The 143,447-nt window shown below is 46.0% G+C and overlaps 2 protein-coding genes across 3 annotated transcripts; one reads left to right on the forward strand and one right to left on the reverse strand.

Moving 5' to 3' along the window:
• Positions 1-1,439: 1,439 nt before the first annotated feature.
• MAPKAPK2 (MAPK activated protein kinase 2) lies at positions 1,440-81,898 on the forward strand. 2 transcript variants are annotated; one of them, XM_039534441.1, is made up of 10 exons: positions 1,440-1,964; positions 66,399-66,538; positions 71,539-71,603; positions 72,311-72,390; positions 74,227-74,353; positions 75,339-75,414; positions 76,651-76,775; positions 78,209-78,294; positions 78,427-78,507; positions 79,760-81,898. In XM_039534441.1, exons 1-10 carry the CDS (start codon positions 1,692-1,694, stop codon positions 79,901-79,903), a joined length of 1,197 nt encoding a protein of 398 aa, XP_039390375.1. In that variant the 5' UTR covers positions 1,440-1,691; the 3' UTR covers positions 79,904-81,898. The 2 variants fall into 2 exon arrangements, with proteins under 2 accessions (XP_039390375.1, XP_039390377.1); XM_039534443.1 differs by lacking the exon at positions 1,440-1,964 and adding an exon at positions 48,293-48,319.
• A 25,008-nt stretch (positions 81,899-106,906) lies between these two features.
• Positions 106,907-112,202, reverse strand: IL10 (interleukin 10). Its single transcript, XM_039537224.1, has 5 exons — positions 112,044-112,202; positions 110,694-110,756; positions 109,992-110,141; positions 108,518-108,583; positions 106,907-107,043 (listed from the first exon to the last, which is right to left on the reverse strand). Exons 1-5 carry the CDS (start codon positions 112,200-112,202, stop codon positions 106,951-106,953), a joined length of 531 nt encoding a protein of 176 aa, XP_039393158.1. The 3' UTR covers positions 106,907-106,950.
• Positions 112,203-143,447: the final 31,245 nt, after the last annotated feature.

Raw genomic sequence — 143,447 nt, forward strand, 5'->3', positions numbered from 1 at the left:
AGAGCATTGTTTATGATGGCTGAGCAGAGCTGACAACTACCAATGGCCTCTCCAGCTTCTCCTGTAATAGCATGTGTGCAAATATGTGGTATTCTTTCCCCACCTGCTCCAGCCTATTCTAAAAAATGGCCTTTCCAAAATGCAAAAGGCCTGGGGGAAATGGCATAAGAGCTTTTAATATTTGCCTTATGAATTCTTTGTGTCGGCATAAGGGAAGCATCCTTGCATGATGGGCTTTTTCTATATCAAATGTCACTTATTTTTAATCAACACATGCTTATTTTCAGAGGCTCTCCAAAACTCATCCTGATTCAGCCAGCTCTCTGGATTTTGGTCCTTCGCTGTGGGGACACTTGAATGAAAGGTTCATGGCACTCATGCATTTTGGGGTGAAATTCATCCCTATGGGGGGGCCCAGAACAAAGTCTATGCACCTCTTAAGTCCCCTTTAAGTCCCGTTTTGAGATCAGACGTGATGCATAGTAGTCAGACAGGCTTTCTGAACGAGGGTCAGTTTTACCCTCTCCTTGTTGTTGTCCATTTAATGGTGAACATCTCTGTATTTGGATGAGGCAGTGTGGGCATATGAGGAGGGGTTCTTATTCTAAGTTTGCTTTTGTGTACTGTTTTCTTATTACCATACCAAGGAATCCCAGTCATAGCACAGGACCCCATTATGCTCAGTGCTGTACCAGACACAGACCAAAAAGTCGGTGCCCCCCCATACCTTGGCTCTCCCTCCTCCTCTGCCTCCCCTGAGCAAATTTCTCTCCAGTCTTCTTGCTAAAGATTTATCAAGCTTTCATAGGTGCCCAAAATCCCAGCAACTGAGTGATGACCTTGTAACCATCCCCATGGAGCTCAGCACGGGGCCAAGGGGTCTGACCGCATGAAGCTCATTGCAGGATCAGGACCATGGTACAATTCAGATGTGGAATGGTTTGATCAGATTAAGGTCAGTCAGTCTCCAGGACGCACAGATCTAATTGGGGGCCGGGGGCGAGGGGATCCCAAGGAATCGTGGTGATCTTGGAAGAGGCAGAGAGCCAGGGGAAAGCTGGCAGGTCTGTGTGGGCCTGGGGGAAGGCACTGAGGGGATCCTCTCCCCAGTCTCCTCGCCTGTGGGTGGTAGGATGGGGGTAAACACGCACCCCAACCTCGTCCGACTTTCTCCGTTCCCCTCCATTCTCAGGTTCCTTCCCAAAGTTTAACTTCTCTCCCCTCCCCCCTTCTCTTCTCCCTTCCTTCCTTCTACCCTCCCTCCTCTGATTCCCCGCCCCTGGGCCCGCCCCTTCAGGGGGAGGCAGCCAGTCAAGGCGAGGCTGTGACATCAGTGCCGTGAAACTGACCCGGGGAGGGACCGAGGTTGATACATTGTAGCGATTCCTTTTCCTGTCTTCGCGTTCCAAAGAGCGAACGAGCCAGGCACGGGGACGAGCCTGGGGAGGGGGTGGGGGGTTGAGCGGGGGGCAGCAGCGTCGCCCCTTCGGAGACCTGGGGGGTGAGCAGCAGCAGCCCTGAGGGCTCCGAGCCTTCCCCAGGAGAAGGGGCGATTGTTTCCTCCCCCCTCTTCCAAGCTGTGGGGGATTTAGTTCCCCTCCGCCTGTTGAGATCAAACTTCCCACTGTGGGGGGAGGAGGGGACTCGGCGCAAAGGGAAGGAGCCGCTGTGGCTGCCCCGGCTTTGCTACGATGCTGTCCAACTCTCCGAACCCGAATCCCCAGGTGCTGTTCCCCACCCCCCCTCCTCCGCCCCCACCGCCACCCCAGCAGCAGCCGCCGCCCCAGCAGCACCCTCCCGTCCAGCAACAGTTCCCCCAGTTCAACGTGAAATCAGGCCTCCAGATCAAGAAAAATGCCATCACGGATGATTACAAGGTCACCACGCAAGTGCTGGGGCTGGGCATCAACGGGAAAGTTTTGGAAATCTTCAACAAGAAGACTGGAGAGAAATTTGCTCTGAAGGTAAGTGTGCAGGGGGAAGGGAGAGAGGGCTGTGCGAGGGGTTGATGTGCCCACGCCCATCTTTCCTCTTCTGATCCCACATTCCTCATTTCCTCCCCCCAAGTTTGGCTCGAACTGTTTTTGTAGGAGTGACACAGAAGTTATTGTGCTGTTAGAGTAAAGGGGGAGGTACCTGCAGTTATTGGAGGGGGTGAGGATTGATCCATGGTTGCTCCGTGTAAAATTACCGGCTGAATTATTTACAGGCTGCCTGAAACTGACGGACAGAAAAGAGGGTGCTTTCACTTTGGCCTAGGCAGATATCGCTGAGTCCAGTTGTGAATCTCTTCCCCCTGCCGCGGTGTGGGCACAAATTCCCCACTTACTCACTACGAAGGGCGAGTCGGGGAAGTTCTGCCTCTGCTATTTTTTTCCGGAGGGTGGGTGGGTGGAGGGGGTTGTTGCATGATCTAATCTCTCTGCCTTTTAAAAAATGAAACACAGCATTTAATTTCCCTCCCTCCCCCTTGCAAAACAGGACTTCCCAGTGGGAGAGGAGACCCCCTCCCCCGAGTCTCCTAGGCCTGTTCACGTTGGCTGCATTGGATAGGGCCCTTTCTCTCTTTCCCCTCAAATCTCTCTCTCTGTGTGTGTTAGTCGTGGTTTCCTTGGATCCACTGATCAAAACAGTTTGTGTTTGCGGAGGGAGGAGAGAGAGTGTGCTCTGATTTCTTTCCAGATCCATTATTTTGGTAAAAGGGTGGTGGGAAGGGGAGAAGAAAGAGAAAGGAGCTCTGGTAACTTCGCATCTGGCCTTAAGGCCTGTGGGCACTTCAGTGATCACTGCAGGGAAGAGTATATCTTGTAAGAGAAATAAATTCTATTGTGGTTTTGAGAACACACACCCCACCTTCTTTTGTGGTAGTGTCTTTGATTGAACAAGTTTAGGTTCCTTTTCCCTTTTCTGTCTCCTTGCCCCCCAGAATCTTTACTCCAAATCTGGAATTATTAAAACAGTTATTTCCCTGATGTTCTGGTTAGTGATTTTTCCTGGTAGAGGTCTGACTTGACTGATATGACTTATAAAGAGAGAACTTGAAATTTACCAGCAACAGTTAGTGCTTGACAACGCAGGGAATGTTTCTGGTGCTTTGTTACATGTAAATACAACAAGCAGAATCTGTTTTAAAGACATGTGGGCTCTTGGACTGGGGAGGAACCGGTAATTCAGTGCTTTAAAGTGGTGCTGTAGTGAGAAGAAAATCACATTATGGGGTGTAATAATAAAAATAAAGAATTTTTAAAAAATCAAATGGACTTTTAAACAAATATGCGATTTATTTGTTTATTTTTATTGCACTCAGCTGGGACAATGAAACAGGGATAGTCAGTTTCACTTTCTGGCTTCACTGCACTCCATTGTTACTGCCCTGTGTTTCCATCACTTTAGAGTAATGTCTAGTTTCCCCTTAAACTACTCTCATTAAGAAAGACAAAATTAGGCTGTGTGGCATTTAAATTTAAAACAAAGCAAAATGACACCGGAAAGGGATGCCTTAGTGGCCCAAACATCACTTTTGAAATCCATTGAAACCTCCAGACTTGTTGCTTTGATCCAGTGAGTTTACTCTCTTGTGTTTTCTGGATAAGCCTTTTAAAATTAAAGGTCCTCTGTGTGGGCACTAAAGATCTCACTGCACTTTGTGTAAGCAGAGACGTTTGTCTGGTTTTCCCTGTTTAATTACCCTCCCTGCTCCCCAGTTGTTGTGCAGTGTACTGTACACCAAGCTGCTACTGTTCTCCACCCCAGATGTGGCTACTGTTCTCCACCCCAGATGTGGCTATGTTTGTGGTGCTGTATCTGTAGGCAGTAGTCCATAACCTGCCTTTGTTTGAAAGGTTTTCCACTAAATAAGATATTGTACTAAAATATACATTTTGCATCTAAATAACTTGACAGTTTCCCTGTTTTCAAATGATTTTTTTTTTTTTGGAATGGGGGAGGGTATTTTTCTGTTAGAGGGATCCTGTGATAGGTAATGCTAAGTACTAGGAAAGATGGGCACACTTTTTCTCCTCACACGAAGCTGAACATTCCATATCTTAGGCACAATTTGCTCCCACACATTAGCTGTTCAGAAACACTGTACATTATCCTGTTAATTGTGAAGATTAACACCCCCCCACCTCCTGTTTTGACTGCATTTTTTTTAAGCTAACACATCTGCTCAAAGCCAACAAGTCACTAATCCTGAAATAATAAAGAAGTAGATTTTTGACAAAAAATTCTTCTGTCAGTTATGAACCCCCTTCAGAAGTGAGGTGCCTGCAGGGGGATACGTTATTACGACAAATACATTTTCTTGGGGAAAAGAAGTTCTTCAAGTTAATCAACTGAATGGCAGATATTTCACTTTTTTGTCTGGAAATATGGAAGTTTCTCATTAGTTGCAGTGTTATGTTTGAGGAAGACACAGACACAGTAATTTTTCCTTTATGTTGTAAATGAGTGGGATCAGCCTCTGTTTTGACAGACACGCTTTTTTCCTCCATTAAATTTAAAGTTGACTCAACGACTTAAATAGCAGTTGCTAATTCTTTCCTGTGTAAAATAACAAAAGAAGAAGAACTAGAGGGTACGGCATATGGAAAGGGACGGCTTGTGTCAGCAGTCTCCCCATATCAAAATATTGGCTAAGATAATAGCATAGCCTCTGAGCATCTTGTCAGTACTGGAGTGTGATACAATAGACATGTTCAGGATCTAGGTTTGATTTACTGTTTACGTGGATGTACTCAAAGTGCCTTTTACAATACAGGATTTTTATATATTAGGAATGGAACATAAATCACGGCCTCTCACTTTTTGCACAGATCTTGTCCCCTGCTCAGTTTCACTGGTTCTTTGCCATATAATGAGGGACATATTAAGATGGACAGTTGCGAATGTGTGTGGTCAAATCTCCCTGCTTATGAGCTATGTAACAATGCATGAGGGAAGTGCAGAATTAATTCACAGAGGCTGATATATTCAATTCATCTCTGAATTTTTCCTTTGGGAAGTTTTAAAATTTTTATTTTCCATTCCCCATGTTCTTGTGGCGAGGAAAAAGTTTAGCTGAGCCATTGAACGTGTCAGTGACAGTTCAAAGGGCAGCACAGCTGCTGCTTCCATCCCCCTAGAAAGTGCTGTGCTGTTAGCTCAGGGTCTTAGCAGACCAAACTACACTCTGTCGATCTCGCACTGACAAGTGTGTGTGTGACATGCTCTTTGTTTGCCCAATGAGTTTTGGATACTTCCTGTCAAGATATAGGCCTAAAAGGTAAATCTCATTAATAGGATGTTTTGCTCAAATGTAGTGTGTATAGATCTAAATGCTGCTTTCTGTTAGTTGGGGATGGATCTGTTTATAAACCTGTAGAGTGTTCAGAACTTCTGAATGACACAGAATTATCCGACATACAAACACCATTTGTTGAAGAGGAGTCAACACTGCTTTTGTAAAGGGAAATCGTGCCTCACCAATCTATTAGAATTCTTTGAGGAGGATCAACAAGCATGTGTACAGTGGTGATCCAGCTGATATAGTGTACTTGGACTTTCAGAAAGCGTTTGACAAGGTCCCTCCCCAACGGTTCTTATGCTAAGTAAGCTGTCATAGGATAAGAGGGAAGGTCCTCTCATGGGTCAGTAGCTGGTTAAAAGATAGGAAACAAAGGGTAGGAATAAATGGTCAGTTTTCACAGTGGGTAGTTAAATTTCGGGGTCTCCCCAAGGATCTGTACTGGGACCTGTGCAGTTCAACATGTTCGTAAATGATTGGGAAAAGGGAGTAAACAGTGAGGTGACGAAGTTTGCAGACAATACAAAATTGCTCCAGATGGTTAAGTCCAAAGTTGTCTGGGAAGAGTTACAAGGGGATCTCACAAGACGGAGTGACTGGCCAACAAAATGGTAGATGAAATTCAATGTTAATAAGTGCAAAGTAATGCATGTTGGAAGACATAATCCCAGCTATACATACAAAATGATCGGGTCTAAATTAGCTGTTACCACTCAACAAAGAGATCTTGGAGTCATTGTGGATAGTTCTCTGAAAACATCTGCTCATTCATTGCGCAGTGTCCATCAAAAAAACCAACGGTCTGTTAAGAACCATTAGGAAAGGAATAGAGAATAAGAAAGAAAAGATCAGAATGCCACTATATAAATCCATGGTAGGCCCACACCTTGAATACTGTGTGTTATTCTGGTCACCTCATCTCAAAAACAAGATATTAAAATTGGAAAAAGTACAAAGAAGGACAACAGAAATGATTAGGGATAGGGAAGAGCTTCTGTATGAGGCGAGATTAAAAAGACTGGAACTGTTCATCTTAGAAAAGAGAAGACTAAGGGGGGAAATGATAGAGGTGTACAAAATCACAAATGGTGTGGAGAAAGTGAATTGTTATTTACCCCTTCGCATAACACAAGAACCAGGTATCACCCATGAAATTAATAGGCAGCAGGTTTAAAACAAACATAACAAAGTACTTGTTCACACAACACATAGTCAACTTGTGGAACTTGTTGCCAGAGGATAATGTGAATGCCAAAAGTATAATTGAGTTAAAAAACTAATTAGTTAAGTTAATGGAGGATAGGTCCATCAGTGGCTATTAGCCAGGATAGTCAGGGATGCAACCCTAAGCTCTGGGTGTCCCTAGATCTCTGACTGTCAGAAGCTGGGAGTGGATGACAGGGGATAGATCACTCAATAATTGCTCTCTTCTGTTCAATCCCTCTGAAGCATCTGGTGCTGGCCACTTTTGAAAACAGGATACTGGGCTAGATGGACTAGTGGTCTGATCTTACGTTCTTATGACTCATTATCTGCATCAGAGTAAGAGGAATAACTGAATAACTTGGATACAAAGAACTGATTGCATCAGGTGGTATTGTTTCTGGTGACGTTAAAAAGAATGCAAGAGGCCCATAGCCAGAAGCCAAAGGTGAAATTGCTTTGTGCTGTGTTAGGTTTTAAGGCGAGCATTTCTATTCTAAACTTTTCTGTTTATATCTCATGTCCAAAAGGCCATATGTATTAATGCAATCGTACAGTGATGGGGAAACAACTCATTAATATTAAAGACTTCTGGTTCTGTGTGCTCAGGAATGTTGTCCCTCAGGAATTTTGTAAAACCACGTACAGTATTATAAAATCTCTCTATTCCAAGGTCTTAGATACTTTGTTAGGATTTCAGTTAGAGATTCATTGCTATAATGTGACCATTCAGAGTTCAGTGTGAGATATATAAACTCCAGTAACAGAGAAAATGTAATTTGGGCTAATTTCTTCATTTCTCATCTAGTACATGAGGGTTTAGCAGAGGTGTTTGATTGCTTAATAAAATATGTTTTTAGCGCATGTCTGTAAATTACTGGACTATAGTCTCGTTTGCCTACACTGTCGAGTTAAAAACAATAGATTCTCTTTAACTTCTGACTTAGTAGTAGTTATTGTCTAATTGATTAGTGTTTCACTGATCACTGCAGCAGAAGAACATCTCAAGTGGAATCCATAAATCGACCAGTATTAAATAGGCATAGCATTGTTTAAAGTGGTGAATTAGCTTTGGTCCTTAATAGGATTTTAGGTTTGGATGCTTTCTCCTTTAGGGGCTCAGTCCCATAAGGTGCTGGGTGATCTCAGCCCAGTGGGAAGTGGGAGAGCTCAGCAACTCATGGAAGGCTCTTGTCAGCAAGCAGCGTGAGGCCTGTTGTGGATTGTTCAGTGATTTGCTCATCAACATCTGGCAGTCTGAGAGCGAAGTGCAATGCAGCTGTGGTCAGCAGTAGGAAACATGAGGTGGTGTGTATAGGGGTATATATTTTCCCAGCTTGGTGTGATTTCTTATTAGAAGAAAATTAGATTTGGAATTTCTGGAAAACATATTGTATGTAGGTCACTGCTGACTTTACTTGGCTTTGTTGCAGTTGGGCTGTTGGTGTTATGTGAAGCAGATTGCAGAGGTAGGATAGCAGGCAAGACCTAATTCTGTGTTGCATACTGTAAATTCCACTCCTAGATGTACTTTTAAGCCTAATCTTCAGATGAGATCTGGATCAATGGCTGGCTGCCTTAATGCAGCTTTTTACAAAGAAATTGCAGGTAATCTGGGTTGGAGGCTCAGTTAATGCTGGATGGACATCAGTGAATAGCTTTCCGTGTGAATCTCTTTCTCTGCCGTGTGTTTCAGTTGGGGCTTCAGGATGCAGAGCAAGATTCTGCTAATGAAACCTAACCTCTAACTTCAACTCTAAAGTAGTTGTCAGCTGGCTGTTGCCATGAAGACTTTGCACAGAACAGTATCTTTGGAAATGTCATGCTTTCAAAGGTAACTCACTAGCATCTGTGGTGCTTTGGAAGCTTCTCCATGGGACTCGTTTCCATGAATGCCTATAGCCACCGAAAACTGGCTGAAGTGGATCATTTCCTCATTAGTAAATTTATGCCAGTAAATGCATCGCCTGTAGTGCTGTTTGATTCCATCAGGTTACATGTGTGGAATGGCTTCTCTGGGAATAAAAGGGGCAGGGTCCAAATACATGAATGGTATTGCACTTGGGAGATGCCCATCACCATAGTGTCTGGGTATGCTTTACAAAGGCAGCCTGGTCTGGGGGGAGGCAGAAAACTAGGTGATGGAAGACAGGTTTCTAGTCCAGGTTCTGCCTCAGACTGTGTCATGTTAGGGAAATTACTTCCTCTGTGCTGCTGTTCTCCTTGTGTGCTGTGGGGATCATGAAACCCACCACCCTCTGTCAAGTGTTTTCAGATCTATAGATTTGTCAGTCTTCAGCTCTTGAACTCTTTCTTCTTCACTTGCATCCGACGAAGTGGGTATTCACCCACGAAAGCTCATGCTGCAAAACGTCTGTTAGTCTATAAGGTGCCACAGGATTCTTTGCTGCTTTTACAGATCCAGACTAACACGGCTGCCCCTCTGATACTTCTTCTATAGAAAACATGACCAGAAGTTGGCAGGGTTCTTGGCCTCGTCACGGCTCTTGGGACCCCAGTACACCCTTCCCCTCCCTAAAGGAACAGCTGTTTATTGCTTAACATTACCAAATGAATGGAAAAAGCTGCACATTTCCTCTTGTTTCCACTATGGTTCAGCTGAAATGTCCATTAAATTCTTCCCAATCCAAATGCACAAGGGTTTTGATCCTAGTTTCTCATTTCACCTTTCAGGATCCTTAGCAACTTCTACTGGCCTTCTAGAGCTGCCCTTTATGAGCCGTTCCTTGAAGTGATCATGGATCCAACTCAATTTTTCTTTGTCTGCAGTGCAGAGAGGGTTCTATGGATGTTTTCTTTCCCCTTAACCAGGTAGTGAATCTGTCAATGCCCCCTGTGCTGTCATACAATAAACATTATGGAACATGATCCAGTAGTTCTCTTGAAGCTATAATTAGCCTCCAGCAGGACTCAGTTCTGTGCAAAATGTTAACAGAAGGGTCTTCTCTAGCAAGGAGCTGCTGGGCCTTGCTTTTGATTGGGAGAACTTTGGAAAATGCTCTGCTGTTCCCTCACTTCATGTTATGCTCATTGAACTTTGTTTTGTAAAGGTTTTATTTTGAAAGCCCTCTCCGTCTTTAAAAAAATAGATAATACACCAGCCCCCCAGATCTTCTCTTGGTTATTTGCTCTAAGGAGCATGAAGCTGAAAAGTAGAATCCTGGCCTCTTCCACTGCCTGCAAGACACTGCAAATCATCACATTGTTTCCACGGATGGTCCTGTGAGAGTTCTCCTTCAAGAGTGGGATTTTTCAAAGTTACGGAAGGGAGTAAGGCACACGGTTCCCATTTGAATTTCAGTTGGGATTGGGCACCTTACTCCTTTGAAACTCCCAGCCCCCAACTATTAAACCCCTAAGTCTTAGACTATATGAATGTCTGGGGCTAGAGCTCATGGGTGAAGATATCTCCCTTCTGATGGCTTGCCACAGGGTGGTCTTTTCAGAGCACTTCTGATACCCTGGCCTTGATGGGAATTTTCATTTTTTTTGGCCTCACTGTGTAGTTTGGAAAACCAAAAATATCCTCATGTAACTCTTTCTTTTTTTTTTTTAAACGGTGACAAACCCAATGATTAGGGTTTTTTTTCCAGGGCAGTGGTTTATTACCTCACTGCCTGAAGGTTTCTGCTGATCTGGGTTCTGAGTTCATATCAGTAATTGAGGAGTTGTCATATTCCTTTTAAATTATTATAAATGGCAGCCACTCATCTCCTTGTTTTGAAAGTGTCTGAGTTAAACGGACAAGAGCCAGGCCACGGGGGGTTGACTGTTTCTTGGTGCTCAGGAACTGGGATGCTAAAGAAACAGAGGAAACTCAGCCTCTTAATTATAATACTTGGCGCTTTTCTAGTGCTTTGTGATGGTAGATTTCAAAGCATTTTACAAAGGAAGATCAGAATGTCTACCTGCCTTTCGCATGATAGGGATTTTAAGGGGTCTCGCTTGCCCCAGACTGTGCCCCGCTTGCCCCAAACTGAGTTAGCTAAGCATAAGTAACAGTAGGCCATTATAGGTCTCCACAACACGCAGCTGAAGGAAATTGATGTCCAGAGAGGTGAAGTGTCTTTCCCAAGGCTATGCAGGAGTTTGGTAGCAGACTCAGGTTCTGTTCCCATCTCTCCTCGGCCAGTACCCTGTCCACTGGGCTATGTTTGGGAGATCTAAATAGGGTGACCGGATAGCAAATATGAAAAATCGGGGCAGGATGTGGGGGGTGATAGGTGCCTATATAAGCAAAAGCACCAAATATCAGGACTGTTGCTATAAAATAGGGACATCTGGTCACCCTACGTCTAAACCTAGACTTCACAAAACAGTAGAAAATGCACCATTAAGGAACGCTTCTGCACTGTCTGGAAGAGATGGGCCTTGATAATCTAATAGACCTTTCCTGTAACTTGTGCAGTACCGTAAGGGTCATAGAGCATGTTGTGTTATTACAGATTTTTGTTGAATCATGTTTCCTTTTGTCTGAATTTCCTGGTTTTCTCATCTTCCCTTTTCAAAACTTCCATTAATTTGCAATTGATGTGAAAGAGAAGATGTGTAATAGCCTACTGATCTCAGCCAGTTGTTCTGAATGGGCAGGGTTGGCCCTTTCTCCTTGAAGGGAGCAAATAGCTCAAACTCGACATAGGCTAGGGCACTGTGGACTTGTTTTCACTCTTTCCTCCCTGTTCTTTAGCGATAAGTGCTAGGTTCCAGACTGACTACCCTGAAGTCTTCTAGGTCACTGCAGAATGAGTTAGATGCAGTGCAGTGCAAGGATCCCCTAGCCGTGTGCCTGCCTTTGCGAAGGGCCACTCCTGGGAGCTAGGGGGTAGTTCTTTGTGCTCACTCCTTCTTTGGTCTCTTCCTCTGAGTCTGGCAAGAGTGTTAAATCGTGACGGTGATTTTGTGATGTGTATACGTAAGCCTACATGCGGCTTTTGAATGGTGATGACTTGGTTTCTACTGGTGTGTGCTGGATTTAAACTCGTGTCCAGAATCCCATCATGTTGGGCTTAATTACAACTGTTTTTTGTATTCTTCCAACCCTTGCCACTTGGGAAACATCGTGTCATAAACTTCTGCAAAGAGGTTGGAAGGCAAAACTTTCTTCTGTGTAAGCTTTGCCAGAGAGGTGTGAACCAGGTGTGCATTTTGCTGGGCTTTCATTAAGCTCATAGTTAATGCCATGGCTGGTGTCTTAACATACCTGAAGCCCAGCTGGACCTTGTTGAGGTGACATGGATGGGCCTCAGCACTGGATCTGGCGACTCATTCTCTTACAGAACTGCAAGTCTCTTGTGTTTGTCTCAAAATACAGCTCTGGTCAACAGCTCCAGTAGGGAATGTGGCTGAATGATCCATATCCAGACCCCAGCAAGAATAAGTATTGTGCACTAATGCAGATTAAACAGCAGGGTCTTCAGATGGCCAGAAGGATGGTCACTTGTGCTTCAATACACAACAAAATAGCGAGAGTTCTATGATTATTTTCAAAAGTGCTCAGTGCCCAGCAGCTCGTCTCTTTCGATTACTTGGCCAAGGTCCAGGGGCGGCTCCAGGCCCCAGCTCGTGCTTGGGGCGGCAAGCCGCGGGGGGCGCTCCGCTGGCGCCGCGAGGGTGGCAGGCAGGCTGCCTTCGGCGGCTTGCCTGCGGAGGGTCCGCTGGTCCTGCGGCTTCGGCTTGCCTGCGGGAGTTTCCACCGAAGCCGCGGGACCAGCGGACCCTCCGCAGGCAAGCCACCGAGGGCAGCCTGCCTGCCGTGCTTGGGGCTGCAAAATGCCTAGAGCCGCCCCTGCCAAGGTCACTGGGAGCCTGTGCAAGAGGTGGGTATTGAACCCAGTTCTCTTGGGCCCTAGTCGGTTCCTTCGCCAACAAAACCATTCTAATGTCAGGGGACTGACTGACCATGGTACAAAAGGCACTTCCAAGCCCTTGGACAGAGCTTTTCCTGGGCAAGTTGGCGAAAGCCCTTCAGAAGGCAGAGCGTAGGGAAGGGGCTTGGCATGCAAAACAACCCAGTCTCTCCAGATAAATCCGTTGACATATTGTGTATGCCAGGCCACTACTCTGCCTTCAACAAGGCTTCTGCCAACACACCTGGTCTGGCAAAAGCTCCGCTTATACTAGAGCGTTGGTTAGTTTGGTCTGTGTTGTATTGCACGGTATTTGTACTGCTCATGCCCTTCTCGGTTGGGCAAACTTTACCTATTGTAAAACGCGGTGTGTGTGTGTTTAAAACATTATATAAGCAATAGTTTAAAGATTTATAGAAGCAAGGCCTCTAAATGCAATTGAGGAGTGATGGAGAAGAACCCATGAAAATATTAAAGGAATGTGCAGACAGGAAGCTTGCAGAAACTGGTGTAGAGAAAGTAGATAAGGAAGTGTTGTTTACTACTTCTCATAACACAAGAACTAGGGGGTCACCAAATGAAATGAATAGGCAGCGGGTTTAAAACAAACAAAAGGAAGCATTTCTTCACACAACGCACAGTCAACCTGTGGAACTCCTTGCTGGACGATGTTGTGAAGGCCAAGACCATAACAGGGTTAAAAAAAGAACTAGATAAATTCATGGAGGATAGGTCCATCAATGGCTATTAGCCAGGATGGGCAGAAATGGTGTCCCCAGCCTCTGTTTGCCAGAAGCTGGGAATGGGCGACAGGGGAGGATCACTTGATGATTACCTGTTCTGTTCATTCCCTCTGGGGCACCGGACATTGGCCACTGTCGGAAGACAGGATACTGGGCTAAATGGACCTTTGGTCTGACCCATTAGGGCCATTCTTATGTTCTTATGAACCAAGTTAGTGGCTTTGCTACTCTTCAAAAACCGCCAGGCCTGCCCTCTGGAATGGAACATAAGCCAGCCCCTGGTGGGAGAGGTAAGAGTGAAGTGGCAGAAGGCATCCATAGGTATACGTGGTTCAAAGTAACCCTTCTGATGGCACTGCAACAGTGCGAGTGTGCATGGCAGTGAGCAAGCTAGTGCTGGAGGTTGGGGAGCTGGAATTCAGGTGCCTGGGCTACTTGCTGTCTGGCACCTCATGGGGGTTAAAGGGTCACTGCACTAAGTGTCTCAGGGGTCTAGAAATAGAATGCAACAAAAACTCACCAGCCTGTTTATACCTTCCCACCACGGAAACATCCAGACTGCAGCTTTGCTGGTTTATTTATTTCATTTATTTTCAGGCATCGGTGACTAGCTGCTGCTATGGCCTTGGACTCTATTGTCTGAGGGACGCTGCTGGGACAGGCCAGGAATAGCAGACCTGTGCCTTGTTCGGAAGGATAGGAGGGTGTTTTGCTAAACTCAATGGGCAAAGCAGATGGGGGCGGGGCAGGGAGAGGAGAACCCTGCAATAATAGCTACAGCTTGGGGGCTGCTTTTTTAAGTCCCTATCTGCATTGGGATTTCCCCAGTTGCAGCCAGTGGTGCAAATCTCTAGTGTAGACAGACGTGACTGCCACAAGCCAGGGTTAGCACTGCTGCTGCTTGGCCCTTCTTGACATTTCAGTGATGTGCCAGCGTGAGGGGCTTGCACTGGTGGCTGATACTCCCCCAGTGTTGTTTAGGCTTGAGGCCCCACTCCATGTGGGTTTGTTACCCCCCCCCCCCCCGCCCCTCAAAAAGGAAATACAGATCCTGGCTAGATGCAGTTTCCTTGCTGAGTTGCTCTTGGGTGCTATGTTTGCATTAGACCAGAGGTCGGCAACCTTTCAGAAGTGGTGTGCCGAGTCTTCATTTATTCACTCTAATTTATGGCTTCGCGTGCCAGTAATACATTTTAACATTTTTAGAAGGTCTCTTTCTATAAGTCTATAATATATAACTAAACTATTGTTGTATGTAAAGTAAATAAGGTTTTTAAAATGTATAAGAAGTGTCATTTAAAATTAAATTAAAATGCAGAGCCCCCCAGACCGGTGGCCAGGACCCAGGCAGTGTGAGTGCCACTGAAAATCAGCTCGTGTGCCGCCTTTGGCACCCGTGCCATAGGTTGCCTACCCCTGCATTAGACCCTGGGGGCTTTCTCTGACCTAGACTCACTCTCTGTGTTAAGGGGATAATGAAGTGGGAAGGGCGCCTCTCTCTCTCTCTGAGAAATGTTTCCCCTGTTGCCAGTCGAATCAGCTGTGAGTCTTTTCTGAGCTGTTGTCTGGCTCTCTCCCTCTCTTAATGTCGGCTTCTCTCCAAGCAGAGCCTGCCCTGTGTGGGGCTTCAGGTTGCGGCATTCAGACTGCATGACCTCACCTCCCAGCTTCCAAGAATATCGCGCTGCCTCCCGTTTTGCCTTGCCATAGTTGTCCGCAGAGCAGGAGAGTGCCTTACTGCCGCGTCCATGAGCATTCTTGGCTTGGAGAGGCTAGTGGGCATAGTGTGGTAGCAGTGCTCTCTTCCCGCCTCCCCCCCGCCCCGCACCGAACCCCCCCTCCAAGGCAAGAAGTCCTCACCTGATGTGGGATGGGGAGAAAGTGGGACTGCTGACGGGTTGTATGTCACTTTGTCTTTCTCTCCTGCTTGTGTGGGATGGATTTAGGTAGCAGAATGTGAGTCAGGGCTCCCCAGGGAATGGGGGGCAAGTCTCTTCCAGGGCCAGAATGAGCTTGCAGGCTTTTTTCTCTTTGGGGTGATGTGGATCCACTTGGCTCAGCGCTGATAAGGTGACCCTGCTGCCAAGCTCACCATAGAATTTTTTACATAGCTCAAGAGCTGATCCCTAGAGTGCAAATCTTCTGTTCTCTCCTTGCCCCTAAATTATCTGCTAGCCTGGGGTCTCTTGGGCAGTCTTGCCCCATCTCTCTGGGGTTGAGAATTCCTGTCATCAGAACCTACCCTTGCATGTGTCTGAGTCAGGCGGTGTTTATAGGATGAGTGAAGCATGCTTGGAATGTGGCTCAGCTGGTGAAGTTCCTTCTAGGGTGAGAGTCCTATCTGCTTCAAGCAGCAGGCCTGGGGTGGTGAGGAGGAGGAGGATGGGCTGCTAGTTTGGTACTGAAAGGCTTGAGGGGTGGCTTCTGGAAGGGAGCAGGAAATCTGGAAGCACCAAAGATGATAAATTATTCCAGATCGGATCACTTGATGTCAGTGAGGTCTGGGCATGTTCCATATGGGCTGAAAACGCTTGGGACTGCTGGTACTGGCTGCAGCCAGGCGTAGTTCAGGAATGCAGTACTGTATGGAGCTTCCTTCCCCTCCCGTCCGCTCTTCTTCTCAGACACGCCCTGCCAGCCATGCTGACTAGCTTTGTGGGGTAACATTTGTAAAGGTGCCTAAGTGACGTAGGACCCAAATTTCCAATGGGACTTAGTCTTTTGAAAGCACTTAAGGGGCCTATGGATAAAATTGTTTTCTATACTGGGGGGTTCTTATTCAAACTCCCCAAGTCCTTTTTGCTGGACCTAACTGTGTGGGGACAGAGGTAAATACTGCTGTTCAGCTGGATTCAACACCGAGAGCTGGCATCCCTGGGAGGATCATAAATCCTGGTGTCTTTGACAGTGATATGTCTCTTGCTACAATAGCCCAAGATACCTGAGGCTGGTGAATGTCAAGGGCTGTGCCTAAGAGCTTGTCTACATGGCAACATATTGGGTGTGAATTATAGAGCACTTTATGCTACTGTGCTCTGACTGCCCGGTGTAGACCCTGCTGGCAAGCACTAAGAGGTACCTAGTGCATGTTAGCGTAGTTCTGTTTGAAACAAGACTACGTCAGCCATCAGCGCCGGAATAGGGGGGCCAGGGGAACAGGCCTGGTCCATCCACTTTTCTCCATGCCCCCCACCCCTGCCAGGCTGGCAGCTGGAGCCCAGCTGGGGAGCCCGGGCAGCAAGGGGCACCACACCAAGGCCCCTCCACCTGCCCGGGGTGGGGGGGCGAGAGCAGTCTCTGGCCTGTGTTCCCGGCCCTGGGCTCCCTGCCCAGGGCAAGTGGAGGGTCTGCAGCTCCTCACAGCTGCCTGGCTGCACGACTCTTACCATGGCTGGGCTGCGGCTCCGAGGCCCCGTGCCCAGGCACGAGCTGGGTCAGGGTCAGAGCCACGTGGGCAGCTGTGGGGAGCCGCGAACCCTCCACCTACCTTGGGCAGGGGGCCCCGCAAGGCGGGGACATGGGCTGGGGTCTGCTCTCGGTCCCCCACCCTGGGCAGATGGAGGGGCCACAGCTCCCGGCCCGCTCCAGCTTCTCCGGCCGGGCCCTCAGATGGAAGGGGTAAGGCTGAGGCCACGGAGGCAACAGAGTAGCTAGGCAGGTGCAAAAACCAAGGCCCCTAGAGCAATGAGAAGCACCGTGCTATGCTAACCTTTCAGTCTGAATTTGGGATCCTGGTACAAATTCATTTGAACCGCATTAGGGACCTAGGCCAGCAGGACCTGCTTCAACACTGGCTCAGTCCGCATCACCTGGTGAATCCACGTTAGAGCTGGAGCAGTGTTCGAGGCTCAGTTCGTGACTGCAGCTTCAGTATGGATAGGGCCAAAAGAATTTAATGTCCTGAGATGCTCTAGCAGTTCCTTTTATGCACAGCTACCCGTATTGAACTCCTTTTCACGGCTGACATGGGCGACAGATCCGCTCCTGACATGCGTGGTGAGAAATTCCTTAGCTTTTCTGTACCCTGTGTCCTAGGCTGGCTTCCTTAATAAGGGCTCTGGCTTGGAGCTTTAACTTACCTAAGGAGTGGTGAGGGAACAGCTCAGGTGGATTAGAGTGGGGTGTATGCAAGTGAATCCAAACACATGGAGCTTTAGGAGACTGAAGCCTCTGTTCTCTCAGACCTGGTGGCTGAGTCACTCCAAAGGTTTCAACCTTTTGGGGTTAAGGGTTTTAGTGACCAGCAGGGTGGATTTGATTTAAATCGCTAGTCAGGAAGACTCGATTTAATCATGGATTTCTACATAAAAGTGCATTCTTGTTGGTTGTTATAACCTTAATACATAATCTTCAGAACTCAGAGATAGATGTAGATTTCATTTTTAGAAGGTACACGCTATACATTTTTAAAGTGATTTATTTTGGAAACTTTTCAGATTAGTTTTACAGCTATATCAGAAAATGAACGATTGATTGGTTATTTCATTTAACAAAGGTAACTGAAGCAGATATTTATGAAGCCATTGGGAGGTGAACTATCTCCAATTCAACAGGTTAATCATTAATATTTGGAGGATTTTCTTAGCATGCTGTATTAGGAGGAGAACATCACCAGATTTAAATAAAACAACAACGTTATGTATTCTGGATTTTTTTTTCAACAGCAAACATAATATTTTAACAAAACAAGCATATGAATTTTTGAATTTAGTTAAACATTCAAGTGTTTTAAAATCAGGTTTGTTTTTATTAAATTGTTTTTAACTAAAATAGTTAAATGAAATATTTTTAAAAAAATTATTAAATCAACTATGTCAGCCAGGTCAACATGAGAAACTTAATATTGGCTTCTGCAGCTAACACAGTTGTCTTCACCTTCATTTTCCTGTTTGTTCATAATCTGGAAAAGAAAAACAAGCTTTCCTGCTTTTTCAGGTCCCAAACCATTTATCAATTTGGAATGAATTAGTCCAAAGGAAGAAAATATTCTCTCTACACCGGCAGAAAAAGCTGCTGCTGTTAAAAGTGAGATTATCACTTCAACAGTCTCTGAATCCAAGTGTTTAAGTGACTTCCACCAGTTCACCAGTGTGACTTTAAAACATTATCAGCAAACATATATTTCTGGAATGGTTCTTATTCCCAAACTGAGTCTCTTTTATGGCCTGCTGCCATTATAGGCTTTCCCTTCTAGTCAGAGAATGGTATGGTAGATCTCAAATCAAGGAAGGCTACACTCAGAAAGACCTCAAGACTTCTGGAATATGCTGCTCAAACAGTTTCACTTTTGTTTCTACTGCCTGTCCCTCCCTTCTCACACTTCTCTCCAGACTTCTTCTCCTTGTCCAGATCTATTCCGCCCCCAACAATCTTCTATTCATTGAACGTTCTGAAATTTTGCACTTTTAGAGAGAGGTAAGGGATTGACTCTATGTACACAAATTTGCAAGGGGACAATAGGTCTGTTGTCTCACCTCTATATATTATTTATTTATTTAAAAACATTTTTGATGTTAACAAGCATATTATCTCTGAAGACACAAATCCACAGTTTGAGAACTGCAAAACTAAGCATCTCTGATGGTATCTTCTAGTCTGAGCACTGAGTCCCATGGGGTAGATAGAAAGATTAACCTAAATAATCTATACAGAAGCCCGTGGAACCCTATAAAATTGGGTCCCTAATCCCACTGAAACTCATTTACAATCTAACATTACATGAATATATTGTTTCATACTATAGAATTAGAATTTATAATCCCTATTCCATGATGAGATGATATCTTTGAACTATAATGTATCTTAATTAAAACTATCTTTAGATTGCTTTTTTCCTCAAAAAGCATTTTATCAAAAAAATCTGATTTAAATAAAAAAAATCCAATTTATTTTATTTAAAAAAAAATCATTGATTTTTATCCACCCTGGTAACCAGCAGGCTGAGGAATTGCATTAACCCCTGCAGTTCCTTAGTGGCCTCAGGCAGGGACTAAAGACCCACACGCTGTTAAATCCCACTGACCTGAGATGGTCTGAAACATACCAGGGCTGAAGCTTGCATGAGGTGCCATGAAACATGAAAAGGCCACAGCTGGCAGACTGATTGTCTTGTGCGTAGGGGGTAGCGAGAGCTGCTGCCTGGCTGTTTGTGGTGGGAGACGGTGACGGGGGAGTGCTGATTTGTGGTGCGGCTTGTCTGTGCGCAGACAGGGATGTGCAATACCTACACAAGAGCTGTCTGACCTGTATTAGGTTGGGAGCTGTTTGGGGGCAGGCACAGCATCTTCCTCTGTTTCTACAGCACCAAACATGCTGTTGGCACTTAAATAAGCGAGAGCCAGCGCGCAGGTTTCTTGTAGCTGCCTGGGCCCGTGATGTATAATGGGATCATTTAAGCCTCTGGTGTAAGGGATGCAGGTGACTCTTGCTGTCCAGCAAGCTGTAGCCTAAACTAGAGATGGGCTCCAAACTGAAATCCCAGATCTGAATGTGCCTGACCTTTGTGGAAGTTTTGAGCCAGGCTTGAATTTTGCAGCTCTCTTCACATAAGACATCCTTGCCCTGCTTTGTGAGCAAGGCACTGGTTTGAGCATTGGCCTGCTAAACCCAGGGGTGTGAGTTCAATCCTTGAGGGGGCCATTTAGGGATCTGGGGCAAACATCTGTCTGGGGATTGGTCCTGCTTTGAGCAGGGAGTTGGACTAGATGCCCTCCTGAGGTCCCTTCCAACCCTGACATTCTATGATATTCTATTCTGTGGCTGGGCTTTAGACTTCACCCCCAGACCCTTATGCTGCTCCTCCATCTACCCCTGTAGCTAACACCCGTTGTCCCACTCTTGCATGTTCAGCGTATTCCATGGTGTCTCCTTTCCATGCTGCTGCAGACTTAAACTGGGTGTGGGAGCATGATAACACGGTGCCTTTCCATGCTGAGTCTGCATAGCCCACCAAGTCTGTGCTCTGAGCCTGGTCCAAGTCTGTTCTAATGGAGCAGCAATTGGCCCACAGAAGTCCTCAGCTGCAGGGGTGTTTTGGAGGTTGGGAGAGGTGGGAGGAGCTACTGGCAATGCAGGATGAGTAGCTGGGGCTAGTGGGATAAATCTATGTGTGGGGTGGAGGATTCTGATCTGTAAGAGGTGTTGTTGAAATGGAAGCCCTGAAGTTGGGGTGGCTTTGTTCCCTACGTTAGAGAAAAAGGTGCATCTTTCTCTGGTCATGCCTGCTTATATCTCTGCTTCCTTCTTTCCTTTCTCCACGCTCAAGTTCCTATTGAATTGCCATTTTCTTCCCGCCTTGGTGACCATTGCCCTTCCTGAGGACTTGTGCTACCTGCTAGAAGCGATCTGAAGAGCCCCAAAGCCGTGCATCTGGTGAGGAGGTTGAGGCATTGCGCTGTCTCTTATCTATAGCTCTCTGGCAAGCGACAGTCTCCTGGGGTGTCTGGTGGAGAAGAGTGGGTGGTTAGATCTGAGCAGTCTGAAAACGAAGCAACAAGCCTCCCAACTCCCACTGCTCTGCAGTGTCCTTCGGTCATGGAGTGACACATCCAGCCGTCGTGGTCTCCTGAAAAGCCCCCATAGACTTTCTGCCAAAATGTGTGTGTTCAGGGGAATCCAGTCTGAACTCAAGCTGGGAACTGTTGTGGAAGTTTGGCAAGGCATCCCGGCAGCCTGGAATTCCTACAGCTGCAGATCATTGTTTCTCAGAATCCAAACGACTAATGGGGGGGCGTCTGTCACAAACTGTGCTGCTCAGAAATGGCTACAGAGCCCCAGGTGTGTGGGCCTCATCTTTGCTGCAAAAAATCCATGTGACCTGAATCGGATTTTAGAAATACTGCTTCAGTGAACACTGTTTTTTTGGTAGTAATATTTCTATCGCATCCTTCATCTGAACAACAAAAACTTCACAGCAATATTAACAAATGAAATCTTTATTCCCCCTTCACAGGAAGATAAGGATTGCTGCTATTTGCAGAGGGAGAAATTGAGGCACAGAAAGACTGAGTGAGTTGTCCAAGGTCGCCCAGCAGGTCAGTGTCAGAGCTAGGAACAGAAGTCTGAACTCTTATGCCCGTGCCTCAGTGACAAGCCCTTTCAGTAGTAGCATAGCTGGACCAAATGGAGCTTCCTGAGTAACGGTGGCTAGTATCCTACTTCTGCCAATAATCCTGGTTACATGCATTAGCGTGGCTCCCCACCCCCTCTCATTCCATTTCACATATAAACAGCAGGCTGCTAGGAAAACATGGACTGGTGTTGCAGAAGTCACTTGGTCTTTGCTGCATTAGCTGGCCTCCACCAGACCTTTCTTTCTCCTGGGATGAGGATTTGCCAGTAATTTTTAAATTGGGATGTCTCCTAGAAGTCATCAGAACTGCGCTGCCAGCTTTTTGGATGAGTAATTCTTTTGCTGAAGACTCTGTTGTGTGGGTTTACGGCGGAGCCTGCCAATGTTAACATTTGTATAATTATTCAAACGACATCATCATCCTAGAGAAATAGTGACTCTGCGGCTTTCAGCAGATGTGTATATATTGCAGCTCATGGCTCACATTTTTGGTTGGGTCACTTGAGGGCTTCTCGCTGTGCATCTCTGAGGTGTGCTGGTTTCTGTGCTGGAGGGGTCTGTTTTGGGGAGCTTGGGAGTAGTGCAGTAACCCCTTGGGCAGCCACCCAGTCAGACTTTCTAGGGGAAGCCTGGATGTAAAGTTATAACTGTCTGCCTCCCTATTTCCTTCCCTCTGCCCAACCTAGTTCCTAGCGTCATCTGCTCTGATGAACTCATGGACTGGCCATTGCAAGGGCAGAGATGCTTCTGGAATCCCTTTGTCCTTCCTCAGTGTTGAAGGAGGATGGGAGAGTTTTCTCTGAAAGGGACACACACATTTCATGGCCAGTGTCACAGTCCTGATCAGGTGGTTATGAGCTTGAGAATAAAACAGGACCATGCCATAGTGCTGTGCAACAGATCCCCTGGCTTCCTAGACTCTTGGAGGGTCGGGGTGGTGAAAGCTAGATTTGCTGTCCTGTCACTAAGATCTTTTAAGTTTTCAAAGAGTAAATTTAATAACCAATAGAACACTTGCCTGTGTTAGACCAATTGTCCGGTACATACACAGACTTTACCAATCTCTCCTTGCTATTTGTTGTCACTGCATCAGTAAAATACAGGAATATACCCAGGGAGTAAAAGGACTGCCCATGAAAGGCAGGGAAGCAAACCTTGCCACAAATCCATGGTTATGTATAGCTTCATAGCTGTCAAGCAACATCTTGCCTGACAGCAAGCTACGTAGCTACATATCATAGCTACACAGAACCGCATGGTGACAGTGAGCATAGAAAGCTCCCTGTTCCAAAGTACAGGTCTTTGGGGAGAATCTCCATTAGCGGCACAAGGCCTGGGACACATTGCTGAGCTGCTCTGATTCCCTCCAGTGGGGAGCAGTACTATCTGGAGAACACAAAAGATATGACACTCTTCTGAGATTTATTTTAAAGGAGGCGGGGTTGGTGCTTCCCGCGGACGAAGCTTGTCTCCTAGGTTATACGTACAAATTCAGGCAGGATCATGCAGATTGCTATTCCTGATAGGAGCCAAGTTAGTGAGGGGTGGGATTCCCAGTTACTGACTCTATGGGCTGCAGCCATCCCAGACATGTGCCTCTCTTGCCAGCACACTACTATCTTGATATCATCCCCCGGGGAGTTATTCTCCTCCTCTTCCTTCTTCTTCTTGGTCTGCCCTGAGCCAATGCCTTTGTCCCTTCTAATGCATGGCAACGGGAGGAGAGACGTGATAATGTCATCACATGAGCTTGGGTCCATTGCGCAAGAGTCTGCTTTGCAAAAACCAATGCAGTTGGCACTGAAGGGTCCCTTGCTGACTGCAGCTGAGTGTGACTATAGAGTCAAGCTCTTGCTTCTACTGCGGTTCCCTCCAGTGCAAAGGGGAGAAGGTGGTTTAAGACGTACCATGTTGCTGCCCTATGACCAAGGGACTTCAGACTCGAGGACTGCTAGCTTATCACCTTTCAAGCCAGCGAATAAAACAACCCTTCTACTAAGGGCTTTTGGGAGGGTTCCTGGAAGTTTCTCTATGGAAGATGATGGATGCTTCCCTTGTCGTTCTAGTACGTTTGCGTGCGCGTGCAGTGCTCTTTGCTGGCATTCGTGTTTATGGATTTTACCTTGAGGAGCCGAAAGGCAGAAGAGACTCTAACCTTGTAAAATCCAGCAAGTGAGACTGAGAGAGGTTTCTTTGCTGTTTTCTATGCAGCTGCAAACAATCCTCCTCCTTTCCTGACAAATAATGCCCTTACAGAGTGTTTCATTTCTGACAGTTGGCAAATTCTGCTAGGTCTCATTAGGATCTTATGTTCAGCAGGTCAGATGCTTGTAGCTCTTTCTACAGACCAGATAGCCAGGGTGAAAAATCGGGAGGGGGGGTGGTAATTGGCACCTATATAAGAAAAAGCTCCAAATATCGGGACTGTCCCTATAAAATTGGGACATCTGGTCACCCTGTTTCTAATACACCCTCTTCTGTATTTGTATCTACCCAGGATTTGATTGAAATGACCAGACTGGTTTCCCTGGTAAGAGAGGTCAGATGGGTTCCCAGATTTCTCGAGTAAAAGATGTGTTATTGGCTGTGAAATGGGTTCATCATCATCGGTGATCCCTCGAGGTCGAGGATGATCTTTCACAGGTTTTATTTTCATGGGTCCTTTGGTGACTGAGGAGTCCGATTTGAGCCACAGGCTCATTGACAGATGTTGCAGGTGGTGTTGGAAGACAGGGTTGGGCCATTGATTGCTGCATGACAGTTGTCTTTCTTTTCTGGTGTTTTTCTGCGACCAGGGCAAGGCGATTTTCTTCAAAAGTGAATGTTCCTTCTCTGACAAGTCTTTGCCAGTTATCTCTATCCTGGGCTGCTTTCTCCCAGTGTGTGTTGTCAATGCCACATCTCTTGATGTTTATCTTGAGGGTGTCTTTAAAGCGTTTCTTTTGGCCTCCCCTTTTCCTTTCTCCTTTGGTGAGTTGGGCATACGGCAATTGTCTTGGTGGGCATACATCAGGCATGTGCACACAGTGCCCGCTCCACCTCAGCTGGTGCTGGATAATCAGGGCCTCAGCACTGAAGATATTAATCTCTATGAGGACACTGACATCAGTGGGACGATCCTCCCACTTTATGTTGAGGCTCTTCCAAAGAAAATGCTGGTACTGGTGTTCCAGGTTTTTCGGGTGTTTTCCATCGGTCACCCAAGGCTCACAGCCAGAGAGGCTTTATAAATGAAAAATGGGTTCTTAGCTGCTTTTATTTGGCATTCAAGCACAGTGATTATCTTCTGCATAAATCCAGCATCTGGAGATGTATTTAAGTGCCTTCTGACTTGGGACACTCACTAGGGTTGTTTACTAAACTATAAAGCTCAGTTCAGGACTGTCCACTAGGGACACAGCAAAATCCTCAAATCATTGGAGAGAGGGAAAGAGGGAGAGGGAGGGAGAGATAGAGAGATAGATATTGATTGTATAATTCCAGTTCTTTGGCTTTCTTGTGGCTTGTCTGCACTTGAAAGTTTAATTTGGATGAAGGTAGGGTTTGCATTTAAAGTGCAGTAGCTATTCATGAATATCTCCATGTGCGGACACTCTCTTAATCCAGAACAAGAGTGCATTAACAGAAACAAGACAATATTGTTCTGCAATAAGTGTCCACATATGGAGTTAATCAGGAACAGTTCTCTGTAGACAAGCCCCAAGTCTCCCCATTTTGGTGGTGGGAGGAGAGATGCTCTGAGCAGATGACTAGGAGCAAGGAACTCCTGAATCCTGCTTCTGACACAGAGGTCCTTGGTGGCCTTGGGAGAGTCACTTAAAATTCCCTCTGCCTCAGTTTGCCAATGGGGAGAAAAGTGGGAGTAATACTGATCTTACCTAGCTACTTGCTGGGGGGTTTGAGAGTTGTGGCTAATTAACTAAACGTTTAAAAAAAGTTTGAAGACTGAGAGCCTGATTGGTGTCAATAAGAGAGAAAGAAACAATGTAAATCTGGGGCAACTATTTAACTCCATGGAGCTGCCATGATGTGAAGGCAGCGTAAGGGAGAGGAGAATCGGGCCCTGGAAGTGCGATAGCTGTGCTAGGTGCTTTTATAAACTAGCCTCTTCTTACTGCAGGGAGCTGGCTTTGTATTTGGATAAACTTTTAGACTTCTGGAACTGGGGAGTAGGGAGAGAGGCACAGAGGATTGATTGTCTGAAAGTTGGCTGGTCCCACTGTTCTTTGAGCCCTAAGCTCTTTTCATAATGCTGCTTGTATAAGTGGGATTGAAGAAGCTTAAACTCTTGCAAAGCAAGATCTGGGAGTCCTTCTGGCCTGCTTGGTGTGCGCTTTCACCTTGCTCAGCCGGTGACCTGGGGCTAGGTGAAATCCTCCCTTGCTGTCTCTGTCCCCCTGGGATGCTCTAGCGGTTAACCTCTGTTGAACAAAATTAATTGGGAGCCATGAGGAGGTCTGTCAAATGAATTTTATTTTGAAGACTGGCTATTGAAATGTCTGAGGTGAACAGTCCCCAGTGGCTGGAGGGGAGGTGGATTCCAGTCAGGGGGGCTGGAGTGGCAGAGGTGTGTGTGTGTGTGTGTGTGTGTGTGTGTGTGTGTTTAAAATCAGAGCCATTGTGCACCCCAAACCCTCGTTATTAAACTTATCTAGTAACCAAGTGGGGAGTCATGTGCTGTGAACTGATTAACAGTGGGCTGCTGGGCTTGCTGCTTAAAAGGATTAGCAAACCTTTCCTGATGCCTGCGTTTTAATTACAAAAAATGGGGTCTGAGTGTTGACTAGCTCTAGCTGTGCTGTTGAGTCCTGGCTGTAGGGCTATTTGTGGCATGCGGGGAGCTCAGAGTACCTCAGTGAAAGCAGGTCTTAAAGTAAGGGGCTAGTGTTTGTGGAGGGGGTGAAAAGCCCCCGTGTTCTGCAGGGAAGGCAGGTGCTTTGTCTCTTTGTTTGCAAAGCACCTGGCAGGCTTCTCGGGTGATATATTTGAGGCAATATGGTGTATTGGATAGGACACCGGTCTGAGACTCTGGAGATATGGATTCTGTCCCTAGCTATGTGACTGACTGCTGTGTGACCATGGGCAGGCTGCTTTGCCTCAGTTTCCCCAGGTGTACAGTGCAGATAACCGCCTCAAAGAGATGTTGAGGCTTAACTGATTAGTGTTAGCGTGTTGCTTTAAGGCTCTGGGTGGCACCGGAGTGCGCCATATTAACACCTATCTGAACGCCAGAGTCTGGTTTTAGCAAGTGTGTCTGCTGAGTCTTATAGTGAAGTGCAAGCCGGGTGAGAAGAGCTCCTTGATTCTCCTTTTAAATAGGAGCATGGCTATTTTTTCTTGCCTGCTCTGTGAATCGGGGCATCTGTAGAAGAACATTGTTACCCTGGGAATGGAGGGAATAGCTGACGTCCAGTGCGTTCCGTGGAAATACGATGCAGATCAATTACTGAGTTTCACTGAGAATAAAATAGGGCTGTCCCAGTTTGCCAGGCTGGTATCACCTGGGCTGTGTGCACATGCATATCCATGTGCATACGGGGTTGGAAGTATTGGTATCATGTTATAGAAGGATCTAGTCTCCCTCTCCTGACCTCGGCCTAGCAACAGACAGGGGGTCTCAAAGCCCTTGTTCAATTTCCAAAGTCATTTTCAGGGATGAGAGAGATCTGTGGGGCTGGAAAATCTTCCAACTATGAGGATTTACAGCCTTTGTGAGTGTTTTTTATTGCGTCCCTTCAGAATCTAAGGCTTCATGTAAAATGTTTCTAGCCATTTCAGTTCAATGGAATACACTACTGTAGATATTGGACTTGAGTCTGGAGCTGGCAGGACTGAAATGTTGGCACAAAGAGGCCTGGTCTTTTGGTTGCTGTTTAACTCTTAACCGTAATAACGACGGCAGACGCACTAACTATTAATCACTCTGATGCTGATTTGTACCAAACACTTGAGGCTGACAGCACCACTGCAAACTAGGGCATTATTGGAAGCAGTCAGTGAAAAATGATCTTGCCCAAGGTAGTACAGCTTGTGGAGCGGGGGCAGAACCCAGGAATCCTGACTCCCAGTTGACAGTTCCACAGCACCTGCCCTGATATGCTGCTGGTAGACAATGGCTGCATCTAAGTAATAGACAGCAGTGATGAGGGGTGTGTGCGTTCATGGTAATCTGTGTTGATGAGCATCCCCTTAGTCAGGTAGCAGACCCCAGAAATTTATAAGTAATGTTAATCCTCTCCTTTTGTGCAGTGCCCTGCCCCCTCCTCCCCATCAGCGTCTGTTCTAATTGTACTGTATGTGTCTGCTGCAGATCTGCTTCTTTCACAGCCATTTGGTCAGGAGCCAGGTGATGGGCACAAAGCGTAAGATTAGTCTCTCTCGCCCAGAGAATTAGGAGCTGTGTTTCTGAAAGGGGCCCTGCAGCAGGGAAAGCCGTGTCAGAGTGAAATGTCTTCGGGGAAACGAAATAGTGCTTTGATTTTGCCCCCCCCCCATTTTTCCCTTGTCAGAGGTAAAGAGAACAAAGCAGAGTAGAACTGGTGATTTTTATCTGTGGAAGTACATTTGTTTGTGCAGCTGGGGGAGGGGAGAGATGGGTCAGCCCCGTTTGCCTGAGAGGCCGTGGAGACAAAAGGATGTTATGAAATCTTCATGTTACTCTTATTCCCCCTCCTCAAAACCAAAACCCTCTTTCAATAAAGCCAGAGGAGCCCCGGGAGCTGTTTATATAGTGCAGCACTCTGAAAAGCACTCAGGTCCCTGCTCTGAGGTTCTGGCAATCTCAGGAGCTTTTTACAGTGGTTATCTCTTTCTGGCTTTCTTTGGGGAACAATCCTGCACTGACAAAGGGTGGCTAGATTAGACACTGCAATGATGGATGCTGTAGAAAAATGCTGTGATAGATGGGATGTGATAAGTCTCCTTCCATCTTTAAGGTCTAGGATTCTTTAATGTCCAACACTCGCTTCCGAGTATCTGTGTAAACAGTATCTAGGAGAGACTTCCCATCTCGTCGTCGTCTGCTCCTGCCCAGCTCTCAATGAAGCAGTAACCCTGGAATGTGCCATTAGAGTGAAAGGATCATTTTGTGACTGAAGCCCAGGGTAAGATGGCAGATCTGGGTCCTGTCCCCAACTCGACCACTGACTTGCACTGCATCCTTGGGCAAGTCATTCCCCTTTCTGGGCCTCCATTTTCCCATGTGAAAAATTGGGGGCAGATGATAGTTCTGTGTTGCACCAGTGTAGAGGGGAGCTCACAATCTAAATGAATGCAGGTTGGGTAGATGTGATCGCACAGGGTCCAGTCTCATAGTGGTATGTAAATTATTTTTTATCTAGAACGCCAACCTAGCCACTTTTTAGATTGCTGTGAAGGCGAGGGCGCTGCCCTGAAGAGCCTGCAATCTCCTGTCATCTGCTTGGTAGATGAATTCCACTTTGTGGAATAAGTGTGTGTTTGCTCTTTGCTCTTTGAAGGAGGGATGTGAATGAGTAGGGGGGAGAAGGGGCACTTTTGGACATCAGTCCATTAGCCCAGACATCAAAATTAATTTCTCTATGGGAAGCAGTGCTGATTATGAAGAAATCCAGAGGAGCAGGGTCTTATCATTCTGGGTCACACTGGGGGTCCGTTTGGTCCAGTATCCAGGCACTGACAGTGGCCAGTACCAACTGCCTCCAAGGAAAGTGCAGGAAACTCTGCAGTCGTCAGTTATGGGGATCTTCAGTCTCTCAGGCAAAACTATTACAAGATTCAGTGGCTGGAGGCTGAAGATAGACCAATTCAGACTAGAAATTGGGTGCGCATTTTTATCAATGAGGGTAATTAACCATTGGAGCAACTTACCTAGGAACGTGGTGGATTCTCCATCACTGAAAGCTTTTAAATCAAGATTAACTGTTTTTCTAAAATCTGTGCTCTTGTTCAAGCACAGTTATTGGACTTGAAACAGGTCATTTAATTTAATTTTTTCACCTGTGTTTTGCAGCAGGTCCGACTAGATGATTGCAAAGGCCTCTTCTGGCCTTTAAATCTGTGAAACTCCCCTCAGGAAAAGCTTCTTTCTCCCTCCCCTTCTCCCAGCTAGAGGTTAATTCATGCCTGGAAGCAGGAGGAGAAGAGAGGAGTATCTGACACTTCTATACCACCTCTCAAGTCCACCTTTCTCTGGACACCCACATTATGCTGATTGCTGAAGAAATGCAGAGTGCCTGAGTGTAATGGTTCTGGTCAAGTAATAGCTAACATGTAGCCTGTCACTTATTTAGTAGATTAATCTGGGGTTCTCTGCACGCAGGCACAAAGTCCAGAGTGTTTCCCTGGACATTTTCAAGGAGGTGTTTACTGGGCCTGTGGAGATGGTAAAATCCTTGTAAACGTATCTGAGGAAAGGACGAAATGACAGTAAGAACTCCCCATCTGCTGTACTTCAATGGATGTCAAGGCCGTGTAAATAAAACCCCCTTTCTCAAGCTTGCAGTGATAGAATAAAAATCTGCAATGGTTTAAGAGCCACAGGCTGCCAGAGCTGCTGCTTTGCTGTTTATCTCTATTCCTTGGGGGTTTGAAGGTCCCTTTCATGGAAGTGTTAGCAGCGTGCATGGGGAAAGGAGGGCTGGACAGGTGTGTCTATTCTATATATGTTCTTAATCTAACCTCATCACCAAAGTATCTGAGCACCTTTTATTAGTGCATTGAGCAACACAGATAACATCTGTCATGTGTGGTTCATTCTCTCCGAGGGGGAGAATTGTGTGTGTGTTGTGGTTGGGTGTTTTTAAATGGCTGTGCTGTTCTGTGTTTATCATAGAGAAGGCAGGTTAAAGAAGTGTGCTGGGTACTTGGCGCAGGGGTGGGGAGATTTGTGATGTCCTGGGTTCATGGGGGAGTTCATTCCACAGGCTCAGACCAGCCCCCGAGAAAGCTCCATCTCTGGCACAAGTGAGCTTTATCCTTATGGTTCTAAGTTCTGTTGTACCTGAAGAACAGTGTCATAAACTACAGTTCTCATCCCGGAGCTTTAGGGTCTCTGAGATATGCTGGGTGCAGGCCACTAAGTGCCTTAAAGATAGGGACTGCGACATTGAGCCTCTATTGTATGGCAAGCCAGTGTGGCGAGCTGGGACTCGTTTTGATGCTCTCACAGTAGCTCCCGTTGCTGGAGAGATGTGTTGCAGCATTGTGTGTGCTGAGGGGGAATTTTCTTAGTCTCTGAATTCATTAATCTAGATTCCCTTTGGCCTTAGATAGGGTTGGGTGCAACTCCTATCGTTTTCTTGTTGAGGGAAACATAAGTACTTCGTCTTGGAGCTGCTCCAGAGCCCACTGAAGTCAGTGGGAGTCGTGGAAAGGCTCACACTCTCTTTACTGGGCTTTGGCTCAGGTCCGTGGAGCAGACAAGAGAGCTTGGGGGATTGGTAGAGGACTGCAGAGTCTTCCACCCAAGAGTCACTGGGGTAAAATCAAATCCAGCCGAGGCTGGTAGTAACCACTGGTCATGACTATCTGCTGGCTGTTTGGCCTGTGTGAAATGAGTTTTGCTGGGCCTCAGCCCTGTTCCTAAAGGGCAAGTTATTCACATTTGCATCCAATTGTCCCACTAGTTGGCAGCTCTATTGGAGAGGCCAAATGATTGTTAGATCATGGAGGCTGTGCCTACACCTCCTGCCCTTAGAGGTACTCCCAGCTCCGGCTGGGGCACACAGGTAGAGTTGCGGGGAGCTTGCACAGCCACTGTCAGTGCTTCCCCTCTTTGCTGGATAGAGGATTTCAGACTCCAAGGCTGTCAGAGCCTTTTGCCAGTGGTAAATTCACCTGTAAATAAAGAAAAGCGATTTTAAAAGAACCACGGTTTCAATTAGAAGCTGCTTGTGCTTCTGAAACTGCTACCACTGAAATGAATTATTGATACAGTCTTGGGAAGTGGTAAATTGTACCACAAAGGTGTAATGTTGAATCCCCCCCCGCCTTTCTTTAGCCTTTTGCAAACTGAAAGGTCGAGATACAGGCTGGGATTTTCAAAGAAGCCTGAAGGAGGTCAATGGGAATTAGGCATTGAACTCCTGTAGGCATATGTGAAAACCTGACCCTCTGGTTATAAACCCACCCAAGGTGTGTGCCACGGTGCTGCTTTCACCGAGGGTCAGCTGCACCTCTGGGACTCACTGCAGATTCACCCTATGGCATTCAAAATAATGTAGGGCTATTGGGAGCGAGGCTCCACCTATTGCAGAGGGGGGAGGGGGTTCAGTCTAACCCTTCCCCCTGCCACATGCTTTATCCTCATTTGCCCTGAACCCTGCACATGTGGTGCAAGTGTTTGCATTTGACTCTGGCATATCCGGGTACCAAAATGACAAACTTATTGTTAAATGGCTTATGACCATCGCAGCAAACCAGGTGGCCTATCTGGTCACGTCATGGAGACTAAAGCTGCCCAATCTTATCTGACAGGCGAAGGAAATCCTAGAAGCATCTCGCAAAGAAAAACAGGAAATGACACCTGCTTGTTACGCAAGTAGCTGGCTCGCAGGTGCCTGGGATGGACTCTTCAGCCTGTACGATTAATTTAAGCAGGGGTTTGTTTTAAGCTTATGTATGTATTTTGCGGTACTGTGCAAAGTACGGAGGTCACTGCTGAGTTAATGGTTTACAGTGGTGTTTACCTTTAAATTAATTGTCACTGCCAATATCAACTCATTTCCTGTAGTACAAACACATACATGCTTATTCACAAATCCAGCAGCCCTGATAGGAAATATAATTAACTACAGAGGCTTAGGGGAATGGGATTTGGAAGGAAGAACTGAAATGAGCCTCAAAGGGACTTGGTTCTGTCATGGGTCCAGACTGAGAGAATTTTGTATGAAACAGACTGCTGGCCTCAGAGAACTGTGTATATTTGGGTGGAAAATATTCACTCCTTCCTTCTCTGGTGATATTGAATTAATTTTCCTTTTACTCTGTGCTGCTGTCGAAAGGGGCCGCAGTGATAGTGCTGGTGATTGAAGCTCACTCTTTATTCGAGTATTGCACAGACCTTATGACTATCCCTTGCTTGACGAATTGGGGCAGAAGAGCCGTTGGAATCAATGTCCCATCCATGTGTTGGTGCCTCTGGGGAGTTGTGGTGTTTTTTTGTGATGTGGAAGTGGATTGAAACTCCGCTGCCAACACAGAGCTAGTGTCAGATAGCATTGATTTTGTCCCCTGTCATCCTGGGCCAGATTTGAGCCAGTGCCCTGGAGGTGAAAGGCTCTGTGTCTGATTACTGACACCTTAGGCTAGCCAGTCCCTTTCAAACTTAAACCTGCCACTTCTGATTCCTGTTTTGTTTCCAACAGGAAATTACATCACAGATGCCAGAAGGGAGGGATGAGCTCGAGCGGTGCATTTTAGCTGTAGCAACATCTTGTTCATGTCCTCCTGTCTGTCTGGCTTGCACCTCTCTCCCTGAGCCCTGGCTAGCTAGTTCCACTAGGTAACCTGCTAGCTCCATAACTCCTCAGGATCTGCATGGCCAAAACACACTGCCTAACTGGGAACTGAGTTATCCATCAGCCACTGTCTCTCCCGTCCCTATGGAGGAGCCTCCATGTATCAGGTACACCATCCCTGGAGCATGTCACGTGGCCAGCTGCATGCATTCACTTGTTAAATGCCTGTGCCATGACTCAGTGAAAAGTGTTTGGGGTGTTTTCCTTTCCCAGCAGCACAGTGATCCACTTATCCCATCACTTGCATAAGAGAAGCCCTTTTGGATGCCTCATCCAGAGTCACATCTCCCCATCTCTCCCTTCTCTCCAAGGTCCAAATTGACGCAAGCAGAACATCAGTATCAGGAATGAAAAATGACATGAGATTAACCAGACACTGTTTCTAGAGTCCCCATTTCTATCCTCCCGTGTTTGATGTAATTTCACAATAACAGTTGGGTGGAAATGTGGGGAATGACCATGCTTGTGTGGGATGGGTCTAAATCTCAAAGGGACGGCCCTCCGAAAGAAGGAATGCTTGGAAGGTATTAGCCTTTGAGCCTGAGCTGCAAAGATCACACTTGGATTGGAACGATCCCAAAGTTGGACGGTGGATTGGGTGCAAGGAGCCAAGGCAGCAACCACAGAGGGTCCTGTCTTCCATTTCAAACGCGCCGTCCTTCTAATCTGCTGCTCTTTCCCCTGGGGAAATTGGCAAGGATGCTGTGTGAGGAGACCTTGCAGCCCTGGAATGGTAACAGCTCTGTGCCAAGGTTAAATTTCATCTTAGGGTTTTTGTAAGGCCTCTCTGCTCTTAACCCTGTCGTGTTCAGTCGTGGGATTTGTCAGTGTGTCCAGTTGGCACTGGACAGTTAATGAATGTCTCTGAATCCAACTTGCTCATGTCTCTACAGCCCATATAATTCTACATAAAAGGGATTGTGGGGGCTTTGCTAACCATGTGCTGGAGCTGTATTTTCTGTGCACCCAGCTGAAACCTCCAGACCCCTTGGAAAGGAAGAGCTGCAAATGGCTTAAGCATGCAGAGTGATGGGAGGTGAAATGCAATAGACAGCCTGGTGAAAAGGGAACGGAGGTTGATGCACAGAGGAGAATTCACTTTTCTCTTATCGCATGGCTGAGTCCTCTTGCAGGAAGAGACCAGCCCCAAACCAACCATATGGAGGCGATTTTGTAGCTTCTTTCCACCTGGGGGGAGCGGGGGCTGACTGTGGTTCTTGCAAAAGTTTCTGTCTGAGGAAGGAAATAGAAAGGGGGCTGTGGAAGCAGAGCCAGAGGACACCCATTCCTGATGGTTACAGCTCATGAACAAAGCTCTGGTCACTCCTGTTGCTGCACAGCACACACAGAACCTGGACGCTCCTTTCAGCATCCGTTGGCTCGAGGCTTTCGTCGTTCAGGTAGTGAGGTTTGGTAGCCCTCCCCCACCCCCCCGTATGTCCCCAGCAACGTGTCAGCTGCTCTTGTTCTCCTTATTGCTCTATAAATAACCAGCTGACACAACTGGTTGCTTATAGCCCTTCAATCTCCCTCAGAGTCGCCCCGCCCACCCCCCTCTCCGGGGCGGGGGGGAGGTTAATTAGCTCTGATCTGTGTTCTCGTTTGGTTTTCCCCTGGCCGCTGTGTCCTCCCTGGTTTGGACGGTTTCTCTGAAGAAATTTGTCTCGCACCCTCCTGTTTTCATGCCACTTCTGAAACTCCTCTTTCCCACGCTCAGGAACAGCCCAGGGTCAGCATTTAGGGCTTGGCCCCAGAGCAGCTGTTCCATGTATGGACGAGGGTAAAATGGGGGAGATTATCAGTCTGACCTTGTGTTAATGGGACCTCCATCAGTGCAACCCAGCCTTGCCCTTGTCTCCCCATAGGGGTCAGCATCACTGATTGCTGACTAGCCAAAGCATAGGGAAAGCTTTGCCTTCCCAGCTCTGACCAACTTCCCCTTGCCACTGCAGTCCGTGAGTAGCTGGCACGCTGGAAGCATTTGTCATCCCAGTTGCGCAATGCAATGGGTCAAAGCCCCCTGCCGCGAGCCAGTTGGGATCGACAGACTCTGAATGGCTCTGTGTATCGGCCCAGGAACATACGTGAATGTTGTCAGCTCTTGCTCTCCCGATAATAATCCCGTGTAACCCTAGCTATTAATTGTGCTTCTTGTCCATAAATCTCATAGATTCTAGGGCTGGAAAGGACCTTGAGAGGTCATTGAATCCAGTCCCCTGCCCTCATGGCAGGACCAAATACTGTCTAGACCATCCCTGATAGACATTTATCTAACCTACTCTTAAATATCTCCAGAGATGGAGATTCCACAACCTCCCTAGGCAGTTTATTCCAGTGTTTAACCACCCTGACCGTTAGGAACTTTTTCCTAATGTCCATCCTAAACCTCAAAGCACTTTAAATGGGAGAGAAAGTATCCTTATTCCTGTCTTACGGGGGGAGGAGGGAGAGGGGGAAATTGAGGCACAGGGCGGTGCAGCAACGTACCCAAAGTCATCCAGCAGGCCCACAGCAGAGCTGAGAATAGAGCCCCGGCCCAGTGCCTCATCCTCTGGAATTGCTAGCGGTATGTGAAACGATATTCCAGTAGAGGCCAGTTGGGAACTACTGTCTACCCTTTCTCATAATTCAAAGTCAATAAGTCACTTGAGTGGAGAAGAGGACTCTTCCCTCGCGCCCCCCCCCCCCAAATCCTGCCTTTCCATCAAATTTAAAAATGGGTGGAAAGAAATACCTTTTCTTTCATGTAATATAATTAGTGGACCTCCGTGCCACATGGTATAATTGAGACTAATAACTTTGGTAAGACAAACAGACTAGGCCTTTTTGAACAGGGTAGTGAATGCAGAATAGAATAGAAGAGACTACAGAACATGGGCCACTGTTCCTTAGCATCCTCTTCTTTCTAGCCTGGACCACATAGCAAGGTCAGTTCTACGAGTCTGTACCTTTGCTAGTATTAGTATTGCATTATGGTTAGGGTGACCAGATGTCCCTATTTTATAGGGGCAGTCCCAATATTTGGGGCTTTTTCTTCTCTTGTCCCGATTTTTCACACTTGCTGTCTGGTCACCCAAATTATGGTGGCAGGCTGGGATAAGGCCTTCCCTTGAAGCGACCACCTGGTATTATTGACTGTTGGAGCCAGATGCTAGTTTGTTCTAATCTCCTGGTGACGCTGTGTTCTCTGAAGTCAGCAGCTATTTGTACACTATGAAGAGGGGACTCTCCCATGTATAATAAAGAGTAAAGAACTTGACAGATGCAGTGGGAGGCTTCCTTCCTGTGACGGGGGAAAATCCAGGAGTAGTCACTGAGTTTCTTTGACGCTGCAAAAATTGCTTTGTCTGCTGTACGATCAGGACACTTTCACTTGCCTAGTTCACTGCCAGTTTGTAATAGGCAACAGACCAGAGTGACTTGTTTGCAGTAGGACTAGTCTTATGAAAATCTTGAAATAAATATATATATGGAGTCTCATTCCTCCTAGCTCAAATGCTACGTAGAGTGACCATTTGTATTGTGGTAGTGCCTGATCATCTTCCAGGACCCCATTGTGCAAGGCACTGTACAGGTGTAGAACAAAGAGATGGTCCTTGCCGCCAAAGAATTTACAATGGGGTCCTGCAGCCATTTCCAGTGATTGGTGACAGTGGCTGCTGTGGTTAGCTGGCTAGTTCAAACGGAGAAGATCTCTAACCCTAACCCAGTTTAAAAGTACTTGTCTATAGTAATCTCTGTCTCGGCCCAGAATGAACAGGGTGGTGTATGGAGTTGAATCTGCTGCTGCATTGAACTCTGCCTCTTCCGCCTTTTTTGGAGGTGGGTGAGAGCGGGACAGCAGAGGGATTTTCTAGGGTGGCATGGTTCCCAATTAATCCATTCTCACTGTTTTTAATACCTCAAAGCACAGAGCAGTGACCCCACAATCCAGGAACACCTCATGTGGAATGTTCATTATGTCAGGTGAAGTGTTAAGGGTGACAGTGTCCGTTTGTCTTGATCCATGCCATGTTCATCATGTTGCTGGAGCATAGCATGGTGATTCTTCTAAAATAACAGAAGTGCTTATCGACTCAGGAGACAGCCCTGACTTGAACACCCAAAGGCTGTGTATTTCCCTGCCTTTCTTTGTCCTCCTATCTCAGGGAGCATCCCAACAGCACCACCTTTGGTTGTTTTTGAAATGGTATCCTCAGCGGGTGTCTGTAGGGAGTCCTTTGTTCTGCTTGGCCAGCAGGATGGTGGCTGTGATGTGAGAGTTGAATGGCAGGGGAAGAGCTTTGTTGTTTGGTCATTGCTTACATTTCTAGAGCACCTCTTATCCCAGAGAGTCCTGAAGCGTTTTCAGGGATAGTGTGTATAGAGATGTAGCTTCCACGTGGGTGGAAATGGAAGAAGTGTTCTGCTGCGGCAAAGTCTACCCTGGAGGGATTTTTTAGGAGTTGGAGAGGAAGGGGAGTAACTTGCCCAGCTGGAACTGAATACAGATGGTAGGTTGGCAGGCAATAATTGCTGGAGTTGGTGGTGTGTGTGAACCTGGGCATAACTCAAACTGGATTATTTAAAAGTCACATGTAGTTGATTGGATTGGTTGCAAGTCCTGTTGGATCATTCTGTTCTTGGCCCTTGCTGCATTTATTGTGTCATCACTCGGCCTATGTTCCATCGGAAAACCACTCTACAGCAATACACCTCAAACCCACTGCTTGCTTAGGGGTGGATTCTGTCACTCTCCTTATCCTGATTAATACTATACATCCCACTGAAATGGAAGGGACTGTTTGTGAATGAAGCAAGGGACTACTCCATGTAAGAGAGAGTGGCAGAGTCTGGGCTTTCTAATGAGGATATCTGTACCAGTGTGGGGTAGCAGCCCTTACTCAGGGCGAAATGCCTGGGGCAAGCCCTGATTACACCAGTGCAGGGTATCTGTGCTTGGGGTTTGCACTGCTGTAGCCCTGATGTGACTAGATCAGCCTAGCTACACCTGCACTAATATCTCCAGTATATGGGTTTTTAACCTTCCTTGCACCCTCCCTCTCCCCCCCCCCCGCTTCTTTTTTCTTCCTCCCAAGCCATATTCTCGCAAAGTTCTGCAACCCAACCCACCACCTTTTGGGAAGAACAGGAATGGGTCAGCCTCCAAAAGCACGGTCGGTAGACTTTTAAGCAATCAGAATGAGATGATCCTGAACCACATCCCTGGGCCTTGAATAGTCCAGAATTTTTTGATCAGACGCTTGCGGCTCAGGCCGATCTCCTACAAAACCATAATCCCCCCCCTCCCACCGCCCCCCACAACCCTGCAGTTTGTTTGTCACTGTGAAACAATGAGTCAGTTGAGACTATTCGTGCTGCCTCCATGTTGCCCTTTACCTGATTTGATCTATTCATTCAGTTTCACAATCCCACCCCCCCAACACTTCTTCTCCCTCTCGCTTGCTGCCCCCGCTGATTACGTTTCTTGCATGTTGTTGCTCACACGTTGTGGCCTCGCTGGCTTGTGTGCTTTTCTCCTGTGTCTCAGGAAAGTGCTCTTGGTTACCTGGTCAGAAACATGATGTGCGTTTTATTTTTAGCAAGATAGGGAAAATAAAATGTGCCAGGAATATCGGATGCACTTGGGAGACAGGGCTGGTTTCCCCCCTCCGCCAATGACGTGAGTTCCCTAAGCAAAGGCAGGTTGGGCGGAAGCGATCCGTTGTTGACAGAAACAGTTTCAATGCTCAGGCCCAGGTTTGGCTGTGCAGGGAAGGGGAATGAGGGCCTCTGGCAGGTGGCTCTGGTTTAAGCTCAGGCTTTCTCTCTCCCTGTCTGCCTTTGTGCTTCTGGAGAGGGCTTTTGTTCCTATCTGAAAGGACCAACTAGCTGCTACATCTGTCATTCTAGGAGAGCGGCCGTTTGGGTGTGTTTGAATAAATACTGGGCAGATGCCCTTCTTGGCCAAGGGCTGGCTCAGGGATCGCAGAGACACGCTGCATCCCACGTGTATCTAAGGGAAGGGCCTGCTTGCATTTTACAGCCTGGCAGCTGCTGGCTGCACGCAGCAGGGTGAAGAGGCGAGCATCCCCGATAGATGTGCTGGAGAGAAGATGCTCCTCTCCTGCCTTCACCCAGTGTAAATGCACTGCAGTAGGCTGCCAGTCATTTGGAAGATTTAAGAGGTGTTGGGAGGCAGCGTCCATGAGAGTGGGTCGCTTGCAATTGCCTTTACTTCCTTATTATGGCACTGCTTCGTGGCCTCAGCTGAAATCCAGGCTCCACTGGGGCAGTCCCTGTGCCAAATAGCTTACAGTCTAAACAGACCGAATGGGAGGGGGAACCAGAGGCACAGCGAGGGGAAGTGGCTCGCTGGAGGTCAGCCAGCCGGTTGGTAGCAAAACTGGGAAGAGAACACCAGGGTGGTACCCTATCCATTAGACTGCGCTGCCTCTTAGGCAGGTGCAGCAAGTGGGGTGGGGAGCACACTTGCTTTCCAGTCAGTGGCAGGTGATGCTCACCATGCAGGGAAGTCAGGACCCCATGACGTGCTGTGGGGATTCCTTGCTAGCACGGTAGGTGTAAGTGGCATTTCAAAGGCCATGTGAAAGGAGGCAAAATTGTCTTGTGGGTGGAACATGGGGTTGGGCGTTAGGAAATCTGGGTTCTGCAATGAACTCACCCTGGTTCGCACATGCTGAGTTCGTGGTAGAGTTCTATCACCTCTGTCTCCCTGTCTCCAGCAGTAAAATGGGGATATTTACTTACCATCTTTACTCACAAGAGCAGTAGATCTGGATAGACTTTAAATCCAGTATCTTCCGGAGGAGACTAGTATTGCCCTTATGTGCAGCTAACTCCTTAACAGCTTGTTGAGCACCTCTGTCCATTTGAAGGCTCAAGGTGGGAAACTTTTTTAATTCCTAGTTTTATGCAAATGTTGCTTTGAATGTATGTCCAGGGTGCTGGAAAGGGCAGAGACTGAGTTTCTTATACAGGGCTGAAGAGTCTTCACCAACCGTGGGCACAGCCAACTTCTTAAAACAGTTTGTCCTTGGCCCTAAGCGGTCTCCAGCTTTTGCAGGGTGCCAGAAGATGGTGCAACCATTGTGACTCAGGGCCGCTTCCTGTTTAAGTGATCATTCGGCCTCCAGGATGCGGCCTTCCTTATGAAAGCTTTCTCATGCAACAGCTGCATTTCTCTCTGTCCGCTTTGGGTTTCCCTTCTCCACTGCCTCATTGTGAAATTGTCTACCAGCTCTGCACTGTGCTGACAGGTGGCAAGATTCTTAACTGTATGACATTGTGGTCAGTGTCTGGAGCTTTCTGTGGCAGTATTGCTATAAAAATGTAGAACCGCAAGCCCCATATGCCATATGTAATCAGAGGGGCTAGATTTTTTTTAAAATAATGGAATAGTGATCTTCAGTATTCCTAGATCTCGGACAGTGGACTATACAAGATGCTTTGGAGAAAGGTGCAAGAAACTCCACCTTGGACAATGGTGGGATAATTTCCCTGCGCGGGAAATGAGTTCTACAGGTTAAGTCTAGAGTGGGTATAAAATACCAACTTGTTATTTCTCAGTTTCACGGAAGGTCTCCTTATTCTTGTGTTTATATGGGAAGGTGAATAGAAGCATCCACATGAGCTCTATCCTGTTAATTATTTTGTATAATTCTGTCACGTCCCCTCCGATTCATCTTCTCACTAAGTTATAAACAATTCTGTTCTTTTCAATCTTTTCTCTTATGGAGATCCCACTATGCCTCTAATCACTTTGAACTACCCTTTCTGATTCTACTACCTTGAGTGAAAGAGACCAAAGTTGAACAATGTTCTATATCTGGATGTACCTCTGATGTAAATATTATTTATATTACAGTAGGGTAGGGGAGGGTTGTTTTGCCACACACTGTATATTCCTTACGCCAATAGACCAGATAGAGAGAAGGTGGACAGGGAAACAGAGGAACCAAGAGGTGAAATGACAGCGGGTCAGTGGCAGAGCCAGGAATAGAAACAAGGTGACATGGTGCCCAGTCAAAAGCACTGAACTGGCATGCCCTTGTGATAGAACGGTATTAGTAGTGTTTTTAATCCTATTCCTTATGCAAGCTAGCATTTTAGGGCTGGGTTTTTTTGACTGCTGCTGCACATTGAGATGGTTTTCATTAGTCTGTCTATCCACAGTGGCACCCAGGCCTTTCACTTGAGTGACTACAATTAATTTAGAACCCAAATTAATGGCTGAGTGATTCAAATTATTCCTTCCAATGTGTGACGGTTGGCATTTGTCAACACAATGTCATGTGCTGTCGTGCTGCCCAAGGTTTAAGGTAGGCTGTGAATTAGTTGTTCCTGAATAACTCTGTGTGTGGACGCTCTTATTCCAGAATAAGAGTGCCTTGTTCCTGCTGGCAGTAATCCAGGAAACTAACTCCATGTGTAGATAAACCTTTAGATGCCGCTGAAGTTCCTCACCGTCTTGTAACCTAAATAAATTCTTATCATTGGCAAAGTTTGGCCACTTCACTGTTTACCCAGTGATACAAAACGAATAGAGAGTGTGACCTTTTCCTTAAAGCAACACCAGAGTGATGAAATTGCTGACTAACTGTCCTGGATCTTGCCTCATTCACAATCTGTGAAAACTCAGACAAGGGAATTATCAGTCGTCTTTTCTCAAAACTAAACATGCCCAGGTTTTTCTAACATTTCCTCATAGGTCACATTTTCTAAGCCTTTTCTCACTTTTGTAGCTCTCCTCTGGACTCTCTTCAGTTTGTCCACATCAAAATTCGGGTGTCCAAACCTGGAAACTGTTCTCCAGCTGAGGCCTCCCCAGTGCTGCATAGAGCCGCACAATTACCTCCCGTGTCTGACATACGACATTCCTGTTAATATTTATCCTTTTTTCAACTGAATCACATTGTTGAGTCATATTTCGGCTTGGCAGAATTCGATTTATATTTTGTAATTTCAGTGGTTAATATCAATGTTTATTTTTCAAGCCTCTTTAAAAATTTTTATTTTTTTTTAATTTTCAATTGCGGGAAATTATGAGGGGTCAATCGATGGGGGGGGGTCAGACAGTTCTTATTTAATGACAGTAGAGGCTGCGATTCAAAACGTCAAAGCTTTATAACTGTTAGAACACAAATTGTCAACCTCACACATCAAAATACACAAAGTAAATATCGTTAAATGAGACTCTAAATACTCGAGCAGCATTTTTTTTACCTCACCTATCTATACATTTCAGTGATTACTGATCGAAATATTTTTTGCCACTTTTTGTGTGTACAGTCATATTGTCATTTAATGACACTTAACAATACAAATCCTTTCCAGCCTACTCAAATTCAGTTCGTGATCCACTGTAACTCCCAGATCTTTTTCAGCAGTACTACTGCTGAGCCAGTTATTCTGGGCAGTGTTGTAGCCATGTTGGTTCCAGGATATGAGAGACACAAGGCAGGTAAGAAAATATATAATAAAATATAATATAAATATGCCAGTTATTTACCATTTGGTTGTTATTGTTTGCACTTGTCTTTATTGATTTTCATCTTGTTCATTTCAGACCAATTCTCCAATTTGTCAAGGATGTTTTGAATTCTAATCCTGCCCTCCAAAGTGCTAGCAACCACTCCCAGCATGGTGTGGGAGTGCCCATATTTTATAAGCGTACTCTCCACTCCACTTTCCAAATCATTAATGAAAATATTGAATTGTACCAGACCCAGGACTGGCACTTGTAGAACCCTGCTAGATACGCCCTTCCAGTTTGACAGCGAACACTTGATAACTACTCTTCGAGTACAGTCTTTCACCCAGTACTATGTTTGCCCTTTTCCGGTCCTCTGGGACCTCATCCGTCATCTGACTTCTCAACAATAATTGCTAAGGTTCAGAGATGCGTCAGCTAGTTGTTTAAGTAACGCGAATACATCTAACTTATCTAAATATGCTTTAACCTGTTCTTTTCCTACTATGGCTTGTGTTCCTTTTTCCCTTGTTAATATTAATTGTGTTGAGTGTCTGGTCATCATTAACTTGCGGTGAAGACTAAGGCAAAATAGGCATTAAACACCTCAGTCTTTTTAATTAGTGTCTGTTATTAGCTCTCCTTGCCTCTGAGTAGAGGACCTACACTTCTCTTTTGTTTTTCTCTTGCTCCTAATGTATTTAAAGATTCTCTTCTTACTGCCTTTTGTGTTCCTTACTATGTGTAATTCATTTTGTTCCTTAGCCTTTCTGATTTTGTCCCACCTGCTTGTCATAGTCTTTTGTATTCATCCTTTGCAATTTGTCCATGTTTCCACTTTTTGTAGGAATCCTTTTTAATTTTTCAGGCCATTAAAGAACTCCTGATGGAGCCATATTGACCTCCTACTATTCTTCCTAGCTGTCCTTCATGTTGGGATAGTTTGCTGTTGTGCCTTTAATATTATCTTCTTGAGAAACTCTCGGCTCTCCTGAACTCTTTTATCCCTCAGATTTTTCTTCCTGTGGGGCCTTACCTACCAGTTCTCCGAGGCTGTTACTTTGCTTTCCATTTTCCGTATTTTGCTGCTCTCACTCCTTCCTTTCCATAGAATCACGAAGTCTATGATATTTATGATTGTTTTCAGCTGAATTGCCTTCCACCTCAGGATTCACAACCAGTTTCTCCGTGTGGCTCAGAATCAAGTCTAAAATGGCTGTCACCATGGTTACTTTCTAAACTTTCGGAAACAAAAAGTTGGCTCCAATACAGTCCAAGTACTTATCTTGAGATTTGCCATATTACTTTTCCAACAGATGTCTGGGTAGTGCAAGTCCCCCATTATTACCAATGCTCGTGTTTTGGATATTTCTATTATTTGTTCTAGAAATGTCTCGGCCACCTCCTTCCCCTCATTTTTTGGTCTATAGTAGACCCCTGCCATGACCTCTCCACTGATTTCCCCCCCCCCCATTTATTTTCACCCATAGATTTTAAGCTGGTTTGCCGCTCATCACCCTTGGACCTCAGAACAAATGGATATATTCTTGATGTATAATGCAACACTTCTCTCTTTTTCCTTCCTGTCTTTCCTGAACAAGCCATACCCCTCTGTACCAATATCCCCAAGTGTCTGCTACGCCAGTTAAGTCATAATTTAGCTTATGTACTAATACTTCCAGTTCTTCCTGGAATGCGGCATGATAGTTGTTTCCAAAGCTGCATACTTAGCCATCAAGCATATGCTTAGGTTTAAATGCATGAGTAGGTCCATTGACTTTAGTGACTTCATATGCTTCAGTGTTTGCTGGATCAGGTCAGAGTGCTGAGCGCTTGCTCTCTTCATTTCGAACATAGCAGAGCCTGGATCTTAAATCCAGTATTCCAATTGTGCATGTTCTGGAACCATTTGGAGGTGCCCCCTCTACCCTGCTGTGCAATGTAACACTCTGTATATGCATTTCAAAATCCCATGAGCCTATATTTTTGTATGTATGTCCATCAATTGCTTTCTGTGTATTTCCCTCCCACGGAATACCTTAACTTCAGAACATTCTCCCTCAGATGTATTCGCTTGGTTTCCCTCTCTCGCCTTCATTTCCTGCCTGTATTTGTAACCTCTCTTGGGCTCCCTTCATGTATTTTTTTCACCATCCTCCCTGACATTTGCATCTCCTCGATGAATTTCATTAGTGTCCAGTCGGCTCTCTCTTCCGGATCATTAACAAAGATGTCCCACATGACCTGTTCTCACATCCATCCCTTTGACTCCCTGCTAGACTCGTTTCTCCCCATCCCTTTTTCTGCGACTCTGTGTGCTGCAGTTCGTTGTTGATCACCATCAGCCAGTTTGGAACTCTGCGTAGCAGCACTCAGAGAATGCCCAAGTAATTCGAATACGCTTCTTGATGATCACGATGGGAAATCTTTGATTTCCTCTCTAGGCTGATTCCTCAGCTGAAGAGCAAACATGGGAGTCTTCACACTAGTCTTTACTAATGTTTAAAGTATGTTGAGTTAATTGGCAATTGGTTAACTTGAGGTAAAGTCTAGCAAAGGCAAACCTCTGAGGCCGTGTCTTCACTATGAAAAAAGGTGTCTTCTTACCTCATTTTAGCAATTTATGAGGTAAAATCCAAGCAAATACAGGCAGTTTGCAGTTCTCACATGTTAACAGGTCTAGGTAAACCTTAGCCTCCCTCCCGCCTGTACCTGGATTTGCTAACAGGTGTGAGAACAGACTGCCTTGCCTTTCGCTAGGATTTCACTTCATGTTAATTGGCATGAGGTAAGAGCACACCTTTTTTCCCTAGTGTGGTCACATTCTGAGGGAAGCTTTTTCTTTCTCCCACCTTGCTTGCCAGGCAGAAAGGAGGGTGCCAGTCTCTCTGGTTCCCATTCACAGGGCTGTCATGAGAGACTCATCTTTTTCCAGCAGAAGCTATATTTAGCGTGTGTGCTGCTCCCCTGAGACAATAGGTGGATCATTTGTGGCAAACATATTGGGTCATCTGAGCTGTAGAGACAACAGGGCATCTGAGATTCAGCAGGAAGCCAGACCGTTAGGCAGGTGACTGGAGCAAGGTAGAAAATCAGAGGCGTGTTTTGCCACCAGATTGGACAAGAAATGCCTGCCCCTCAGTTGCCAGTGCTGTGAATGGAAGGTGTAAACCCTCCAGAAATCTGAGGATGTCTTAGTGTCTAGAATGTGATTGACACCTCCCCCTGCCAAATACCTTTCACTACATCAGCCTTCACAGCCCTCTGCCCCTCAAACCCAATTTGTCCCATGGCCTCAATTGCAACCTTTATTTGCAACGGGTCTTAACTTCACACCCAGTCTGCCCCTCGCCTAGCAACATGTTCACAGCGAAATTGTCACTGTCGGTGGCATTTCACTTGTAAACTCTCCAGTCAGGGTCTCTTCGTTCCTGTCTGTGTGTGTGCGCGCGCGTGCGTAAAGCAGACCATAGGACAGATTTCCCTTCTGCTTGGCTGATCGGCTTCTCTGTACAAATCACATGTGCTGTTCTTGGGGGATGGGGCGTGGGATCAGTGTAACCTATGAATGAGTTGCTGCAAAGGGGGATGGAGGAGGAGACAGAATTCTGGAGCGTCAAAGTTTGTGGAATTGGTGGAAACTTCCCGGGCGAGTCCTGGAGTGATTCATGGCAAATCACAGCCTGAGGAGGAGGTGAGACTGAGTCAGTGCAGTGGTGTCTGAATACATACATTTAATTTCCTAATACTGTTGTGTGTTATCCCAGCTGCCTGTCTTCTCTAGTATCCCTCCCGTCTGCCTAGATTTCAGTGCAAAGAGAATGGCAAAGGCTTCAGCCTGTGCCTGAAATGCACGGTGGAGGTCTGGTGAGAAGAGGGCGGGTGGGATTCGTATTGTTCTTGTAGGGATGCTGGCTTTTAAGAACACTGCTCAGAATCTGGCTGTCGGGTAAGTGCTGAGCTAATGCAGGACACCCCTTCTGGGTGCCATGTTCATAGCTGGGAGTTGGGGAGGGGGCTGATACTTTTCTGTCACAACTATATGGGCAGACCCAGATAGCGTTGCTGTTCTGTGAAGTACAGGAGGGAATGTGACTCTGTCATTGGCAATAAGTGATGCGGGAGGCACACAGCCAGACTTGCAGGAGAAAAGATCTCCACTGAGCATGCTGAGAGGCCAGGGCTGCGTGTGGAGAGGCCTGTATTTTGTCTAGTAGCAGACTGGCCCAGCTTGTGTACTGAGCTCCAGGTGTAACACCAGACTGGATCCCTCCTGGAATCTTAACCTCTAGCTCCAGTCCCACTCATCATACTATACATGGCCAATTGGAAGGAACTGGAGCAACGGGCAAGGTGTGATGTGTGGGCTTCTCCACTGCCTCTGCAAGAGAGCCAGGGTGGGCCTTTGATTAGATTTTGCAAAGATGCAGTGAACCAACAGCTCCTTTTGGAATCACGGGTGCTGCGAGCACTCGGCCCCTTTGGAAACCAGGCTCTGAAGCTCCCATTGCCAAGCGGCCGACTAAATAAATGCGGTTGGGAAGGTTGAGCTGTTCAGTGTGTGGTCTCAAACCTCAGACAATGGTGCTTATTTAAGTGTCCAGCATCTAGCCCGAGGATTTCAGTGAAGCTAGCAAGTATGTTTAGCTTGGTGTGTAACTAATTTCTTTCATGCTGCCTAATGGCTCCTGAGGGATCTAAACTGAGCCAATAGACACAGTGCCAGCAAAAGCCATCTGCTTCACACTGTGGATATGTGTGGGTATGTGTGTGAGAGACAATGACATGATATAGCAGGTAAACCATTGCTTTACTATACCACCTAATGCTGACAAAGTATGCACTTCCCCATCCCCACCTTTCATTCTTTCCAGAAGCGCACATTTTCTAGAGGAAGGGGATGGCTTAGTGGTTAAGGCACTGCACTGAGACTCAGGAGTTGGGGGCTCAGTTCCCAGCTCTGCTACTGATTCCTTGCGTGACCATGGACAAGTTACTTAAATTCTTTCTGTCTCAAGTTCCTCATCTGTAAAGTGGGGATAATGATAGAGAGGTTGTGAGGATAAATTCATTCGTGCCTGGGAGGTACTCAAATGCTGCAGCACTGGGGTCATATACCTAGATAGGAACCTAATTTGGTTTTGGTTAAGTGGTGTAGGAATCTGCAGTATACTAGAGATGAACATGATGAGAAAATTCCTGTAAGTAGGGTGAATTTCAAGGCACTCATCTTTCATTGGGACGATATCTTTCGCTGTTCTGCTTTTATCTCACAGACCGCTCCTTTTAAAGAGCACATTTCTTGTCATCCTTCGCTACTTTTTTTCTCCATTGCTGTCCAATATTTTATTCCCCACCCATGTATCTGGCACAATCTTAGCATAATCAAAATAGCTGCATTTTTTTTTCTCCTTTGAATGTGCTGGGATGGGATGCATCTGTTGAGATGGGCTGAATAATTTTGCGGTCTCTTCCCTACTCATTGGGTCTGATTAGGAGCCTATTACAGGAAGTCCTTAGTGGAGCTGGAGCAAAATTAGCACAGGGATTTCCCCACTTGCATCCTTTGAGGCTGCTACTTGGCCAAGAAGGTTTATTTGTGCTAGCAGTTGTTTGAGGCCAAACCCATGGGGGGTTCTTGCGGATCTCCTAAAATAGAACCATTTTTTGAGGAGGACTGGCTTCCTGGCTTGCTTCTCTTTAAACTAGCTGTGGCCACACTGGTTGACCTACCAGGAAGTCCTTCAAGCTGTCACTCCCCATCTCTCTTCCCACCCCAGATTTGAAGATGCCTTCAGAGATGATGCTTGATAGCAAACAAAATGAATATTCTTGATGCGAGGAGGGCATGAGTGTCTCTTCCATAGTGTCTTCTGTGTAATGGGTATAAGTTACTGAAACTGTGTGTTTTACTTAACGAGACCTTTGCAGTTTTCAAGTGTATTTCAGCAAACACCTGTTTCTGTCCAGCTGTCTATTTTCTTTCCAACTTTTGTTTTTAAACCTCCAAAATATTTTGTGTATACATAGAAGCAGATTTGCTTTGCTAATCAGCCTCCTCCTCCTTCCCCTGGTTGACTGCTTCAGTGGGGCTGCAATCCAGACTTTTACAAGGGAGTCTGCTTTCCAGGCGTGACTAAACTGCTGTGTGGAACACTAGCCTTGGATGCCTCTGATGGTATGTGGCAAAGTGACCAGCAAGATATTTGTATGTCTTTTATACCGTAGATGCTTTACTGTAATGGTAGAAAAGGAAAAATAGAGTAAAAAATGAGGGTGTGTCTAACTGGATCTTGTATATGTATGGAGGCTATAGGTTGTAAGGAGTCTCGCAAAACACAGCATGGAAGTCCACACATTTAGTTGAAGGCCTTGATTTAAATTTTGGTTGGTCCCAAAGTATGACCTGACCATCAGCTTTTATTTTTAAAATGGAGCTTCAGGGGTCAATTTATCATCAGAACGAGAGTGCTGTGATGTTTCTTTTGAGACAAAGCTGCCAAGAACTGAACGTTGCAAACAGGAACGCTAAAAAACAAGTTTACCCCTTTTGACTCCAGTGAGGTTCAATGGGACATGGGGCATTTGGGGGAAGGATGGATCAGGAAAAATGAATATTGTGCTAAAAATAAATAAACAAAAATAAAATAACGGTCCTTCCTAAATAGGGACATTCCATACTTATACTGAAATAAATCACACCCCTCCTGAAGGAGGAAACACCAGCTATCCAACACCTCCACTAGCAAACCAGTATGACTTAGGAACTTATTTGTGTATGGCACCAGACTTCCTCCTCAAGGCTTCCAGCCAATGGCTTTCTCTAAACCATGATGTTCATGAAGAAACTGGGGACCCTCTGTCTTTTCTCAGACCATTGTGGCTGCAGAATGATTGTGTTTCAGCCTCCGCTCTGCAGAACTGCCCTTGTCCTCTGTCAAGGGGACGCTTTCATAACTCCAGGCTCCAATTACTGCACGTCATGCCTGCCTTTCTGATATGGCTTCAAGGTTGTTCGACAGTAACTTCTTATATCAGAGTTTAGGGAAACTTAGTGGTCTGGCTTTGTGCAGCCTGCTCTGAGCGGATGGGATTGAATGCCTGTTCCAAATCCTATTGCTAGCTTCAGAGGAATGTATGATTGACTTTCATTGTCCAGGTCCGACATTGTAAATGTCTGGCATGGAAGGTGCAGTACTGGTATCTATAAAGAGGATCATGGCTCCTGACCCTGGAATTCACCTCCCTTGATAGCAAATGAACGTCAAATGCCCCTCTGGATATCTGGACAGTCACCTGCCTTTTTGCTCGTACAAAAGAAACTCCTACACCCAATGTTAAAGCTCTTGAGTCTCTCCCTGCCAAATTTCCCCATCTGTGAACAAGAAGAATACATACCCCCCGCCCGCCTTTGAGCCTCTAATGAAAGGCTTTGGGTAAGAGCCTATGCAGCTCTGAACCTTGCTCCTCAAGCATTCACTCACTAAGTCTCCTTGTGGAGTAGGTAGCATCCCCATTTTACAGATGAATAAACCAAGGGTTGGAGAGGTGAAGTGACTTATTAAAAGCTATGGTGGTTTTAGAAATCTGGAGCTCGGCTCCAAGCCGTGCTACAACCCAGTGGATCATAGGACCTTGCCTCCAGTTATACTGCGGTAGAGAGGTGATATGGTATCTGTGTCTTCATGTTGGAGGCCCCACTCTCTGACTATTTGCCAGAGGATATGAGTAAATTAAAGCTCTAGCCAGGGATGCTCTAGCAGTAGCTGGCTGATGTTTTTAGCTCTGGAGGTCCCTAGTTCAGTCCCCCATGTGTCTGCCAAGGTGTCAGCCATCACATTGGCGTTGTGAAGAAAATTTGGATGGGGTGGGGGAGAGAGAGTTTGGGAAGGAAGAGAGATAAATTGTCTGTTAGTGGTTGTTTGTTTTTTTCATTTTGCCCAGGGTGGGGAGGGTTTAGTTGTCTTCCTGAGACTTATTGTACCTTTCATCTTATCTGATGCTCTTTGATATAGTCTGGCAAGAGTCTCTTGTCAAGTGATTCTAAAAACCTACTGGGGTTTGCTTTGTCTTTACTGCTTCCTGCTTTTGGGGGTTTTGCTCAGCAGGCAGCTCTGTGGGCGGTCGCCTTTCCCCAATAGGTTTGAGAGCTGCAACCAGTCAGGCCTGTCAGCCCATCAATGAGCTTTTCCTGCTGTTTTCCGAGAGGTAGAGGTGTGTGTGTGTGTGTGTGTGTGTGAATTCCCCAGCTTTTGGAGGGGCACATTCTGTGTCCTCGCCGCAGTCCCTGGGCCAGAGGATTTCACTCTCCCCACCGGGGCCCTGAGGCCAGAGGAGTTCGGTGCTCCTGCTGATTATTGGGGGGGCCCTGCTTGCCCCCCTAGAGCATGCCCGTGTGTGTGTGTATCTGATTGATTGTCTGAAGTTGTGTGACTGTCTTGTTCTCTGATGATTTATAGATTTCTCTGGGGCTATTTGTCACTGCAGCACTCTGTTTATGGGCTTTTTTTTCAAACTGGATGTGCCTCTGTTGTAAGCAATAACCATAAAAATACTTCCTGCACCCAGTAAATTGGATCAGTCTTCTGTACCTAGGAGGTCATTTTTGGAACAACTTGTTCTGCATATTCCAACAACCTTCCTCATTGACTATTTCCCACTGTTGAATCTCATGCTGATTGGAGTAAAGCAGAAGTGAGTAAAAGCCATTCATGCTTGAGAGACCATTAAACTGAGCTTAGGGAAGGGAATCGGCGATGGTGGGAGCACTCGAGTAAGGAGGAGAGTGCAGTTTAATTCCTTCCTTCAAACAAAGGTTTGAAATGCAAGAGAGAGGAGATGGTTCTGTGCCGCTGTGGGCATGGGGAGTAAAGACCCACATTATACTGCATGCTGATGATGCTTGGTGCCTGCCATCAAGACCAATTCCATGTGTTGTGCTGATTGTCTCTAGCCTATCTCAGCCTTGGGGAGTCAGCAAACGAGAATGTGTTTCCCATGTGTCTTTATCCTCACAGATGTTCAGGTCAGGGCAGGCTGGAGTCCTTGCTCATTTAAATACCATGGGGATATTCTTTTGCTAGCAGGAAATGAAGATGATCGAGATCCCCTTGGATTCCCCTGTTATCACTTCCCACTTGATAAATCAATAGTGTGATCTCAGCAAAGGCCTAGTTTAGAAGGGGAACCAGAGATAGCAGAGGTGGAAAAAGCTGAAGTGAAAATAGCTGCTCACTGTAGGGTTTTTACTGCAAATTGTCAGTCTTCATATTGGTTATCTTCCTCTTTGCTATTCCTCTACCCCTCTTTCCCCAAGCTCTGAGTTAGGAAAGTTACTCCTCACACTAGCCGTTCTCTTAAAAAGTTGTATTTAGAAGGCTTGTATCTTGGTAGCAAACCCTCCTGCAACCTAAAGCATTCTAACCCGTGATGTGAGCATTTTCTGTGTGAGGCGGTCAGTGTGTGCCGCTGGAACACAGGAGTGGGCAGAGATCAATTAACCCTTTCTGTACCCTGACCCAACACAAAGGGTTCTCCCTCCCCCACCCCCCCACGAGCCTGCTCAAGGTAAAACAGGAAGTACAAATATTGCCCCAGCTGTAGGCTACCCAAGGCATTGGAACTAAATTAGGGACATGGGGGGGTTCTTCCTAATCAACGCACTTGAACACACTAGACACGGTGTCCAAGTGATCGGAGCAAGCTGTGAGCTACAGCAAAATATTTTTGATTCGCACTGATAAAGCAGCATAAATAGTGACTAGGGAGCAATGGATAAGGCACTGGGCCAGAACTTTGGAGACCTGGGTTCATGTCATAGCTCTGCCTTACTGATCTGTAGGGTGACCTGTGGGAAGCTATTTTGTCTAGTGGTATTTTTATAAAATGCATTGATATAAGTATGTGTATATATAAAAGCTATGTGCCTGCTAGGGAGTGATGGTTTTATTAATTGCACCGAGCCTTGCATCCAAGGATTTCAAAGTACTTAAGGTTGTGAATGATTGTAATCTTCTGTGAGTAGGGTATTATGATCCCTGTTAATGTGAGGGGAAACCAGGCCACACAGCAATTAGTGGAATTCCTCCTGCCATGTATTGAGCTGGGGATGGAACCTGGTGTGACATGTCATTCCGTGTTCTTTATGAAAATATGGACTGGAAAAAAGCTTCGTTTTCCCGTGAACTTGTGGGTCAGCCTGTGAAGAACGGTTACAAGGGCCCTACAGAGTCAGGTGGTCTTGTCACCTGATACTAAAACAGTACCTGGGACTTCTTGTAATTTTCCACTATAAGGGAAGTGGGGTCAAACTAGGAAACAAAGGACTCCGGCCTTATGCAAATCCTATTTAAGAGTGGGGAGTGAGGTAATCCAGGCCATCAATTCTCCCCTGCTACCCCACCCAAGATGACTGCTGGAAACAACTAAGACTGAACTGGGGAAAAGAACTGAACCCAGGCTGGAAAGGCATCTGGCCTGTGAAGAAGATATTAGAACCACATTTAGGGTGAGAAGAACTTGCATGTAACCAGTTTCTTTAGTGTATTAAGCTTAGTTTGCGTGCTGTGTTTTATTTCCTTAGTAATCTGCCTTGTTCTGTCTGCTACCTCCTTAACTACTTAAAATACACCTGTTATAGTTAATACATTTATTTCTGGTTTATAATATAACCCAGTTTGTGATTTCTAACTGAGCGGGGGAGGGAGGGCGAGAAATTGTGCATGCACTCTTCTATATTGAGGGAAGAGGTGAATATACTATATCTTTGGGTCTGTGTTCCAAGGGAGGTGGACATCCGAGTGCTGGAGCAAGTCCCTTAAACTGAGTCTTCCCAGAGCTGGGTGTGTGTTAGAGGAGGTTTTAAGAGCCTGGCTCAGCAAGACAGGTAAAGGGGGCCCATGCTGGCAGAACAGGTAGACTCAGTGGTATCTCAGCACATCAAGTGACTCCCCAAGGAGTCCAACCCGTCACACCCAGATCTCCTGACTCCCAGTCCAGCCTCTTATGGAAAAATCATCCTGTAGAATTTAACATTTCTAAAGGCTTCTCTGCAGTGTCATTGTAACCATGTTGCTCCCAGGATATTAGAGAGACAAGGTGAGTGAGGGGATATCTTTTGTTGGAGCAACTTTTGTTGGTGAAAGAGACAAGCTTTTGAGCTACCCAGAGCTCGTCTTCAGACCTGTGAGCTCACAAGCTCGTCTCTTTCACCTGCAGAAGTTGGTCCAATTAAAAAATATTACGTCGCCCACCTTGCATTCTAAAGGGTTGTTGAAACATCCTATGGAAATTAATCATTGGATCTGCGCTATAGAATTTTATAAGATAGCTAAAAATAGAAGGGCTCTAAATCTCAATCAAATCCTATGGGTTTGTAACGTAATCTCCATAGAAACCCAGTGGCTTCATCCACTTAAATGCCACAGGACTTCACAATAAGATGTGCGTAACTACAAGACTACCCTTCCTTTCTGCACTCAGGTTGCACCCCTACCCACCAATGCAGAACAAAGACAGAAATGCTTTTATGTCTTCATCCCTGGATGTTACACTTGCTCTGTCCTTTCTCCTTCATCCAGGCTATTAAAAACACATCACTGGTAAAAGAAGAGGGGGCAATGGCAATAGGGTGCTTCTGTCCTCTTCTCCCATCCCCCTCTCCTCCCGATCTATTATTAAGTTATCTTTGCATTCTAGTAGAATCTGAAGCCCCAGCTGAGATCAGGCCCTGTTGTGCTAGGGGCTGTGTCTGCACCTGGTGAGATAGTCCCTTCCCTGAAGATCTTACAGTATAAATAGACAAGATGGTCACAGAAGGTGGCAGGGGCAAACGGGGGCACAGAGAGGGGAAGCGAATTGCCCATGATCACACAGTAGGCCACTTATGGGAACAGAACGCAGATCTCCTGACTCCGAGTCCAGTGCCCTCCCTACTGGACCAGGGATACTTAGACTGAGGTTCAGGAGTTGCAAGTGGGTTTGTAATGTGTCTCCTGTGGCTCTTTGCAGCACCTGATGTTAAGACAATGTGTGAGTTAATTATTAACCAATCAGGATGTTTTTCTAGGTTATTAAGCCATTGTAGAATACTTGAGCAGTCATTTTTGTTGCAGGATATCTATCTGTCTGTCTGTAAACCCAGGGTTGTGAGTTCAGTCCTTGAGGGGGACACTTAGGGATTTGGGGCAAAATCAGTACTTGGTCCTGCTGGTGAAGGCAGGTGGCTGGACTCGATGACCTTTCAGGGTCCCTTCCAGTTCTATGAGATAGGTATATCTCCATATAGTATTCTATTAAACCATGAGTTCACGTTACTGTGGCTCTTTTGGATGATGTCGATCACTAATTTGGCACGTGGACCCCTGAGGTCTGAGTGTCACTGCACGAGACCCTTCCCTAGTTTCATCAGAATTGTTACTGGTGGGTGGGAGTGTCCTCAGATGGCAGCCTGGAGACTAATGGAAGCTCTCTGCCTGGATTTGCTATTTGTCACCTGACGTGCACATTCAGCATGTACTGGGGGTAAGTGGCCAGTGGAAGAGGCATGAGAAGTGACACTAAGAATAGGAATGATAACAGCACTGAAACTCATTAGCAAGTTTCCTGCCCTTTCTGGGTCCAGTTTTATCCAGAGGCCTCTGGGATAAGGAGGGAATGAGCACCCTGCTGTCTCCTTACCCCCACACTCCTGAAGCGTTGAAAGGCTGAGCTGATTCGGAAGGACGATGCAAATGCCAGCTTTGTTAGACTCTCTTGTGCTGGAAACTGGGGTGGAGAGGGGAGATCTAATGCTGGGTGCTCTGATGGAATGAATACAAGTGGGGGTACTGTCTGGGGACTCGTGGTTCTGATGGCGATGGCTCTTAGTGTTGGAGCACGGGGAAGGAGGATGAAGAGGAGACGCTGCCTCCCAAGAGAGGGTGGATGTGGGATGTGGGGGCGGGCATTATCCTTGTCATTGGCCAAAATTTCCCTCCCTTTTCTGTACTGTTATGTTGCATGCTGCCACGCCCCCACCCCACCCATTACAAAGATGGGTGTATTTTGGCAGTGCTGTGCTTACCTCGGGAGCTGTCAAACGCATCGCCTGTCTGACGTATTCGTGTGACCCACATGAATGTTTAGAATCTAAGTTTTTCTTTTTTAAAGTAATCTCGTGGTTGCAGAGAGAGGCCTCCAAACGTAACCAATGCAGGGTGGTCTGCCTGAGTCTGCACACGGCCCGAAACAAGGACTCTGAGAGGTGTTAACTCCACTGCCTGTCATTAGCCTCTTTGGGGTGTTGACTCCGAAGCCGAAGGGCACTTGAAAAGTCAGCATGAACTATTTGGAGGAATGAGTGGGGGTGAAACCTGTGAGTGGGGGGAATTGAGAATTACTGTAGGGAAGGAAATGCAGGGAGAAGAGGAAGGGAAACAGAAAGGAGGATGGTGGAGGAAGGAGAACCAAAGGGCAGAAATTATGATGGTCCTGAAGGCGAGCGTATTTTTGCACTGAATGAAGCTGAATGCAGCAATATGGTACCGAACAAGTGATGATACCCGCCAAGTTCATTTACTAAACAAAGGAGCTCCCCTGGAGCTGCGTGCAGACCTCCTACTGGCACCAGCCAAGAATCACTGTGGGTTGGGAGGAGTATGGAGACTGCAGCTTTAACCCCGGACCATAATTAACAATGAAATTCAGCCCTCTCCCAGAATGGGTTTATATCCCTGGTCTATGCAGCAGGTCAAAGGTGCCTGTAGCCCTTTGCAATGCAGCTGTGGTTCGTGTGTGCATGTAATATAAGTATCCCTCCTTGATCTCTCTCTCCTGTTTTTCTTCCGCCCCCATTTCCAGCTGCTCAGTCTGACCTTCCTTGGACTGCCAAATACTCCTACTCTGCAGGTGTTTCCACTTGGGAATTAGGGACATCTCTAAGTGTTGAGATCTTTCTGCCTCAAGGCCAGATGCCATGGAGTGATTTTTGCATGGCTTCTGCATGGCCTTCTTGTCAATGTCCTGAACCTCAGAACCAGAGCTATTCGCTTTTCTTTCAAGGCTCCTGCAGTCTGCCTGGCATATTCCCCAGCAATAAAAGCCTGCCTATGAAAGAAACGTGATTAAATCTGGCCTTTGTTAAACATCTCACTGCTGTGACCTTCATTCTGCTATCAGAAAAACCTCCTGAAATAGAACAAATTACCTTATCAAGAGTTAATCACTCTCCTCTCCCATCCCAAAATGGACTGTTCCCCATTCCCCAGGGAAACAGGAAATCGGTGGTGGTGGGGTGTCTGAGTATTTATTTAGTTGAATTGCAGATAGGGTGTTTACTTGCCTGTGTGGGTGTCTGAATATTACAAAGGCAAATGTCACTGTGCTGTACCTGTGCAGGTTATAGGGGCCACGGCTCTGATTTCATTAGTAATACACTGAGCTGCTTTAAAAGGATTCTGAGTTACCTCTTAAAAAGTAGATAGATCTATTTATACCCTCCCCTGTTTGTTATAGTCAGAATAACATGAAATTATTTCCTGCCGTCTAACTTTTCTAGCTGGCGATTGCGGATGATTCTTCTTTTCCTGCCGCTCCCCTGCTCCACCAGGCTTTTTGGAAACAGCTGTAAATAATAGAGCTTTTAAAAATAAGTCACAGCTTCTGCATTGTGTTGTGATTTTGCCCAGATTATCTTTTGATGCACTAGCATCTCTCACAGTGGCAGTGCTGCAGCAGACAGCACACTGTTTAACTGTGGGTCCTGCAAATAGTGGTTTCTTAAAATGTCAGAAGAGACGGGTTTTTATTGAAATAAACTATTGGAAGAGTTCAAAGGGAGGTTCCCTTGCTATTCCCCCTCTCTTGTGTGTTGCATGTACCTTTGTCTTTCTCCTGGGCTGCTGCTCATACTTGCCAGGAGCTTCCCATAAACACCTGCAAAACTACTTCATTGTCCTTCAGATCTCCCCTTAAATCTCTCCTTTGCTGTCTCTTGATGCCTGCAAGAAAAAACACAAACTTGACTATGGTTAGGCTACTGAGACCACCACCTGCCATGCTGACCAATGTTGTCTCATTGCTTCTTTGTCCAGTGACACTATGTGCTGTCTGAGGTGAGAAGCAAAGCGGGTCTGCTTAGGCAGAATGTCTTTTGCTGGGAACAACACAGTAAAGGCAGGAAACTGTTCATCCTGGGAATACCCGGGTCAAAAGGCAAAGAGATGTTTGTCTCCACCCAAGCGGTGACGGGCAGGGGGGCCAGAATCCCCCTTGCTGTACCATAGAGGGGAATACAAGTGCTGTGCCCTGAGCTCTGACTGCTTAGGCTCATGGTAGATCCTGGGATCCTTTTTGCAAACGTAGGGTTGTTAAATACGCTGTGTCCTGACCAGAGAGCAAATGTGAAAAATCGGGACAGGGGGTGGGGGGTAATAGGAGCCTATATAAGAAAAAGACCCCAAAATCGGGACTATCCCTATAAAATCGGGACATCTGGTCACCCTATCCCTGCCCCGTCAGGGAGCCAGGCAACTTAAAAAACTCAAATCCTCTTTAGCGTCTCTCCAGCTGTAATACCCCCCCATTGCACGTACACAGGCCCGCCGATTTCATATGTTTGGGCCCCGGGAGGGGGGAAGGGTAAGATCAGCTCTGCACTGTAAGCCATTAATAGCGACAGGGCAATTCCGGCAACTCCATCTTCAAAGGTCACAGGCTGGGATGGGTGGGTGGTGGGGACCGATCTATTTCAGACACTGAAAGGAGCCTCTGCAGTGACTTCCTCTTGTCTCTCATGACTCTATTATTTCCTTGCTGTTTATAGTGTTGGTGCTTCCTGTTCTTTTATCGGCCTCAGCAGCACCCCGAGTGAGTGCGCACAAGGGGGAGGGGTGGAAGCAATAACGGTTTTTTGGGGTGGGCTATTCCCCCCCTTTAAATTCTGTGTATTTTAAAATGTCATGGCTGCCTCCTCAGAGAAACGAGAGCAAAGAAAACAGCATCTGCCCTCCTGTCACATGGGGCTTGTTCGATACCAGTTGGGTTTTGTTGCAGCATCAGAGCGCTCGTGGGAAACCGACAGCGGTGACGTGAGAACTGGAGGTTCCCAAGCCAGCCTGATATCCCCAGGGTACCAGGTCACCCACAGGGGAAATCTCATGCTCTTTCCAGGCCAGTCCTGCTGGGCTGTGTGGGAGATTTTCTTCTCAGTAAAGGGGGTTGGTAGAGAGTGTGTGTGTGAGAGAGGAAATGGACAAATATCAGAGCTGTGTGTATCCTGTCATTGGGGTGGGCTCACTACCCCCACTGATGAGAATTGACCAGGGGCGACCTGTACCCCTCCCAGAGCTTTGCTTTGAGTTTCCAGTTTGGCTGGTGCCGAAAAACTCCTGTCACAACAGCTGTTTTGCCTGGTGTCTCTCACCCTCTACTGGTTAGATTCAGAGCAGCTGACGTGAACTCTGGCATGGGCCCTTTACTGCTAACAGAGACTTTCCTTTAACTCAAGAAGGAGGATCAGAGTTCTGAACTTTCTTGCTGCCATGATGTCTTCAGTGACCATGGATTTGGTTATGATATGCATATGGATTGTCAGCAAGGACACTTTTCTTTTTTGATGGCATGGGAGAACAGGGTGAGGAGGGGGATGAGCAGAGGTTTTTCCCCCAATCCCTACCAAAAATACCCCGATTTAATGTCAGAAAGCAGCACACACTGGAGTGCATTTCTGTTCTTTAAAGTGAGATCTGCTCAGCACAGGCTGGAGATGCTTTGGGGGGCGTTCCTGTGTTCTGATTCCTAGAGGTATAGTATTGAGGCAGCGAACTTTATTGGTGCCAGTTGCTGCTGAAATCCCTCCGCATGCGTGATGGTTTTATACACTCATGAATGAATTAGAGGCAGCCTGGCATATAGAAAGAGCAGCTTTGAACTTTGTTTCAATTTTCTTTATTTATTTGGACTAGTGCCCTAAAAGGATAAAGTGAGCGTATCGCAAAAATGGGTTATCCTTTCCGTAGTTCACTGGGCTTCTGTGCTAAGTGGCTTGTGAATGGTGCGTGTGGTAGAATTGGCCCTGTGGTACAATATGATTTTATTTCTAGGCTAGAAACAGTTCCAGATAGTACCCAGGCTGTTGAAATCCAAAGTGGGGCAGAGATGGTCTCTTGGGTTTGGTCTGCACTTAAAACTTACACTGGCCTGTACAGATCAGCCAGGGGGTGTAAAGCCCACAGCCCTTGGAATCATATGAGTGTAGGACTGGAAGGGACCTCGAGAGGTCCTCTAGCCCAGTCCCCTGCATTCAAGGCAGGACTAAGTATTATCTATTCTAGGCCATCCCTGACAGGTGTCTGTCTGACCGGAAACATTGCTACGCTTATGAAACCCACCGTGTAGACACAGCTATGCTGACAGAAGGCTCTGTGGTGTAGACATAACCTTGATGGTTTTGTTTGTGCTTGTACAGTACAATGGGGCCCTGAACCACGGCGGGGACTCCTAGGCGCTACTGCGATACTAATGATAAATTCAATCCTGTTTCTATGATGTGTAGCTGGGAATAACGTCTGGACTTCCATACATCGTGCTCTGGAGAGGGCTGCTGTTAAAAGCCCAGGCGGGGAAAGCAAAGATCCCCCCCCCCCCACTTCCTAGTTTAGCTATTTAGGTCAAGTATCCCAGTGGAGTTACCTCCATGTTCACCAGTTCTCATTGCCACATTCTGGCAGGATTGGCCTTGGATACTGAGGTCTGAGTGACCAAGTTATAAGTAATCAGGCTAATGGGATTAGGGGCCAGGCAGCCAAAGAGCGGCTCTTGGCTCCCCTCTCCCTGTAATGAAGCACAGGTTTTTATTGCAGGTTGGGAATGCAAACTTACCAGGCCAGATCTATACTAGGAGCGCTTTGCTGGAGACTGGTACGTTACCCTGGCAAAGTGCTCCTAGCGAGGACTCCATTTATACTGGCAAAATGGTGCTTTCAGCAGGATAGCTTGTTCCACATATCCCCTCCCCTCTTGCCCCACCCACCCCGTGAAATAAACCATAGAGGCAAAGAGTTTGGCCCGTGTGACTGCATTTACAGTAGGGGTTTTTGCTGGCACAGCTCTGTCAGTCAGGGATCACACCTCTGCCCACTCTGTCTGACAGAGCCGTGCCAGCAAACATTTGTAGCGTGGACCCATTCAACTATCAGGGCACACGCAAACACAAGCAAATATGGGGCGTGTGTGTGAGAGAGAGGTTAAAAACAAAACCAAAGCACATTCATTTCCATGCCCAAGAGTTGCTGCCTTCTCTCTCTGTACAGTAGAGAAGCAATCACTGCCTCTTGAGGAAATGTCCCGCAGCAGCTGATGGAGAATCTTATTCCTGCTCTAGAACTCGGTAAGATGATTTGAAAACTCATAACAAGGATCTTGCTCTCGATAGGGCTTCAGGATTCCTATCCTGTTACATTCGTGAGGATTTGTCCGTAAGAGTTGGCATTTGTCTGCTCCCTGACTGGGCCTGGGAAATCCGCAGTGATTCTTTTGTTTTCTTAGCTGCTCCCTGGCCTCCACGCCAGGAATGCACCATGCAGTTCTGTCTAATAGCCAGCCTAGGCTAGTGGTTTTTCCTTTTGTTTCCTCCTCTTTTCCCTTCCCCCCTTGGGGAACCTCTTTGAGCCTGGAATGCAGGTTTGACAGTCTGTGGAATGTGCCTGGCCTCAGCTGGGGCCCCTAGCTCTGTGCTGTGTGTGTGTGTATACACGGTGGCTGCTGGCCGTATCTGGATAGGCAGTGGCTTGGTGCTGCATTCTTTCCAGGAGCTGTCATGCTGTTTGCTGACACCGAGTTGCCAGTTGTAGCTTGGGTTTCCTTGAAGCTTTTCTGGCCGGCTTCTGTGCAGAGCCTTTAACTGAAAACGTTTGGCTTGTAACTAGAGCGGTAGGAGGCAGTGTCACCTCGTAGTTAGAGCAGGGGGTTGGGAGCTGGAGCTCCCTGGTTCTATCCCCCACTCCACCACTGACTCACTGTGTCAGACTTTGAGTAAGTGGCTTAACTGTTGTTGTATTACAGTAAGGTGACCAGATAGCCAGTGTGAAAAATCGAGACTTTTTTTTTCCGGGGTGGTGGTGGAATCATGTGTATATAAGACAAAGCCCCCAATATTGGGACAGTACCAATAATATCAAGATGTCTGGTCACCCTAAATGACAGTAACACCTACTGCCCTGTTGTCTTGGATGCTGTACAAATACATAGCGAGGAGCTTGCAATCCAAACAGACAGGACAGACTGAGAGTGGGAGGGGAAACTGCAGAACAGAGAGAGGGTCAGTGGCAGAACTGGGAATAGATTCCCATCTCCCAGTCCAATGCGCTGTCCATTAGACCACACTGCCTTATGTGCTGTTGGTATCACCCTCTGTAAAGCGGGGGATAACTGCTGCTTCCTGTCTGTGTGTGGAGGGGTGATATTTGGCTTTAACCTGGCAAATGTCTTTTGATTCTTTGAATGAAAGTCGTCACGGGAGGGCATCGTTTCTATTCAAAAAGTGTTGTGAAAAAGATAATTAAGCCCAGGGTGCCATTTTTGCCTTGAGGGTGGCAGGAGTTGGTTATTCTGTTGGTGGTGTGAGTCAGCTGCTCATGACCCAGTCTGTAGGTGAACTTAGCACTAGAAGGCCTCTCGGCGGTTCCGACAGGCTTGCTTGAGGAAACCTGGATGAGATTAGAACATCGTTTTTGACCGTGCTTGAGCCAAAGAGCTAGAGGCGGTGCAGCTTGGTGAGGCTGGCTCGAGCCCAGGAAACTGATTGGATGCAGGCCCTCTCCAACTGTACCGTATTGGCTGAGAGAGGCAGTGGAGGAGGTGGTTTTATTACTCCTGTTGTAAAATGAAGCCAAAATTGCTTCCCCCCCCCCCCGGTAAAAGAAAAGTCCCAGAATATGTCCCTAACCTTGTTCTATCCCCCACAGGGAGTCTCTTCCCTTAAGGGTGTAATACAGTCTGGCTTGCTGTGACACACCTAAGCACACACCAGTACACCATTGATGTTCTAGCTTATGGCTTTCCAAACCACCGTTTGCCTGAAGCTTGTGCTTTTATTCTCAATCTGAGGCCATGTGCTGCCGAAGGACATAAAATTAGATGGGCAGTGTGTAAATCTGAACGGAGCTGAGCTAGGCATTTGAGTGTCCACACATGGTGAGTTTCCTAGGAAAGGGTAGGTAGATACTCTCCACCTGGGTTGCCCAGCTCTGGTGCTAAACTTTGCCATTAAACTGAAACGCAGACCCCAACAAGAGCCTGGATGTAGAATCAGCGAGACAAATATCCAGTCTACTTAACAGCATGCATGCAACAATGAGCCTTGGGATACTTGCTGGAGGGAGGGTACGTGGCTTTGTGTAAGAGACATTTGTTGTCTTGTATTTAGGAGTCTGCTGCATATATTTAAGGCTGTTTGTTTATGCTGACAAACGTGGTAATTAAAAAACTCTGGCAGACTAGCAAATCTTTCCAGCACCTGAGAGCTGTGAGCAGCCTTTGTGGAAGTTAGGGGACTCCTTAAAGAGCTGTTGACTCCTGCTGGAAAAGCTGAGAAACGTACTATTTAGAGAGAATCTTGCTTATTTATTTTGTCTTCCCAATGCATGGGATGGGTTTTTTTAAATAATCTCTGGGGGATGTGTAGCTAATGGGCTTTCTGGTTGGTGCTGAGGTGTGAGCTCATGCTGTGTATGTTCCCCAACCAACATTAATTCTATATGGTTGAGGTGTCCATAGCACCCAGTTGAGATATTCTTGGGCTCTTAATTGTGGATATTTAATGTTCCACATCCAGCATAGCAATTTTTAAAGGGATCCACAGCAGCTAAATGGACCCTCTCAAACATCCCATCTGTAATGCTAATATTTCCAATAGAAAATGTCTTCAGAAAATTAAAATTAAATCCTTCCCTCCCCTTCCAAACTTTTCATTCTTTCTGCCATTTCTTGGCAGCATTTGAACCATAAAGCCCAGGCATTTATCACTTCCACTAGATGATTGTACATGTCATTGCATCTCTCAAAGGGACTTGCCCCAAGTTTCACGGCAACTGAGTCAAGAAGAACCCAGGTTCCTTGACTCCCAGTCCAGCGGACCTTGCTATCTCCCACTTAGCTGTGAGAATGTAGCAGGCTGTTACAGTTAATGGGCAGAACTGCTCAAAGCAGGTATGGTCGTATGCCCTGCTCTGCTAATAATCTGAGGTGATGCTAGTTACACAGATAAAGAAGCTTGTTTTTTAAAAGCATGTTTAACCTGCCTGTGTCCCTCTAAGCTGGGAAACGTCAGCAGTAGCACTGAACACACAGGCCCAGATCCTCAAAGGTCCCATGGGAATTGTAAATTTTAATTTTTGACTAGAACAAACTCCTTGGAAAATGTTGATATGTAAACTTTCATTGGTGTATGTGTGTGTCTGTTTTTTTTTTTAAACCAGTCATAGAGCTCTAAATTTTTCAGAGATCAAAATATTTCATTGCCGTATTTTTGAAACTTTGAAAAATCAATAAAAATAATTTAAATTCACACTAGCATTTTTTGCTGTTTATAACCAGCTCTATTTATTATGTAGAGGCTTGATACTTCTGCCACTGAACTGATGGGACATTTTGCCTTTGACTTCAGTGGATGCCAGCACAGTCCCCTATGTACCAAAAGCATAGTTCCCCTCCACCGCTCTAGGTTCAGCCTCGTAAATGCTCGAAGGGAAACATTTAGCCAATGTCCTTCAGTAGCCAGTGCTCCAATAACAGTAATTGGATGAGGAAGTTAGTTAATGTGCTCCAGAGAACTATTTTATTAAGAGCAATTATTGGGTAAATTGATGTAATTAAGGAAACCAGACTCATGCAACTCAGCAAGATCCTAAATGGGCCAATCCGTGATGACCTTTCAAGTCATTGAGTAGTAATACTCTCCTCTGACCCTCCTCCTGTACCCTCTTTCAGGTCTTTAATGGTGGAGCTGATGGATTCAGTATCTATCAATTAGCCTTTACTGTTGATTGGTCTGTAACATTGCTCTAATTTGGATCCAATGGACTGAATAATCCCAGCAGAGAAACCTGTTTCATGAGGTCAGAAGAGCGAACCATCCCCCATGTATCACTAACCCACTGTGCGATCTTGGGAAAATCACTTTTCTTATCCATGCCTCAGTTTCCCCATTTGTAAGATTGGGATGATGATGATGATGGCATACCTCAAAGGAACGTGATGAGGCTTGAGGGCAGGTCTACACTACAGCGGGGATTGATCCACTGGTGGTTGATTTAGCAGATCTAGTAAAGACCTGCCAAATCGACTGCAGATCGCTCTCCAGTTGACCCCTGTACTCCACCCCTGACGGGAAGAGTAAGGTAAGTCAATGGGAGATTTTTCTCCCGTCCACCCCCGCGGTGTAGACCCAATGGTTATTCACGTAGCTGGAGTCGTGTTGCGTAGGTTGACTTACTCCGGCAGTGTAGACATAACCTTAGCTTGCTCTGGTTTGTATTGTTTCAGATTAGCAGCCGTGTTAGTCTGTATCCGCAAAAAGAACAGGAGTACTTGTGGCACCTTAAAGACTAACGCATTTATTTTAGCATGAGCTTTCGTGAGCTACAGCTCACTTCTTCAGATGCATAGAATGGAACACACAGACAGGAGATATTTATACATACAGAGAACATGAAAAGGTGGAGGTATGCATACCAACAGGAAGAGTCTAATCAATTGAGATGAGCTGGTTTGTATGGCTCTTTGAGCTCCTCAGGGGAAAGGCGCTGCATAAGTGCACAGCGTGACTTAAAAAAAAAAAAGTCACTAGGATTTTGCAGATGTTTATAATGTAGATTGATTTCTTTGACCAATACAAAGCTCAAGCCGCTGGGAGTGATGTGATGAACAGCTCCTCTACATGTGCTTGTGTGTACTTCAGATCCACAGAATGGCAAGAATTTTTATGCAGCCACTTTTTGCCACTAGATGGCATCGTCTGCCTGAGAATGCAAACAGCTGCTCTCTGCTGGGCTCCATTTATGCGGCAGGTGCTACACAGAGGGGATGGGCTCCAAAGGACCGTCAGTCCTACGTATGGACAGACCGTAAACCCCGGTAATATGTCTGGTGCTGATGCTATGTGAGTGATTTTTTTTAAAGTCTGCTGCTAGCAAGGGCAGAGCTTTTTGCTACCTGAGCAGACAGGCTGGGAATGCTGTGGAGGTAGCTTCCTCTGCCTCCAAAAGGGGAGAGGAGGTGCATACTATGCTCAAGCAAACCTCCTCCTCCCCATTCTTGCATGTGTGGGGTCGTTGAAGGGAGCATTGAGCATCCCTCTGCCAAAGCGTGGGGGTAGACTCTGATGTGGGACCCCAGAGGAGGAGCCTTGTGAGTTAGCTATTCAAATTTATTTGCCAGGGAAGGGCTCTCCAAAATGTCACCCTCCACCCCCCGCGTGTGAGTTGACTTGTCCTGACCTTTCATCACGGGCGCTCAGTACCAAGGTCCCATTGCACCCATCTTGTGATGCAGCCCAGTGGTGGGCTGAGATGTGGCCCTTCTGGCCCTGACTTCACAGCTAAGTGCTGGGAGAGAAAGCAGAACGTACCAGGGTAACATTGTCATCTGCCTTTGTTGGGTGTGAATGGTTGCAGTGTCTATTCCCAGTAAAAAATTAAATAACCCCTAAGGCAGGGTCTGGCGTCCCTGGAGAGTGTCGATTATTATATCCTTGTTGATCTAAAGATGTAGTAAGTGCAGGCCTCCTGCTGCTAGTATAGACGTCTTTGGCCTTTACTTGCAAGTTCAATTAATTTTAGGGCACCTATTTCCCAAGTTACGCTCAAGCAGGAATTAATGACACAACTGTACACCTCTAATAGCTGTTGCTTTGTTTTGCGTTGGCTAAGAACCAAATGGCTGGAATTGTGCATATCCTCCACTAGATGGCGCTCCAGGCATTGTATAGGGCTAGACTTACCTCACAGGTTGTTTTCTCATACCAAATAATAATGGACGAGAATGCATCAGGCTCTGTTACTTTGTCCTTCATGCCCCTAGTTGTATCTTTCCCTGATCTATCTGCAGAGGTCTAATAGAGAGCACATGAAAGCTTTATAAGCAGAATGTCATGGAGTTATGGCAACATCTCAGACCTTTTGAATCCAGAAGCTTTTGTTCAAGTGTCTTGGACAAAATTGTGATTTTGGAAATTTTGCTGCATGGGGGAGAAAAGACTGAATTTTCCTTCTTTCTTTTAGATGCTGCAGGACTGCCCCAAAGCCCGCAGGGAAGTCGAACTCCACTGGAGGGCATCTCAGTGTGCCCACATTGTAAAGATCATTGATGTCTATGAAAACCTGTACCAGGGGAGGAAGTGCCTGCTTATAGTCATGGAGTGGTAAGTGTTGTGTGAGAGGAGAAACAAGCCAAATCCCTCCTCCCGCTTGACCGCATCTCTTCTCTCAGGGGAGGCTGTCGCTCTGGAGAACCTGTGGAAAATGCCTGGGAAAACTTAGGATATTGGGGATCATCTAGAAAGAACTGGTGCCCAGGCTCCCAGTGCCTCATTCTGAGCTTGTGAATGATTGGCCACCAACACTTCTAAGTATCGGTAGCTGAAGGCTTTTGGAAAGGCCATGTCTCATGGATTCCCAGGATTTACCTCTGACCCTGCCATCACATTAATTCAAACATTTTGAAAGCAGCACGGCGTATTGGTCAGAATATGCGGCTGAGGGCCAGGAACTCCTGGGCTCTGACACCCCGGGTGTTCTATGCAAGTCATTTTAATCTCTCTGTGCCTCAGTTTCCTCATCTGTAGTATGGATTTTTTTTATACATGTTCACGTCATGGCGTGAAAATATTCCTTAACGTTTGTAGAATGCTTTATGATCTTTGAACTGAAACAGAATTTGCTATAGAAATGCACAAGATTTTTTATTATAGCCCTTGAGAATTGTTATGTATGAGGTGGGAAGGTTTGATTTCTAACCTCAGTGTGTAGGGGGAGTTCTTGTAATGACTGAGGCGGCGTTGGTAGGGGGGAAATGGCTTTCTATGATCAGGGAAAAACAAAGCCACTGAGAGATGTAGTAGTTTGGCATTCAAGAGCCAGATTTTCCAAGTGCGCAGCACCCAGAACTGGGGCCGGAGTGTGAGCTGCTGGTTGCGGAGTCATTTTGGAAAATCTGGAGCTAGGTAAGCAGGCGAATGGCCCGTGGATCCTTATTCTTGTTGTAACAGAACCCATCATATTCTCACATGCAAAGGGTTCTTCATAAACCAGACCAGCTTTTGCCATGCAAAAGGTGTTGGTAGCTTTTGAAGTGCCAGCCGTGCTGTCATGTGTGGGGCTGAGCTGGTTGTTGGGCAGCAGTGGCTGTCAGACCAGGGGCACACCACCGGCAAGGAGCAGGGAAGAGAGTGACAGGCTGGTGTTCACAGCAATGTCTGAGCGAGTCTGGTGCTCTCAGAAGTTTGATACGGGGAAGGAGGAATGAAGGGGAAAGTATCGAAACCACATCCCAACCGCAGCTGTGATTTTTAATGCAGCTTCCTTGCCAAAATGTCTCCCGTGGCCCAGGCCAACAGATTGTCAGGGGGCGGGGAGGGGGAGACAGAGGAGCTGTTGAGGGTTTGCAAAGGTTAAGCTGCTGATCTGTTGTGCAAGAGCCTTCTGAGTTCTCTGTGTGGGAAGATTCTTCCGATACTCGTGCTGAGATCCCGGGCATCCGCTGGCAGAGAAGGTTTGAGAAGCTCATCTGTGTATGTGGGGAGACAGCAACAGCGACGTCTGAACGAACAATAGGAAGCCGGTCACTGCGCTGTCAAATGCGCGTGTGAAACCAGTTGAAGCAGTGCTTTAATAGCCACCTGCTATTTTAAAGCTAGCCTGAGCGTGATGGACTGGAATAGGCTTACACGCTGCCAGGATGGGCTCTGTATAAGATGGAAAGTAACCAAAGAGGAAACAGACACGGTTGCAGTGTCCCATACAGCCCTGTGACTCAGGTATGTTCGTGTCTCCGTTCAGATCCAGGGCGTTTGTAACTCAGTACTTGGCTGTGCAGCTGTTAGAATGGACACACATTCTCTGTCCTTTCCGGTACCCTCTATCGCATAGCTCAGCTCTGTGTTCGTTATTTGTATCGGGGATAGTGCTGAGAAGCCTGTTTGAGATTTGGGCCCCACTGTGCTAGTCGCTGTGTGGACACGTACCAAGAGAGAGTTCCTACCCCAAATCGCTAGACGAGACAAAGAGAGGAAATCTCGTTTCCCGTAGATGGGGAGCGTGGGCACAGGGAGGCTAACTGGCTTGCTCAGGGTCACTCAAGGAGTCTGGCAGAGCTGGGAACTGAGTCCTCAGCCAGTGCTTTAGCCCCAAGACCTCTGTATCCATCTGGTGGAGGAATACTGAAGTTAGCTTTGTATTCAAATATTTTAGCTGCATCGTTCACTCTGCATAACTTGGGCTAGTGGCTTCAAAAGCCAGAACTCTTCAGGGAGACCAAAGCCACCGGGCTGAGGCCTGGGGTCTATGAAATCAGTGGGAGCTGCTGGGGGAAGAGCCTCTTTGAGCACCAGGGTGCTACTGTGTTTTGTCCCATTCGCCCTTGTGCTCAGTCAGGCCTGGTCTACACTAGGCGTTTAAACCGGTTTTAAGAGCGTTAAACCGATTTAACGCCACACCCGTCCACACTAAGAGGCCCTTTATATCGATATAAAGGGCTCTTTAAACCGGTTTCTGTACTCCTCCCCAACGAGAGGAGTAGCGCTAATATCGGTATTACCATATCGGATTAGGGTTAGTGGGGCCGCAAATCGATGGTATTGGCCTCCGGGTGGTATCCCACAGTGCACCACTGACCGCTCTGGACAGCAATCAGAACTCGGATGCAGTGGCCAGGTAGACAGGAAAAGCCCCGCGAACTTTTGAATATCATTTCCTGCTTACACAGCGTGGAGCTCTGATCTGCACAGGTGGCGATGCAGTCCCAAATGCAAAAAGAGCTCCAGCATGGACTGTACGGATGTGATCGCTGTATGGGCAGACAAATCTGTTCTATCAGAGCTCCGTTACAGAAGACGAAATTCCAAAGCATTTTAAAAAAATCTCCAGACAGAGGCCATAGCGGGACTCAGCACACTCCTGCGTGACAAGCGTAACGGAAAGCCAAAGAATCAAATGGACGCTCATGGAGGGAGGGAGGGGGGACTGAGGACTCAAGCTATCCCACAGTTCCTGCAGTCTCCGAAAAGCATTTGCATTCTTGGCTGAGCTCCCAATGCCTGTAGGGTCAAACACATTGTCCGCGGTGGTTCAGGGCATAGCTCGTCAATTTACCGCCCCCCACACCCAGCCCCAGAAGGAAAAGGGAAAAAAATCATCTCTTGACCCTTTTAAATGTCACCCCATCTCTACTGAATGCTGCTGGTAGACGCGATGCTGTGGCAGTGAACTGTAGCATCCTCCCCCCACCTCCTTGGTGGCTGATGGTACAATATGACTGATATCCATCGTCATCATCAGCCTTGTGGCAGATGGTATAGGACAGAAGGACTGGTATCCGTCCTCATCATCAGCCCATGAGTGCTCCTGGCTGGTCTCCTGGTCATTCCCAGTAGATGGTACAGAACGGCTGCTAACCGTCTTCATCATAGCAACAGGGGGCTGAGCTCCATCAGCCCCCACCCTTCATGTGTAAAGAAAAGATTCTGTACTGCCTGGACTATCATAGCAGCGGCTTCTGGGCTCCTTTCCCCCACACTGCTTAATGTCCTGTCTGGACTATCATAGCAGCTGGAGGCTGCCTTCCCCTCATTTTAGCTCACTAACAAGTCACTGTTTCTTATTCTTGCATTCTTTATTACTTCATCACACAAATGGGGGGACACTGCAACGGTAGCCCAGGAAGGCTGGGGGAGGAGGGAATCAACAGGTGGGGTTGTTGCAGGGGCACCCCCTATGAATGGCATACAGCTCATCATTTCTGCAGGATGTGACACGGAGCGGCTGTGCTCTCTGGTTCTCTGATACACTGGTTCTCTAGTACACTTGCCCCATATTCTAGGCAGGACTGATTCTATTTTTAGATACCATAAAGGAGGGATTGACTCAGGGAGTCATTCCCATTTTTGTCTTTTGCACCCCTGGCTGATCTCAGCCAGGGGCACCTATGACAGCAGCAGATGGTACAGCACAGAAGGACTGGTAACCGTCATCTCATTGCCAGTTTACAGTGGCATGGTAGACAGTACAATATGACTGGTAACCATCTCTGCTATCGTGCAGAAGCAAATGAATGCTGCTGTGTAGCGCTGCTGAATCGCCTCTGTCAGTGGCATTTAGTACACATACGGTGACAGTAACAAAAGGCAAAACAGGCTCCATGGTTGCCATGCTAATGACGTCTGCCAGGGCAATCCAGGGAAAAAGGGCGCAAAATGATTGTCTGACGTTGCTTTCCCAGAGGAAGGAGTGACTGACGACATTTACCGAGAACCACCCGTGACAATGATTTTTGCCCCATCAGGCACTGGAATCTCAACCCAGAATTCCAAGGGGCGGGGGAGACTGTGGGAACTATGGGATAGCTACGGAATAGCTACCCACAGTGCAACGCTCCAGAAATTGATGCTAGCCTCGGACCGTGGACGCACACCACCGAATGAATGTGTTTAGTGTGGCCTAGTGCACTCGATTTTATACAATCTGTTTTACTAAACCGGTTTATGTAAAATTGGAATAATCCCGTAGTGTAGACGTACCCTCAGTCTGCCGACTGCCGGCCACCCAGCTTGTCAGGTGACTGACTGGCACAGGAGCTTGTGCGCTGGTGTGACCTGAGCACACAGGCTGGGTGGAACTCTGAGTTCAATGCCTCCTTACTTGTGTGGTTGAATGTAGCTCCGGTGGCTTTTGCTGAAAAGTAGGCTAGCTAGGCTGGAAACTTGTGGTGTTTCTAGCGCAATCTGCTCTCTTTATTGTAAAGGTGCCTTCGTATGGTTGCTCTCATGTGGCCAGGAAATCTACAGGTGCTGGCCCACTGCCTGCCTGCAGCGGAGGGAGTCCTCTGCTGTGCAGTCTCTCTTGGCTGCTTTCTGAAGAGGGGAGAGAGGCCTGGAAATGGAAGGGTTGCAAAAGGGGCAAACTTGGAGGCAGGGTGTGGGAGGAAGGGAGGTTAATCTCCCTGAACTTGGAAACAAAGCCAGAAATGTTGCAAGATCTCTCACCCCGTGCAGTGTGTATTGGGGCATCTCCCCAAAGCTCAGTGCGCGACTCCTGGCCGTGTTTGGCTTGGAATGATCAATGAGGATCTTGAAGGCCCACTGGAGAGGCCTGATGGGTGGGGGAGGTAGCGGCTACACCTTTAACTCCACTTGTTTCTGTATTTCAGCTTGGATGGTGGGGAGCTCTTCAGTCGAATTCAAGATAGGGGAGACCAGGCCTTCACGGAACGGGGTATGGATGGGACCGGGGGCTTTTTTTAACCCCTTGGCTGTTTTATGTTGGTTGAGTGAAAATATCTTGCCTTAGAGCTGGTTGGAACTTCTGCAAACTCTTCCCCCCCCCCCCCCCCCCCAAACAAAAATGTGAGTAATTTTAAGAGAACCTGATTCTTTTCCCCAGAAAAATGTTGGAAAGGAAAAAAATTTCCATTTTCACTGAAATTTTTCCTTGGGAAGGGAGGCAAGATTGTTTCCCAGCCAGCTCTAATCCTGCCTGAATCTCAGATTTGTGTGCACCCGCACTCTCCAGCCACCTTGCAGCTAAGTGTGAGAGCTGAGCTGAGCTTCTGACTATCCAATTCCCTTCCTCTCCCCGTGTCCTAAAGTGGCGGGCAGTGGTCTCCGTTAGCCGTACTGAGCTCAGCCTACTGAACAGTCTAGGGTCAAAGCCAGTGGCTGGTGCTCCCCCAAATCCCTCGTATTGGAAGTGATTGTAGCAGGTCTACTCTCTTCGCGGGCAGGGCCCATGTGAAGAACCCTGCTCGGAAAGGGAGACTTCAGGCATAAGAGCTTCTTTGCTTTCTGACTCTGAGGGTTTCTCTGTGGCGCTCTCCAGCTCTTGCCTTCAGAGATGCACTTGCATCACCTTGGGGTGGGGGGGTGGCTTTACTTTAAATTGCCGAGTTTTAAATACTTTTACATTCTCTTTAACTCCTCTAGAGGCTTCAGAAATAATGAAGAGCATTGGAGAAGCCATCCAGTACTTGCACTCGATTAACATAGCACACCGGGATGTTAAGGTACTGAGCGCCTAGCGGATGCTAGAGAGTGTTCAAGGTCTTTGCCCCTAGCGGACGGCCCTCTGCTTGCACGACCCCCAGTGTCCTGGCCCGCATAACATTGTACAATCCAGAGGAGTGCTGCAGCCACTCCCTAGCTTGCGTTTAAGAGGCCCACTGAGGTTAACCAGCCTCAAGTAACTTGTGCTTTTTGAAAGGCAGGAGAGTTGCGGGAGGGGGTGGAAGAGCGATGCGGCTCATGGCTCCTGTTGGCACCTTTCAAACAAGAGCTGACAGCTGTACTCTTGTACTCCTGCATCCGTCAGTATGGGGACATGACCCTTCAGATCAGGAGCTGGACCCTTCCAAGGTTGGGGTGTTTGGACCATAGGTTTTCGGTCTGGGCACTATCTCTCTGTACATGTCTATGGGAACGGCCTCCGTGAAGGCAGAGGTCAGCTGGGGAAAGTGTCAGCCCAGTTCAGCTCTGGCTGGCCTTTGGGTTTCATTGCAGGCTACCTGCAGAGATCAGTCAGAGCCCATAATGAAGACGGTGAGAGGGTGGCTGGTTTGGCTGAGAGGGAAGCGGATAACTTGCTGAAACTGAAGTCTCCTTGACTCTGGGGTGTGGACCTGGCCCTTATCATTTCCCCTGCCCTATAGGGTGAAGTCCATTGAAACAATGAGTTCTTGTGAAAATGGCATTTCCTTTCTGTAAGAGCAGCAGAATTCTTAAAGGGCGAGGTCTGTATTGATCTAGAATTCACTTGTAAGCAGGCAAGACTTCCTTGTTCATATGGTCTTGTATTTTCATATAGCATCTGTCTTCCCAAAGAACTTTGTATACTGGGGTGTGGTGCCATTCATAAACCAAAACCCTCCATCCACCTCTGAAACGCAGCCACCCCACAGCAGCTGTTCCGCAGTCGCACGACACCGCTGCCCAGGGCAGGAAGCAAAGAGGAGTCCCACGTCCAAATGAAACCACAGGGAATTTTGCAGAAGCAGAATACAGTTACTTTGATTGGCATTTCCCCAGGGTATTGGGGCTAAACACCCTCAATTGGCAACAGATTTACAAGTTGCAAAGGTGCACGCAGTTCCCTGAGAGATGCAGCTTCCTGGTGGAGGAGATTATGGTGTGGGAGGGGGTGGAGAGAGAGAACTGTCAAGAGAAGCACGAAAACTGAAGATCTAAAATTGTGTCGGGAAAATCAGTGCAAGTTACCTGAATAGTACCAAGCCCCTGGGGCAAGGGATGGGCTCAGGAAGGGATTTGTGAGACTTGCCCTTCCCTGTTGATTTACAACTCCACACTGCCAATGTCCGCACCCCTCCTGTTAGCTCTTCAGTGTCAATTGGTGTGGGAGACAGGGCTCTCTGCGGAATATCCCAGGTCTCGCTCGCTGGCTTGTAACAAATCTCAGAAGTTGTAGATCCTTACCTGAATGTGCTGGGGTTTATAGAACTGGCCTGGAAGTCCCACTAACCGTGCCGTATCTTCACGCTTCTGGACTTAGCTAGGACCTGGAAGGCTCAGGGGTGCGAGTGGGGAGAGAAGGGATGATTCTGGGATCTCTGATACGTGACCCACTTGATTTGTTACAAATCAGGTCTTGCCCTAGGGAGGGAAAAATCAGGCAGCAAAGTGCTGAGAGTTGAGTTGCAATGGGGTGGATGGAATCCTCTCTGGCTCACTTCTAACCACATGACTCCCACTGGTATGTTCATGGTCAAACCTTCAGTGCCTCTGACATGCTAGCACTGTTCTAATGCTGCCCCTGGCTATGCGGGAGGTAGGAGCCCGGAGGACTTGGCCAGCACTTAGTTTGCTTTTTATTCATTGTGTTTTCACAGCCAGAAAACCTCTTGTACACCTCAAAAAGGCCGAACACTGTACTGAAACTCACCGATTTCGGCTTTGCTAAAGAAACCACCACACACAACTCCCTGGCCACGCCGTGCTACACACCTTACTACGTGGGTAAGTCACTGGGGAAGCTGAGATGCCTCGCCCCTTTCCCAGGAATGGGGGTTACAGGCATCCAGACTGTCCCGGTATTGCTGCTGTTTTATGCAGGGGAGGCCAGGAGCTGTGGATTCAGAGACTGTAAGGCCAGAAAGGGACCCACAGTGATCATCTAGTCTGGCTGCCCGTGTATAACACAAGCCAGAGAACCGAAGGGAGTAGTTCCTGCATCAGGCCCATAACTTCAGTTTGAACTATAGCTGTAGCGGGGTGTAGGGTTGGGCCTGAGAGGCAGAATTCTGATCCAGACAGAGGTCTTTGGGGTGTTCAGCTCTGAAGTTCCGGTATAGGCTGCAGAGTTGGAAAGGCTGTGGGTTCCCAGCCCTACTGCCGTGTTAAAATCCAAACTCCTCTGCTGGGCAACCCAGGGGCCCGGTTTCATAGCAGACATGCCCTGGAGATCTGTTCCGCTGTGGTCCCTGCTCGGGAGCTGGTGGTGACAATTACAGCCAGGTATATTGCAAATGCCATCCCAGGTCCTGTGCCAGGTGTGGTAAGCAGGGCAGGGGCATGTGCATCTCCTCTTTCTGCAATGCACCTAGCACACATCAGGGCATTGTATAAGCAATTCACAGTGTGGGCACGTGAGACTCTTCCTGGCACTTGCCCTACACAGCTCTGTGAATGCCCCTCTGGCCTGATGTGTAGCACCCGTTGCTAGTCTAGTCCTGGCTCCCCTGGCACAGCGTGGCAAGAGGACCTATATAATTAGGTCCTTTCCAAGAGCAGGGCCTCTCTGGAGCACCTCATCAACTGTGCTAAGCTGCGTCTACTGTCAAATGGCTCAGGATTGGAGTGATGGGTCCATCAAACCCCTGGTCTCAGCCTGCGTTAGCGCTCCTCCCTCCAGAGGCATCACTTCTGTGTTTAACCCTGTAACCTCCTTGCACAACATCTCTGACTGCCTTGTGAATTTTTCTTTCTTTCTTTCTTTCCTCAGCCCCGGAGGTGCTGGGCCCAGAGAAGTACGATAAGTCCTGTGACATGTGGTCCCTGGGCGTCATCATGTACATTTTGTAAGTAAGCGGTTTCCCCTGTACCATCCTGATGAGCATCGCTCATGCATAACCCAGGGGAGCTGCAGCTTCTACCCTCTCAGTATCCGTCCCCAAGCAGGCTCGCAGGGCGCTCCCTGGGTGAAACATGCAATGTCCTTTCCCTGAGTCTGGCCAAGCAGCATGCCGGGAAGGCTGCACTAGGTGCATGCATGAACATCTGACTTCCTTCTCCTCCTCCTCCACTGCAGAAAGACACCAGCCTGGGATGGTTCCCTGTGGACCCCGCTTTGCCGTTCAGTGCGTGCTGACTGACCCAGACCTACCCAGGACAAATGACTCTCTAGAGCAGTGAAATGATTGTGAATATTAGAGATGGGGGCAAACTTATTGGGTCACGTAGGGCACGTCTACACTGGAATAAAAGTCCTGTGGCACGGCCTTGGCTGTCCGGGGACAGCTGGCTTGGGCTGCGGGGCTATCAATTGCTGTGTAGATGTTTGGGCTCAGGCTGGAGCCGGGCTCTGGGACCCCTCGCCTCTCTTGAGGTCCCAGAGCTCAGACTTCAGCCCAAGCCCAAACGTCTACACAGCAATTTTAGAGCCCCATAACCCGAGTCCCGCTAGCCTGAGTCAGCTGAGCTGTGCCAGCCGTGGGTGTTGAACAGCTGTGTAGACGTACCTTTAGGGCCAGGCTTTTAAAGGTATTTGGGCACCTAAAAACACAGAGAAGAGCCTAATGGGATTTTCAAAAGCACCTGAGCTCCTAATTCCTGTTCAGATCACTGGGAATTAGGTGCCTAGGTGCTTTTGACAATCCCACTAGGTGCCTATCTGCATATTTAGGCACCTAAAGACCTTTAAAAACCCAGCCCCTAAGTCTCTCTAGTCCAAGCCAGTGCAGGATTGTTCCCTGTCGTACAGTGTCCTTGTCTAGTGCTCAGCCGGGCCTATTTGCAAAGCAATGGGGTTCCCACGCGCCCCTTGCAGAAATATTCCAGAGACTAACAGATCTCCCTGCTGGTGAGTTTTTCTTGTTTTAGGCCTAAAATTTCCCCTTTCTTAGATAGACCTGATTACCCTCATAGAGGTAGGGATAACCCACTTCAGCTATCCAAGGATGCTGTCGGGCAAGCTAGCCAGACGTGACCTCAGCTTATAATACAAGCAAGGAAACTTGTTCTAGTAAGTTTCTAATGCAGTCTAAAGGATTTCCCCTCTGCAGATCACTTCATTACTTTCTCTCTCTTTGGCTTAGGCTGTGTGGGTATCCCCCTTTCTATTCCAACCACGGTCTGGCCATTTCTCCAGGCATGAAAAAACGGATCCGAATGGGCCAATATGAATTTCCCAACCCTGAGTGGTCAGAAGTGTCCGAAGAAGGTAAAAGCTGAGGCAGAGTGTCTGCTCCATGCACGTGTGTATCCCCGCTACCCGAACATACTGCAGAAGCCGTGCCTGGACCCCCTGCGGTGAAATCCCAAGGGACTGGGTGTTCCGATATTGGCAACGTGGTTTCCCTTTCCTGGGGTGTGTCAGGCTTGTAGCTATAATGCCCAATGGGAAAGCTCAGCCTGGGTGTGCCTGCGATCTCCAGGTGTAGAACAAGACCTTGCCTAATGTGGGGATTTGCCCTGTTGCAGCCAGCAGTGTAGCTGTACGGGTGCAGGCCTCTAGTGTAGATAGGTGAAGCTGTGACTTACGCTGGTGCCATATCTCCCATTTGAACAGTGGCTTTGCCTGTCTATATTAGGGCTTAGCGCCTGTCACAGTTCAGGGCTGCTGCATTAATGTTCTCCCTCTATGGTCCTCCAAGGGCACCCCCTCTCCGGTTCCTGGCTCCCCTGGCCATCACCTCTCTTGAGGGGACCCATGTCTCTCTCCCTCCTGACCAGGGCATTTCCAGGCTGAATGGCTCCCTGCTTTCATCGTGTTATTCCCAGCAGAGAGAGGCTGCCCAAGCACGGCTGCCTGCCGTCTCTCCAGAGGCGGTTAACAGTGTGGCTGCCCACAGCTGGAGATACCACACAGCTCTTTTTATGCAAGTCTTTTTTTATTCTTAAGGTAAAAATGTTCCAGAGAAAACATGTTAAAAACAATACCCTGCCCCCCCCCATCCCCAGACACTTACTTACTATTAAGCTTAGTGGCGTTCACCCCAATCCAAACAGGGGCTCTGGCAAGAACAATCCTTCAGCACCCCAGCCAAGCTGCTTCCTTGTGGCTTCAAGTTCACTACAGCTTAGAACAAGCACACAGTCTGATGGGCCCTCAGTGGGCCCAGTCCTTCCTACTCTTCACTAAGGATCGGGGCCCTGTGTGGACCAGGGGGCCTGTCTGTTTGCTGGATCAGGAGGAAGGCCCTGAGCCTGGTTAAAATGAAGCTATTCATCCAAAAATCCTTTCTTTGTCTCTTGGTCCCTTGAGAATCCAGTCAGGACTAGTATTAGGTGCACCTCTCCAGGGGGTGGCTTCAAGGGGCTGATAAGTAGAAGTGCACCTATACTAGTCCCAACTGGAGCATCCCTCTCCTCCTAGAGAAGGTACATACAATGCTACAATAGCACTCACACGATTCCCTGTTTAATAACAGTGGACTCCAAAGGTCCCTTATTTAATAAGGTTTGTCCAGGATGTTACAAGATACTATCAGTCTGTCACAGCACCCATGGCTTCAACTGGGGCAAATCCCTAGCGTAGACCAGGCCAAAGAGACCAGTGGAGGTTCTGGTGGTTGCTAGGGCATAGCGTACCTTGGGGAGAATATATAACCTAAGTGCTGCTTTTAATTAAAACCTCCCCTCCCCCCACTCCAGTTAAACAGTTGATCCGGAACCTGCTGAAGACGGATCCGACCCAGCGCATGACAATAACAGAGTTCATGAACCACCCCTGGATCATGGTAAGTGCGCGGCTTTCTAGAGGCGAGACACGGAGCCCCGGAAATGGGGCAGCCGCTGAAACTGAGAAATGGGACAGCAGGGACTTTTATTGGAGGCTCATCCTTTTGTCTCTCTTACCCTCCCCTCTAAAGCAATCAATGCAGGTGCCCCAGACGCCGCTGCACACTAGTCGAGTCTTGAAAGAAGAGAAGGACTTGTGGGAGGACGTCAAGGTAAAAACTCTGAATCGCTTCTCCCCCTGACCCACCTCTGTTCCAGGAGGCGCAGCTGTTAGAGCCTGTTCTCCAAGTGCCTCAGCTCAGTGGACATGAACATCATGCTTGGCGAGGAGTGGGGAGCCAGGTCACTGGCCCCTGCCAGCTGTACCCTGTGCCCACCTGGAGTAGCTTGCAGGATCAGGGCCTTGATTTGCTGCACTAAATTTAGTGCTACTAAAGAAAGCTTCCTTGCACAGAACCTGCATATGAGAGAGTATTGGGAGGGACGAGCTGCTTTTCACAGCCCATTTCTATTTGAGTCCTGGAAATAGGAAATTAGTGAAATCAAGGGGCTGGAATACTTTTGTATCCACATGCTAAAAAAAGAAAAAGTGTAAACTCGTGATTAGTGGCCGTGCAAAGCCTTTTCTCCGCTCTTTCCCACGAGCAGCCTTGGTGTGGTGTTAGCCCTGGCTGTGCTCGTAATGACTGTGTTGTTACTGTAGCACGTTTTTTGGCTGGGTTTCCAACCTGACCTGGAGGCATGAGTGGATGATTGTCTTTGTGGCCTCTTCAATCCTCTGCACATCTGCTGAGGCTAATAATGGTGTTTCTGTCTGTGATGTGAGCATGAAGAACTGCATGGAGGCGACCAGCTAATTTCACTTGCTGTGGACCACTAGACGGCTGTTGGATAGTAACAGGGATCAGGTTGGGGAACGGCCGGCACTGTGTTGTGTTGGAAAGGGCTACTTTGTCCACTAGCAACCGAGCCACAGACCACCAAGTTGGAATGCTTAGTGGTGTGTGAAATCAGTTGGTCCAAGGAACAAGACCTAGATTATAGGGTGAACAAGAGCCAATGGCTGGATGTTAGAAGCGAGAGAAATTAAAGCAGGAAACAAACCACAGATTTGTAACAGTGATGGTAATGAACCACTGGAACAGCTTCCCAAGAGACGTGGTGGATTCTCCATCGCTAGACTTAACATCGAACTTGGGATGGCTTTCTAAAATGATGTGTGTGTGTGTGTGTTCAATGACACGTAAATAGAACCATTGGGTGAAAGTCTCTGACCTGTGCTATGCGGGAAGTCAAATGACCACAGTGGTTTTGTCTGGCCTTAGGATTTATGAATGTCTTGGGTAGGGGTACACGTGTGTATGGGCATGGACAATGAACATGGGCCCAAGCGCAGGGGTTCTAGCATCAATGTCAGATGCCCCCATCGCTAACTAGGCTCTGTATTTTACTTGGTGTTTCTAGGAGGAGATGACGAGTGCCTTGGCCACCATGAGAGTAGATTACGAACAAATTAAGATAAAGAAAATCGAAGACTCCTCCAACCCTTTGCTCATGAAGAGACGAAAGAAAGCGAACCCCTCTGAGCCAACAGCACTCCCCCACTGAGGGCCCCCTCCGAGCCCTGCTTGGCCGTCGAGAAAGCAATAGTATATATATATTTTTTAAGAAAAGGACAAAGACGGACTTCATCAAAATGTGGAATTCCGACATTTATACCAGACGTGTTGTTTTTTAGCTACCCACCCTTGTATCTGGCCTTTTTGGCGCAGGTGAGGAGATGGCCCCTGTGAGATACACACATCTTTATTTTTGGCCTGAGAGTTGAACAGCTCCGGTAATTCGTTGTTTTTTTTGGTTAATATTTTTTTCCTTCTTCCTTACAAAGACATGGAAATTCCTGTGGCGACCTTTTTAGGGTATATAATATATAAATATTTTTTAAAACTACTGTAATGCTGAAACCCAGACAGTATGTTTCCCGTGCAAAGCGCTGGCTAGAGATGAAGGCTTCTGGCTTTTTTGCCTAGTGCTGATGGATTAGCCCCTCAGGTGAGCCTCTGGTAAACACAGGCTGAAGCAAAGAGGTTCGGGGATAGGAACATTCTGTGTGGCTTCTAGTCCCTTCCACGCTCCTTTTCTTAATTTATCTTCAGGGGCTGGTGGTTTGGGGGGGTCTTGGGAGAGCCTGTGGATCTGGAGCACCTTTTCAGGCCTGGAAAATTTCTTTTTAAAGGCGTCGTGGCACAAATCCCCACTAAACAGGAAGCCTTGGCTCTAACGGTGCATGCACAGGGTTATTTTCAATTACCATTGTGTGTGTCTGGGCTGTGTGTGTGTATACGTCTGGGGGGCCTGTAGTTTGTATGTGAGTCCATGCACTCACTGGGGTGTTCTTTCTGGATGAATATATGGGGTCTGTTAAATGCCTGGAATTCAATTCTGATCTCAGGGGGCTTTTTGCGGGAGGCATGACGATGCCTCTAACAAATTCACTACAGCCACCCTAGCCTTCGTGGGATTAGACCAGAAGCACCTAAAGCAGATGCCCCATTGTCCAGTTTTCATTACTGTCCCATGCTGTGAGCGCCGAGCCCATGGCAGGGTCCTGCCCTGTCTTTCTCTGGGCTCCCGTGCCCTTGGCTCGCTGTGCTGAGCATGGCAGTCCAGAACCACCACTCAGCATCAAGTTGCACCTCTTCTAAACCTGCAGCGGAGGTGAAAGCAGACAGGGACAAGCCCCCCTGCAAGTCCCCCTCTCCTCAGGTGGCCCCAGCACTTACCATTGAGCCTGTGGGAGGCTGAGCCCTTTCACTCACCCCAACTAACCTATTCCTGCCCCCCTCTGATGTGGGAAACACACTTACCCTGCATCGGGGAAGCAGGAGTCAAATGGGGCACTTCCTCCCCACCCCCTTTCTGAGCCATCGGGCTGGTGACAGCTGTGGATTTCAGTTCCTGCCGTGCTGCGGCATTTGCTTGAGCTCTTCGGCTGTTACTTACCCCCAGTGGCAAGAAGTCACTATGGGAAGAAGCCGGTCAAGGTCCCACCAAGAAAACCAGCTGACTCAGGCATGGATGGGAGAAATTGGGAACGTATCTAAAAGATCAGTCGGGCTTCAGTCTTGTTCAAAGCTTCAGCTGGGGCTTGAGCACTGAGCCCTTCCCTTCTTTCTCCTCTCCCCAGCCCCCTGGGCTCACAGTGAGCTCCCCTCTTGAATCCCATCCCTATTTGCCCCCATGCTACCAAAGGGGAAGGCAGTCCCCGACTTCATCTGCGCCCCCACCACCTCTCCACTCCCGGTGGTGTTTGCAACCAGTCTCTACTCCTGGGAGCAGAATAGCTTCCCTGACGTCTTTAGTCTGATTTCGCCCCCCCCCACACCTTTTGTCACATTGTTTCACTGCGTTTTAATGTGTTCAAACAAAAAACATTTTTTTATGGAAATGTTTAGTTTTTAGGTGACATTTTAGGCACTGTATGGAATTTGAATTTGTTTTAAAGACAAGTTTTTAAATTTTTTTTTTTTTGGGTCTGTTGGCTTATACTAATCCTTCTGGTCTGCTTTTCCCTCTTTCGGATTAAAGACACTTCATGCGTCACGCAGTCTTCCTCCTCCTTGCATGTGTGGTAGAGTGGAAAGCGGCTTGTTGCTCCAGATTGGCTTCTGGTGATCTTCACAGTGCAGTACTCAGGGCTTCATTTTTTCCCCAGAGGGGCTGAGCACAATGCTGGGTGGGATTCACCCTGAGTCTGAGCCAAAGCCGAGTAAAGTCCAGGGAAAAACTCACTGACTCTGGCTCCGGCTCTCCAGGCACAGGGCCTATGCACCACTTATTTTGACAGCTTGAATGGGATTGGAGTGTGCATAGACCTTGTTCTGGCTGTTTGCGCACGGGTGGATTTTACTCCATTGATTTCAGTTGGAGATGCGCGGATGCTTGGTTTTCCTGCAAATCAATCCCTGATGTGGCCATTGCCACTGCTCTGTGCAGGTGGGACTCCGGGACCCCATGTGGAGCTCAGAGCAGGTTTCAGGCCAAAGTGTCTTCATTTACCCTGGCTAAACAAATACTGGTTCAAAATTTTTTCTTTTTTTCCTGCATCATAGTGCGCCCCTGGACTCTGATTACCTCCTCCCACCCTGGCAGTGGGGATGGATTTTGCTCAGAGGTGAGGACGGTCCTCGCGGCTGGTGCTCAAAGCAGTAGAATTACAGGGGTGGGTTAGCTCAGGATCATCCCCCTTCCTTGTCATTGTGCATGGAACATTGCGCTGCCCAAACCCTTTGGGTTGTGGGCTGGGTGACTCGGGACCCAGTGTGAAGTTCTGATCCGATTACTGTGAAATGGTGGGCATCGGGAGGAGGGAGTTGTATGCACTCACATTCTTACCAAGTGTTTGCAAGTGGCTTCCCAGTTCACCCACCCCACAGTGGGACAGGGGCTGGACCCGGAAGTGTCGGCTTGATGGGACATGGCATCGGCAAGTAGTACACGGAAGAGCCAGCAGAGGGAGTTGTTCATCCAACGTTGGCTCAGCTCCCGTAATGGTTTGATGTTCAGCCACATCTGAAGCTGGGATATAGAAAGGGGAAGGGGGACTAACCGTGCACTGGAAGAGGGTCTCAGATGCTCACAGGCAGCTGCAGATCCTGAGGGAAAAAACGCTCCTTTCCTTTTTGGGATTCATTTGCCAGCTCTCTTTGTATTGATTATTGGAGACGGGACAGCAAAGGCAATTAGCAGTGCCGTTGGTGCTGGTCTTTCCTTCTGCTGGGAGAGGGCTGAGGGGGTCTGAACAAAGCGACCGGCTCTGCTGGCGGATGAACGTGGCCCCTCGTGCTATGCAGCTCTTCGGAAACTCTCAAACCTTGGGAGACTGCTGCAGCTCAGCTGCTCGGCTCAAAGCTCTCTCTGCTGCTGCCAGTGAGGCAAGCGCCACCATGCACACAACCCTGGGGCTGCCTCTGCAGCTGCTCTCTCTGCCTTTTTCTTTGGCGGTTGCTGAGTCTTCCTGCTGCGGCCAATGACGTGAAGAGGAGAAAGTCCCGGGGTCCACCAACACCCTCCTGGGCTTCAGCCAATAAAAGTGTTGTGAGGCTAAACATACGAATGATGGTGAGGCACTCGGAGGCTGTGGTAATGGGAGATACACAAGTACCTAAGAGAGACGTGGGGTGACCTACTCGTGGCATGGTTATTTCTCTCCCAACCGTTGCTTTTTAATCTGAACCTGTCACTTGAGTTCTTTACTTCCGTCAGTAAATTCTGAGGAAACTGATGGGACAAAGGCCAGCTTGGCAGTGCTGGGTTTTTATAAGAAGGTACCAAGCAGAAGTTCAGGGCAGGGAGCAGCAGTGGCTGTGGTGTAGGGCAGAGAGCCCTTTGTCACAATGCAGTGGACTGTCAGAGGTGCGTGGGTATGAGCTCTGCGGAAGGCTATGGGCGAAAACAGCCCCCCCCCCCCCAACTCACTCTGACTTTCAGCTTCCCACTGGCTGAAGCGTGTTTGGTCAGGGGGGGTGGGGGTGGTTTTTGGTTTTTATTTTTGTGAGGTTTTCCTCATAATGGCCCCCAGACAGCCCAGTGCAGGACAGTGGAGCCTATGCAGGGAGAGCTCCCTACACTGTATGAACCAGACATGGCACTAAACCCAGCCTCCAGATCCAAACACCTCTGAACTTTGAGAAGGGCTCAGAACATGATCTGGGCTGTTCCATGCGCCTCTGCCACTGCCTCTCGCACCTGACCCAGAGCATGTCCTGCTAATCCAGCCCCGGCCACCCCTACAGCTTTTCCATTGCACCTTGATTCTGACCTGCAACGCCCCTACAGCTCAGTTAATCCATCTAAATCCTGGATCTGCAGCACCCCTTGGCATCCTATGGGTCCTTGCACAGCTGTGATTTAGGCAACTCTAGTTTGACCAGAGTAACAGGATGCTGTCATCAAGGGACACCTAATGCACCTTAATTCAAGCCTACACACCCTTGCTCTTGTGTTGTTGGGCCCCAACACAGCTAGCTGCACCACTGCACCTCAGGGCTGACCTGCTATGCTCATGTTAGTTTTCCTCATCCCGTAGCTTCTGGAGGTGTTGCCATCAGTACCTGCCTGGTGTGAATTTTTAGTCTCCACCCCAAGTCTTGTAGCTGTGGGCGAGTACTTGCCAGCGTGGGTACATGAAAGGGCTGCCCATGAGCTTTGCCAAACCACAGAGAGCAGACACGGTGGGAGGAAGCAACGCAAAGGGCTTTACGTGATTTGTATAATTTCACTTTTGGAGGCTGGTGACTTTTTTCTTTTCCGTTCCAGCCAGAAGGGATTGACGTATGATATCACCTGTTAAATAGCTGATGGAATCTGTTTCCTCTAAATTTGATTAGGTCTTTCTATTACACCCATCCGCTATGGTAACTAAACACTTTCCCAACTAAATTAGATCAGCAGCACAAGGTATCTAGTGAACTCCATGGAGTCTCCTGCCTTCCCTGCTTATATGGAGCTGTTCTTGGCATATCTAAATATAAATGTTATGGTGGGAAATCTTTCGCAGTCCTGAGAGATGGCCACGCTCTGGGTTAGTCTGACTTACTCTGAGGTCAATTCAACTCAGTTTGACCAGCTGGGAATGGTTCCAGTTCTCAAGCTTCCTACTGGGCTTTGTGCTCTGCTTTGACCCAGAAGAGGGCAGGTGTCTTGGTGGTTGATGGACTGGGATGCAGCTGGGGCTTGACCCATCAAAGGCTTTGAAGATCAGTTCTCCAAGGCCTTGGACTAGTGATGGATGCCCATCATGGGACTGGAGCACATATGCTGCTGGTGGTCCATCAAGCCGTGCACTGCTTCCACCTTCAGCCTCAGATGCAGTGAGTTACAATATCTTAGGCTGGAGGTGATGAGTGCATGAGTCACTGCTCAGGTCCTCAACAAGGAGGGAGAGGAGAAGGTTCCTAGCCAGCTGGAGGTAGAAAAACATTTTTGGCTGAGCTTGGTCTTCAGTTGAAAAGGATTCTAAGGGTTCCTGTGACTTGGAGTAAACGGGGTGAGGTTGAGTGGGGGGGTTCCCTCTGCACCTTCAATGGAAGGGGGAGGGCTGTGGTTCTTCACAGCATTTTTCTCCCTTTTGAGCAATGTTGCTTCATTCTCACACCTAGGTCCAGTTGGGGACAGAAGTTTCCCAATCTTGGATTCTACCTGACTTGAGGGGCTCGCTGTTAAGTGCTGCTGATGGCACATACCTGGCCCTCTTAGCCTGTCAATGACCGATCTCACAATGCTTTGTAGAAACTCATTAACTGAATACCAGGACACCGCTTTGAAGATGAGCAGCGATATTCCTGCTGTGTAAAGAATACGTCCCACATAACACCTTTCCTCTGAATGTCTCCAAATATTAACAAGCAAAGCCTCACAACCCATCTGTGCCATTGTTAAATATTCCCCCAATTTACCTATGGGAAAATGGGGGCATAGAGATGGAAAATGGCTTGACCAATGCTGCTACGTGAGAAAAGAGTCCTGGTCCAAGATTTCCATACGCGACAGGTGATTTACAGGTGGCCTCAGTTTTGAGAGTCCAACTTAAAGCACCAGAAAGGGGCCAGATTTTCAGAGTGGGAGCTCAGCCATTTCCTCTTTAACATGTCTCAAGTGAAGCTCCCCAAACTACTGGTGCCTTCTGAAAACCTTGGCCCCAACAGTCCTGACTGGCCATCTCCTGCTCTAACCATTAGACTCACCTCCTCCCTTAACACTCCTGCCCCATCTTACTCCCATTGACTTCTGAGCCCCTTAAGGACCTGCTCTATCAATCTCTGGGCATGATGTTTCACGTTAGCATTTCATAGCTTTCTGCTGTGCAAATGGTTTCATTAGGCCAAGCGGTGGATGCTGACAGGTGGGGGAGTTGAAGGAATACTAGATATAGCTCACAATGTGCATCTCCTTCTCCCATTCCCAGGCTTATGGTTTCTGCAGACCAGATGCTGCATAGATAGCCTTAGAGTGTTTTACCCATGTGCTCATAGTGTGTGATGACAACTCATATTAAAACTGTCAGAAAACATTGTGGTTTAGAGCTGCACTCCCGGAAAGCAAGAAGCTAGCAAAACATTTAAAATTTGCATAATCTCTGTGTCTCAAGTGAGAGGCCATGAGCTTGAACCCCGAGATCTGACTGGGGTGAAAAGCTGAACTCTCTTCCTGGGAGTCAGGCAGCCAGAGAAACCTTGTGTTTGCTGTTGCAAGTGCTCAAACTAATTCTTGGGTCCGCTGATCTCCAGCCAAGTGCTTAGCTGCTTTGGTGAGCTATGGAATGTAGGGTGTGCAACCTACCTACTGGGAGCATACACCAGGGCCTGATTGTTACAAAGTAGAGACTGGTGGTGTTCACCTATTTTTTTTTCATGCACATTTTCCACGTGCAAAACCAGGTTATTTGTTGTGCCCGCAGGACTGAATAGATGCCTGTGTCTAGTTATGAGCATGTACAATATGCCAACCTGTGCATGCTCAGGTTTCGTGTGTGTGAGAGAGAGAGGGTGCACTTGGTATTAAAAGATCAGGCCCCAGATAGTGTCAGATTCTATGGTGGTTTGAGCTTAGAGTCTTGTATCTTCTGAATGTGTTTCACATCCCAGCAGCAAAAGGGGCTAATGAGAGAATTAGTCGGCAGCTTCTGGCTATATGTCTTACTTTTTCCAGTTTAATGCTTTCCTTGCAGGACTTTCTTTTAGTTACAAGGAAGTTATTTTAGATTGGAGAGAGCAGCGCTAAGCTAGGGCTGTAGAATGGCACGAGGATTTGGCATCCTCCCAAGTCTGAGACCTGGTTTATGCCCATCTGCGATCTTTCTGCTTACAATGGTGATGAGTGCTTTAAGTAGCTGAATCTTAATCGATTTTTTTTCTTACTTCTCCCCTTTGACCTAGGGAATTAGTATCATGAGTGGGAAATTGAGTCACAAAGAGATCAAGTGACTTGTCCAAGGCGTTTGTGACAAAACCAGGATCTGAATCCGGGTGTCCTGTGTCCCCATCCAGTGCTTTAACCACAGAACAGTCCTTCGGTTTCTTTCTGGTTCTAGGAGGTGGCAGGACGTGTTAGATGTCACTTTGTACTATGTGTTACAGCGTGAAGGAAATAAAGGCACGATGTCAACTTGCGCGGGTTCCTGGAAAGGGGTTGCCAGTACCGCTGTGCTGAGCAGAAAGGGAGGGGAGCAAAGGGAAGTGCACCAGCAATGTACCTCCTCCAAGCACTCCTCCCAGGAGAGGTGGGAGGAGGAGTCACTTCCTCCAGTTGTTGGCTTCCAAAAGGGCGAGCCCATAGTCGAAGCCTAACTGTAAATCATGTCCTTTTTGCATGATGATCTGGTGCTGTGGTTGCTGTACTGAAGCGGAAATGTGGAACTGTACCAACGCACAGCACAGAGAGAGGTGTGAAGTGTAGGCAGGTATTTCCAGGGTCTCGGCCCACGGCTGCCGTTAGCATGAAGCGCTCGCGCAAACTGCATTTTGGAAAATTATTTCATATAAAAAAATACCAAATGAGCAATAAAAAACCCCACCCCGGGTGTGGGGGGTGGTGGTGGTAGTCTGAGGTTCACATTTCCTACGGAAAGCCTTCAATTTTTTTTAAATCACAGTGCTCATTCGCACAAATCTCAACTCCAGCATGAAGATTTCTGGCCTGGAAATATTTTCCAGTATGTTGGGGGAGGAATGGGCGAGGGGCAAAGAAGGGAAGGGAAATAACCGGGGCCTGATTGGCCACGTGAGTCTTGCAGCAAGTGGGGTGGAACTTGGTGCCCGCTGATGGACTGCTCTGAATGCAGGAATAGTCTGGGAGAATCTTGTAGCTGCTTGACAGCAGGGCCACTGGAGGGGGCCTGATTTAATCCTGCCTGTCCCTACTGCATCTCCCAGCAACGTCCTGTCGTTCCCACCAGGAACGGCTGTAGCAGGATCTATTTGTCTCTTCCTCCTTGCACTTCCAGCCAGGCTCTGTCTGGTCTTATAGCTCCTTCCCCCATCTTGCCACTCCAATGATACATACCCTACTGGGTCTTCACCACTGCCCTCTTCACCCACAGTTTCCCCTCCACCCCACGACTTGGGCTTCTCCTCTATTCGGCTATGTCTACACTACGGACCTGAACTGCAGCACCTGTGCTGCTGTAAGGTCTCCTGTGTAGCTGCTCTCCTGCCGGCATAATTAAACCACTCACAACAAGCACGTTAGCTATGTTGCCAGGAGAGCCTCTCCCTCCAACACAGTGCTGTCCACACCAGCACTTTTGTCAGTGAAACTTGGGTCAGTCAGGGGTGTGGTTTTTTTTTTCTTCACACCTCTGACCGACAAAAGTTTTACCAACAAAAGCGGTGGTGTACACAAAGCCTTAGACATCACTCCAGGAAGGCTGTGCCTTCCTCACACCGGAAAGGCCTCTCTTCCTTCTTGCACCTCTCTCTCTCTCACATATATGTATTGCAGGGGGGGGGGGGGGCAGAAAAAGAGCACAGATCTGTTTTCTGTAAAGATGCGGCTATTAAAAGGAATTGCTGTGTCAACGTGTGGGTGTTGGTGAGAACAGATTCTTACTCATGCAAGACACTGTTGCACTATCCTCCTGGTTTGAAAGAAGAAAAAATCCCTAGCAAACAAAACCATTGTAAATAAATAGAATAGGAAAAGAAAGGGCCAGTCTAGGTCTTCAGGGATACCCGTGTCCATATCTTCTGTGGGTGGAAAGCCATGGTATCCTCCCACCCCTTCACCAGTGCACTGGTTTGTATGGGGTGAGTGGGTTGGTTGCGGGAGAGACGAGGCAAAACCTACATAACTGCTTTAGTGAAAATCTGCAGAGGGGATGTGAGGGGAAAGGAGGTCTTGTGGTTAAGTCATTAAACGGCCTCATAAGGTCTGGCTTTGATTCCCAGTTCCACATACTCCATGTGACCTTGCATGAGGCACTTAATTTGTCTATGCCTCAATGCCTTGTCTGTGAAATGGGGATAATGACTGTCTGTTTAGCGTGTAAGCTCTTTGGGGCAGAGACTGACTTTTACTATGTGTTTGTACCATACCTACCACAGTGGGCTCTGTGGGTATTATAATATGAACAATAGTAATTGGAGAGTGTTTCAGAGAGGGCTGGACAAATGTTTTAGAATGTGGATGCGCTTCTAAACTTTATCCCATAGTTCCCCAAACCAATCCCTTTGAGAATTTGCCCTTTGTTTTCTAGTGTACCGCACTTCTATAAATGAGATGGGTTTACACAACATCAGAATGTGGCAGCAGCTGGAGATGGGATCTCCTGGCAAAGACCATCTGTTGCTGTGAATTGAAGTAAACTCCACTGACTACTGTGTTTGGGAGAAGCTCAAATACTTTTGCCAGGTCTAATTATATGAATTGTTAGGCAGCCAGATGGTCGGAAGGCTCCTTAGGCCGTGTCTACACTACACAGTTTTGTCGACATAAGGCAGCTAACGTTGACCTAACTATGGAGGTGTACACACTGCAATGCTGCTCCTGCCGATTTAACTCGCCCGCAATGCTGACATCATAAAACCACCTCAACGAGAGGCGTAGAGCTTAGGGCGACGTAGTGTCAGTGTAAACACAGCGTTGCTTACGTTGCCCTAAGTGGCCTCTAGGAGGCATCCCACAAATGCCCACAGTGACCACTCTGGACACCATTTTGAACTCTGCTGCTCTGCAGCCAGGTACACAGGTGAATGCCCCACTCCCCCCCAGCCTGTTAAAGCCCCAGGAAGTTTTAAACTTGCTCTCCCTGTTTTCCTCAGTGTGGAGAGCTCACATAGCAACTGCCCAGCTGAGCAGGCCGGCTCAAGGCGACAAACACGCTTCTGCCTGGAGTACACAGGAGGTGGCGAATCTCCTGGGTCTATGGGGAGAGCAGGCTGTGCAATCCCAGTTCCACTCCAGCCTCAGGAACTTGCTTGGGGCCTGGAGGAGAAGGGCTACCATAGGGACATGCAGCTGTGCCATGTAAAAACCCAATAGCTGTGGCAGGCGTAGCAGGTGGCAAGGGAAGGAAATAGCTGCTTCAGGTGCAGAGCTGCAGACATGCCACTTCTACAAGGAGGGGGCTGGCTGGGGTCAGGGTGGTGGTGAATAGCCTTCCTCCGTTCAGCTCCTGTTATAGCCTTGTGTTCATAACACACAGCACAGTGCTGAAGAGCAGTGCAGGATCCAGGCTTTCTGACACAATGGCTGGCTGGCAGGTTACCAGGGTAGTTGAAAAGCATCTGGAAACCTAGTATCGGGGGGTAGCCGTGTTAGTCTGTATCCACAAAAACAACAAGGAGTCCAGTGGCACTTCAAAGACTAACAGATTTATTTGGGCATAAGCTTTTGTAAGTAAAAAACCCCACCTGAAGAAGTGAGAACCTGCATCTGAAGAAGCGAGGTTTTTTACCCACAGAAGCTTATGCCCAAATAAATCTGTTAGTCTTTAAGGTGCCACCGGACTCCTTGTTGTTTTTTGTGGAAACCTAGTAGGATGCCCATGGAATGATGGGATTGATAAACTGGTGTCATGTGACACGGAACCTACCCCCCACCCCATGAGGCATTGCAAACTCTTCCCAAACTCTACCCTGCGGACAGCTGCACAGTGGGATACCTACCCACGGTGCACTGCTTTCTGTGTTGATGCGAGAGCTGCTATTGTGGATGCGCTCCACTGACACAAGGAGCATAGTGTGGACATGCCACAGCAGTTTAATTACAGCAGTGGCAGTACGTCAATGTAACTTAATTCAGGTTAACTTTGCAATGTAGAGAGCCTAAGCCTGCAAGCAGGGGATATGACTGGAACTACATCAAGTGCAATGAATGCTTACGGTGCTGCTTTAACTGATTAATAACAATACAGCAAGTCCTAATGATACACCTGTTCTGATATGACCTTGTTTGCTCTGACCTCTGACTGGCCTTACAAGAAGCCATTCTTTTTTGGTTTCAACTGGAAGTTCACGATCTGAGACAAAGATAAGTGGCGGTAAGATAAGAACACAACAACCTCAGTTGCTAAATTGTTTTTGCAAATGCCTCAAGCATAACTGGAAACCGGGAGTGATTGTACAGATAATTCTGATGAAATGTTTTATCCTACAACTATGACTGGAACAAGATTATCACAGGATAATCTGTGCTTTCACACCCAGATGATCAGCACTGCGGTCTCCAGTACGTTGGCCTATCTGCAGAGTGGGTGAAAAGTGCTGCTTGTGGGAATGCTGGCTAGTGATATAAAGGATGATTGTAGCATGGCTCTGTAGGCAGGGCACAGCACGTGCACATCCCCCACATGGTAACGTTCACTTTCCTAGCCCCAGTGACTTGGCCAATCTCAATACAATTCTGAAGAATTCAGGGCTTGGCCCAGGAACTAATTAGTCACTGCAATCAAAGCTATTCTCACCCTGACCCCTAGGTAGTGAGACCATCCTCATCTCAGACTCCCTTCGTGCTTAAAAAGGGCATCCTCTATTGCTCCAGTCTGAAAGGCTTAACCAGAAACAAAGCAGGACAGATTCTTGCTTCAAAGACACTGACAGTGAACAATGCTATATGCACTGGTGGTTGTAGCTGTGTTGGTCCAAGGAGAGAGAGAGAGAAGGTGCTGAGGTAATATTTTTTATTGGACCAACTTCTGTTGAGGAGAGAGAAGCTTTTGAGCTACACAGAGCTCTTCTTCAGGTCTGGGAAAGGTACCCAGCATACAAAATCAAACAGATAGTTTAGCATAAATAGTTATAACATATTTGAAGAACCATTCAATCCCGGTAATACTCTTTAGTTTTAGGATGAAAATGGGGGCTAAGGGGTTACAGATTGTTGTAATAAGCCATAAATCCAGTATCTTTATTAAGAACATGATTTTTGGTGTCTAGCAAAGTTATGAATTTACGCTCCCATGCTCGTCTTTTGTAAGCATTGTGCAGGTTTCCTTTGAGGATGAGGACTGATAGGTCAGACCTGGCGTGATCGCTTTGTGGAAAGTGTTCACCCACAGGTGATAGGGTGTTCTTGTGTTTTATCATTTTCCTGTCTGACTTCATTTGAGAGCGTAGCGATTGTCTGGTTGTAATGTAAGGAAGGTATTTGCAGAGTAATGGGATGTAGGTAACTACAGTTAAATGCAGGAATAAGTCTTCCATGCATTGCAAAGTGCCATATGATGAAGACATGGAATACTTGCATATAATGCTAAACCCTGCCTCTCTTGCTGGGAATATTTATGCAAACTGGATGTGACTTTTTCTTTCAACTGTCAACCCCCTACCCAGCAAATATAGCCTCAGTGATGATGCTGTTTGACTGTTGATTGTTGTAATGTCCATTGGAAGATTCCACTCTCTGTTCTGGACCCAGAGTTTGGAGACTGCTCCAGAATGCTCCTTCCCAAGTTTTGCACAAGACCCAGAGCACACAGGGACCAAAATTCTCTGTGAGTTTTTTCTTTAGTTCTAGGGAGAGTTCCAGGTCAGGTGATACTCAATAATGTTGTTTCTAACCTTAATAGTGAACCTTGGTGCGTTGAGTAAAGACTTTCAATGATCCTAGGACCCAGTTACTCAAATAGAGCATCCACGGAAGCAAAAAATATGTAAATAACTCAGTTATGTGATACTTTTGGTTATCCCTGTACACTCTTGATTTTAGTGTCTATGGCACGCTGTATATGTGAATTGAGAGTGTCTCTTATTGCAGTGAAATAGTCAGCAGTAACTGATTGTAACATAAGGAGGGTATGTGCAGAGCAGTAGGCTCCAGGTAACCACTGTTAAAGGCAGGAAAACATTTTCCACACATTGTCACAGGCCACATTTAATTACAAACTTGCATTTAGAACCAGTCTTCCATTTTGCACCCACAAATAATTGTGGGTACTGTTTTGCATTTGCAAATGATGGCTTGAAGATGTCTATCTACTAGTTTCTTTCCTCGTAGTTGGTGCATTGTTTAGACGACTGCATGCCATCATTTGGGCCGCAGTGACTTGCAGGCATGGAAATGAAACAGTAGAATGGGAGCCCCATAAAAACCAGCCCCACCAAATGTAACCAGTGTGTGTTCTGTAAAGGGGCTTGGGGGTGTGTGTGTGCCTGTGCCATGATACGGCACTTCTCAAGTAAACCCGTGGGACTGTACCTGTGATCTGCTGACTCTAGAGGAATGTATGAAAGATTCACTGCGACATTTAAATTTTTTAATAGTTTGCAGGAAATAAAAAAGCTTCTCCTGTCACCCCACCCCTTTATTTTTAGCAGCAAATTTCCGGCACAGCAAAAATATCCATTTCTCGCTACCGGTGAATGATTGTTGGTTTTGGTCACAGGTTTGGCTCCAACCCAGGTTGATATCCAGTTTACCATCTGATCCCAGGTTGATAAGATGAATTGGGGGAAACTCTCTGCTTCTAGTCTTTCACAGCTGGCAGTAATTGCCACTCTTGTTGGCAGAGAGGCCAAGGACCATGAACGGCCCATGGATTTTATTTCCCCACTCATCCTAGGAGCTGAGCACTTGAGTGGAGTTTTAGGGCACACTGGTTGAACAGTGTTGTTACAAGGCTGCTCAACTCTCCCACCACCTCCATTAGAACAGCAGTAAGGCCAGCTGTGGTAAGGAACAATTGGAAATGAGCCCCTGATGGATGTAGATGTAGGGGAGAGTGGTGATGATAGTCAAGGATGTTCACCTACTGGCAACCCTGAGAAGTCGGCAAAGGTGATTTCAGAAAATCTAACAGGACGGTTATGTTGAAGGCAATCAACCAGAAAAGCAAGGGATTCAAAATAAAACCACACCAAATGGGAGAGTTATCAGGTTGCCTAGTAATTTCAAAGACCATATAGTTAACTGAAATTATTCAGTTTCTAATAGAGGAAGGGTGATGTTACGAGACTGCTCTTTGTCTGTATATATGTAAATATTTAATAAAGTACCCATATGTGGTGCTCAAAACTATGTGGTATACTGCCAGGTTCTGTAGGACCAATACAACTTCCTGAAGTTGTACAATCCAAATAGCTTCCTTTGTGCAGCTATTTACACCAGCATTAACAAGGTGTGAGAAAGCTTGCTTTGCTCTTGTCAGTGCTACACCTGTCCTGTGCCTAAACAGAGGTCTGCAGTCTCTCAGGTGATCAGCTCAGCATCTTTTGCCAGTGCTAAATTACTCTCCACAATAGAAGTTGTGGTAACTGCTTTCTAGACCAGCTGAAATTTTCTTGAATCAATCTCATTTATCTCTAGATTAAATATAGCTCCTCCGAAAGGCAGAAGTGGTGAACGATGACTCTGATGAGGCAGCACAGGGTATTTCTCGAAGTCCTCAATGCTATTTGTGGATGAAATCTTATAATCTAGGCTTCTTAATGCTGATTCATCCAGACTGAGCAGAGCTTAGATTTCCAAACCAGAGTTTAAAAGAGAGAGAAAAGGGAGGAAAAAACCCATCATGTAGTGTTTCCCCTGGTGCACTCCAATCATATGACTGTGCACTTCTATCCAGTAGGGTTGCCAACTCTGACGGAAGCTATTCCGGGAGGTTTTTTTCCCCAGGGCTGCCCACAGGGGACCCCACAAGAATATAGTATTGCAACTTTTTTTATGGAAGGGGCTCCTGAAATTGCTTTGCCCCAGGCACCCTAAATCCTCTGGGCAGCCCTGTTTTTTCCCCCATGACATAATGTAAGTTTTCTTAAAATATTCTATTAAAATCTCCCGGATTGCTAGCAGTAGTCACCGGAAGATCGATGCCGATTCTAGGAGACTCCAGACCAAACCTGGAGTGTTGGCAACCCTACTATCCAGACAGCCTGAACTGGACCACAAAGGGTATTCTCATGGGATTCACCATACTATCCAGACACAAAGGGTATTCTCATGGGATTCACCAAGCCTGCACCTGGGAATCAAGTGGGGTCCTACGGACATTCTTATGCATCCTCCCACCTTGATTGTGATTATGTCCTATTCCCATCTCAGAGCAGCAGCTGTGTCACAGCCCCTCTGAGGAATTAGACCAGGGCATATGCTAGTGAGTTGGTAGTAAAAAAAATCATTTACAACTTTAATGGGACCTAATTCACATTCTGCCCTTGTAAAACTGTAGAGGCCAAGGTGTTCACTTCACTGAAAACTGGGTAACCCCAAATGCACCTGGCTAGAATAGATCTTACAATATACCTACTGGAAAACCTATTTCAAAAGTTCTCAGCACCTGTCTCAGGCAAGGAAGACAAAACCTTTCCTCGCTGCTTTGAAGAGCAAATCAAAGTACTCCTGAGCATCATTGGCAAGAGAAACTGTGAACGGGCTGGAGTGTCCCAGATGTATCAGCAGCAGGGGCTGGCTGGTGATGGCATTGTAAAAGATTCAGGATATGGAAATCAGAGCGAAAGGAGAATGAGCTTTGATATTACTGCAAGAAAATAAACCTGGTAGCTGGAGCTTGGAAATAGCAAACTGTTGAAAGCAAAGAAATACTCTCTTACTGCCGTGAGCGATAAAACGGTGGGGTTAGACCTCTGAAGGGGAAAAAAGCAGCTCATAGAAGGTGAAGGTGGAAAAAACTTATTTGGGTCATCTAATTCATGCCCTTGGCCAATACAGGTTTGGTCTCGACAACCTGAGCTAGGTTCTCAGCTGGCATAAATCAGTGTAGCTCTAAAGAAGTCAATGGAGGTGCGCTGATTAGATGACCTGCTGAAGACAAGGCAATATGTAATAATATTGTTTGATTAATTAACATATTTAATATGGACAATAAATGTCTCTGGGCTCCTGGATCTCTCCTGGGCAGATCTTGACAATCTGCTCCCCATACTTTCCAATCAACAAAAAGTCTTGCGCTACGTCTGGATAAAGCCAGTTGTAAGAAAAGGAAAAGCCAACAGCACTTGTTTCTATGGGATAACAACCTCACAGTGCTGCCCTAGGTCCCTTTCGCTGAGGTAACCTTCCCCCAGTCATTGTGAAACCTCCCTTGGCCAGAGGAGAGACACAACATGCTTCTGCTTTCTGTTAAGATGAGTGGGGGACCAAAGCCTCAGAGCTTGATTCCAAGGTCCTGGGAGGTGGCAGGGCTTGCTGCACTGGAAAAGAGCTGCTCTGAAACCAGATACCTTCCTGAGAAGCTGCCACTTGCCTCCCAAACGTCTCAGCAGCCTGTATGGCCTCGCTTCACAGGCAGCAGGTGCAGCTAGTTGGAGTTGCTTGGCCTTGCAAGATCCACAAACTGTTTGCAATTCATCTTCAGTTCTCATTCTCAACCAGTTCTTAGAGGATCAGTGTGGCTTAGTGGAGCGGAGTGCTTCTCACTATTTTCATGCCAGGGCCCCTCCACAAGCCCCTTCCCAGTGTGCAAAAATCCCTGTCCCATTTATTATGGGAAGATCAGGTGCTGACATCCTCCTGATACCTGTGTCTGACTCAGAGGTTGGGAGCACCTGATCTAATGGATACAGCATGGAGCCACTGCTGCCACTGACTGACCTTACAAAGTAGCTGCTGAGGTTCAATGTTTGTGAAGTGCTACAAAAGGACCATGCAAGGCTGTTGTTAAATGGTGTCATCAGTAACTCTGAAATGGAATATAAGTGACATCACGGTATCTGGACAACAATCAGGGTTTTTTTCCAGCATACAACATTTTTTAATCACAGAGAATCCTGATGTGCTTTGTGACCTACCGTGCCACTGACATATGGAGTGGGGAGGACAGCAGGAGCTCGCATACCACGGTGATGGGTGTGAGAAAGAACCTGGCTAGATTAGAAAAGAACCAGCACATAGAACACCGCACAGCATTAGGGGAGAAATGAAAAATTTTGCCCTATGGCACCAGCTCAAATCTGTGTTTGTATCATTTGGATATTAAAGTCTGTAAGAAGCTGACTGGAACTAGATTTTTAGACTGTGGTTCTCAAGGGAGCCTAGAGAAAATTAGGAACCCACCTTCCCTTGACTTTCCTAAGGGAGTTATGTGCATAATTCTCTAGGAGCTTTTTGAAATCCCACCCTTAAGATCCCAGCACAAAACCATGTCTGCTGTAAACTGCACTATTCTCTGTTTTGCTATGAGAGGGAAGAAAGGCCAAGTCAATGCTGCTGTGATAAACTTGTTGGGGACAGGGACTGTCTCTTTGTTCTGTGTTTGTATAACACCCCACACAGTGGGAGTCCTGATCTATGACTGGGACTTCTAGGAGCTATAGTAATACAAATGGTTGGTTGTTTGACCTTCACCCTAGAGTGCCAGCTATTAGGGCCCAGAATACAATATTATCACGTCCATTAAAATGGAGACTGATTATAATCGGTAGTGCAAACACCCCTAGTAATTCTGAGACAGGGTAGAGAATTCTGTGGTTGGCTGCCCACTCACACCCCACATGCGTCAGAACCCACCTTGTAGCTAAGTACTGCACCTGTGTTACTGTCTCGCTATGAGAGAGCAACGGCTGCTGCTCCGACACTTTACGGGTAGAGAGGGAGCGAAAATGAAAAAGTGTAGGAACCGGTTTCCATTTGTCAAAATATTGAAAATGATGCCTGGGGCAGAGGGTGTGGATTGTCTCTAGCCCATAGGAACTGCCAGATGTAAACAGACCAAAGGACTGTTAGAGCTGGTGTCCTGTTTCCTGTGCCTCTGGAACAGAACAGTGGCCATTGTGTCTGGTATCCTGCTTGCCAGGACAGACTGCCCGGGGACTCTCAGCACCTCTGGGTGTCGGGCATAGGGGTCTCACATCGGGCACCCAGAGCCTCAAATGTATTTAGACTCCCAACTTCAATTGATAATCCAGCCAGGTTCTTTCATTCAGCGATGGACTTCAGTTGATTTCAATGGACATTCAGAGACTACATACACTTCTGAGGATCTGGGCCCCAGAAATGGAGACTCTTAGAAGTAGAAAATGCTTCTGCAAATGTGGTTGTGAGAGTTTAACCGTGGCAACATGAGCACTCTTAGCTTTAGTAATCCTGTTTCCTCACCAACCGATCTTAGTCAGGCTCATCACACTGAGACATAGCTGAAGTAGGAAAGTGGTTGTCTATGAAGCTGTGGCATGGCCTGGGGCCGCCTCCTTCTGTCTCTGTTACCATAATGAATGCACCAAACCCACACCAGGACTGTCTGCTCCATTTTCATTTTTACACTCGACCTCCTTTACCGCAAACCCCAGCCTTTTAGAATAGTCGTATCAAAATCTAGGGCATGGAGAGATGTTAGCCTGGAGCCAGGGGCACAGACAATTTAAGAGGCAATAATGACCTCAAATGAAACCACCTTGAAATAAAGAAGATTTTTTAAAAAATGTGCAATATTAAAACGCTTCATTAGACTTTTAAAAAATGAATACCCCCAGCCTCAGCTCTTTGATCCTGCTAGAGACCTGGTATCTGATCCTCAGTTGTGTTAGGGTCCCTTTATGCCACTCTGTCAAAGCGAAGGTGGTAGAAACGACCCCCAGCAAACACCTGTTGCATATGGGACTCCTCTGCTGGAATGAAGCTGCCAGATCAGCCCTAAACAGGCCAGTTTCCCATTCCCCCAGCACTGAACGGGTGTGTGCGTGGCAGGGAGGAAGAATAGCTGGAGTACTCTGCACTATGGCTATTCTCTGTCCCTGGGGGCCATAGGAAGCAAAGCATAAATTAAAGCAGCCATGAGGCTGCTCTACCTTACACTGAGGGCTAGGCAGGCCCCTGCCTAATGTCAGACTTAGAGGAGCACTGCTTAAATTCATCTTTGCCCTCCTTCCCTATCCTGTGCCAAGTACAGTCCACTGAGAGTTGGGGCCATTTTTTTATGGGGCCCTGGGATGTTTGTTGTTAAGGTTTTAGAAGAAAACGAGTAATTAAAGTAATAATAAAAGCACTGTTTGTTTTAACACCATAACCTTAAATGAAAGGCACAAATTCCTGATAAATCTGCTGTTTAAGCTGAAAGCAGCAGCTTCCCCTTTTTCTCAGAAGGAGGAAGAAGACGGCGTTTTGAGTCTGATCGTCGAAAAGCCTAGAGATGTCCCCATCCTTCATTTGTGCTGCATTTCCCTCTGCTGCAGCCAGGTTGGTGAGTAACCTCCACCGCCTGCCCCCACGCGTCCATCCTGGCTGCCTTTCCTACATTTGTCAATGGGGCGATGACTAAGATGTTTAATGGCTTCCTTCTCAGAGAGGACAGGTTGTTCAGTACAGGGACATATATTGCTTTCCAGCAAACTTCTGCATGTGCGCGCACACCAAAAAAGCAGAAGGCACTGCTCCTGCAATCACTGGAATGGTCAGCTGTGACCCCTCTTAACCTGTTCCTCATTTGGGGTGAAGCACGCTTCCATGCAGAGGGACAGCACCAGGCCTAGGGGCTACGTAAGTCCTCAGATGTTCCATTTGCTCTGATTTAAAAAGCAGCTTTGAAACATAGGGTACTGAATTAGTGCAAATGCCTTGTGCGGCCCCTCTTATTTTAGAGCCTGTGTCCTATTTTCCTACTAAGCTTCAGATGTTTCTTCAAAGGAAGGACATCTGTGGTGTGTCAGTCTCATGCAGGCCCAGTGCGCTGGGGTGAATTTCACCCCATCTGAGCAATATGTTGAGAGGGGTGACGGAGTAGGTGACACATTTATCTTTGCAGCAACACCTTGTGAGTGTTTGACTAACAGAGGGCACTTTTCAGCCTGCCCTTGACTTCTGCTATGGCCTTCTCTCTAGCATTCCCTTCCGAACAGCTCACACACACTCCAGTGATTCATCCGCTGCATGTCAGCCACTCGCTTCACCATGGAAGTCCCAGCCTGGTGTGACCACACAATTGTGCAAGTCTGTACTTTGTTGTTGTTGCTTTAGGAGGATTGTCCCCAGATTCTGCCACGTGGTCAGCCCACTGCTTGCTCCATCGCATTCGTCTGTAGGAAGTGTGCAGCTTAAACCACAGACCGAGCGTGATATGTGAAATGAGTGTCAGTTGGATGCGCAAGAAAAGAGTGACAACCATCAGTCGTGCCTCAACATTAATGTCCATTGGGAGGCAGAGCTCGGCACATGGACTTGTGAATCACACAATTGTCGGAGTCAGAAAGGACCACTCCTGGGGTTGTCTAGTGCTGTCTGCATTATGGCAGGGTGGATTTTGCTACTTAATTTGTCATTCAGGGGTATGTATTCTAGCCACGTGGGTGAACCTATGCCTTGCTTGGCTGATTGTCCAGGGCCACAGTGTTTTCAGTAGGGACCGATGAACTTATTGGTGCTCAGTGGCTTCCCAGCTGCCTGAACTGTGTACTTTTGTTCTAGTTTTGCAAACCTATGTTCAACCCCTTTTTCCCCTAATATTGAAACCCAGTCCCTGCTTCCCCTCGCCCCAAGTGATTCAACTGGGCCCAACTCTGCAATCCTTAGTCCTTGCAGTACTTCAATAGGAGTTTTGTCTGGGTGACGACTGCAGGGTCGGGCTCAGGGTGTACGGAACAGTGGACAGAAGGGGGTTGAGCACTTCAAGTGTGTTTCAGGCTCTTTAGCTGAGCTGCAGTGGCCAAAACGCAGTGAATGAATTGGAGTTAGCCGGCTGTGCGGGGGGGGGGGGGGGGGGGTAAGTGTCAGGAAGCTGAGCATGCGCAGGGTTAGCTGTCAGTAAGAAGATACCCAGCAAAGAAACCATATTCTATGTGGGGAAAAAAATAAAAAACCACCATTTCTTATTTGTGTAACCCTTGCCAGGTATTACTGTAACAAGGGAAGGCAGGTGAAGATTGTCAGGAACTTAGACTTGCCTGCAGGGTTGCAGCATAATAGATGCAACGATTATGACTTTTATTATGTCTGTTGCACCAGCACCTACAGGTCCCATTGGGGGGTCAGATGGTTGCGCTATGCACTGTGCCAGGCCCTGCCCCAAAGAGAGGTCAGTTTATACATCTCATGAGACAACCACCGGCGATGGATAAAATGAGGAGGGGGTAAGCTGTGAAAGCAGCCCGCTTAGCTTAATAAGTGGCAATGTCAGCACACCCCTTGCCTCACCATTGTACAGGAAGAATGAGCAGTGGATCAGTAAAAGCTGGAGCAGGTGTCACTGCTCGCTCAAGCAACATCTGCCCCCTGCCTGAGCCCTGCCTCCCCGCTGCACGGGGCTCCCTGCTCCACCCCCCCCCCGGCACACTCCTCTGCTCCCCACTTTTTTGACAAAAGTGGGCATTTGTCCCATGTGCTCCTGCCAATTTGATCAGTTGGCAAGAGCACATGGGACAAATGCCTACTTTTGCCAAAAAGGCCAGGATGGCTGAGACAGGGCTTAAGAAAGGGACTGTCCCAGCCAAAATGGGATGTATGGTCACCCTACTCCTAAATTCACAGCGAGAGTCTTTGACAGAGCCAGGAACTGTGAACCCAGGTATCCTCCATCCAAGTCTAATGCCTTAACCCCAAGGTCACCCTTCTTGTCTGTGAGCTCATTCCATAGGCTGTCGTTGCAAACTTAACCTAGATAGCATGCTCGCAGCCTGCACTGTAATTGCAGTTGCGTGCCATGCTGGGGAGACGATTTGTTTTCATCTCTAGTGTTCTCAGTGCGTGTGAGCAGGTATATTGTAGGTCTGAGGGCTCGGTCACACTTGGAGCCCGGAAGCCCTGCGGGAACCACGGAACTCCGCATCCAACACGTGAAGCCGCTCTCTGATTGAGACACAGATTAGGTGAGATGAAGGCGAGCCAAAAGGAAGGTTAGAAGACGCTTGTGCTGTGATTCTGGTTTGATGTAGGTGTCGTGAGTCATGGGGATGGCTTCTAATGGTGCTCTAAGTGTGTCAGTTTTGCAGCCTGCTCTGTGAGCTGTGCAGCCGTGTGAAGAGGGACTGCCGGGGACCTTGCTGTCCCCTCCCATCCTGAATTAGGCTGCCCTAAGGGATAGCCAGAATGGGCACATAGTACCCACCTTCCACCACCCTGCCCAAGCAAAAGCTTCTTTCAGTAGCACCTCCTCTGCCCAGAAGACAGGGCAAGGGCTTTTTCTTGTATATCAGTAATACCAGTCTGGAAATCTTCTGGAGATAATGCATATGCATATGTATGTGTTTATGCTTACCAAGTGTGTGTGTTTAATATATTCGAATCATCCCTGCACCCTGGATCTAAACACCCCTGCAACTTGGAAACAAAGTTTGCATGCAGATTTAGCTCTCAGCTTCTCCATTTTGTGGCCAAGGCTCATCTCTCATCATCCACCCAGCCAACTGGCTTCCTCGTCTGGGAATCCCGCAAGGTAAATGTCTCGGAGTACTTCCACTTCTGGCCCCGGCTGAAACTCAGAGGTGTGTATGTCCGTTTCTCTCTCACAGCTCACCTTACTCTGTTCCCATTCAACCATAATCCATCTGCTAGCACTGCGAGCAGCCATCCTTCCCAAACAAGGCTCATGGCAATGTCTCCATTTCTTTCTGCATTGAGTGACTCCTGTGGCACCAGGTAACTGGAAATATTTTTTTATCTGTACAGCAAGAGGCATCCGGTCTGCTTCCTTCCTTTGGTTAATTTAACCATAATGACTGAGTTTTACTGAAAAACTGACCACAGCCTAGCAGACAAAAGCGGCGTTCTCTTTGCAGAGGACAGTGAATCCAAGTCAGGTTGCAAAAGTCTTAATGTGCCAATAGGCAAGAGTGGCAAGGAGAACTGAAATCACATTTGGGAGAAGTCAGAATGTATTAGAGACCAAGAGGATTATTTTATGGCTCTGGCTCCAAGTGCAGGCTTTCAGACTCCCTTCAGCTCTAATATACCTCAATCCTAATCTCCAGCACCACACAGTGTCCTAGGAATGTGGTCCCCACCACCGTAGCTCAGTCAGTGCCTCTCAGACTTCAATATCCTTGTAAGATCCCTCGCTATTCAAGTACTGGAGCGTGCCATACACCCAGCTATTCCGTCACTGCTCCTCAAAACTGGTTTGCAAAACCTCTTGGTTCTCCTTAGCACAAGCTGCCCACACTGCCACTTTGTGTAGCGGTTTTGCAGTGCAGAGCAATGCCAACTAGGGATTAAGATGAACACCTGCTGTGCTTGGTGTCAGGGGCTACCTTGTTTGGGATATGAATCCAGATTCCCAGTGGTGAAAAGCTAGCGCACTAACCTACTGCACTCTCTGGTCCCTGAAGAGGGACAAGTTATATAACGGGAATGATGTGTCCAAGAAAGGAAGCAGGGTAGCAATATCTGTCAGGAACAAAGCTAAAGGAGTATGAAATAAGGGAGTTTCATGAAATACAGGAGCTGCAGTCGTACCAGGTGCACTTCTGCTGTACAGGCCATTCCTGTATCTTCACAGTATGAAAATGAGTATCTGACAAAGATGCATTATGCCAAAAATGCAGCTTTGATTCAAAATCTACTTGGCCAAATTCTGTGCAACCACATTGACCTGTAACACTATTGATGCATGGGTAGAACACGGCTGATGTTATCTCATTGCCTACAAATATTTGCATGTTTTGTTTTTTTTTTAAAATGTTCGGAACCATGGTGCGCCTAAAAACAAGACGCCTCATGCCAGTGAAAGTGACTGGAAATTGAGAAGCAGCAAAGAGTCCTGTGGCACCTTATAGACTAACAGACGTATTGGAGCATGAGCTTTCGTGGGTGAATACCCACTTCGTCGGATGCATGGAAATTGAGAGTGAAACTGATAAACTTGCTGATTGAAATCCATAAATAGCTGGGCTTAAATGGTGGAATGCAAAATGGACATGTATTGTTCTAATCAGGGTTTATTAGTAACGGGTAAAGAACGCTGACGTCTGTATGTGTACATGTATTCTTTATAGCTAGGTGTTGAGAGGCTGTGATGATGGGTGTAGCTTTGTAAAGGAGATAAACAATAAGGGTTGTTAATACTGTTTGTATTGTGCTAGTGCCTAGAGGCTGCAGCTACGATCAGGACTGCATTGTGCTGAGTGCTGTACAGACATACTAAGAGACAGCCCCTGCCCCAAAGAGCTTCCAGTCTATTTAGACAAGGCAAACAAAGGAAGTCCCTGTTTTACAGATGAGGAATGGAGGCACAGTAGATTAGGTCCCAATTGTAGTCACTGGAATTTAATCACACGCCTATAATTCAATGCCTGTTTGAGTGCTGGCCTGAATAGGGATGGTTTAAGCATATGCTTAAAGGGTTTCTAATTGACCTGGCCAAGGTCACACAAGGATCAGTATTTGACCAGTATCAGCGGGGTAGCCATGTTAGTCTGGATCTGTAAAAAGTGACAGAGTCCTGTGGCACCTTATAGACTAACAGACATATTGGAGCATGAGCTTTTGTGGGTGAATACCCACTTCATCAGATGCCTGCATGTATTTGACTGTGTTCTTTAATCACCATGTTAATTCAGGTGTGAGCCCTGTGTGAGCAATGGCTACTAAAAAGGCTCTGCAAAGGGATTCATCCCTTTATGTCCATACTGAGTCCCTCTGATTCAGAGTGCCCTAGCAGATCCCTCTGCATGAGGGGGGACTATCTATGATCATGTATCCTAATGTGAGCCGCTCAAGGAAGACAGGATGTATTTAACAACACCAAAATAAATGCCATTCCTCTAGGTGGTGAGCAATATTTCACCTTCATAACCGTGTTAATAAATTGAAAGAATAGAATAGATCAGATTGCTGTTAGAAAACATAAACAGTTTATTTTTACATACACATAAAAACAGATGGAAATTCTGCAGTCATGCACATGAACACATTAACAGAGCACTTAGCAACGGCACTGCCCTCTAAACAGCAACACGTCTTGCAGAACTGAAATTGCAGCTGGCGAGATGGAACTTTTGAGTCTGGTTGCTGTAGCTGTAACCCATTTGCCCAGTTCACAGGCCTGCGACGTCACTCAAACCAAAGGGAGTTTTGCTGGACTAAGGAGTGCAGAGTTGGCTTGACAGGAGTTTAATGCAAAAAGGGGCAGACTTTTGTGGAAGCCTGATTGAATTTTACACCTGTTTACACCAAAGCCTACCCTTACTGTGACTTAGGCACCATCTCTAAGTGAATTTTTGCCCTTTGAGTTGCAGAACTGCGCTGCTGCAGTTGGGCTGGTAACTTTTGTTGCATAACCAGCTTCACTGTAACGCATTCTCAGGACGGGGACACAATCCCTGCCCTTGTGGCATTAGCTCTGAAAATACAAGCTAAGTATAAATCTCCTTATCTCGTTTTGTAATGGTAACTTACAAAGCACAGTAACAATACACGAATGACAAACTGACAGTGTTTCATTACAGTGGAGCCTCCCAGTGCTTCTAAATATTAGAACCCAGCTCCCAAACATCACTGCATTTCGCTCTCTGTTATTCTCTGCATATTAAGCCAATGAGCCCATGAAACAAGGGGGAATCAAATGCTGATATGCAGAGAATACTGACTCTCTAGGTATATAGAACCAGCATTGCTTGTAACATTTCTAGTGTAGCATTTGCCTGTTGCAGCTCCTGGTTCATAATGTGAGAAGTAAAGCAAAACAAACCATTGCCAGCCCTATGTGCAGCTTCATGCATTTGAATGCAAATTACCAAATCCACCTTAAAATGGTGGGTAATAAGTTAAATTATCCCCCGCAGCCCTAACCAGTCAGTGAGTTAATCCCAGTCATAGACTGAAGGTTAAGGCACTATAGTCTGATTTTCAAAGGTGCGGAGCCCCCGCAGCTCCCTTGGGCTTCAAGGACCACTGTGGATGCGCCCAGCAGCTCTGAAAGTCAGGTGATTAAATGGCTAGTAGCAGTTAAAAGTTAAGTTCTATTAGAACCAAAGCATTTCATTCCAAATACTATTTTTTCTTATGATAGTGAGCTAAGATTTAAACTGAGGTCAGGTTGATCAGAGTCTGTTGTTTGTTACATCATCCACTGGTGTTTCCTAGAAAAGTTAAGGTTTTGAATGTAAACCCTGCACCACCAAATTTCATTTCATGTAAAAGCTGACCAAAAAGCCTTTTTGGGAAAGAAAAAGCCCTCTTTTAGCTATGCTTAATTGGCTATTTTAAGGCTTGAGAGCTCTGATTCTAGAGAACAGGTTAGTTCCCTTTCTGAATTACAGACCAGAGACAATGCCGACAGATGTTTAGCTCAGAGAGTAAGGCCCAGATTCAGCAAAGCCCCTAAGCAAGTGCTTTGCTGGATTTGGGGCCTAGAACTCTTGTTTAGACAGACCCTGACTTCAGTGGGATTACACCAGGGATGAGTCTGACTCATTATTTCCTCCCTCAAGAGTATTTCCTGAAATATAAGTTTTGGTATTTCTAAGCTAAGTGTAAAAATATCACAATCATACAAAGTACAAATATCAAACAATAAATAATAGTTTAAAAATGACATTGCTTCTTCCTATTTAAAAAAATAAGACATCTTTAAATGTAAACATTGAGGTATTGGAGGTAATAAATACTTAATATGGTAGGCACAATGTTTTTTTAAAGTACAGTATTAGTACTGTTCAGCCATAATCCTTGGCCCAAACCATAAGATAATTCTCTGTCTCATGTGTTTGGAGAGTCTAACGTTACTTTTATAAAACGGCAGTTTCCTTGTTGTGAAAGATGTAGAATTTTTGGGGGTTTCACTTTCCCATCTTCATCATCAAGTATTCTTCAATGTAGTTAATGAAGATGTCAAATTCTCCCATTGCCTTATAGATTCCTTTCTCTTGTAACTAGGAGGAGGGGAGGAGCAGAGAAAATAAATTACTTAATATCAATTAATTGTACATATTAGTAATTAAGTGTATAATAAATCACAAGATAACTTAAGTTAAAGCATGCTAAGCCTAGATGCACAATTCATAGAGTGCGTGGAAATGTTACTCAGATTCTCATTAAACCACAAATGTTGAATCACCGCTAACTCACAGGTGATGGGAGAATTGATATGTAGTTTGCAAGCAGTTCATTAAGTGTATTCCAAATTTGAATGGCTTTGTTTGGAGACGTAGCTCTTATGATATATTTCTGTTCTCTGATTGGCTGAATGTAACATTTAGGATCAGTTTCCAATGGGAATGCTTGTGATTAGGAAGTCAAAATTGGCTTCCCACAACGATCCCGCTTGACTTGCTTAAAATACTTTCATTTGACAGAATATTCAAGGATAAGAAACAGAAATAATGCAAACACACTCAAAGCAAATGGTGGTTTTGAAACTCCCCCCCAAACCTCTGCAGATTTTTTTAATGCAACATTTTCCCAGCTGCAACAGGACTCGTAATACCAGCTTTTGGACAATGTGAACTGATAGACTCATGACTAACTCATTTGTGGTTGTATAATATATCATATAGATGTTTGTTTAGATAATTTGTACACACTATAATTCCATCTATAATTTAAACTATTTTCCTGCAGTTGCTCTGGCTAATGCAGTTACTGTAGCTATCTGACCCAGCCCCATTGCATAGTCATGTACTGAGTGCCCCATAATCTTTAGTGTATTTATTTTCACAAAATAATGGTGGGTAGGGATGTGCTCTTATCCCCATTGTTCAGATACGGAATCAAAGCCCAGAGAATGCCCCAGGTCTGTGGTAGAGCAGGAACAGGAACAAGTGTCTCCAAAATCCCAGGCTGGGCTCTCTTTCCCCTCTAACAGTTAACTGTTCTAGAGTCGACCCGTCCTTTGCTTTGGCATTAGTGTTAGCCAAACCCGAGAAGGTTGAGAGTCCGGGTTCAGTTTGGCTCACCAGCCATCACTTTTGATACTTCTCCAACCCTCATCCGAAAAGTCTAACTCTCTTGAACGTGAAAAAGTGTGTGTGTGTGTAGGGGGTTTACTGTGAAGCTCGGATGGACCATTGTTATGGTGTTGCAGCATTTCTGGTCCCAATCCAGGCCAGAAATGCAAAAGCAAATGATCCTTGTAAAAAAAAATCTGGTTTCAATAGTGGGCCAGGTTTCAGGGGCTGGGTTATTTATTTATTTATACGTATTTTACGAGAACCTGCATTTGAATTCCCTCCACCCCCATGCTTTTTTTGGGCCACTTTCTCATGTTTTCAGTATTGCCAACCCCAGAGTTTTCCCATAAGGGCCTGATGCTGCTCCAGCTGAAGTCATTGGCCAAACTCCATTGACTTGAATGGGATGACGGATTGCTCCCGAACGACATGGTTAGCAATTGGACAGGAGAGTTACCTTATCGTAGGTTTCCTTGATCTGCTTTAAGGCTTGGTTCCTCTTCTCGCAAGTGAAGAATCTGTGCTGTGGAGGGAAGCAACCAGGGATTTTTAACAAAACAGCCTTCCTTTACGGTACAGCTCTGGATGGGTGAGAGACAGTCTGCCCCAGCCCAGCTGGTGCACAAAGGGGTCTTTCTGGAAATATGGTGTGTGCTTGGGAAGCTATTATTGAGTCCTTTATTCCTGCCACGGCAGCTCCTCAGCTCCCCAGCCCCACTCTCCCACAAGGCTGTGCTCTCCCCTCATCCATTTCCCCTCGCTTCCTTGAGAATTCCCCTCATCTCCCCCATGTCAGCCACGGGTGCCCTTCAAAACGAAGCCTTCGTGATAGCTGTAAATGAAATCCATTAACGGATATTTATTCTCAAGGGGACTAGCCCAGTGGCCCCCTCGCTAGGATGTTGTATCCTTTCCCCCTCCCTTCAGCCCTCATTTGTCTTTTTAGATTGTGAGCTCTCTGGAGCAGGAACTGTGGTGACTTTATACCGTGCCCTACCCAGAGGTGGCTGGATCCATTCTGGGACCTCCAGATGCTACCCCTATGCAGATACCAATAGCCATTATGTTCGAGGAGTTCTATAACCCGCTCAGCAAACAGCCTGTGTGATACCACCCTCCCCTTTGCTGAATTGCTTGCTCACTGACTGAGTCATTTCACTGCCAGATGACAGAGTCAGGACACCACAGCCAGGCAGTTCCAGGAGCTGAGGCTGCATTCAGCTTTAGTTCTGCCGTCCCAGCCTGTGAGAGCAGCTCCTTTCAGGTAAGGGCTTCACATGAACCCTTTTAAATTCATCTTTGATCGGTGTTTATTACAGGGCTGCAGGCTGGCCTTTAAAAATAAATAATTATTTCTAAAACTTGACAACTGAATCTTGATGATAGGAATCATAGATTCCTAGATAGCAAGGGCCTGAAGGGAACTGCTTGGGTCACTCAGTCTGACATTCCGCAGCTGCAGTCTCTGTGTGTGTCCATCTATTCTGGTCTATGTGCGGTGAAACCTTCCCCATGATCAGCAAAATGCTGCCTCCCTTTTATGTCATGACCAGGATGTCAGTCCCAAGAGTCCAGCTGGGCTGTATTTTTAATGTGCCTGTCACTGTGCTATCTACACTGACATCAATGGCTAAGCTCCCATCAACCTCAGTGGTACAGGATCAGTCTGAAGGTGGCTTGGCAAAACCTTTGTAGGCCTTCTCCCCTATAACACCACCCTTAGCTTCTTATTGAGTTATGGCACCAATGGATTTGCAGACCCCTCTCTTCACTGTTGATCTATACTGCAGCCCCTGTGGCAAAGAACTTTTAAGAAGCTTTCCATCAGGAAGCTGCAGAGGTTTATTGCTGCAGCTTTGCTTGGGATACCAGCTTGTGTTCAGCTCCCTGGGAGCTTGGCAAGTGACCTGCGAAATTTGACCAATACTCACACAGCGCTTCAGTGTCTGCAGCAGGTCCATCAGCATGTTGCCAATATTGGCCATGCTCCGGGTGTGTTTGCTGCTGTTGATCGCCTTCGGTAAGACTTCATCCAGGTAAAATCGGATCATGTCTGACACTGACTGGCAGCCCAAATAACCCTGGAGGAAGAGGAGTGAGTTGCATTAATGATTCGCCACCACAAGTGGAGGAAACGGCATAAACAGCTGTCAGAATCAGTCACTCAGTCGTCATCACTGACCAGAGGTTTGGTTCTATGGGTTAGGCAATGCACCTTACAGAGTGCTTTCCACAGTGCTGTACTGCCATCCTGTGAGGCTGGTAAATAAGCATTATTATCCCTGCTTTAAAAATGGAAAAACTGAGATGTAGAGAGCTGAAGCTATTTGCCCAAGCCCACAGACAGCAGCATCATCCTGGAAATCTGTAGTTCAGACTCCCAGTCCTGTGCTCTGACCACTAGAACCCCCCACCCCAGCATGAAAACAGAAGCAGAGCAATCTCAAAGGGACTGACTATCTTAGACAGATGTTATACAGGCAAAGATACAATGAAACCAGTTTTCATAGGTAGGATATTCTTATCATACTACCAGTTTTAAAAACACCTTAAACTTTGTATAGTACTTCCAGCTGCCTCTGTTAGAATGGCATTAGCTTAGAATTAGTCACAGTGCACAACAAAGTTCTCACCTTAAAATCTTCCAGTAAATCCTCCTTTAGCAATAAGATGTCAAGTTCATCATCTTTGGCTTGCTGTAAAAGTATGCAATGGAAATGTCAGTTTCACCAAGGTAGGCAGCCTACAATATCTTCATTTCTACTGTGTAAAAGTACTTCAGTTCATCAAACTGTCTGGTTTGCCTGATTGTGTGTGTTGTCATCTTAAGGCAAACACCGGAAATAAAAGCATCTGAACATACAGACGTGTGTGTGTGTGTGTGTGTGTGTGTACACACACATCACACAGTAATAACATTCAGGTGCTGATACTGTCCCACATGCCTGTGCAATTAGTTTGAAGTCAAAAGGACAGGAAAAATTAAATCACATATGTGGGTGATTTATTCAACATATGTTTAATTTCTTTAGCCTGCCTTTCAAACCCTGCTTACTTTCTTTTGACTTCAGACAGTGTGCACATAACAGCACCCAAAATGACTGAGATATATAATAACAGTCCTATTAAGGAACTACTTGCTCCTGTTACCAGCACTTCACTCAGAGACTTGTAGCAAACTTTGATTTAAAGTCTTAAATCCTATATACCTACTAACTGTCATGTTAATTTGGCAGATAATACAAACACAATGCCATTATTTGGTGATTTAACCTAAAGAGATGACATCTCAATTTTTTATATCATTAGTACCTAATGCCATTGATATTATATTGCAATTTAGATGCATTTAAGGCAATATTGGTAATAATACAATTACAAATCCTATACATCCCTTTTTGCATGATTACTTTGCTCAGCTGTCAGCAAGACCATTCCAATACATCTCTCATCACAAAGGTTTAATGCCACTCTGGCAATCTATCCACAGACAGCATTCTCATGCAGGGGAGGGAAATGGGCACTAAATTCTCTAGACACAGAATAACGTCTTTCTGGCTTTGGTTGTAGCTTAAATGTTTGTTCTTTAACACAACTTGAAAGCTATAGTGAAATATTTCCTTCTCATCCATCATTAACTTAAATGGAGTTGCACCCACTTACACCAGAGTTGAATTTATCCCTGTCAGTAAAGGAATAATTTTAAACGAAATGTCAAAAAAATTAAAATGCCTTAAAATTCATTGTGAAAGCTGTAACTGTGACTGGATAACAAAAAATCTTCTGCACATTTTCTCTCCCCTTAGCAAGTGATGAAACTAAACTATTTATTTCACCCGCAGCAGCGAACACAAAACAGTGTGCCTGCATCTAAATCTATCCTGCCCAAAGGAGCCTGTCTCCTGTGTGTGGGTATGCTAAATCACTGAAAGTGCAAAAGCAGTAGACAGAAGGCGACAGGCTTTGACAGGTGTCATACTCACAAAATAATCTTTAATTTCATCAAATGCAATCCGCAGGTCTTTGAGCCGAAGAGGCAGGAGATTGACGAGTTTTGTGCAGCTTTCTTCAGAGATCTGGCAGCTGGCCTGTTTGATGCTGGCAATCAGGGCTAGGAAAATGAGTGCTGTGAGAAGTTTCATTTCTCAGCTGAGTTTCTTTCTTGTGGTCCAGTTATTAGTTCAATTTCACAAGAGGCAAAAAGTCAGATCTGAATGCCTTCACCTTGATGGAGGTCCTGATTTTATACTCTCCAGACACGCTCTCAATTTCCTTTCCCATTTCCTGGGGACTAATATTGGGGTTTTAAGTCATTCATTAAAACCAAAGGTCACAAGAGTTTCCCGTAAGAGGCTTCCTGTGCTCTGGCCCCCCCTCCCCTTTCCACACCCCATCAAATCGTTTGTGTTAGACGCTGCATTTTTTTTTTACATAGCTTGCTTCTTGTAAATTTGAATGTGGCTAAAGAATTTGAACATGAAAAGGTGTGGTATGGAGGACACGTTTGCATTCTCATTGGTATTTTCTATTTTTACATAAAAGACCTGTGGTGGGGAGGGGGAAGTGTTTCCATTTTTAAATCTCTGTAATGCATTTACCTAATTTAGACTTTTTCTAGGTCACCACCACCAAGCAAATGTCATTTTAATGGCATTTGAGCCTTTTGAACAGGGAAATATTTACCCCTTATCACCAAGAAGTATGAATTCCCATTTCCGGGTCTTTTCAATGTGAAAATAAACCTTTTATCAACAAACAACTAAAAGTTCTTATGAGGAAATAAATAAAATCTTACCTAGGGTTCATGGAAATCAGTACAGAGCAACTAAAGAAATCCCTTCAGGCACTCATGGTCTGGCTAAATCCCAACATTTGTAGTAATTGCAACCTGCTAAAACTCCCCGTTCAGCATTCAAATACGCTATCCAGTTTGTTTCAAATGAATAGAGTATTCTTTATAGACCTTCTTCACTTTGCACCATCTTTTGTGTAGCATTGCTGTGCACTGTTAAATAGCTGCGATATTCTCTTACAGGTTATTGCGTGGCAGGGGTGTCTGGAATAACTCCTGTCTTTATTACACACATGCAGACAATATACAGCAATATTCTTCTCTTGGATTCAACTAGGCTTTTGATGTGTGCTCAGATACCACAGTGACGTGCACTTTATAAATATGTGTAATTTTAGTAGTATTAGCATCATGGAAGTTTAGGGTCTGATCCCAGGCCCACTGAAGTCAATGGAAGTCTTCCTATTGTCTTCAAATCAATAGGCATTGGCTCTGATTCCTAATCTTCAGATACAATTCCCAAATTCTATGTAAGTGCAGCATTTTTAAGGGAGGACTGCAGTGTGGGTCACTGAAGAGAATTTGATCAAAGTTTAAAAGCTTCTGGGTGAAAGGACCTTTTAAATACCAACTATTCCCATTAATCTTTTTAAAATTTTCATAGTTTTCCCTTTTCTGCTCATTTTAAATAAGGATGTTTCCTCGTACCTTTAGCCTATTTCATTTTCAGCCACCTCATTTTTAGTTTCTTTATTGCTTTTTGTACAAAGAGTGAAACGATTTAACCTGTATAAATTTGGCACCTTCCTGACTTTCAAGCAAAAACTGTAGGAGGTCTGTGTGATGGGTTGGATCACAGAAACCCCCTTGGGACTGCCCCTGATGTGCTGAGACTACCCCGAGCCCATTTTCCCTGGCAGCTTGGGACTTCAGAATCCTGCCTGGTTGTGCCAGACATGTCAGCCTGCTACAAACACAGACCCAGGTTTGAACTACATCCCCCAAAAGCTGCAGGCTTAACTGAAAAAGAAGTGTTTCTGTCTTCAACATCCAGATGCCCAGTTTCCAATGAGGTCCAAACCCCAAATAAATCCGTTTTACCCTGTATAAAGCTTATACAGGGTAAACTCATAAATTGTCTGCCCTCTATAACACTGATAGAGAGAGATGCACCGTTGTTTGCCCCCCCACCCCTCCGGTATTAATACATACTCTGGGCTAATTAATAAGTAAAAAGTGATTTTATTAAATACAAAAAGTAGGGCAGTGGTTCCAAGTAACAACAGACAACAAAGTGAACTACTAAGCAAAATAAAATAAAACACACAAGTCTAAACCTAGTACAGTAAGAAAGTAATTATAGATGAAAGCGCACCCTCAGAGATGTTCCAGTAAGCTTCTTTTACAGACTAGCTTCCTTCTAGTCTGGGTCCAGCAATTTCTCTTATCCCTGTGGTTACTGTCCTTTTGTTCCAGTTTCTTTCAGGTATCCTTTGGGGGTGGAGATGCTACCTCTTGAGCTAGCTGAAGACAAAATGGAGGGGTTTCCTGGGGCTTAAATAAACTTCCTCTTGTGGGTGGAAACCCCTTCTTCTCTCCTATGGAGAATCCAGCTCCAAGGTAGAGTTTTGGAGTCACATGGGTAAGTCACATGTCCATGCATGAGTCAGTTCCTTACAAGCCAGGCCACATTCCCAGGAAAGCTCAGATGTGGATTGGCGTCTCAAAGTTTATTGTTAGCTTAAGTGTTTCTTGACTGGGTACTTATTGAGAGTAGCCTTTTCTCAGGAAGCTGACCAAGTGCTTCACCGAGGCTACATAAAATTAAACAAGTACACAGTCAATATTCATAACTTTGAATACAAAAATGATCCATGCATACAAATTGGATGAATACATGCAGAAGAACATAACCTTTGTTACATGGCATATCTAGCATAAAACCTATTCCAGTTATGTCATATTTACACTCATAAGCATATTTTCCTAAAGCATTATGGGGTGCAATGTCACAGTATATGCAGGTTATTTGAGATGTGGGTCTGGACCAGAAGCCCAGTTATGACCACCCTCCAACTTTGGAGTTGAGTAAGTCAACCTCTAACGGAGAAAGCTGAGGAAGAAACTTACCCTAACAGCAGGCTATTTCAGAATTATCCTCTTCTAGTTTTCTTTTCACCTTCCTCTGAAGTATCTGATTCTGGCCAGTGACTGAGGTAGGATATCGGATTAGATGGACCATGGGTTTGATCCAGTATGGCAATACTTATGTTCCTATGTTTATAGTGTGGGCTAATCACTAATAGATACCGTTACACTAGCTGCATTATATCTGTAATATACCGACAGAGGTAGTCAAGTAAATGTGTGATTAGACTGCAGGAAAAACCATGTAGTAGGTCATGCAGGATCTATTGTAGTTGCCACCAGACAAACGCCTGCTTTTTTCTACTAGTTAACTTTATTTTTTGAAGTTTAAAGAGAACTCCTCCTTCACCTTTAAAACCATTGCTCAGTATTTTAAATTTATCACTCAAAGCATATAGGACTTATGCAAATACTTTCATCTCAGAAGCTTTTAGGAAACTAGTTTAATGAGACAAGAACAAATGAGGGGAACAAACTGGCAAGAACCTATCAGTTTTCGGTCTATTTTTTTCAGGGATATGTAAATAATGTCTGCAAAGTTCAAGGGAACAGAAGAACAAGTAAAGAGCTGCTCGCTGCTGTGAATGGTTCTGCAGTGGAAGAAGCTGACACGACAGGAACACCTGCCTGCCTGAAACATTGGTGCAGGCCGCTGTCAGAGATGGGATACTGAGCTGGGTGAACCATGGGTGTGACCCAGTCTGGCAATTCAAATGCTCTTTCAACCAACATTAAAAAAGAAAGAGAGAAAAATTTGCACAATTAAGAAACATAGGGCCAAACCAATCCCTGCTATAACTCTAGGAAGTCAATGAGATATATTAAGCCTATAGAGCCTCATTTTCCAGGCACTTTTATAGGACATCCAGATTCTGCATTTGGATCATCCTCAGTTTGGGAAATAATTGTCCAATTTGTGCACTTATATTTTGATCTAAGCGACCAAACATAGGATTTGGATATCCGATGGAAGGCCATCCTAATGCAATACTACATCTGATTTCCATACTCTAAGATATGGCTTGACATTCCAGGGAAAATACATTTGAATAAATTCACATGATCAGAATAAATGGAGACTCTGTTGGTTTTATAAAAATGATTTTATTTGGGGGTTAGAATTTTGGCTCATGACATTTTGTTTTGTTTTAATTCAATAAAGCTCTAGATCTGTAAAGGACATTTTATGGTAGTCTTGCATTTACTTTTGCTAAGGTGCAACTATTGGACTCCTGGCTAGTTGCCAACGTGGCTATTCAAGGGTCACAAATTTTGAGCCTCCCAGCCACTGGAGACGTGTTTCTCATTTCCACCGATATAACAACAGCAGCACTTACCACTTATGGTACTTTTCACCTGAGGCTTTCAAAGAGCTTTACAAAAGAAGACAAAGTATCATTATTGCCATTTCAAATGGGGAAACCGAGGCACAGATCAAGGCAGTGTCTTGCCTAAGGTCACCCAGACAGTCAGTGGCAGAGCCGAGAATAGAATCAATCCATTGTAGGTAAAGTGCCCAGGTTATCTAAATCAGTAGTTCTCAAATTTTTGTACTGGTGATCCCTTTCACATAGGAAGCCTCTGAGTGAGACCCCTTTATAAATTAAAAACACTTTTAAATATATTTAACACTATTATAAATGCTGGAGGCAAAGCAGGGTTTGGGGTGGAGGCTGACAGTTCACGACCCCCCATGTAACAACCTTGCGACCTCCTGAGCAGTCCTGACCCCCAGTTTGAGAACCCCTGATCTAAAACATCATTGTTGTGGTTGCTTCCAAAGGCCGCAGTCACAGGATTCATCTCCCATTGCACTGTGGGCCATACAGACACAGAGATGAATATGTCTCCTTCTGTTGGAAAGCTTCCAATATAAAGCTACAATCCAGCACAGAGGAGAAGTCAAGTTGACTTCAGTGGGGCTCCCTGCAGGTACAGAGGACTGCCCACACGGCGTTCATGGCAGGGATAAATATAACCCATTGCTTCTTTCATTGCAAACACTCACATACCTACCTGCAAAACAGCTCAGAGACCAGAACTGCCAACACCACTGGGCTCCAGATTAACAGCACTGCAACTGTGGAGCTGCTAACAGGTGGTGCCTTTGGTATTGGGGATTGTGGGGTTGTCTTATTCTAACCTGACCAGCTTCATAGATGGTCTGTAAGGAACAGCATTTGTTTATTATAATTGAGCTGGTGCCCGAGTGTTTTCTCATTAGGCAGCTGCATCTGTGGGACCAATTGGGCATATGTGTCATGGAAGCCTGTGCTTAGCACTAAGGTTTGGGGTTAAAATGCATCAATGAGCTGTGGGTATTTGCGTTTCTGGCTTGCTTTAGTCCTGCTTGGCTTCCTGGAAACGGACACCCTTACAATAACCTTACACCGGCGACTCTGTGCTGGCTGCATGAACTGGAGCGTAATGGTATCACAGCGTGAAAATTATCACAGCGGCAGTCAGAAAAATAACCATTTCGGTGCTGAAGATATTTCCTCTGACACTTCTTTCCGTTTCCGCTTTCCTACCAGGACGTCTCTCTTTTTGTTATTGTTTTCTTTTTTTTGCTGAGTCATTGCAAGAAAGGCTCAAAATAGTTGTTAGAACATCTTGTATTCAGGAAAGAGAAAGTAGAAATAACCTTAAAATGTTTTTTGTTTTTTAAGGGCAGGTGTTGTTTTGAAGCAATTTGCTATTTTCAACCTATGGTCCACAGACCCTTGGGGGACTGCAGACTATGGCTAAGATTTCCAAAGGGATCTGCACCTCCATTTGAAATTTTTTAGGGGTCCGCAAATGAAAAAAGGTTGGAAACCGCCGTGCTACTCTGAGCCCTGACTCATCACATGACTTGGGTAAGTCACTTCGCCTCTCTGTTCTACAGTTCTCTATGAAGCGCAATTAGTTTGTGCTGGAAAACCCCTTAGAAAGCCTTGAAGCAAAGATGCTAGTGAAGCCCAAAGAATTATTAATGAGAAGTATTCTATATTAAGGTTAGTATCTTTGCAATTCAGGGAGCTACACATGAAGGAAGCAGATTGATTGTTGGCCACAGGGCATGACTGACTAGGAACAAAGGAATGAAACAGAGAATAGGAAGATTGCAATGGGGCAATTTTCCCTCTAATGGAGAAGATACCTATCTATGCCTGTGGGTTTTTTTGAATGGGTGACACACTTTCAAAAGACAAGAGCAGGGGCATTTCTAATGAATCATTGCCCTGGACATCGGACATGATCTGAATCATCTCTTATATCAGTCATTTTAGAATCCATTTCTCTTCCCATCCTCTGACGTAGCCAGAGACATACGGAATGAGGAAGCTGACAAGGACAGAGAAAAGACCAGTATCTAAGATCTTGCCTACAGGAAAGAGCTTTTTGAACTGATTCATTAAACCATGCAGCCCCCCATGTGGATACTCATATTTCAGTTTAAGAGTAGCTTACTTTGGGATAGTTTAAACGTGTTCCCAATCAACTGAAGCTAAACCACACAGGAGTGTGTAGGAATTAGCACTAGTTTACTGAATCACTAGTTTACACCTTAAGGGCTGGTCCACTCTAAGAAGCGGGGTCGAACTAGGGTACGCAAATTCAGCTATGTGAATAGCGTAGCTGAATTCGAAGTACCCTAGTTCGAACTACTCACCCGTCCAGACGCCGCGGAATCGAAGTCCGCGGCTCCAAGGTCAAATCCGCCACCGCCGTTTGCAGTGGTGGAGTACTGGAGTCGACCGCGGCGCTTCCGGAGTTCGAACTATCGCGTCCAGATTAGACACGATAGTTCGAACGAGAAGTCGAACTCACCGCGTCGACCCGGCTGGTAAGTGTAGACTAGCCCTAAGTTAAACAGTGCAACTTTCTGATGTAGACAATGTCTCAGGGCTGGTTTATATGCAAAACTTACACTGAAATGAATGGCTGCTTTGGTGCAAGTCTGGGTATGGGCACTCTTGCAGAATAAGTGTCCACACAGAGACTTGCACCAAAATGACAAAAGGTGTGAATTAAAACTGATTTAGTTATTTCAGTGCAAGCCCTAACTATATGCATCCTCTGTCAAATGGCAGGCGTCTCTGCCCCAGAGAGTCTCCCGTATCCAGGTCCCATTTAGCCTCAGATCATGAGCCCCAGAGGAAGTAGTTGGCCTATTTATTTTTTCTTTAGTAGTTTCTTTGTGCAGCATTATCTAGAGATGGGACCTTGAGCAAGTCTGAATCCCAATTCTGCACCATTTAAGCCAACGGAGAGATTTACCTTTGACTTCAATGGGAACAGGATTAAGACTCTTAATGGGCATGTAAAGAACAGAACTCAGCTGGTGTAAATTGTTACCGTTCCATTGAAATCAGTGGAGTTATGTCCGATTACACCAGTTGAAGATCTACCCCCAGTTATGGTTGACCTCTAGTTGCTCCAGATTTACACTGTTGTAACAAAGAGCAGCATTTGGCCTCTTCCTGTACAAAGACTGCAGGACGAGCCTGTGCTTTGTCCATTCCATAAAGGAAACTAGCACCTCTGTGTGAAATGCTGCTTTGTGTTTACCTGGGTTTCCGTTTTGCAGAGACTTGCATCTGAGATCTTGAGTGTGCAGTTTCACTCTGACTCGCTCTTGCCTAGTGCTATGGAAACACATTCACTGCGTACTACTATGTGGTGGTTGAATGAATGAATGAATGTCCAGGGATGTGGGTGTATCTCTAAATGTTTAGGAAATAGATTTTACGTTTGCCAACAAGACATTTTCAGGAAGGAAAGAATGTTACTGAAAAGTCATTCATGCACTTCTGCTCCATTTCCCACAATCTTCTAAGAACTTTCCTGTGCATAGGAGATAGGCTACAACTCAGCGATATTGCTCCCTGCAAGATGCATTGCAGTGTGCATTGCAAGATACTGCAGTTAGGGGAATAGTAAACCCCTGCAGTACATTATGTACGGTCCTGCACACCTGAGGAATGCAGCATGGGGAATAAATGCGGTGGCCTTGCAGTATACAACAGGAGAAATTGCACCCATGTTCAGTACTATCTTGCACCCCTGATATACAGAGGGGAATAATAGTATTCCCCTACACTAGGCTGTCTGGCAGATATTCCACCTCTGCTGAGCCCAGCATGGGTAATATTGCACAATGGCTGCCTAAAACACTGATCATATTGCACACCAGCCAGGGTAATATACAGTAATACTGTAAATATACAGATGTTGCAGTATCTTTATTCCATGCGATCATTCCTGAAATGCAATAGCATTGTGTATTTATACAGAGCATTTGCTACAAAGATTTCTAATTGCTTTCCAAAGGTGGGTAAGTATCCTTCCATTTTTTATTGATGAGAAAGCTGAGCCAGGTTCAGGTTAAGTGTTTTTGTGCAGGATCACACTGTGAGCCAGGGGCAGAGTAGGGAAAAGAATGCAGGTGTCCTGATTCCTGGAACCCTGCTCTAACTACTAAGATGTGCCATCTCCAAATAAATAGTTGCTCCTGGAAATGTCAGGACTGTTATTTTGGTGGTTTGAAGCATTCCTGAGCAGAGCCAGGCCAGTTGGAAATTTACTTGGCGCTTCAGAGAGAAACAGCTGACCTTTGCTGAGCTTTGAAAAGTGGCATACTGGTTCCACGCTTGTCACCACTTTGATGTCAAGTCTACATGTAAAGCCACAATTCAAGTAACTGCTACAGGTTTTAGAGTAAACGATACTAAAAAAGAAACCAGAGGATTAAAGGAAACGTCTGATGATACAGAGACAAAGTGAAGGTCTCCATCAAGTCTGAACAGAGGGGATGTTAGCCTTAGTGATTGCATCACATTGCTGACTCTTCCTCTATCTCTGATCCACTGTAACCCTCAGATCTAGGGTGACCAGACGTTCCGATATTTGGGTAGTTGTCCTGCGTCCCGCAATTTGTGCCGATATTTTGCTCTGCCGGCAACACTGTTTTTGTTTTTGTTTTTTTTCCCCCTCTGCCAGCAGCACTTGACTTTTTTTTTTCTCTGTTGGCAAATCTCCCCACCCCGCCATGTGTCCAAATATTTTCTTCATCTCGTCTGGTCACCCTACTCAGATCCTTTTCAGCAGTACTACTACTTAGGCAGTTTATTCCCCATTTTGTAGTTGTGCATTTGATTTTTTTTCCTTCCTAAGTGCAGGACTTTGCACTTTGTTTTTATTGATTTTCCATCTTGTTGATTTCAGATCAAAATTTTTCAGTGTCATTTTTAATTCTAATCCTGTGCTCCAAAGAGCTTGCACCCCTCCCGACTTGGTGTCATCTGCACATTCTATAAGCATACTCTCCACTCCATTATCCAAGTCATTAATGAAAATATTGATTAGTACAAGACCCAGGACTGACCCCTGTGGGACTCCACTACATACATCCTCCCAGTTTGACAGTGAACCATTGATAACTACAATTTACATAGAGTCTTTCAACCAGTTCTGCACCCACCTTAAAGTAATTTTATCTAGACCACATTTCCCTAGTTTGCTTATCAGAAAGTCATGTAGAACTGTGTCAAAAGCCTTACTAAAATCAAGCTATAGCCTGTCTACCACTTCTCCCCATCCACTAGGTGAGTAACCTCGCCAAAGAAAGAAATTAGGTTAGTTTGGTGTGATTCTTGACAAGTCTGTGCTGGCTATTCCTTATAACTCTATTATCCTCTAAGGGCTTGGCTACACTTACGGTTTGCAGCGCTGGTAGTTTGCAGCGCTGGTCATCCAGCTGTGTAGGAGCAGCGCTGGTGTGTGGCCACACTCACAGCTACCAGCGCTGGTGTGTGGCCACATTTGCAGCATTTCCAGCGCTGTTGGGAGTGATGCATTATGGGCAGCTATCCCAGCATTCAAGTGTGACAGGGGGGAGAGAGAGAGAGTGGATTTTTGGAGCCAACACTGTGTGTTTAGCTTCCTGACTTGAAAAATCAGAACATGTTTCCGACCCCTTAGTCTTAACTCTTAATTGCAAACAGCCTGCAGGCAACACGACTCCCCGCTGTTTCCCTGCCTGCCTCTCATTTGATTGTTTACAGCCAGGTACAGATGATCACAGCAAACGGGAGCTCTGTTTGTTTTTTAGATAGCAGCAGTGGGAGGAGCTCCACAGAGCTCGTTCACAACAGGGAGGAGGATCTCATTTGATTGTTCACAGATTGATCACAGCAAACAGGAGCTGATAAGCAGCTCCGGTAGAAACGGAGCTCCGGAGGTTCACAATAAAACAAAGAGAGGCTGCATAACAAAACAAAGGGAGTAATTTAGTTAAAAGCATTCTGGGATATCTCCTTATTCCCTGGAGGCCAATAAAAGCGCTGGTGTGTGTCCACACTTGATGAGCAGCTGGATCACCCAGCGCTGCATCGCGCACACCCCAACCTGGCCAGGTGTACAGCCAGCGCTGCAGCCAGGAGTTGCAGCGCTGGATGTGCCTTGCAGGTGTGGGACCTGAGCACTGCAGCTGGAAAGCCTCTACCAGCGCTGCAACTTGCAAGTGTAGCCAAGCCCTAAGTGCTTACAAATTGATCGTTTAATAATTTGCTCCAGTATCCAGGTACCAAAGTTAAGATGATTGTCCTATAATTTCCTGGTTCTTCTCTGTTGCCCCTTTTAAAAGTAGTTACTATGTTTGCCCTTTTCTAGTTCTCTGGGCCCTCACTGATCCTCCAGAAATTCTCAAAGATAATTGTTAATGATACCAGGATTGCTTCAGCTAGTTTCTTAGTTATCCTAGGGTGAATTTCATCAGGCTCTGCTGACTTGAATACATCTGACTTATCTAAATATTTTTTTTAACCTTGTCTTTCCCTATTTTTGGCCTCTGTTCCTTCTCCCTCATTGATATTATTGGTGTTAAATATCTGGTCACTCTTAACTTTTTTAGTAAAGACAAAGGGCAGGTCTACACTACCCGCTGAATTGGTGGGTAACGGTTGCTCTATCAGGGTTCGATTTAGCGCATCTAGTCTAGACGCGATAAATTGATCCCTGAATGCTCTCCTGTAGACTCCAGTACTCTTGTCGACTCCGGAGAGGCGCAAGCGGAGTCGACGGGGGAGCAGCAGCAGTTGATTCAGTCCCGTGAAGACACCGCGGTAAGTCGACCTAAATACATCGCCTTCAGCTATGCTATTCTTGTAGTTGAAGTTGCGATTCCCCCCCGCCGCCCCCAGTGTAGACCAGGGCTAAGCAAAATAGGCATGAAACATCTCAGCCTTTTTGTTGACATCAGTTATTCACTCTCCTTCTCCGCTTAGTGGGACCTACACTTTTCTTCAGTTTTCCCTTGCTCCTAATGTATTTAAAGAACCTCTCTTTTCGACTTTTATGTCCCTGGCTAGGTGTTTCTCATTTTGTGCAGTAGCTCTCTGTTTGTACTTCTCCTTAGCAAATTTGTCCATGTTTCCACTTTTTGTAGGTTTCTTTCTTGATTTTCAGGTCACTAAAGAGCTTTCTGATGGAGCCATGTTGTCCTCTTACTGTTCTTCCTGTCTTTCCTTCACATCAGGATAGTTTGCAGTTGTGCCTTGAATATTGTCATCATGAGAAACTGCCAGCTCTCCTGAGCTAATTTATCCTTCAGATTTTCGTCCCATGGGACCTTACCTACCAGTTCTCTGAGTTTGTTAAAATCTGCTTTTCCAAGTCCATTGTCCTTTTTCTGTTGCTCTTACTCTTTCCTTTCCTTAGTTTAGTGAAATCTACAATTTCATGTACGCTGTCACCCAGCTGCCTTCTACCTTCAGATTTGCAGCCTCCCTGTTTTTTCTCTCTCGGTTTTCTGAAACAAAGAGTCGGCCTCAGTACATTCCAAGGACTTAGGGCCATTTTATTTTTTGCCATATTACTTTTCCAGTGGATGTCTGGGTAGTTAAAGTCGCCTGTTAGTTCCAGGCCTTGTGTTTTGAATATTTCTATTAATTCTAGAAATGTTTTGTCCACCTCCTCTTCCTGATTTGGTGATCTATAGTAGACCCCTGCCATAGCATTACCCCTATTTTTCCCCCCTTTTATCTTTACCTAGAGACTTTTTCAACTGGTTTCTCTCTCACCTTCTTCTGGACCTCAGAACAAGTGTATATATTCCCAATGTAGAATGCAATACCTCCTCTGTTTTTTTCCCTGCCTGTCCTTCCTGAACAAGCTCCACTCCTATGTCTCACTACACATTTCATTGTGCACTGCAAGCAAGTGGTGCTCCGACCCAGCTCATAATGAAATGTACATATACTGTGGCCCTGATTGTGCATCCTTTCCTTATGCTGCCGAGCCCTTACTCTGGTGAATAATCCCATTTTAATCCCGTCTCACTCAAACCAGTAACATTTAGAAAGAAGCTAAATTTTGTTATGAGCTCTGGAGCGGCTAAACTAATGAGGGAAATTTTTCCTGTTCCACTACTCTTGATGGGGCTAGGAGAATGATGCTGACTTTCACTAGTGAGCTGAATGCATAAGCATTGCTGAAGGGACAATTATAATCCATGTCAGCCATGGGTACTTGACAGCTAAGGATGGGACTGTGAAAAGCACCTAAAGGGCAGGTAACATTTGCAAAAGCACCTAAATCCTATTATCAAAAGAGGTGTAGCACTAGATTTTTTAAAGGTATTTAGGCACCTAAAGGTGCAGACAGGCGCCCAGTAGGAATTTCTGAAGCCCCTGGGCACTTAACTCCCATTGATTTCTAGTTTGCATTGATTTAAATAGGAATTAAGTGCCTGGTGCTTTTGGAAATCCCATTAGGTGCCTATTTGCATCTTTAGGTACCTAAATACCTTCCAAAATATGGCCCACAGGCACTTAAGAGCCTTCCATTGACTTCAGAATTAGGCACCTAAGTCACTTAAGTACTTTTGAAAATTTTATCTCTGAAATTAATTGGGGTTGGGCACCTGATTCCTTTAAGAACCTTTGAAAATCCCACCCTAATAGATTTTTGAAGCACAGATGTTGCTGATCTGTGTTGATTCTATTATTCCCCTAACAATCCATACAATATGGAGGGAACAGGTAATTGCTAGGTAATCTTATTGTGCACACACCAGGAAACTTGTCACTGCGTGTCATTTCTAATGTACTAATTAGTCATCAGACTCTGCAGCATGTTGTATACGTACTGTTGTTAAACCCCTAGATTTCCAGACTATCAAATCAAGGTATTGCTTCCTTTTCTTTCCCCAAATCTCCCATTTCACATCTCTGTGTATGTGTGAAATCCCATCCTTTAATTGTGACACTCATGGGGAAACTCACACAGACTCACAGTCCTTGTTGTTCATCTGATGTGAATGACATTATTTAAGCAATCTTGCTTGCCCTATCTGCAGCTGTGTTCTGATGACTAACAGTTCCTGGTGGGGCTAAGATAAAGGGGATCTGTTTCTTTCTGTGTTATTCTTAGCAAGCATGACATGGGATTTTTCACTTTTGGACATCTGCTTTTTTAGAAGGCTTGCTCTGAATTTATCAACATGACTGATCTCCTTAACAGGTAGATCCTATGCAACTCTTTAGAAATTTAGCTGATGTTTCTGATTGTTCCTTATGTCACACATTCTTGTCCAGATGTAGGTTCTTAGATTTTAGGGCCAGGAGGAGCCATTATGATCCTTTTGTATGACCTGCTGCATAACCCAGACCTAACAGAGTACCTCATCCAATAATTTCTGCATCAAGCCCATAACTTCTGTCTGAGTCATAGAATCTCTTTTAGAAAGACAGCCAACAATTTAAAGACTTCAAGCATCCACCACATCCCTAGATGAGTTGTTCCAGATGTTAATTACCTTCACTGTGAAAAGTTTAACCCTGATTTCCAGTGTGAATTTGCCTAGCTTCTTCCAAACACTGGATATTGGTGTGCCTTTTTCTGCTAGAGTCTACTATCAGAAATTCCCCATCTAGGTAAGAGTAGACTGTGATCAAATCACCTCTTAACCTTTTCTTGGGTAAATTAAATAGATAGAGCTTCTTAAGTCTTTCATTATAAGGCAAGTTTTCCACACCTCAAATCATTATTGTGGCTCTTTTCTGAACCCCTTCCAGTTTTTAACATCCTTTTTTGAAGTGTAGACATCAGACTCACCTCTATATACGGCATTTGAGAGACCACTGCTGGAATAGTGTAACACTATGTCCTTATTCAGACTTAATATACTCTTTCAAAGACAGCAGGGTTAGGCCAATGCTGTGTGCATTTTGAAAACCGTGTCATTTATATGCTCTGTGTGGCTTTGTGTAAGGGCAGGGTTGAATTTTTCATTTCAACAGGAAAAGGGATCAAACTGAGAAGTTTGTGAGATGTTTGTAGGCAATTTATGAACAGTGAAAAAAAGGCCAGAAAGTTGAATAAATGATCCACCATGAATTACATAATCAGCTTTACTAATCAAGTATCAGAGGGGTAGCCGTGTTAGTCTGGTTCTGTAGAAGCAGCAAAGAATCCTGTGGCACCTTATAGACTAACAGACGTTTTGCAGCATGAGCTTTTGTGGGTGAATACCCACTTCTTCGTATGTGATGGCCAGTGGAGTCCTGTTGGTTTCTTTCTTGGGTTTGTCTTGCAGTAGGAGGCTTCTGGGTACACATCTGGCTCTGTTGATCTGTTTCCTTATTTCCTCGTGTGGGTACTGTAGTCTTGAGAATGCTTGGTGGAGATTTTCTAGGTGCTGGTCTCTGTCTGCGGGGTTAGAGCAGATACGGTTGTACCTCAGTGCTTGGCTGTAGACAATGGATCTTGTGGTGTGCCCGGGATGGAAGCTGGAGGCATGAAGGTAGGCATAGCGGTCGGTAGGTTTTCGGTGAAGGGTGGTGTTAATGTGACCATCACTTATTTGCACCGTGGTGTCTAGGAAGTGGACCTCCCGTGTAGATAGGTCCAGGCTGAGGTTGATGGAGGGGTGGAAGCTGTTGAAATCATGGTGGAATTTTTCCAGAGTCTCCTTCCCATGGGTCCAGATGATGAAGATGTCATCAATGTAGCGTAGGTAGAGAAGGGGCGTGAGTGGACGGGAGCTGAGGAAGCGTTGTTCCAGGTCGGCCATAAAAATATTGGCATATTGTGGGGCCATGCGGGTGCCCATAGCGGTGCCACTGATCTGGAGATATATATTGTCATTAAATTTGAAATAGTTGTGTGTGAGGATAAAGGCACAGAGCTCAGCAACCAGTTGTGCTGTGGCATCATCAGGGATACTGTTCCTGACAGCTTGTATTCCATCAGTGTGTGGGATGTTTGTGTAGAGAGCCTCTACATCCATGGTGGCTAGGATGGTGTTTTCTGGAAGGTCACCAATGCATTGTAGTTTCCTCAGGAAATCAGTGGTGTCACGGAGATAGCTGGGAGTGCTGGTAACATAGGATCTGGATATGTGGACTCTCTACTCAGACCCTATGTTACCATCACATACAGTCCCCAGCTCAAACCCCTCCAACGCCTCATCAGGGATCTACAACCCATCCTGGACAATGATCCCACACTTTCACAGGCCTTGGGTGGCAGGCCAGTCCTCGCACACAGACAACCTGCCAACCTGAAGCATATTCTCACCAGCAACTGCACACCGCACCATAGTAACTCTAGCTCAGGAACCAACCCATGCAACAAACCTCGATGCCAACTCTGCCCACATATCTACACCAGCGACACCATCACAGGACCTAACGAGATCAGCCACACCATCACCGGTTCATTCACCTGCACGTCCACCAATGTAATATATGCCATCATATGCCAGCAATGCCCCTCTGCTATGTACATCGGCCAAACTGGACAGTCTCTAAGGAAAAGGATAAATGGACACAAATCAGACATTAGGAATGGCAATATACAAAAACCTGTAGGAGAGCACTTCAACCTCCCTGGCCACACAATAGCAGATCTTAAGGTGGCCATCCTGCAGCAAAAAAACTTTAGGACCAGACTTCAAAGAGAAACTGCTGAGCTTCAGTTTATCTGCAAACTGGACACCATCAGCTCAGGATTAAACAAAGACTGTGAATGGCTTGCCAATTACAGAACCAGTTTCTCCTCCCTTGGTTTTCACACCTCAGCTGCTGGAACAGGGCCTCATCCTCCCTGATTGATCTAACCTTGTTATCTCTAGCTTGCTTCTTGCTTGCATATATATACACACCTGCCCCTGGAAATTTCCACTGCTTGCATCCGAAGAAGTGAGCTTTACTAATGTATTATGCCTTGTGTGGCTATGTCGGGAATTGTAGGAACTTTGGAAACCCCTTATAAGAGGGGTCCTTTCATAATTCCTATTTGATGAGCCTCCTTAGTTACACATGTATACTAGTTATACTTGGGGATATGGTAGATTCTCCATCACTTGAAGTATTTAAATCAAGCCTGGATATTCTTCTAAGACCCCTTTTAAGAGGTTATGGGTTTGATGTAGGAACCATTTGGTGAAATTCTGGTGTGTTATGCAGGAGCTCAGACTAGATGATCATAATGGTACCTTATTGCCTTAGAATCTATGAATCTATAGTACTAACCATCTGAGTAGCAAAATATGCTTCACAGGCGCTAATTAAGCCTGGCCATGACACTCCTGAGATGCAGGTAAGTATTATTCCCATTTGGGGCCAGACTCTGTCACAGATGAAGATTGCTGTGCATATAAGCACAAGGTAAAAAGTGGGGAGCACAGAGGACCTGATCTGACAATAATTTGAGCACTGTTTTCTCATCCCCATCTAGAGGCTGGATTACATGGAGGATAACAGCCTACTACTGCTATCCATTACTATGTTAGCTGAATATGTAGAGGACTTTACTGTGGATCTAAAGGTCCAAGCCCTGCTGACCACCCATGTGAGGCTCACTATAGTTCCACATGGTGGAATTTAATTTGCTCTTTAAAAACCCTAGGAAATCACACACACAAACTGATACAGAAAATTGTTAAGGCTGCAAAGTCAAGTACTCAAAGTTAGGGAAAGTCAGAATTAAGTTGCCTGCACAAACTTAATTCAGCCCCTTGTGCATATGCATTATGATAGAACCTTTAATTACATGATCACAAGCTATTTTTCCCACAGGATCCCTGCCTCATTCAGAGTTCAGGGCCAATACTTGCAGAGATGTCTCTTAATTTTGAGTGCCTTGTTTTTCAGGTGCCCAATTCGACATCCTTGGGTCTCAGTTTCAGGGTATCTACTCTGCTGCTGGGAGTGAGGCTGCCAGCCTGGGTAGACTGATTTGCACTAAAAAGGCTTAAGCTAGGAGTTTTAAAAATAGCAGGACATTGCTCAGGCTCTCAAGCTGGGAGTCAGGTGACCTTGAGAGCCCAAGCTGCAAACGTCCACATTGCTATTTTTAGTGCACTACCTTGAGCCCCATTAGCGAGTCTGTCTACTTGGGCTGGGAGGCTCGCTCCTAGCTGCAGTGTAGACACAGCTTCAGAGCTGCTGAGCTTAGTGGGAACTGCAGGTGCTCAGAACTTCTGAAAATCAGGGACTTTAGATAAAGTTGGGCACCCCACAGCAGAGGCACCCAAAGTTGGTAGAAATTTGATCCTTGCGTGTCTTGATTATAGTGCTACAGCAAGCCAGTCGCAGAGACGACAACACAACGCAGAAGTTCTGACTTCGAGTTCCCTGATCTATCAGATAGGCCACGCAAAGGGTCGGATTTTCAAGTGCCCAACACTTGCAAATGGAGCCAGATTTTCCAAAGAGCTCAACTCCCATTTAAGCATCTATATCTGGGCTAGATTTTCAGACGTGCTCAGCTCCAGATGTGGGTGTTGAGTTTTTGGGCATCTGGCCCTAAATGGCAGAGCTGATTCTAGGTTTAAAATTAAGCTGGCATAATCAAGGTCAGCTGCAGCTCAAGCAGGTTCATAGAAATATCTCTGCTAATTTACAAAGGCTTTGCCATTGCCACCTGTGGAAATGCTAAGCTCTTGATTGATTTGTTCTTGTTTCATTCTTTCAGACCTTTGAAGATCACCACTAGAGGGATTATGAAGAGGTTCCTTCTGCACACACACAAAGTGGCTCACCCTATTGAGTGCTTGAGAAATCCTGGACTTCCTTTTTCATTTTATAACATGACTGTGAGCATGGGCAGCAGTAAGTGTCATAGAGGGCACCACAGATGGGGATGGGTCATCACAAGACTTTACAGGGTAACCCAGGAGGTTAAATATCAGTAATAGTTTTGTAAGAAGGGGTTTCCCCCACTTTTAAAATGATTTCTCTGTGTGTTACAATGGTTGCCTCCAAGGGACTCTCCCTCTGCTATTCCCTAGTGAAGAATTCTGTAAAAACTAAACCACCCTGCTGGGTTCAAGTGTTACTCACCGAGATAGAAGAAAATGGATCAGCACGTAAGTGTCTATTCAAATCTGACATTTGAATGTGTCTGTAACACTCTAAACACGGACCATCTGAAAAGCAAAAAGAGCACGTTTGTGATATGGATTCCCGGAATAACGGCTTCCTGAAACTGCGTTTAAAAAAAAAAAGTGCTTTTATGTCTATATTATATATGGCTGACAATGAGCTGCCGCGTTTGCAGCTTAGAACACTTGGGTCAGGAAAACGTCGTGGGCAGCAACTGGCTATTAGCGCTTTAGCACAAAACTGTATTTTCATTTTCTGTGATTTGTGGGGTGGGCGGAAATGGATTTGACCCTTCCTGTACAAATGGAAATTTTCAGTAATAAATTACACTTTAAACAAATCTTATACAAAGACATAAATGGTCTTAATCTCTGTGCCTCCATTTTCACAGGTTTGTAAACTTACCCATGTTGGTAAGGCACATGGGGATCGTCAGATTAAAAACATGTATTATTACTGTACTGTACCTTAATTAGAGAAGATGTGCTTAAAATTCAGACTGTCATTTAAATACTAAATAGAAGAGAGAGGAAAATGAACCTCAGCATGAAGACTAAAGGGTTTAGCAGTTGATCTTGATGACTGAGAATCATATTACAAAATGGCCCTTAGGAGGTATTATCAGCTCCGTCTCTCATTTCAGATATAAAATAAATGTTCAGTGCACTTAATTGTCTGGTCTGCAGCCTGATAGCTTGCTATGTTCTGCCTAATGCATCAAAGAGTTAAAAGTTCTGGCATGGCAGTTCTAGGTTTCAGGTGTAACTTGGTAGCAGGTGTATATAAATAAAGAAGGAGAAGTGAAGATTTGGGCTTCCCCTGATGCATGGATAGAGTAGACTATGAGATCTGTTGTAAAGCTAAGCTGCATTTTCTACCCCTGTAGCTTTTGTTGCAGAACAAGTAAATACGTTGCTCTGGAAATCCTTCTGCGTGTATAGAATGCCTCATAGATAGAAACTTATTTCCATTCCTTCTTGTAAACTGGTGAGAATTGCCTACTTCCAACTTAAATTGAATTGGCTCATTAGCACTGACCCCCGACTTGGTAAGGCAATTCCCATCTTTACATATGCTGTGTATTTATACCTCCCTACTGTATGTTCCACTCCATGCATCTGATGAAATGGGTTTTAGCCCATGAAAGCTTATGCCCAAATAAATTTGTTAGTCTCTAAAGTGCCACAAGGACTCGTTTTTCCATAATAGGAAAGTTGGGATGAATCTGCTGAGCATGTATTTCCTTTTTCCCCTATGGAATTGTGGCTATGATGTCTCCCTCTCTTTAGGCAATACATTAACAGAGTAACCATGATCCCCACTCTGGCTTGATCTCTGCTATTTTTGTCTTGGTTGTACCAATGGAAAAGCAGAGGGCTAGGAGGTGAATCCTGAGGGAGGTGGAGCTTAGATGCAGTGTGAGCTCAATTTTGCTTTCACTGAAGGCAAAGGGGATTCTGCTATTGATTTCAGTGGCAGCAGGATCAGGCCCTGTGTTCCTTTATCAGAGATTTGGTGCTGGTTTTGACTTTCGTATGTGGGAAGTGGCAGATGAATATGAAGTCTGGAAAATCCCTATCACTGAGTTAGGTATAATAATGTGAAAAAAAGAATATTGAAAAAAACCCCACCAAGCTTCCTCTTCCAGGTTTTAAGTCCCTTGTATTGGATCTGCAGTTTACTGCTTCTCTCCCCAGAAAAAGCAGTTCTGACAGGCAGCCCTTTCTGCCCAAAGTGTAACTTTCTCTCTGAATTTTTAGTGCCAAATGTGATAATTCACAATTATTTAATTCTTCCAGTTTTTATTTATGTCTAAAACACTTGGGGAAAGGGAATCTTTCCACAATCCTAGCTTGCAGAGTGCAGCAAGGACACCAGCTCCAGACCCAGTTTGGGAAAGTTCTGCTCTGAATCCAGCCTAGGTCTCAGCTCCGACACAAACCTTCCAATTTGTTCCCATAGCTCAGATGTGGGGGAGCTGTCAGGTATATAATAAGAATACACATATATGTATCACCAGTCATCTTAAGATAGTTGGCAAAACACCTCTCACTTCATGCATCTCAGAAATGCATCCACTTCTGGGGGTGGGAAGGGGCAGCACACAACACCCTGACTAACACGGCTGCTACTCTGAAACTAAGCAGTATAAAACTACTCAAACTGGAATTTAGCCATCCTAGCTTGGACAAATGTCCCATGGGCTCTTTAATGAGCATGAGTGGTCAGGGACTTTAGTTTTACTTTTTGTTCAAAAGTTTCCTTCATCAGCAGGGTGCCAACTAGCTGCATGGGGGGTATTGGCTTAGGGCAGACTCAGAGGGAAAAGCGCTAGAGAGTGAATCACTAGCACCACTTTCTGCATGACCTGCTCCAGCAGGTGGGAGCAGAAGCAGCCAAAGCAGGGAGTTCTGAATGTTCAGACAACTTTCTACAGTTTTGACTGGACTTTCTCTGCCCTGTGCTGATTGGCTATTTGCTCTAACCTTCTCCCTCACAGTCTCTTCACCTCAGTTTCACTCCACACTTGCCCTCGTAGCATTGTAGGCCAGAAGGAACCACATGCTAATACTATCATCATAAATATGATTGATGATGAGAGTGATAAATTTCCCAACCAAATAGCTCACCCAATCCAATTGCGCGGGGCTGACAAAGGATGTCCGACATGATCTTTCATGCCTTGAAGTAGCTTGGTAGAGGGGACATATTGATCTGGGAAAATTAACCCAGCCTGGCAAAAAGTCATAAAATTTACCATCCCTGACACTAAATCGTAACCTGGTGGTTGATGAAGAGGAAAAGAAGTCATGATATTGTCCTTCTCCAAGAAAAGAAGTGATTATTACCAAGTGGATGGGCAAGTAGATTCTTGCCAGGTTTTTTTTTTTTTTTTAAAAATGCAGGGCTGTATTTCAGAGATGGGATGAGCCAAAACCCTGAATCCAAATACCTTTGTGCTTTGGGGTAGTTCAGATCCAGATATGAGCTCAGGCCCTTCTCTCTAGTATTTCCTTTTTTCATTAGAATATTTCTCTTTCCCACTCTGATTCCCCTCCCCCATAGTTGCTCGGTAACTGTTGTTCGCTAGGCTTGCTCCATATTTTATCCTAGAGCTTGTCTACTGTTTTTGCAAGCCCCACCTAGTTTTCTTCTACAGTGGTTCTACCTTTCCAGTTAGCCTGAGGTAAATCCTGCAATCACTGAGACAGGGACCCTCTCTTTCATCACAAGCTGACCCTACTTACATGGAGGGGACTCCTGGCAATTATGGTGTCCCTTGTAGGTGCATCTTTTTGGAAAAGTCCTATAGAATTTAGTAGAAAATGATTCTATAGTAGAAATCTTCCTGTAGATTTTCTTGAACCACAATATAGAATTTAAAGGAAAATTCTACCCCTGCTTCAGTATGGAGAAGAGAAGACTGAGGGGCAGGGGCGGCTCTAGGATTTGCGGCACCCCAAGCAGGGGGGCACGCCGCGGGGGGCGCTCTGGCGGTCGCCGGTCCCACGGCTCCGGTGGACCTCCTGCAGACGTGCCTGCGGAGGGTCCGCTGGTCTCGCGGCTCCAGTGGACCTCCCACAGGCGACCTTGTGGATGCTCCACCAGAGCCGCGGGACCAGCGGATCCTCTGCAGGCATGCCTGCGGGAGGTTCACCGGAGCTGCCTGCTGCCCTCCCGCGGGATGCCGCCCCAAGCGCACGCTTGGCACGCTGGGGTCTGGAGCCGGCCCTGCTGAGGGGGGACATAATAGTTTTCAAATACATAAAAGATTGTTACAAGGAGGAGAGAGAAAAAATGCTCTCTTTAACATCTGAGGATAGGACAAGAAGCAATGGGCTTAAATTACAAAGCAAGGGCAGTTTAGGTTGAACATTAGGAAAAACTTCCTATCTGTCAGGGTGGTTAAGCACTGGAATAAATTGCCTAGGGAGTTTGTGGAATCTCCATCATTGGAGATCTTTAAGAGCAGGTTAGACAATCACCTATCAGGGATGGTGTAGATCAGGGGTCGGCAACCTTTCAGAAGTGCTGTGCCGAGTCTTCATTTATTCACTCTAATTTAAGGTTTCATGTGCCAGTAATACATGTTAATGTTTTTAGAAGGTCTCTTTCTATAAGTCTATAATATATAACTAAACTATTGTTGTATGTAAAGTAAATAAGATTTTCAAAATGTTTAAGAAGCTTCATTTAAAATTAAATTAAACTGCAGAGCCCCCAGACTGGTGGCCAGGACCTGGGCAATGTGAGTGCCACTGAAAATCAGCTTGGGTGCCGCCTTCGGCACACGTGCCATAGGTTGCCTACCCCGCGTAGATAATACTTAGTCATGCCATGAGTGCAGAGAACTGGACTAGAAGACCTCTCGAGGTCCCTTCCAGTCCTATGAGTCTATGCATTTTATAGAATGGTTCAGGAAAGATCTCGTTCTCTATCACATACTAGATACTAATATGTTCAATACATTCCAAGTCAATGGGAATTTTGTCACTTCAGTGTGGCCAGGATTTCACCTTACAGGGTTTTAGCGTGATTTCTATGGAACCATATGGTTTCATCCCTGTCGAATTCTATAGGACTTTTCCACAGGGAACAGTGTAGGCTGCCTCAAGGAAAGCAAGTCATAACTTGAAAGGTTGGCAGGCAAGGGAGTTAATTCCCTAGGGGAAGGAATGTAGCCTTCCAAGTCTGGGATAGAACCGGCTAGATGTGCCAAGGCTTTCCAAGTGTAACAGGTGAGAACAGATGAGGCTAATTATCTTCACCTGGCAATTGTCTGCCAGGTATTGAGTGTTATAAGAGGAGCAATTGGGAAAGCAGAAGAAGGCATCTTCAAATTATTCTCTGTATGGCTCCATTTGACTCTGAGGCGGTTCAGGATTGGGCCCCGTGTTGGCTGCTATTGCAGCATCATTTTCCACAGGAACTGCACCTATCAGATAATACAGGAAGCAGGAAAGCCATGACTTGCTTGCAAAAAAAACAAAACAAACCCTGTTGCATTCCCTTTCTCACTCCTGTACCGCTCCCAGGTTCCTTGACGTGAATGAACCACACTCCTCACCCCCACCTTTGAAACCACTTCCGTTTTAATTCTTATCCATCCAGCACCAGTGAAACCAGTTTTCTTCCCCTTCTAGTGAAACTGATCCAAGCAGTTATTCAGATGTGTTCAGGACAATTCGTGTCCTGCAAAACTGAAACTTATATTTGAGAGCTGAGTTACATTCTGAATTTGCAGGCAACTTATTGAACAAGTAGGTTTTGGTTTTGGTGAAAGCTAAATCTATTAGGGTTCTAACTGGCTATTGGATGATTCATTCACTTCTGAGATATTTCAGAAATTAAGCCAAAACAGCACTGAACAGGCAGTTTCCCCTCTATTAGGCACCATTTATTGTATGCATCATCAGCATATTTTTTTTCAAACCTCTTAAGCAAACGAAAGCTGCATTGTGGAGAGACGGTTGTATTGCTGGTGTTAGTTCTTTACTGGTAGGAGCAGGCTTTGAAGACCCACAGAGATGACTAATGGGGCCCTGAGTGTGTGCTCTTATTCTCCATGGTTAGCCAAGGCCCAGTCATTTTAACACATAACGAGGCTTTCTGCAGCCTCAGACAATATCAGCAGCGTGTGACTGTTGTGATTCCCATCGCCTGTGCTAGTCTTCATTTTTGCATTTGGGGATTTAATTTATTCATTTGCTCATCATGCACTATGAGCTAAGGGCTTGAAGACAGTGATTGCTGGGGGACATGTTTGAGAAGGGTCTTATGTGTGGTCTTCCCATGCAGATCTCAGTTCTCCTGGGCACCTTTTCTCTTTCAGCCTCTCCTGAGCTTAGACAGCTACTAACTGTGCTGGACTATGCAGTAATAATGGTATGTTTGGGGCCTGATTCTCTGTTCCTCTGTGCCTTGTGCAATCCTTTGGGACAGTGCAAAGTGAGTGTATCAAGTCATAATCCTAGGGTTTTACACCTGCTTTGCACTCGTTGTGCCCTGGAGTTATTGGTAAAATGTATTCATTTTTTAGAATCTCATCATTTTTAAGCCAACCTCAAGATTTTTTGGGGGGATAACTCATGAGTTTTGAATGTCTGGGGCTGGTAATACTTCATAGTTAAACTGTGGAACTCATTGCCACAAGATATCACAGAGGCCAAGAGTCCAGCAGAACTTGAAAAAGGATTGGACATTTATATGGCCAAGGCATCATGTGAGCTATTATTCTCTGAGACTAGAGCACAGATACTTTGAAACAAAAGATAGGAAGCCTCAGGGTCTACCAATGCTGGGATCCAGGGGATGGATCACATAAGAGATGCCAGCTAATCCAAGCAATCCCAGCAATGATCTGTGCTAGGCAATGCACCCAACAGCACATATGTCCCCCAGAAAATTCTGCTCTGACCCCTCTTTTTTGGGCAACTGGGTCAATATACTGCACATATGAACAGAAATCACTGAGTCTGAGCCCAGAGTCATGAAACAGAGTTGAAAGGGAATTTTACCAGACTCCTGGGATGAGACCTATCATGGTGTAGTAACTAGTCCCAGGTACGGTATGATGGGATAGCCTAATTTTGACAATTAATTGATCTTTGACTATTAGCGGTAAATCTGCCCAATGGCCTGTGATGGGACACGAGAGAGGGTGAGAGCTGAGTTACTACAGAGAATTCTTTCCTGGGTGTCTGGTTGGTGAGTCTTGTCCACATGCTCAGGGTTTAACTGATCGCCATATTTGGGGTCGGGAAGGAATTTTCCTCTAGGGCAGATTGGCAGAGGCCATGGGGTTTTTTAGCCTTCTTCTGCAGCGTGGGGCACGGGTCACTTGCTGGAGGATTCTCTGCACCTTGAAGTCTTTAAACTACAAGTTGAGGACTTCAGTAACTCAGACATAGGTCAGGGATTTGTTAGAGGAGTGGGCGGGTGAGATTCTGTGGCCTGTATTGTGCAGGAGGTCAGACTAAAGTCAGAAGGGAACACTATGATCTTCTAAAGTCTATGGGTCTATGAGGTATATCCTGAAATACTACTGCTATCCAAGTCATTGTCCTTTTCTTCCCCAACTCTTGAGTCCAAATGATGTGGATTACTTATTGGTCAGTTCTTCCGGGGCAGGGACCATCTTTTTGTTATGTGTTGATACAACACTTAGCACAGCAGGATCCTGGTCCAGGACTGGGGCTCCTAGGCACTACCACAATATAATTTAATAATAATAATAATTAATAAAGTAATGATGATTTTGTTAATTAAGATGACTGGGGTTGTAGTTCGCTGTTGGTATAAATGGGTACAATTCCATTGAAGCCCATGAGTTTTTCACTTGGAGCTAAAAAATGACATACCTGTTTTTGCCTACTGGGATTTCAAAATGGAAACCACATCAGTGCTTGCAATAGGGTGAACGTTGTTGCAATGTAGAGTATATCTAGGGAGATTTTAAAGGGCCTGGAGTCTCTGGCCCCCAGTTAGATGGTAAATGCAAACTAATTGCAAAGAAAGGCAAAACTCCTCAAAATGCAACTTTCTCCATTTTATTACAGGCTCAGAAATGAGTCTATTCTGCTGAAAAAACATCCAGCTCATGCAAATTTTTTTTGGCTTCGAAAATGGGTCCCTTTTAGTAGTGAAAACAAACTGACTGAAAATGGGCCATTTTGAATGAAATGCAATCTTAAACCTTGCAGATTCTAATTTAACTGACAGGTTGAGGAGTGGTTAGTGCAATGAGTGGATAATTCCACTGGCACTCAGAAATACATTCAAAGGGAATACCCAGCTGTACTGTTTGTCCAATACATAGGTCTCTATTTCAGCTAGCGCCTTGAGATTCAACTGACTGGTAGTGTAAAAATATTTAAGATTGTGTTAGATAATCTTGATGAGCTGTCTGCAATTTGCAGCTGCATCCCCAGTGTCATTACTGAAGCCTTGACTCACTGTAAACCTAATATTCTTTTTCAATATACACCTATTGCTAAGGATACTTGCTCCTCTACCTGTCATCACAGGAGAACTGTGCTTGCTGTAAATTCTACCCGAATGCACTGCAGTGATTGAGGACTATTTGAATGGAGTGCCATTGATGTTTATTGATTTGACCATTGTCCTAAGACAAAAAGAGTGGCAGAGAATGCAACTGATCACTTTAAAAGACAGGACCTTCAAGGTTATTGCCTGTCTGAAGCATTAGATATTACATTAGATATTAGATATCCACTGCTTGCATCCGAAGAAGTGGGTATTCACCCACGAAAGCTCATGCTGCAAAACTTCTGTTAGTCTATAAGGTGCCACAGGATTCTTTGCTGCTTCTACAGAACCAGACTAACACGGTTACCCCTCTGATACTAGATATTACATGTAATTCACTGTGTTTCATAAAGGCACAGCTAATTTTCATGTTTAATGTGAATGCGGGCCCATCGCCAACCTCTTTCAAAATCCTTGATCCTCTTTATTATATATACAGAATAAGATAATTAGTTATAATCATATTAAAATGGCTCGCTGCTTAATTTTTTTTCAATAATACCCCTGTTTGTTGTGGGCAGAGTCAGACAAATGATGTAAAATAAACATTCTGTGAGAATTTGATCAAATGCTTAAATGAATTCCCTTCACATTCTGAACCTCAAATACTTACAACAAGCTGCTTGCAGATGAACCACAGACCCAGAGTTATTTGCAAATTGCTGAACAAATAATTTAGAAATAGAGGAGAAATTTGAAGATCTCACAGTCTGGCTGTGGGTAATATGTGAGCAGGAAAAGCAACAACATTCTTGGAATAAGTTATTCCCTTTGAATCCTGGCTCTGTCACTGACCTGCTGAAAGTAAGTTAACAAATAAATAATTATAATGAATTATACATCTAGCTTTAGTTGTGAGACAGGGACAAAGTTCTGGATTCAGAATTCATGCCTTGGCTAGTAAGTAAATGTAAATCATCCAAGGAAGGATATGTATGTATGTATGTATGTAGGTGGCTTTTGTGGGCTTCAAAGAACCTTAAAATTCATCTATGCAAAATGAGCTTCTCACTCATTGACTGCAACATTCTTTCCTAGAAAGGGCTCCCAGGAAAGTTTTTATCCTTTCTACTAAATTGTTGGATCTCTTGCTGAACCAAGATCTGATACGTTCTAGGACTTATGATACCCTGAGGAACACAAACCTTTTTGAAAATTGTCTGGTTTTCATTTTTCATTCATCACAGCTGCCGTTTGCCTTTAGAAGCCCAAATACCAAAATGTCAGATCCCCACATCAAAAGAATTCCTAAACCTTATGAAAACTGAAACATGCTTGTGATTAAACTAGTGCCTAAGATCTTGCCAGTGGAGTAGAGAGACTCTACAGAGCATGTGCATTTGCCGAGTAGTGCAAACCTCAGGGCATCTGAGGTCATTGGAGTTTTTTGCATTTTTTATCAGAAAGCTTTTGGCCATTATCAGAAAGCCATTGGCCATTATCTTTGAAAAATCATGGTGATCGGGGGAGGTCCCGGATGACTGGAAAAAAGCTAATGTAGTGCCCATCTTTAAAAAAGGGAAGAAGGAAGATCCAGGGAACTACAGGCCAGTCAGTCTCACCTCAGTCCCTGGAAAAATCATGGAACATGTCCTCAAGGAATCAATTCTGAACCACTTAAAGGAGGGGGAAGTGATCAGGAACAGTCAGCATGGATTCACCAAGGGCAAGTCATGCCTAACTAACCTAATTGCCTTCTATGATGAGATAACCGGCTCTGTGGATGAGGGGAAAGCAGTGGATGTGCTATTTCTGGACCTTAGCAAAGCTTTTGATACAGTCTCCCACAGTATTCTTGCTAGCAAGTTAAAGAAGTATGGGCTGGATGAATGGACGGTAAGGTGGATAGAAAACTGGCTAGATGGTCGGGCTCAATGGGTAGTGATCAATGGTTCCATGTCTAGTTGGCAGCTGGTATCAAGTGGAGTGCCCCAAGGGTTGGTGCTGGGGCCGGTTTTGTTCAATATCTTCATTAACGATCTGGAGGATGGTATGGACTGCACCCTTAGCAAGTTTGCAGATGACACTAAACTGGGAGGAGTGGTTGATACGCTGGAGGGTAGGGATAGGATACAGAGGGAACTAGACACATTAGAGGATTGGGCCAAAAGAAATATGATGAGGTTCAACAAGGACAAGTGCAGAGTCCTGCACTTAGGACGGAAGAATCCCATGCACTGCTACAGACTAGGGACCAAATGGCTGGGCAGCAGTTCTGCAGAAAAGGATCTAGGGGTTACAGTGGACGAAAAGCTGAATATGAGTCAACAGTGTGCCCTTGTTGCCAAGAAGGCTAATGGCATTTTGGGTTGTATAAGTAGGGGCATTTCCAGCAGATCGAGGGATGTGATCATTTCCCTCTATTCAGAACTGGTGAGGCCTCATTTGGAGTACTGTGTCCAGTTTTGGGCCCCACACTACAAGAAGGATGTGGATAAATTGGAGAGAGTCCAGCAGAGGGCAACAAAAATGATTAGGGGGCTGGAGCACATGACTTATGAGGTGAGGCTGAGGGAACTGAGATTGTTTAGCCTGCAGAAGAGAAGAATGAGGGGGGATTTGATAGCTGCTTTCAACTACCTGAAAGGGGGTTCCAAAGAGGATGGATCTAGACTGTTCTCAGTGGTAGAAGATGACAGAACAAGGAGTAATGGTCTCAAGTTGCAGAGGGGGAGGTTTAGGTTGGACATTAGGAAAACCTTTTTCACTAGTAGGGTGGTGAAGAACTGGAATGGGTTACCTAGGGAGGTGGTGGAATCTCCTTCCTTAGAGGTTTTTAAGGTCAGGCTTGACAAAACCCTGGCTGGGATGACTTAGTTGGGTTTGGTCCTGCTTTGAGCAGGGGGTTGGACTAGATGACCTCTTGACAGGGGCGGCTCTAGGCACCAGCAAAAGAAGCTGGTGCCTAGGGCGGCAAAATCTAGGGGGCGTCCCCTGCGGCCGGGGGGGGCGGCAGGCTGGGCCGGCGGACCTGCCGCAGTCATGCCTGCGGGAGGTCCACCGGAGCCCCGGGACGACTGGACCTGCCGCAGGCATGACTGCGGAGGGGGCGCTCGTCCCGCGGCTCGGCTGGACCTCCCGCAGGCATGACTGCGGCAGCTCAAGCGGAGCCGCTGGACCCGCGAACCATCCGCAGCCGCGGGAGGTCCAGCCGAGCCACGCGGGACCAGCGGTCCCTCTGCAGTCATGCCCGCGGGAGGTCCGCTCCTCCCGCGGCTCCTGGGCGCCTCCCGCGCATGACTGCTTGGGGCGGCCAAAAACGTAGAGCCGCCCCTGCCTCTTGAGGTCCCTTCCAACCCTGAGATTCTATGATTCTATGATATTCAATTACAAAGCAGTTATTTGTTCACATTTTCTTCCTAGTTTTTGCTGAAATGACTAGTTAAATTAAAATGATAAAAAATGACAACAAAATCCATAGCCTGTGAAATTACGTGAAAATGATTGCCAAACTGCGAAATTCACCCCAGTCGGGTGAATGTTAAACCCTTTGGAAAATTCCCGGAATGTTGCAGCAGTTGTGTGAAAATTTCACAAGACCAAACAATACATTTATGCCTCCAGCTCTTTAAATTAGCAGAAGTTCATTGAACTCCCTCATCTTGGACCCCAATCCAGCAAAGCACTTAAGCACGTGTTTAACTTGAAGTACCCAGGAAGTCCCATTGACTTCAGCTGGACTATTTGCCTGTTAAAAGTTCAGTGTGTTTAGGTGCTTTGCTGGATCAGGGCCCTGACAAAGGGAGTGGTCCTTATTCCAGTCCACATGATGTATATTTCAGGTGAAATCCATGAATATGTCCTTTTACCACCTGACGTGATGTAAGGTTAAATTGTAAAGACATTCAACATGCATTTCTCTTTGGGGAAGATGCCAACTGTGGTTATCAGAATAATGAGCTCAAGTTTTAGCACCACTGTGGAAGCCATTACTTCATCTTCAATTTTATTTTTCCTTCCTGAAGACTCAATTCCTGTGTTTATCCACAGAAAAGGTACAGCACAAGTAGTGGCAATGGAAGCTTCCCCAAAGGAGAAATCTTCAAGGCGTTGGAATATTTAAACTTGTTGCATAGAGGAAATCCTGACCCCAATGGGAACTTTGCTATTAAGATCAGTGGGTCAGGATTTCACTGCATGTCTCTATTACCTTCTGTGAGGAAGTCAACTGAGTCATCAATTGCGATGGTGATTTTTGTGATGTGGATACCTGGCCGCTTAAGACCTGGACTGAGAGCCACCAAAATTATTTCCTATAGGCCACCAACGGGAACAGCTTTTGGGCACCTTAGTGGAAATGCTGACCAGAGAACTTGCACTGAAAGGCAATCCCATTGAATCCCATTACCTATTCCCCAGGCCATCCATTTTCCCCATTAAGGAAAAATTTGAATGCACACATTCTGAAATGCCTGCTAAGCTGTAATTAGCAGCTGTAGAATAATGTGCCTTAAACACAAATATAACTTTCCCAACAGTGTTTTATTTTGTGCCAAGCTGAGGGGCTGGTGCCCTGGGCAGATCTGCAGCATTGCTGAATCAGATTACAGCTACTTCAGATTCCTTTTGCCTCTGTTGCTTGTATATGTTGGAAACTAATTATTAGTAATTAGCAGAGATGGATGACCTGTTGTGGATACAAGAAGTAGAGAAGTGATTAAGCCACTGGGCCAGGACTCAGGAAATCTGAGTTCAATTTTGAGCTCATTCCAGACTCCAGTTTCCAAACTGGAAAATGGGATAATAATGCTTCTTGTCTCCCACTTTTGCTCCATCTTGTTTGTTTATGCCATAAGGTCTTGGGGGAAGGCACTATGGGTTTGTATAGTCCTGTGCACAGTGACATCCTTATCTTGGTTGGGATGTAAGAAATAAAAGAAGCGAACTAAGATTTTGTTCAGTATTCGGCTAGAACGTGAAATATTATTTGATTTTCAAAAGAGTTCTTTTATAAACTTTGCATAAGTCTGAAATAAGCATCTGAATTTTGGCTATAACTAAAGGGCTAATTATCTTTGAGTCTA

The sequence above is a fragment of the Mauremys reevesii genome, linkage group 4 (assembly GCF_016161935.1).
Source record: "Mauremys reevesii isolate NIE-2019 linkage group 4, ASM1616193v1, whole genome shotgun sequence".
Classification (NCBI taxonomy): domain Eukaryota; kingdom Metazoa; phylum Chordata; order Testudines; family Geoemydidae; genus Mauremys; species Mauremys reevesii.

What these genes read in the sequence shown, in the direction of transcription:
- MAPKAPK2 (XM_039534441.1), top strand. Translation starts at nt 1,692, where the DNA reads ATGCTGTCCAACTCTCCGAACCCGAATCCCCAGGTGCTGTTCCCCACC. An exon ending in GAGAGAAATTTGCTCTGAAG is followed by an intron (nt 1,965 to 66,398) that starts GTAAGTGTGCAG and finishes TCTTTCTTTTAG; the next exon opens with ATGCTGCAGGACTGCCCCAA. An exon ending in GGCGTCATCATGTACATTTT is followed by an intron (nt 75,415 to 76,650) that starts GTAAGTAAGCGG and finishes TCTTTGGCTTAG; the next exon opens with GCTGTGTGGGTATCCCCCTT.
- IL10 (XM_039537224.1), bottom strand. Translation starts at nt 112,202, where the DNA reads ATGAAACTTCTCACAGCACTCATTTTCCTAGCCCTGATTGCCAGCATC. An exon ending in ATGAAATTAAAGATTATTTT is followed by an intron (nt 110,757 to 112,043) that starts GTGAGTATGACA and finishes ATACTTTTACAG; the next exon opens with CAAGCCAAAGATGATGAACT. An exon ending in ATTTACTGGAAGATTTTAAG is followed by an intron (nt 110,142 to 110,693) that starts GTGAGAACTTTG and finishes CTCTTCCTCCAG; the next exon opens with GGTTATTTGGGCTGCCAGTC.